Here is a 115731-nt window from a genome sequence, read left to right as displayed (position 1 = left end):
TGAAGTGGTGGGCATGTTACACCACTAGATGAGCAGTCTATTCATCTACTCATCATGGACCATTAGATGCAGATGAGCTTTTCCCAACCTGCTGCACCTGTGTTTTGAGCCATTAGCATTAGCAGAAAGATGAAGGGTGGATGAGCAGAATAACAAGCTGCAGTTGAGTCAGCTCTGGTTTCAAGCTCAGGCAATGCTTCAAAGTGCTCGCTGCCAATGATCTCACTCGAATCACTGAAATGCCTTAGTTTCACTTTTCATTCTCCTGGTTCAGCTGCTGTGCTCATCACCTGGGGAGGAGCTCAGTTTCTATTTCTCAGTAGAGCCTCTGCACACTTAGGTTTCCTGCACTCCTACAAGGCTTGTTTACAAAATAAAGGATTCTTACATTTCCACAAGCATTCCCAATCATTTCCAGAAAAGTAAGGACAGGACATAAAACTGTTAGAGAACATCCAAAGGGAGGCTGCAAAGATGGGGAAGGATCTAGAGAGTAGCATATATGAGGAGCAGCCAAGGTCCATTGGTTTGTTCATCTCAGAGCAGAGGAGGCTGAAGGGAGGCTCCATGGCCCCACATGGCCAGAATTCAAGGTTTGGACAAGGATTTGAATATTGAGTTGTTCTGTATGGGGTTCTAGGTGAAGACAGGAGATGAGGTGAAGATCTTTGTGGGTCCCTTCTAATGATTCACTTTGTTCTTTGCCAACAATGTTGTTGAATGCAATGGATGAGTGGCTGCAAGGACATTCCTTCACAGCAGTTGTTCAGATCAGTGAGTCAGTTTCAAATGCCTAAGCACACATTCTGCACTTTGCTAAAACAGCTCCAAAGATACACTTTGTGATGGGAAAACTGCAGTCTTCCGTGACATAAGCATTGTGTCCAAAGGTCAATGGCAGAGAACGCATAAGACAACTTCATTCTTTCCCGTCAAATGTATCCAGGCTACTTTAGATTGCAGAAATTTGGGTATTTTAGTTCTCAACACGATTCCATCTATTTAAGATAAATTTGCATCTGGTGTTTCGTTTTTTCCTCAGTGAGGGACTAAGCATGACGAGAATGTCCTACCAACAACTGCACAAATGACTTCTGCTTTTTTCTTTTCTCCTCTTCTGACCAGCGAGTTTCACTTTTCCACCCTTTCAAATCCATCTCATGTAATCAGAACTGGTTGCAACACTTCCTCACAAGGAGTTGCATCAGTATATAGAAGGATGTGAAAACTCGCAAGTTAAGGGCAGAAGCAAATGACTTCTTGAACATTGTTACAAAGAAAAACACATGAAACTAAGTACTCTTGAATGTAATTTAAATTTAAGCTTCTGCCTATCTTGCCATTAAAATCCATCTCTGGAACATGAACACTGAGAGTCACCCATAGAAGGAACATGCAATTGGTTGCACTGACGGACAGATGAAAAAGGATGGTTAGATACTTTTTCCATTAAAAGAAAAAAAGGGCTGGGGTTTTCTTAACTAATGTATCTTGTCAGAACAAGAAGTCTGTAGTGGGCATTACTGTCTTTGCTTTAAACAGTACTCTTTTTCTCCCTGATTTCCACAGAAAATCATTTGAAAGATAAAAAAAAAAAAACAACAACCTTTTCCTTTTTATATAACAAATGGATATGGCCTAAACCAATAAGCGAGCATAAAATGAGTGCATCTAATGTGACCACTGAGGCATTTCAGACTTAATTACATCTGAAGCAGACTTAACCACCCATTTCTATCTCGTTTCACGCAAACAATAATTGCCTCGGTAGCCACACTGCAACACTATACAATTAACCACATCCTAGAGGAGCTGGAAAAGAAAAAAAGGGAAAGAAAACAGTCTCCAGAGCCATCTGCCTGTGCCCCTGGATTGCTCCAGCAGCTCTCCCTGCTGCAGGAAGAACCAGGACCGCTCCTCTGGGCTCAGTGTTTCCCCATGCCAGTTGCCTGAAACAGGTAGCATTCCATTGCCCTGCTTCCCACTTCAGCTCTTCTTGACTTACGCTAACAGAGGGCAGAGATGCAACAAGGACGTTCCTCAGGCTGTGTGTACTGTGCACAGACAATCCTTATTAATCTTCTATTGAAATTGTATTTTCACGTTAAAATGCTGTGGGTTTCACTGCAAGCACCCAAATGACACTGCCCCAAGGGAAAAAAGGTGTTGTTAAAGTCAGTGCACTGCTATAAACACAAACAAATGGCGCCAATGAATGAGAAGTATAAATGTTGAAGTTAACGTCCCAACATAAATCTTACCCTGCATCTTCTGTCAGAGACCATCCACATGTGGTTTTATAGCTCCAAGGGTGCTCCTGTGGGCCAGGGAACAAATCTGTTCTGAACACCATCAATTTGATCCTTTTTTGATCTTGGGGAATGGAAGAGACAAAAAACCTTTTGCTACACGCTAAGGTCCTGTCACTGGCAGGGTTATCTGCAGGCTTACCTGCAGCCACATAGCTGAGGTGCTCTGCAGACTCAAAGCCTGAGTGGTAGGAGAGGAGTTCGGGGTTCTCTTAGCCAGTGGGTAATGCATGTCAGGCTTACCTTGCTCCAGTGCTACTCTGCACTCAAATGCTCTCACCTATGGACACCATTCCCTCTCATTTTACAAACCACTTCCACTGCATACCGCTCAAAGGACACAGCTCCCAGCCACCTTCCCCCCAGCACATCTCCCGGACCATCAGCAGCATGCAAAAGCCACTCTGTTTGCTCCAGGACTGTAGGAAGCCCATCAAGGGCCACACGTTCACTTTATGCCTTACAGATAGTGGTTTTTTTTTTTGTTTTTGTTTTTTTTTTTAAATCAAGCAGGTTGAATTACATATTTCCAGTTTGATCTGTTTCTTCTGTCAGCTTTGGTACAAAGAAGAGGATTTCATGCTGCATGCTGAGCTAAGGATCCATCCTACCTAGTCTCCTGACCTGGAGGAGGGAAGCCAGCAAAGCATGGTGCAGCTGTTCCTTCTAGAGGAAAAGAGTTTCTAGGGATCCTCCTAGTTCACTGCACAAAAGCGATTATTGGATTTAACACCTAAAAATAACACTCAAATATTCTGCAGCAACACACTGCTGCAGATTTGAAATTGCTCCAAAACAAGCCCTCCACAGCCTGAACAGAGCTATCAGATAGAATGGGTGCAGGTGTACTGACAGAGTGAATCCCCAGTGCAAGTCACCTGCACAAGGGCCCAGCTCAGAGCTCGTGGGAGCATGTCCCAGCCTTCCAGTACCAGGCTTTTTATTTAACACTGAAATCAGAAAAAAATTAATAAAAGTACAACAGCCAGCTAATAACTGACCCCAACATGAGCATGAGTTATAGTTCCAACACAGATGGAGGCATGTTTTCTTGTTTGCACTGCAATGTCTGCAAATTGCCCATTTGAGGAACCAACCCTCCTTTAATTCTCAGAGTTGAGAAATACAGTGGTTTTTGTTCCTATTGTTTCCTTAATCTAGGAGTCATTCTGAAATGACAGCTCTGTGTATAGACAACAATGTCAACACTGACGTGCCCTTAAGCCAGAAACAATCTGTCTCTATGTCTGGTTCTCATTTTTGAGCCACTTACAAGGCTTTTTAAAGAGTCATAGCAAACACCAAGTTGGAAGGACCACACAAAGATCGTCCCATCCAACTCCCAGCTCCACCCAGGACCACACAAAACCCAAACCCTATTTCTGAGAGCAGTGCCCCAATGCTCTGTGAGCTCTGGCAGCATGGAGCTGTGTTCACTGCCCTGGGTAGCCTGATCCACATCCACCTCTGGCGCAGCACCTTTCTCTGACACAGCTCCATGCCCTTCCCTGAGGCTCTGTTGCTGTCCCCAGAGACCAGAGCTCAGCGCTGCCCTCTGCTCACTGTGCAGAGCTGCACAAGGCCTCCCCCCTCCTTGACCTCTGCTGCTCTGGGCCAAACAAACCCAGGAGCCTCAGCCACTCCTCACACCTGTCCTTTCAGACTTCTCACTGTCCTCACAGCACTCCTTGGAGCACTCTCTAACATCTCTCAGGTGCATACTTCCTTCAGTCAGGATAACATTTAAATAGTTGTTCGAAGAAGTAAAAAGCAAGTCCTGGTTGAGTCTCATCACCAGCAATGCCTTGCCAGGGCCCGGGCTGCTGGCTGATTCTGATTCCTCCATTTTGAAGTATCTGAAAACAACTTCACAATAAATTCTCCTTACTTCTTTCTGAGGCTGGATTCTTCCCATTCCGGTGGTACCCAGTGATTTACTAGGAAAGCTTCTTTCTAAAAGACAAAGCTACACCAGCAAACTGCCCAGCAACCCAGCTTTCCATAGGCTTTGACAGATTTCAGTGCAGACCAACCTAAGGATTGTTCAGTCTTTCTATGGACACTTTGATACTGCATTTAAACTGTCTTGTGGGTTCTTAGGCTCAAGTTCAGAGGATGCATGGGCATTGTATTTTCAGCAGTCCCACTGATCAACCTCTGGCAGTTAAATATTTTTTCATGTTTTCCTCCTTTGTCCCATTTGATCCCACCTCAGAGACAGGAAAATGTGAATACTTGGGAGTGACTCCCCCACCTTACATCTGCTCCATTAGCTGAAAATTCTGGGCAGATCTTTTTCCTCAATGTTTGGATTCAGAGCTGTGGCACAAATGAAGAAACAAAAGTTTTACAGTTAAGGCACTCACCAGGAGCAGAATTACCTGCTACTGCACAAAGACCAGAATGATAATTTAGTTAATGCCCCTTTGTAGCAAACAAGCTAAAGCAATTCACATCAATGCACTCTGCAAATGTGAACTTCATAACCAGACCATTAACTATTAAGTTCGTCATCAGTATAGTTGTAAAAGGTGAGATAAGGATCAGAGCGGCAAAGTAACCTGTCCAAAGCCCAGTCAAGCTGAAGAAAAGGTGAAGACTGCTGGTGCCAGAAAAACACACATATGTTGCATTATGTGAGAGCTCATCTAAATGCAGCTACAGAAAGTTAGCTCTGATTATAGGAATAACAGGTCTGATTTTCTTCTCTGATACAGTGAAAAAACAGAGGAAGCCAAACTCCTAGCTATGGCTCAAAGATACCTTTGGGTTTCAGGAATGCATCAAGTTCCCTTCCCCTACCATACATCTAATACTATGATTTATTCAGAAAGTTGCAAAGAAGCTTGAAAGATCTATTTTTACTAAAATTTAGGCAGGCAAGACTACTTCCCCCCAAATCAGTTTGGCAACTACGTAAGAATTACAAGTTATCTAGCAGACAGCGGTTGCAAAGAACACTTTCGCAGGAAGAGCCTTGAAGCTGATAACTGTGATAAGCAAATTCAAGTGAACTGCACCATGAAGAAGCAGCGACGCAGAGCTGCTCACATCTTGTTCCCAAGAACTCTGGAATTAAGTCACACCTTCTCACATCAACAAATGAGTTTGCATAGGATAATACGCACACAGTATAGTAAGGCTTAGAGGTGTGGGTAAACCCAGTGCCCTCACAGATGACTTTTTTATAGTACCAGTGAAATAACTGACATGCTGTGTAGAGAACAAGTATATTGAAGTATATGCAATTCGTAACACACACCATATTGTATTCCTGTAGATTAGCAGAGAAACAGCTGTCTCACAGATCTGAAATATTCTGGTGGTAGATCAGCACAATTTGGAACCTACGTTGTAGTTTTACTCATTGATGTTTTCATTCTTACTCACTCCCAATTTCCCCTCAGCACAAGTGCAGTAACAACCATTTGTCCACCTCCCGGCCCACAAGGGAAATGCAGACAGACAGACAAAGTTAACCTGCACCTGAACAAGAGTTGCCTACATTTGTGTTGCTGCTCCTGCGGTGCCCAGAAGAAGAGGAGAAAGACCTTAAATAGAAGACAGTATCAGAAGAAAAAAAAAAAAAAAAATAGCCAGACTGTTTCTTCCTCTGAATCAACAGTGAGTCACAACTGGAGTCTGAAGCAGCACTGCACAGAAAAATTCCTCCCTTCAGTCTAGCCAATAAGAACCACTAAGCTAAGAAATAACCATGGGCAATAGCAGCTTTTCTGCCCAAAGATCAATTGCATTGCTAATTTCTTTCTTATTGTCATTGCTTTTTCACCCTTGAGAAAAAGCACTCAAGTGCTACATAGAAATAAAGGGTAAATTTTCTCTTTATCAGATATTACCCAAACCTGTTTGAGTTCTCATCTTGACCGCAATGTCCCAAATTAGTATTTGTTAGTAAGGGGCCTCTACTACCAAGACAGATACTAGACTCCAAACAAGGATACATTCCTTTCCACCTCCAGCTTATGGCAGAGCTATTAGAGTGACTTTGGGCCACCCAAAATGGCATGCCCACCTTCAGGATATAATCCTAAACAAGGCCAAACCACACAAACCCTGTCTGTTTAGTACGGCCCTGAAATCAGTGGGAAAATCTATGAAGTCACTTCTAGATACTAAAAACAAGACAAAAAACCCTTACTCCTGCAAAATGAAGAGTATTGGCACACAGAAAGCAGCTCTTCCTGAATAGGATGACTTAAAATTATGACAGAAAGTCCCTGCTACAGCTTATGTGAGAAACGTTTTAAATATCAGAGAATCAAGATGATTCTCTCCCTTTATCGCCTACATGAAAGGATTCCCCTCTTCTGAGATTCCTAAAGCCTTAAATCAAAAACATCCTTAAAAAAAAGTTAGGCAAAAGCAAAGAAGATGAAGGCAAGAGGAAATAAAAGCGACTCCCCCTAAGAAACAATGTAAAATCTGATAAAAGGTGCCGATTCAGAATGCTTCATTATTTCTACTTGGACCATTCTTCAGAGAATGCTGTCTCTTCTGCCGGGGAGCCATTATGGGAACGTCAGTTGTTGAATGAATGTACACAGCATCACCCAAGTCTAAAAGCAAGCCCAGACTCCAAAATGCACCATTTCTACCTGCTGCTTGGACATCTTGTCCAAGGCATGCCATCTCCCTGCTGCAGAATTCATCTCCAAAGCTGATTGTTTGCTACAAGCTACTGAACAGAATTTCCCATGCGGGTTATTACTCACCTCACCCTGACGTGTGACAAAACTCGCAAGAGGAACTGAGCTTTACTGACTGTGTAAAATCTGTCGTAATGAAAGTCATATATGGTTGCATTCTTCCTACACCTAACCTACACCAAGATGCAAAATAGTCAAAGAAGCAGGATATGCAGTCTTGTCAGTTCTTGGGACTTTATTACAAGCCTTTTAATTATGGAAAAGATCTCAAAATTTGGTGATAATGCATACTCACTTACAAGCAACTGATCTCTGAACTATCAGAATTGTACTGAAGTACCTGCCATAATACACTGAGATAACTTTGGCATTTCTCTTCCCCTCCTATGCAATACATAATTACAAAGATCTTATCTAATAGTCTTAATAGTGTATTAGCAATATTATAGCATTATTTAATTAGTAGTCTAGCAGGATGTCTGCAGTAAAGCCCACGGGATAAGTACTAGGACAGTTATTCCAATACGCAAGCAACAGCTGTGAGCAAGTTGTCCCATTACTGCTTGGTCTGCCTGCTTCTCTGCTTTGTTTGAGAGGACACAGGCAAGCAGTTACCCTCAGTGCTGGAGGCTGGGCAGTTGTATTATTCAGGGCAGGAGAGTTGTGAGCACATTTTCATTACAGCCAGGATTTCTTAGGAAAAGAAAGTTTACTCGTGTACTTTGTAGGCCTTACCTCCCTTCTACAGCCCTGAGGTTCTTTTCTCTAGGACATGGAGTTCTGCCTATCTCCTTCAGAAACTCCTGTTTCTGAGAGCACTGGCGGATGGGGCAGAGCAAGCTCCGCAGTCTGACTATGCCTCCTTGACTCACTCATCCTTCACCATGCAATTCCACGTAGCATCTGGAAACAAAGAGCATGTTATCTAGCGTAGCTGTGTAATCAGCCATTCCATAACCCTCAGTTTGGTGGCTTCCACCAGATCACCACGCCACTTCCCAGCCCTTCACTAATAGGTCAAAGCTGATGTATTTGAAGCATTACTGCAACAATTTCAGCTTTCCGAGAAGATCCTGGGGAGGCTGATGCTGGTACATGCCCTAAGGGAGCTCCGGTTTCACTCAACTTCTTGCTTTTGTGCAGGCTGCTATTCTATTATTCCACCTTCACACAGAGGTCTCCCGAAGGCACTCATGTTGGCAGTCCACGTAAATCACTGACAACAGCAATACTGTTGAAGCAAAGAGCCAAATGCTTCCTGGGAATAAGTGACCCATTTTGGAAAAGCACATTTCATAGCAGCGGAGATAGGAAGCCTGGGGAAACACTCTGCTATTAACAACTGTACTAAAATAAGCCTCCTCTCTCAATTTTGTAACAATTGTTTTAATAAGTTTTTTGGCAAGAGGCTGGAATAAATGATCATCCCTTTGCTCTCGTGCCAATTGCATTAACTCCTACGCCCAGCGTCACTCAGACAATTGGGTCACAACAGCTGTTCTCACTTCATGCACCCAAGTTTGAGCTGCAGTTGGAAATTTTAGACATTTTTCTAAGACAGCTTCTCAGCAGCCTGAAGTTGCTTCAAATAAACGATCCAGAAATGAGTACAAATTTATGCTAAGATGTCTTCCCCCAATTAACCTGAAGTCAAAATTTATTTCTGCAGTAAAATAACTGCTTGTTTTCCCATCCTGTATCACAATGTTTACTGCATACTAAGGCTGAGAAAAACTGATGTATAACTGGGAAACAGCCTGAGGATTCATCTGTCCCAACTGGTCATCCAGACAGGGCAAATAAAAATAAACTGTGGCCCATGTGAAATATAAACCTTTATTTAGGGGCAAGAGAGTGAGTACGGAATGATGAGATCAGTTTTTTCCATCCCACAAGTACAACATTTTCCAGCTTGGGAGAACAAGCCTGAGGACAGGCAAGAGCTTTCAGCATATATATTTTGAAAATCCCAATCTTCAGTCTGATTAATAATGCACTTGCACTTGGCAGCCTGAAAATTTCACCTCTAAAAATCAGCTTTAGAGAACTGGCAGCCAAAAGCACTCACAATTTCAGCATCTAGCGATATTTGCAGATAAGCCTTTGGGAGAACACTCAAGCCAAACCCAGACACAACTGCACACTGTCCAGGCTGCCTTAGCTACTCCCTTTCAGCTCAGCTGCCTCAACTCTGCATGAACACTTGCCTGAATAGATTCTTCTCATTTTGCCAACAGTGAGTGATGATTTTGCCAGTTAACTCCCACCACCGCAACTTCCACCATCTCTTGTTATTTGAGAAAATAAAACTGCAGCAGCTCTTCGAAGACTTTTCAGGAAACACTCAGATAAACCAGACAGTGTTCCCAGTTCATACTCAGAAAGATCATTGGGAGCTGTCAGTCCAGTTCCTGCCTACACACCATCCCTACAGCTCTACTACAGCAGCACAAACACACAGTTAGGAAAGTGACTGCTCACAGCTAAAGAGCTAAGAAGTCCAGACCATCCCAGTGAACCTGTTTTTGATACGGAAACATTAACCAGCAGTTTAACTGACAAAGAATAAAGGCATCAGCCTCCAAATGCAGAATTTTAACTTGTTATTTGGATAAGGATGGAGTTACTATGATAAAGGCATGGATCATGCTTTGACACACTTTCACTTTCTTATTTATAACCGTTAGACTGAATTATGAAGACCTCATCAGAAACAGAGGAAATGCTACAAGATAAAAGGCTGCAGATGTCCTGAGCTATAAGAAGGTTACAGGAAGCCCCAAGCTGTTCCAAATGAAAGGGAGGCCATGAATTAGGAAGTACTATCAGAAGCACATCAGAAGTCCAAATGCCAGTAGCAAATTTAAGCTCTTTTTTACCCCCCTACACCACATTTTAATATTTGCATCTTACAGTAAATCACAGTATTATCTCCTCGCTTATATCTAGCTTGCTTGTTTCATGGTACAATGGGATTTAATTTCTACTCAAGAAAGCTTCTGGAGCAATGCCTAGTTTGCAAAATAACATCTCACAAGGAACATATATTGACTGTAATTAATTCCCATGGATGGAGAGTCTAATTAACAAGATTTCAAGTAATAACTCAGTTGGATTTAATCCATGAAGTGAACTGGCAACATGCACCAGGAAAGAGGCAGAGGGTGCGAGGATATATGTGGGGAAGAAATCACACACAACAGGCAAAAGGACACATTCAAAGTGGTTCCCAGCCACTCTCAGCCCTGGATCTTGTCTGTTTTCCATCACCCCTGTGGGAGTCATTTCTGCTCCCTTGTGCACGCTATTTCCTGCATACACAACACAAAATTACCTTGGCTATTTCAGTTTTCAGCTCGAAGATTAATATGCCCAACTCTCATGCACCATTCTTCTTAACAAGAGCACACTTCTGCAAGTTGTGCATTTCACTGCCATTGGACGTCCTTGTGCATCTAATCTAGCAACAGAACATGAAAGGGAAGAAGGTTCTCAGTAACACCATCTTTATTGCCAAGTTCCATTTACAAAGAAAGGTGTTTTGTTCTTTTGTTCACTCTTGTCCAGGTTTTCAATAGCCAGGACATGATCAGTGCCAGCAAATACAGACTCAGCTTAGAAATCTGGATTTCAAACATATACAGCAATACTTTCTAAGTTCAGTCCCCTCCCACTTATATACATTTTTATTTAAATTAACATAAAATATCATCACACTTACTCCAAATGTATAACATAACTTACATTAAATAATTAATACTTATTGCCTGTAGAAAAGACATTTCGGAATCCCATTCACCTTGTGTTTAGACTTCTTTTCATTTAAATGTAGAAGTGCACATTCAGGACATTTTTTTTTAGTGAAGCACATTTCAGACATTTTTGAAATATATTTCATAGGAGGACAGAATTTCATGTTCATTAAATGCTTTAGTATACAAAGCCCAGATACAATCATTCTTCTAGAAAAATACATTTCCCTTTGCACCTCAAACAATCCAACTTGCAAAACAGCTCAAAAGGAAGCAAAAAGTTTGCAACAAAACATCAACACATTCACAAGTGGAGATGCCTAAAGCCAGTCCCTAAAGCCGAAAATGCTCCCAGCAGGTCCCCTAGAGATGTAACCATCTGTTCTTCAGTGCTACCCAGGTAAAACAAAGCTCCTAGAAATCCTAACAGTCCATAAATGTAGAAGCTTGAAGCTATTCTCACTCCTCTTCAAAAACTATCCTTACGTTCACTGTAAGAACTGTGGCAGAAGTATTTAAATACATTCCCGCACACTCAGACTCTCATCTCATAGAGACCTGAGTATCAGATTGCTGTTACCACGTCTTAAGCCTATTTTATACCAGGTATGAGTGTCCATGGCCAAAAGATGACAAAAAAAATCTTGATTATTTTAAGATCACAACATTAAAAAAATCCTGAGAGCACCATATACTAAGCTGAGCTTTAACTCTAACCTTTGTCATCAACAAGTATTCCTTGTCATTACTTAGTTAAGCCCTTTTTAAATAAACACGCTCCACACATTCATTTATGCTCAAGAGACAGTCACAACAATGACTCAAGTTTCCTTCCATATTCATTAAGAAGCACTGACTTCAAGTTAGCCAAACAAAACACATACTGCCACAGTGCATGTTTATTAGACATGCAAAACTTAGCTTTACATTTGCAATACATTAGCAAACATAACACACAATTTAAAACATCCCGCAAAAGAAATCAAGTTTGAGCAATGTGCATATCCTTAAAAATTCTGGGAGACCAAAATAGGGAAAATTTTGTACAAATGTGATATAAAAATATTTTTCCATATGAAATAACCTTCTGTTTGAGACTCAGTCCAGAACTTCATGTCCCACACTTCTATTGCTGCTCAAAAATTCCGGAACAGCAGAAAAAAACCACAAGTATTCCCCCCCTCCCCACCTCCTTAGACAGCTCTACCCCAGCAGGCTCTGCTTAGATCACCATCTGCTTTGCTGGAGCTGAGAGGAGACAGAGTTGTTAAGTATGTTTGTAATTTGTAATTCATGATGCAGACGTGTAGGAAAGATTAGGAAAGATCAGAGCACCAGAGCACAAAGCACAGGAAAGCACTCCAAAAACTGAGAGATAATGGCAGAGCAGTGCCCAGGAGAACGATGCCCTGCAGTCAGCAAAGAGCGACAGCAACAGTTCAGAACTTGCCAAACATATCAGGTGCCTATGGCCAGGATGCCTGAAAATGGGCAGGAACCTTATTAAGGAGAGTTACCGCTTTTTAGGGAAAAAGCCCAGATCTCTATGATGCCTTGATTTCATGCCTCTTCCTGAATCTCTCGCTCAACCCTAAGACTATAAGGTGAAGTTTTCCAGGTGACACCTGTTAGCACCATGTTCTTTTACGAGCAAATCTCCACATAGCTCTACCTGCTTAGTTGAGCTGGATAGCAAGGACAGCGCCTGAATTCTTAACATGACTTTTTTTTCTTTTGCAAGAGTGCTCATTATGCTATTTTGTGTTTACCTCTAACACCTGTGCAGCAAAAGAGTGACCAATAACACCAGAGCGCCAACAGCACCATGCGATTCAAGTCCTGTGTTCACTTTCACAAAGTGACTTCACATTTACACAAAGCTCAACCTGTTTGTCTTACAGCTTCCCCATGGCTTCAAGCAGAGAATTTTATGTTTCATTTACTTCAGGAGAAAAAGAAACCCATTTCCTGCTAGCAAAATGACCCTCAGCTGCGTGGCAATTATTGAGCTCTGTAATCAGTAAGCATCTGAGGCTCCTTGCTGTAGCGTGACAATCACAGCTACTCATGTCTTACTGCTTAATAAGAAAAAAGTCATAGTAACTTCAAGCCTAACGATTGCTGATGCTGCCACAGACTATTTTAAGCATTGATTTTTAAAATTTTACGCAGAAGAATCCTTCAAATCCACAGAAAAACATTATTTCCCCCTGTATTATGTCAACATGGGACAAAGGGTTTCTATGAATAACTGGACATTGACTCAAACTCTGATTACCAACTAATGTGGAGTCCTAAATTCTAGAGAAGGAAGAAGGGTTTTAAAGTGCTGTATGTCCATACTTCAAGAATATTTCAGAAGAGTAAATCAATTCTGGAAGATATTACTGATTTTTTTTCCTCAACAAATGACTTTACAGCACAGCTGCAAGTTTCTCTACAGTAAAGAGCATTATGGAGTTTCTTTAATAGGTGTAATTTTATAAGGTCAGATTAATTTAAGGAACAGAAGTCAGAATTTTAGTTCATCATGAATTCACAGAATCACTTTATGAGTGAGCTGTGAAGGATGAGCTCACTCTTTACAGCATAATTCATGACTACGCACAAAATACAGCCTCCAGTATTAATACGTATGACTGTACTTCTAGTAAATTTGTTTTAACCCACATAGCTTGTGAAAAACAAGGCAGAAAGCTAAATGTTAGGTTTCTTCCTATATCCAAGAATTTCAGATTCTTGTAAATATCCAAGAAAGAAATTATTGTACACAGGTTTATACTACAAGCATCACCCACTAGTAAGGCAGACACTGGAACTGAGCACTCCTTCACCATACACATGCTGCCACTGTTCTGTTCACAAAGGAAACGCTGGAGCCCTGTCCATTGCTGCCCACCGTGCTACAGAACAGCAAAAGGACCTGTAAGAGGCTGTGACACTAAGCAACTGCTATCCTGGTAAAACTCAATACAGTGAGACACAGATCACAACACACAGCAACATGCAGCAGGCCTTGGTGTTTTTGGTGTCTCTTCTCAAAAGGAAAGGACTATTAGAGATGTTTTATATTACTAGCATATGGCTCAAGATAGGCACAGCCTCTACAAAACACACCGAGCATTTACCACCTCACAACATATCAGCATTTTTCTCATTTTCTCCCCTTTGGCCTGCAGTATTGCACTGAAAGAGCAAGAATGGACAGTAGTTCAGCTGCTGCCCTCATTTGCAACTTGGTGTTTGGATTTGGTTAAACAGAGTGATGCTACACTGACTCACATCAACTTTTGTTTTAGAAGAAGGTGTATTTGTGGCTGATGTGCTAATGCTTTCTTGGTCGAGTTTCCTTTTTACAGTGAAATGAGGATAAGGAAATAGCCTTTGAGTTTTTCTGATAAGAGACAGATATGATACTCTTCAAGGAATTGTAGATTAGTAACAACACAGCTCACGGAGATAAGATTGCCAGATGACGTACTGCAGCATCTCCAGAGCCTGTAATGCAGCATGAAGTGCAGTCAAACTGTACACACATAACAGCACCTCAGTTGCCTATGAGAGCTGCACAGGAAACACCTGGTCGTGGGACTGAACCACCACTCCAAGGCAATGAAAAGCACAAAGTCACCTTTCTTTCATCACCATTTCTTGCGCAGTGTGGCTCAAGGGTGAGATTATGCATGCCTGTTAAAAGTCCCTCTGTGAATGGCCCTAATCTTGCTAGACCTAAATTTTAAATTAGATAAATAAAGATCAAGGTTTTCCTGTCTAGAATTAATACTATTTAGGGGAACTCAGCCCGCACAGTGGCATTTTCTGTAATCCAGGTCAAGAGTTAAGGTTAACAGCTAACATAAAATGCTTTCCAATTAAGGCATCATTTTTTATAATGATCTTTAGAGTATTACTGGGGCCACAGTGTAATGCTGCAACATGGTGGAGGAAGTCTAGACTGCAGGAAATTCAGCTAATAAAAATTTATTTATGTGGTCCTTCTGCCCAAATTGCTACTTGTTCAGATACATGTACATTAGCCACAACAGTGACTGCAGTATAAACTTACCCTAAGCACATGGAAAAAAGCTAAACCCAAAATCATGGCCTCCTACTCCAGCAGCAAGGCCAAATTCTCACCACCATACACCCATAACAGTGTTAAGAGCACCTAATTCTCTCACTTAATTTTAGATTTTGTGCCATTCTGGAATGGTCAGAATATTTGGTAACTCAATTTGAGACAAAATAGAAGCCACAGAAAATTAGAAATCAATAAAACTGCTTGCAAAAGCTAATAAGGGAATTAAAAAGATGCTGTTTTTCAATAGCAGGCACCTTATATACATGTTTTACATGAAGGAAAAGATTGAAAAGCAAGTCAAGATACACTCGTGGATTATTAGATCTCATAAATGTAACACATAAATCAAGTGCTCTACCTGACAGCAAGGAAGAGATACATTAAGATGGGAAAGTAGGCAAGAACTTTTCAGATTCACCTATTTGATAAGAAATCAATGTTAGTAGAGGCAGAACCAGGAAACTGATTGCACTGATGATGGAAATCACAACAGCAAGTTTACGGTAGACTTCAGTGTTTGACAGCACTCAGTGTAATACACAGACCAACGTTGACACTTGGCTCTTTTTTTCTACCAGCTTAGCTTACTACGTATGGAAATTGATCAGAAAGCTTAAATTTACCATTCACAGTAAATTACGTATAAAAATCAACAAAGAGCATTCCAAACTTTAATTCACATTTCTTCACTGCTTACTGTCAAATCAGATTCAAGATCTATGAGGCAAAGTAAGGCAAACAAACTCGATTGCTTTTGTGCTGTAATTTCTTTTGGTGATACTTTAAAACGGGGAAAAAAAAACAACACCAACAATAGCTTTCATTTTCAGACTTGAAAAGAAATTACTAGAACTATTCCCATGGGAAGATGAGAAACAAACAGACAAATAATAAAAAAAAACACAAAAAACCAACAAAACCCAAAGACACTAACAAGAAAGAGCTCCAATAACAAAACCCCCCAAACCTTTTAAGAATAAAAGTGCCTCTGTCTGCTTCTAGCTGTTCTTCAGTAGAAGAGGTATCATCATAACATCATTCCTCAGAGGTGTAGCAATTTGACTGTCAGAAGTGAGCAAACAAGCAGTAGATATTAAAATATTTCTTATCTTTGTAGCTAGTTAAGCAAAGACTAAAAATGTTTCAAAAATGTCTTGCAATCATATGACTAAGCAATTCTCATATTAAGTTTCAGAGTTTTACCTTATGAAAAAAATATTTTTAGATGCATCTTGCTTTGAATCAGACTTGAAATAAATATTACACATGGGAAACAAAGCACTGAACCCTGGAGTCCTGTGAACACAACACAGAAAGGGGACGAGCCTGCTGGTATCATAGAGGCCTCCAAAAGCTGAATGAGATCAGAATAAAAAACAATGAAACAAATGGAAATGGAATCTTTGTACTATAAAGTAAAGTACTTTATACTATTGTTCCTGGTGAACAATATGCCTCCAGTTTCAAAGAAGTAGCAATTCAACATCTTGAAGCCAGGTATCCAAAAATGTCTTTGCTTTGCCTTAGCACTGTAGGTCTTTGACTATAAGGTTACTGCAGCTGGATCTTTATTTGATAATAGGAAGAAAGTAGGTGCTCTTATACAACAGAAATGGCTAGGGAAATGTCCAATCCAGTTTCTTTTCTTCCCCTGGTTTAAATATGCCAAACATCTGATGCTTATTCTAAAAGCTGCCCACATTCTTTCATCGCTGGGCCTCTTCTTGCAGACCAGATGTCTCTGATGCTGCAGGAAGTATCTTGTGCTCCCGAAGAAACAAAAATACAATGAAGAATTTGGTTAATTTGCATCACTGTTTATCACAGTCTGTGGGTAGACTTAGTCAGAACACTCGTCTTCTATCTCTTTTACCTTGCAAACTTCAAGCTCAGACTGCAAAGATGGCTGAGGAATGCAGCTGAACGTACGAATACTGTGCGAATCGACCGGTGGGACCAGTGTAAGCGACTCTACACTTAGTGCATCCGTATTGTCATCTGATATTAATGATATTGTGGGCTGCTGTGCAGGAATCAGGCTAGGGGACAGGTTTGCTGTTTCTATGTCACTGTTTTTTACAGCACTCTTGCTAGACTTTGAGATAGCTGAAAGAGTTTCATCAGTCAACGTCATCTGACCAGAAACAGTTGTGCGGGGCTGCTCGGGAGCTGGAGAGTCATCTATTAAAGAAAACATCAAGAAAGAATCAATATTAGATTCAACTTAGCATGTACATCATTCATTAAGCCAAAGAGTGTACTGTACTTCATGAATATTTAAGAATACCTGGGTGGAAAATGTAGTGCTATGAAGCACTGTGCTTAAAAATTTCCTTTTTAGTAATTAGAAACAACATGTAAAATATGGCACGATATCAAATGCCAGCACCAAACTGTTCACATCAGAAACCAGAACATTCACACATCTTACACTATACAGCAATACGGCAAATATTCCTAAAGAGAGGAAACAGAGGGGAAGAGTAAGAAAGCCTCCCCAGACTTTAACACAGTCTAAACAAAATTAAGTGCCCCATACCTGGAAGCTCTTCAGAATTAGTAAAGAACCCCTGTATAACCAATTTCCTCAAGAGGACACCTATTTATTGTTTTAAAAACAAAGATTTGGAAGTTGTTCACTCATTCCATTCTCTAGATTCAGTTTAAAATGACATCTCAGTCATAGAAACTACAACTATGAAAGGACAAAAAGGAGAATTATGTGCTTATGGTAATGAAGGTGCCACAAAATAAGCCTGTTTTTATGTAGGCTTTTAAATGAAATTTTGTGCTCATAGCTGGAGCTTGCAACAGGGATAAAACTGGGGATGAGCCATTATACACTACAGAAAACAGATATGCTGCTGGCACTTCCTTCACAATGAAATAAAACATTTACTTGTCTTGTCCTTTCATTTTTTTCCCTTAAAATCCTGCTAACCAACAAGTAAGCTGCTCATTTGGCACAGATGGACAGTGAATGTACCAGATCAGGGGGTACAGCCTTGTATGAGCAAGTATGCCCACAAATTTATCTTCTTTTCAGACTAGTAATAGATGCCATTAAAGTAACAGGTATCCAGCTTCAAGACAGACCATTTAGAGCTCATGTTAAAAAACAGCATGTGTTCAAGTGTACAGGCATCTGCAGAAAAGGCTACAAGGCAGTGTAGTGTGAATACAGAGACCAGGAATTGAACTCTGGTTTAAATACACAGTAACCTTAAAATATTTCATTTTCAATATAATTCCAATTATTTCTGTAAAAATAAAACAGAAAATGTGAACATAAGGGAGAAAAAAAATACAAACAAAAAACCACATCAACAAAGAAAAACAAAGCTTAGAATGGAATGAGCATCAGTAAGACATCAGTGAGACAGCAGTAAAAGACAGTTTTGTTGGTTGTTATTATTATTATGTTTATTATTTTACCTTTCCCCAAACAAAGGTGCACTCTCACTTCGAAAATCATTCAATTTTACTTTTTCCTGAATCTGTAGCTAAAGCTTCTTGCTTTAAGGAAAACAAAATTTAGATTTAAAAGGACAGTCTTTGAAACAAAAAGGCCATTACTACTTATTTTTAAAAGTAAGGAGAAATTCAAGTAACTCTGCAGATTATTCTTCTTAGATGTCACGAAGCTTTAGACAAAACTTGGCAGCTGATAACAGAAGTGATGCAATGCTTGCATGGAAAATGAATAGCTAAGAACTTTAAAATCAGGCAACAATTCATTCCTCTGAATTCCAAAATAAATGCTAACACTTCAATGTTAAAAAAAATACAGTCTCTTTGCAGTGGTTTTATCTCCTAAGCTCACAAAACCTTAAAAAAAAATTAAACACTTTGCCAAGACTTTTTTTTAAATAGTAAGAATTCACCAAGATTCAAGCAGCAGCCTGAGAAATTCTGGTAAATAAAGTACTGTCAGCCAGTGGTGTTCTGCTCAGGAATGGCATAATGTGTCAGATCTCTACTGCTGCTATTTCACTCCTGGTTCTGGAGTTTCACTTCTTATATATTCAGGCCCCCTCTCCCAGCAAAATATCAGTGCATTTCCATGTAACTTTAATTCACTGAAAAGCTGACATTTCATTACACTACACTGTCCCTAATCCTTTCACATAGGATCTGAATGACTGAAGTGAATCCCTTCTTACTATAAGAAAAATAACATTCAGAAAAAACTTCATTAAAAAATTATCTGGAGTCAAAATCCACCATATTTTCTATTTGAAGGTCCTACAGTGCATTCAGAAAAAAGACAAAGAGATGGCATCAAGAAATGTAAGCAGAACAAACTCAGTGTCTAGCATCTCATAAGCAGAAAAGACAAAAGCAGAGCTCTTCCGTGCTTTTTGGGGAGGGTTTTATTTATTATTGACAGCAGTAAGTCTCTCCCCTCTACTTTCCATCTTCCATTAGTCGCTGTCAGAATGTCGCTCCTGTCACTGCACTGAAGGGCAGCAGTGAGAGCATCCCTGCCAGAATGCCCAGAGAGCAGCCAGCCACCACTTAGTCCTCACAGGGGCAGGGAGTAAATATCAGTGCAGAACGAGAGGGGAAAAAAAAAAAGAAAAAGAAAAAGAAGTTTTAACCTTCTGGAAAAGGCCAACAGCTCTGGGTGCTATTTTGCAACACATTATCTCTTCTGGAATGATTGGTATCTGAAAACCACCCCTTCAGTCACAGCTCTAACAGCCAGAGATCACTGCCTGCCAGACTGGCACCTGCATCTTCAGGACTGAGCACTCAGATCCACTGGGGCTTCAGGTGGGCACAGAGCTTTGTGTGTTCAGCATCATTATTACAATCTCCCAAATGTTTTGGACACAGGAATAGAAAAAAAAATAAAATCAGAATGTTGATGAAGTGCTAAATGGAGTAGGAAATCCAGCATCTTAGAATGAAAATTTGGAATATAAAGAGTATCACAATTAAAAAACAAAACAAAACAGCAACAGAGTGCTGTGTTGATGTAGGAGGTTTTCACATGTACCTCCCAGTTAACTGAATGCATCACTTCAGGTCAATAATTCCAAGTAAGAAAACCTTAGAAGCTCATAATTTTGGAGCTGTTTTGAACTCATGTACAATTCAGCAAAGGATCCAAATAAATATCCATGCATTTACGTATGATCTGAACTGTCTGTCTCTGAAATTGGGATAATCAATTGGAAAAAAATATATCCTCCAACTGGAAAAAAAATTATGAACAGATTATTACAAGAATGACTGTCTTTAAAAACTAGATAGTTAGCAAGCTATTGATTCAGGGGTATCAAGGCACCCAGTCTGCTATATGTATATATATCTGCTATATATCCCTACTCACTATCTGTAACTTACATCTTCACTGCATACAGTAATACTGAGTAGCTTTCAAAAAGACCCAACTTCTCAAATTTGGTTCCAGTTTACTTTTGACTTTTGGATAGAAAGAACAAAAATAATGACAATTGTCATTTTTACCTGAATAAAATCTGGTCTCTGAAACATACTCTTCAACATGACAAAGTTACCACCCAATATGGGAAAAATGCCTATTTACCTCTCCCCAGCTCACGTTCAAACAGAAGTGTTCTGACAAAAAAATGTCAGGTTGGAATTCAAGTACCAAGATTCAAAACCATGGTGTGACTTTGCAAAGCATTGGGTAACACCAGCTGTCCACAACTGTGAAGGATTCAGCACCCTCAGATTTTGTTCAGCACTTCCATAGTACTACCAAGGTTATCATTACAGAAACAAAACACTTCTGTTATATCATCTTATGCTATAATGGTTATTAGGGAAAAAAGATAGAAGAGAATAGAAAAAGGTAAGAATGAATATAATCTACAGAAAAGCACCTTAAACTGTACAGCTATATGCAATAAAAGGATAAACAAAAATATAAATAACAGTATATTAAGTAAAAAGACACAAAGCAAGTTTAATAAATGAAAAATGGTATTTCTATAATATTAACAGAGTAAAATATTTTTATGCCATGGTGGTGAAAAAAGAAATTAGACTCAACACAGGTTACAGAACTGAGAACCAGTCTGAAGCCTACTTCCATCCTTTCTGTTTATGCTTCCCCTCCCCAATCCTTCAGGCAGACAAGCAGTCCATAAATCCATTTGCCTGAGTCTGGTGATAAAAAGAAGCAAGTTTGTACCATCACAGTCTGAGGACAATCTTATTCTGAGTGTTGTCTCTGTTTTACCTGAGTTATAAATTTCTTGCTGCTAGCAAATACCATTCTGGACCCTGTGCTAAATTCCACTACAGCCATGGCTGCCCCTGTGCAAATGAAGACATGGCTGCTTTGAAGCTGGAAGTTTGATAGATCATTTTGTGGTATGCAGAATTGCAGTTTCTGGGGAGAGAGCCATGAAGAAACAGGAGAAACTGTAGGTAAGACTTTCAGAAACAGCTGAAATTCAGAAATTGCGGCACAATTCTCCCCCAAATCAGTACAGTCAAATATTAATGATGCTTTCTTCAATTTCCTACCTCACTGCCGCTACTGCAAGCATGGAAACCAAGCATGCTCTATTAACTTTATGGGCTTTTGAAATCTTATGGAGGAACCTGCCTGAATGGATATTGCGTGAGTTTCGGTTGCAGCTGCTGCTTGAAGACCTAAACCCAGTGTCCACCGTGACTGTCAGCCTCCGACAGACTAAACACCCGCCGTCGTCCTTTCCTGCCAGACCTTACTAGAGGAAAACACAGCGATATATCATACCAAGGCTGTAACAGTGAAACAAGAAAGGAAACTGGAATGAAGACAAAGGATAAATGTTAGAGCAGCAACAAGATTAAAAGAGACGAGGACGCATCCGTAACTGCTGGTATCTCCAACACAACTTGAGACCTCAACGAGTCTTTTTAAGTTTGGGAAACACTTCTGCAGCTAGAAGTAGTCATTCTTTAGAAATAATGAGTGAAGTTACTGTTTCCTTACCTATCTGGAAACATACATAATGCAGTTTGGACTACCTGAGGTCTGACAGCATTACACGGAGGCAATACCTGTAGCCTTTTTAATCACAAACTACATACGTGCTACAAAACCTTGAGAAAAGCTATCTATTACAAATTCTAGTAATATAGCATTATTTGGATTCCCACTGGCAATAAATTACATGAGGTGCCCCACAGCACAGATGATAATACTTCAGCCCACTCAGTGCTACTGTTCTAAGAAGTGACACTGAAGTATTATACTTGGATTAAAACAAAGGCAAATACAGCACTTTAAAAGATAGCAGCAGTTAAGATGATGATGCTTGGTGCATAGAAAGCTTCTGAGTAAGAAACTTTCTAGAAACAAAAAACTAGTTACTTGCCTAATTAGAAAATTACTAGCATTGGAGAACAGATCATACCACGTTTACATTACTGATCATAAAAGAAATAGACAGGGATGGTTTCAGTAAGACAGCAGGCATTGCTCTCACAGGCTCTCCATCCTTGATCAAGCATCCTCTACTTGGAATACATAAGTTTTATTTTACAGATGGTATCCAACATTCTCTGCAACAGGGGACATGATTTTCATACTTATTTTAGACCATTTACCATTAATATCTGCCAGAAGCATGAAATAAGACTTCAGTGGCATAGAAGATCATTGCCTCCTGGAGTCCTCAATAACCACTGCTCCAATGTAAACATTTTCTTAAGTGTTGAAGCCAAATGAATTTTAAAGCTTTAAGCAACTCAAAAAGTGATAAAATACAACACTCATGGCATTACATACCTATAACTCTAGAAGACTGCTAACTTACAGTAACAGCTTCTTCATCTTAATCCTTGGCTTATATAAAAATAAGCACTTCAGAGAAGTTCACGGTTCCAGCAAATGCAGCCAAGAAGAGACTGTATTCTAAGTTCAGAAATTTAATGATAAAAATCTGCCTAGCAAGAGCATTTTTACTGTAGGCAGAGCAGCACTTCAGATGGACATGCTCATTTTAAAAAGACTGTAAATATGAAGAAAAACACCTAATAGAGCATTTGCAGAATCTGCTGTACTTTTTCTATCTTGCCATGGGCTACTCTTTCTTTAAGGGATGGACTCTGCTTTTTCAGTTTTAAGGAACAGGGCTAAGCTTAATGCCCAGATACTGTAAATGCAGGAGCTGCTGGACTTTAAGAAAAAAAAATCTATGCCACAGACTACTGTGACAATGGTTGGTAAACTCAGGAATTATACAAGCTTCTTTTGCATCCGATAAAGGAGTTAATGCAACTGTTGTTCTCTTCCATTAAGTGAAATGTACTCAATCAAATGATTCTGTGTAAGTTCAGTTAATCTTCCTTCTCACACTATGATACTGTTTGATGCATGATGGAGCAAGGAAAACATTTTTTACAAAACAAAAGACCCATAATTTTCTGTGACACATTTTCAAAGGCTTTTTTTTTTTTTTCAATTGCTTACCTGTTAAAACATAATCTTGTAACATTTGTATTTGTCAACTAACAAATGTGCAACTTGTCTTTATTTTGTTCTCATCTATCAATATTCTATGTAAAATTCAGTGTATTATGCTCTAAATCTTAATATCTATGTAGATTACAAGTACCAAATTTTGAACACCTTAAATCTGTCAACAAACAATCTTGGGATGGCATGATCTCAAATTTACAGCAGAAACAGCTGATGTTGTTCTTATGATTGTTGAGGTGATTTTCTTGAAATGCACATATTCATCTCTTTTTTTTGGTTAGTTGACCTTCTTGTCTGAAGCTCCTGAGCAACCTTGCGTGTTCTCCATGGTCAACAACCCAATCAGCTGGTACAAAAAACTTGAGAGCAGAGAAAGAACACATGTTTGTGTGCATTCTGAATGGAATGGGAAACGAGGACTCTAACATGACAGATTGCAGCAGCACTCAAATGCTACCTTGGAGCATAAAGCAGATCTTAGCAACTTCTTGCTGCTAATTAGCTACTTGCTACTTCCTGTTTGAAGGCCTGAAGCAAAAAGTCCCTTAAGTCCCATGCAGAGTTGATATGTGAGCCTCAGCACCAACTGTTCATCAACCCATTGCTCTGAATTAACTACCTGTGTACATACAGTAACTGTCTTCTTTGTTACTGCCCTCTGAGTTAGCAGAACAAAATCCATGAGCTTTGTTCAGAGTTCATCAGCACATCATTGCAAGTTGATGACTTGGTGCTGAAGCAGCTGAAGCAAATTCTCACATTCATTTTCACAGACCTTACTGATGGTTACAATCCCAAAATAGTGATGTGACACAGAACAGTATCATTACAACTAAGCTTCCTAAAGCATCTATCAGAATCCCTAGATCCTATGGAGAAAAAAAAAAAGCAAAAGAAAACCACAACAAAAAAGCCCCCACAACACAAAGCATCCTACACCAAAACCAACACCACCATCCAACACCCAAACACTGTTCTCCTGTATGATGTGGCATTCTGAACATGCTACAATGAAGCCACAATGTAGAGGTCATACTAAGTGTTGGCAGCTGAACTGGTAAAGTGCAGATAGAAATCAGACTTTTCCAAACTTTGATTATTAATATTATTTAGTTCAGAACAGCATCCTGTTATCACACTTTTCAAAATGTAGCACAAATAAACAACTTCGATACACAAACAACAGCTTATTATGTAGATTTTCCTTTTGGAACTATAATATATTCTATTCTCCAATGAGGTACTCTCTTTCTAGATGAGGAATTACATTCAGCTTTTCATAGAAGTCTTGAAAGCACTTGAAAGACCTCTGTCTGACCTCCATGGGATAGACTTACTTGATCCTTTTCTTAACTAACATGTTGCTTACTGCAACAGCAAGAATTTAGATTTTAATTTTCATTTCTTTTATAGTCATCTCCTAGTCACTAAAAATCATAGATGCCTTTTCAATTCTGGATCACAAAAAATTCAAATACAGTAAAGAAAATAATAGCTGAAACTTTTCACACAGCTAGGGAGAATCGTGTAGTGAAACATGTTCTGTCTGTAATGCTGATCCATATCGAGACTTCTGTCAAATCACAGTGCTTCGCTGTGTGATCTCTGCTTACTTATCCTAGGCCTTCAAAGACCAGATAACAGCAAGTAACTGTTAGCCACGAAAATAAAATAAGATCCTTCCAATGTTTTAGAAAAACAACTCCAATTTTATTCTGGAGTTGCACATATTGTAGGAATATTGCGACTGTGTGTTAGTTTATTGAAGTAATAAATGTTTTTTAATATAGTGTCTGGATGCTAGAATGCTTTATAATCTATTCATAAACTTGATAAGCAGTTTTTGCTTACCCTTCGCCAGTGGCACTTCTTGCAAGGATAGTCACTTTGGATGTATAATTTACACTGATCTCCTGACAGCGTTCAGTAAGCAAAGTTATTTTGTGACATATAAAACACTAAATGCCTAATACAGATTGTATCACTTCCTACTAGACTGCAAAAAAGCTCACTTTTATCTTCACATGACTTAAATGAAAGCAAAAAGGTGTGTCTTAATTGAGGGAGCCATAACAACCATTTCAGAGTGATGAACGTCAAAAGAGACTGTCCAGAAGGGGCTGTTAGAAAATGCCTTGCGAATCCAAGTCAATTCTGCTTTGTTTTTTTTTTTGTTGTTGTTTGGTTGGTTTTTTTTTTTGTTTTTTGTTTTTTTTTTAATATCCAGAAAGAGCTAGAGTAGGGTCAACTCTAAAGTAAAAGCATTTCAATATGCACCCTTCAGAATTCACTTCCTGCTTAGCCTTCAGCTGGAGGTTCTCTACCTCACATTCATTTTGTTTTCAAAACAAACATTATTGCAGGATTTCTGATAAACACTACACACACAAAAAGGAGAAGAATTAAGTCATTCTAAGGCAACAAGAGATCCCAGTACAAACTATGTCACTGAACTTACTGACCAACTCAAGCACGTGCCAGCTACATTCGTGCAAGTTATATTATCAGTCAATTCAAATGGCTGCTTCAGCTCCAATGAAATAGCCTCCTCAGATGTGGTGTTCAGCCAAGAGTGTTATTTAGTTATTTGAAAGTGTTTCATACTTGGCCTCTCGTTAAAAATTAACAGAAGAATCAGATAAATATACAAAAGCCCAGTTGGAAAAAAAAAAAAAAAAAAAAGCTTCATGTGGACATAGATTTACCCACTAGGGCAAACAAATGTCACTCTGAATTTATGCAGAACCAAAGTTCTGTTTAAACGACGACACAAAAACCAAAACACTTCAAATTGTACGTGCTAGGAGACAAATCAGACAAACAGGATATCATTTAACCAGTATTTAAGATTGCCACTGAAAGATGCCAAGTATGTAACTCCTTATCCAATAGAAAAATCTGAATACATCATTAAAATTTGCACCACAATCTACTTTAACTAGGTTAGGTAAATGATCAAGTGATCTGATACCATAAAGCCATACCCTGTGTTTAATGCAATAACATCAGAAGTCCATTTGACGGAAACATCTACAGTTCTCCACAACTCTTGGTGCCTAAGCTGAAAATAGTGATTTAATACCTGAGGGACTCTGTGCAACAGAAGGAGTGGAAGCTGAGCTTGCAGCCACTGAATCACAGCGCCCTGTACTCCCACTGCCACTGGACGGCGATGGTGATGAGAGTGGTGATGGATGGTGCTGATTTATACACTGGGCTACAGCAAAGCCTGCAAGAAAGGACAAGAAAGTTTACCCATAAGTAATTAGCTTGTCAAAGTTCACCTACAGGAACAAATCAAGAAACACTAACAGAGAATACTGCATCAGAGTGATATTAATTCCATCAGGTGACTCAGAGGATGTACTCTCTCTCATCCTCATCTCAGGTGTCTGAAAATCTGAATGCATCTTACTCAGAACATTGATGCTACATATGAGTGCAGATCAGTGAACAAGGATATAGAGGTTAGATGATGCATTATAAAACAGAGCTTGTGCAAACAGTCTAAACATGTAAGTTTGGGGTATATACAATGGTTGTACTCCTTAACGTAAGGAAAATGATCAATTAAAAGTGAATAAAAACAGCCTCTGCAACCTTTCTTACTGCAGTAAGAAGAAATTCACAAAAGATATGAAGGTCAAGGTCTCAGAAATCCAACATGAGAGCCAAGACGAGAAGAATACATGGAATCTATATTGCACACTCACTGCACAATACCATACTGAACCAAAAGTAAACAAGTTATTCAATGCATGCTGTGTAAAAGAATTTGCACAGAACTATGCAATGAACCAAAAGATGACAGAAATTTACACTTTTGGTTATCAGAGAACATTCTATGACAGTCAGACATATTCTACTAGAAAATGCCCCCAAAGACGTCTCCTGTAAATCCTATAGCACTGCAAACATCTGCTGAACACTTGGGAGCAGTAAGGAACTATAAGATCTTCCTTTTAAAGGTGAGAAGTATTATATCATAACTTCATAGAAAACAAGCTATATTAAAAACTGTCGACATTAACAAATTATAATCCTTATTTTTAATAGCTGTGACTCCAGATACATCAACAACGCTTATCGGACTTCGGCACTCACAATTAAGGAAGATCTAAAGACAAATGATGCTTCTTGCATAAAAATTCAATTTGATCCCTTGAAAGAAACCAGCTCTCAGCATCCCACCCAATTACAGCCCTCTGTGGAGCACACTGCAACATCTCCCTCCATAAATGAACACTCATGCTTTCTGTCTGGAAATGAACTGATCAGAGTAATCAGAGGGCAATGAAAACAGCATTCTCCCCTCATTCTCAGGTATTAAACACTTCCTTTTTTCTCTTATAGTGAAAATTCACAGAAAATTCTATTTTAAAGGTTCCTAATGTAAAAAGATCTACGTTGTATACCTACACATCACATTATGACGCCCATTATAATCTTGCCACCAAACAGCAGCTAAAGACACAGCTATAAAGACATAGCAGATACAGCAGAATGATCTTCTTAGGCTCTCATATTACTTTATTTTAAAAAAAGAATACATTTAAGTGTCTTCTCAAAACTGTAACTCAGATTCCCATCAAGTCATGTATGGTGCTTTCCAACATTCATGCTGTACAATCTAACAATTTCTGTCCTGCTCTGCTAAGTGGGTAACAGCCAGTTTTCAGGAATGTTTGTAATTCTAAAAACAACAGCTAAAGAAATCCCCAGAATACTGTTAGTTTCTGAGAAATCCAGAGCAGGAAGCGATCTGCAGAGTATGGGCTGCAGCGTTCAACTGTGAAGAAAACAGGAAAACTTCATGCAAGAAGTCTTTGCAACAAGGCTACAAAGCAGAACATGGAATCATCACCTAATCCTGCTTCTCTACAGAATATGAGATGTCAGATCAGCATAAATAACACCCAGTTGTTAACAAACATTGAGCACCTGCAGCGCTTTCACAGCAGGCTACAGGAATTTGTCCTTCAAGGCATGTTACAATAGTCATTTTCTAGTTCTTATTTTTTTCAAAAGGAACCTGCCTAGGATTCAGCATTCGTTCTGCAGCATTCTGTATTTGTGAAAACAAACAAAATACATTTTAAATCATTATGAGTAGTCACTGTAGCTTCATAAATTAGGAGCGTGTGTGCCACCAGACTTGCATAGACTGATGATCTTATTTGCCTTTAAGGTGCTCCTATAGTAACAGGCCAAAAAAAGTCTATAACTTATTCCAAAGGCTTCTTCACTCAGCCCACTGCTCCCCCAACTACCTAGAAATTGCCTAGAGCACCCAAATAGATGTTATTAGTCAAAGAACAGTAATTGATCTAATTACTGATTTGATAGTTGCCAGTTTGGGTAGATATTGCAGAATGTAATTTTAATGTTCTTCACTATTTTTAGTGTGTCTTCGAAAATTAATGTCCAAAACCTCTACCCCATAGCACAACCTGCTTCCATTGGGAGAGCCTCAAAGACAACCAGAGGCAACATACAGCTACAGACAGTAACACGAAGAGAGCTGACTGGAATCCACCACTGCTTGAACTGTGCTTTGGCTATTCCACAGAGAAACAAAATATCAGCCTTACAGACAAATTATTCATATTTTCAGGCAAGTTTTATAAGACACTGATCAAGATTTTCCACTTTGTTCCAGTACAAGAGGTTCTTTAGGAATGATTTCCTCATCTGTCACTAACTGTTCCAACAGAAACAGTCCTGAAAACAACAGTTCCTTCCCCACTGTAACACAGCGATAACTATTTCCTATGCAAAAGCCAAATTGCATCTCAGGCACAGGTAACAACACTGGCTGGAGGCACCACAGCCTCAGCAAGCAGTTTTTTTTTTTTTTTTTTTTTTTTTCTCTTGGCTACCAAATAGAACAAGCAGAGATGGGCTCACAGCTGGTTCACAGGACTTGAGACACCCATCCTCACCCAGACAGGCCGGACGAATGACACAGAACTCAGCTTCATGGCACCCTTCTATAGGGTAAAGCATAACTTGGACACAAATATAAAGCTTTCTTTCCCATTTCATTTCCTGCAGGATTACAATCATTTATATTGTATGGAAGAACTGTAGTGCATCAGCAATGTGTCTGGTTGACGTGGTTTACTTGTGACAATTTCAAATTATCACTACATTTTAGGTATTCAAAGTTTATAGGTATTCAAAGTTTATATGTGTGGAAGGCTTTGTTTATGCTGAGCTGAAATCTGTCAAAGATAAGAGAGTCTTTGGAAGAGTTCAGACACTCTACAATACGATCTTTTAAGAACACACTGTATTTGAGGAGAGAAGCTTGCAGCTGGGGACTGCAAGCAAAGAAAAACCCAAAAAGTTAATCCCACTTGTTTCCAAAGCACGGAACTTCAAAGTTACTTTATTTCCTTAAGACATCATGTTCAGTTACATATGACAGATGTTTCTGTTTGCCATTTGAAGTTATTGCCTTTTCCAGTGCTTATTAAAACCACCTTGAAGCTTATGTTCCTATTTACAACACAATGAGCTTGTTTCTGCAGGGACAGAATTAAGTAAGTGTGCTCTGGCTTATAGCAGACTTTGAAGAAAGAGCATTCAGTTCTTGTATCAACCTCTTGCAACGATTTATCAGAAAAATACTGCTTTACAAAACGACAGAAGGTCGAGGATTGACAAAAAGATTTGCTTTCACAGTGAGAATACTCCAGTTCTGACAAACATCAAGAAGCACTTCATGCACTTGGTTGATCTCTATATGTTAAAGACTCAAGGTTTGCAACAGCCTCCAAACTGTGATCAGATGTCTAAACAAGTCTGGATATCTACCATGAGAGAAAAACCAGTGAGTTGCCCTTTACTGTTTCTCTCAATTAGCATTTTTTCCCCTTCAATCTGATTTTTCAGTTGAATTTTTAAGTTAAGAGTTGTCATGGTTTTGCTATTACAGTAGTAAATTATTTCACCTCAAATGGCACCTGTATCATAAAAATCTAGACGAACCAAGATGTTTATTATCTGCTTAGAATACCATGAAATTACCTCCTAGAATTTTAATACACTCTTGAGCACAGTTCATGAATTGCCTGTCCTGCACAGTTCCAGTGATGACAAATACCACTGTACTGCTCACACTTTCCTCATTTCATATTTTCCTTAGAAGATCATACTCTTGTTGTGGTTCCTTAAGAAACATTCTGCTGTAACAACAACGTGCCCATAGGGATCCCTCGATTTTCTCACTGAGACTTTCCTTAGGCTGAGTCCTCCTAGAAGACAGAAGCTTTTACTCATTGCTTCAGACTTTGATAACAGCTCTTCAACAGCACATCTTGCCTTCAGTATGAGTTGCATCCACAACTGTTAGTTGCTTCCAATGCTTTCCTCACTCTCCCATGCAAAGCATTAATAGCAAATTTTCCCTTTCATTGGCAGTTTGCTGAATTATTTACTGTTGCCATCACACGAATGCCACGAATTACCTAACAACGCACTGCTACTTGCTGTCTTTGCTGTGTAGCAAACACTGCAAATGCAAATGCACCAAGTAATACTTTATTCTTCTTTGAAATGGGCAATCTGCCATGGCACTGGATGGATGATTCACTCTTTATAGAGAATCGTCTGTACGGGGAATTTGCCAACGCCTTGCAGCAGACAATCAATCTCCATGTTAAATCCCATTTAAATATAAAAAAAAAAGATTACAAGAAGCATATGAAAGCTATAAAGTACAGATATGAGAAGTTCAGAAAATGCTTTTAACAGCAACACATACTGTCAGTCTGCAATACAAGGAAAAAAGCCAAAATAGATGAAGAAAGGAAGGCACACAGACAAAAGCTGATAAACCACAGTGGTGCCAATAACTGAGCTTCATGTGTGGTCCTACTTCTTACCCCGTACTGCCCATGCTTACAGTCAGGACCCAGACTCAAAACCCCCTGCAGAAACACAGTGTTATCTGAACGGCTGTAGTACTTGCATCATAATTTTAGATGGGTGAATGACACTTCACCAAGCTTTTGTCCTACTTTAACTTACTACTCATCACATCCAAGATAAACACTACTTGAAAGAATTACATAACAGCTGTGCCAGGAGGCACCTGCTTTAGTTAAGATAGTTAAGATAGTTTGGTAAGGATCTTTTCATTCCATTAATATACATAATTTTCTTTATTTTCAGAAACCAAACTGATCGATGCTCTACAATCTTTTAGCTAAGTTATACTGAGGTTACACATAGTAACACCAGATGGTCTGCCAAAAGCTAACCAAAAACTAAAGTATTCAAGTACAGTTTCACTCAGACAATTCTCTGAAGCAACAAGCAGTCAATAAACACAAAGGAGAATTTTGAAGACTGAGCTTCTCAAAATATTTAAAAGCAATCTCTTCCCTCCTTGATTATTCCTCTACTCCAAAGCAATAGGCTTCATACAAGCACTACCATGTTTAAGACAACTTTTCTATCAACTGCCCTAGCATGTTTGCATGAGAATGTTTCCTGAACGGAAATATTTAAGCACTCACCCTGCCTGAAAATCCAACAATTTTCTAAATCTACAGCTAATGTGGAAAGAACAATAAATCCGTACTTAGGACAGCCCTTCATAAAACAGCATCCAGATGGGATTTTTTGCACTTCCATTAAAAACAAAAACTTTTAAAGCTGTGGGTCAAGATGCAACAGCAGACGGTTCTTCTGGGAAGCTAAATAACAAGCTCATGAAGGCTCCATGTATTCCTCTGATGGTAAACAAAACAGATATTAATTTCAAATTGCAGTAAATACATGCAGCAAAACAGTAAACAAAACTGTATCCTACAGCATTAGATCCAGAACTTCCCTAAGCTCTATTCAGACAATATCTTGCATAAGCTTCCATACACGCCTCTGTTTGAGTATTTGACTACTTGAAATAAATGGCTGTTTTTTTCCAGAGACATTGTCCTCATACACTACCATAGGCTGACCAGAACTCAGAATGGATTAACATCCAAAAACTCAGCTGCCTCAATGCCTGGCCCTAGTTCTTGCAGTGGCCCATACCACTGTCTGTTCTGCTTGCCACAAGATTACCAAGGTTCTTTCTGAAAGACCATACTGAGACTCAGTGGTTTTTCAAAGTGCCTTTTATGGGAAACAACTGAACAATCCAGCAGACACAGGTACAGCTAAATAGTATGCTTTCTTCAGCAGTCTATCCATCTTCAGAATTTTCCATCTCTTTTCTCTCCTGTCCTCATATAACACTCCTAGTTGAATCTGCTCAACCACCTATGGTTCAGTTGTTTTGGTAAATGGATCACCATGAAGACTACAGCAAGAAAAGACCTTTCTTTGAAGACAGCACTGAAATTCAACCCACAACCACTTGTGCTAAAGGAACCGGTGGGTCGGTGGACAACAGTTGAATGAGTGGCTGCTGTGGAAGGCAGCTGAGCAGAAAACTGAAATTTAAATCTACTCTCCTGCTGAAGATGGGGAATCCCAAAACAACACATTTAGCACGCCCTTGGGCATGCACTGCATGAATATTCATTTTTCATTACTGCAAGCACAATGAAGTTTTGAAGTTTTTAATTTTAGTCCTACACCTATGTCATTGCAAAACAGCAGTTCAGCATGTTTTATCACTTTGAAGGTGAGAGAAAGATGCTAAACCCAGAGCAGCCTGATTCTGGGGATCAGCTTAAGACAAGTACAGCAAGATACTTCTGCATTTTCAGAGAAAGTTTTCCCCAATTTCACTCGCAGATGACTGAACTCAATCCTTGCAAAGGCCATTCTCAAGCTCCACGTGACTACCTACAAATTGGCAGGATTTTCTGACCTCCATACAACTATTTAGAGTTCTTTGTTAAGAGCCTAATAACCCAGTGAACTTTTAATACTAAATCAAACTATATAATAAACTATACAATCAATATATCCAGGAGAGGCTACAAAGAGATCCTTGTTTGTTGCAATTGTTTTTAGTAATGCAGAAAATTATTTTAAGCAAGTACACCAATGTCCATGTTGGTGATTTTTGAAAGAAAAAAAAAACACATGCTTGTGAAAGCAGCTAATTCTGCTTGGTTTTCAAAAGAAAAATTCTTCTTGCCAAGTTTTGTGAATGTCAAATGCACGGTTAACTTTCTATTTTCCAAGTTGCATAATTCACTTCCTAAAAGCTGTAATTGGGAGGGCAGACCAGAAACAAAGTAATAGTTTCTGGAAGGTACAATGTAACAGCTTCCTGCATAAGGTTAAATGGAACAAGCAAGGCGATGCTTCACCAAGTGCAGAAGAACAAAATTAACAATCTGAGAAACATTTAACAGTTGCACAAACAGAAGTTATTATACCTAAACGCATTGATCCCAATGCATTCATCACAGCTTCAGATGCAGAGTTTGTGCTAGCAGAAATGTTGCATAATGCTAGGGAACAGAATGGGGAAAAAAAGCAACAATGCAACAACTGCCTGCAGTTATTTCTGAAAATCTGTTCAGACTGGATAGATTTTCCAACAATATCATTATCCTTGTCATCCTGTTCCTGTTCAATCGTTTCCCATAAAAAGCACTTTGAAAAACTACTGAGTTTCACTGTGGTCTTTCAGGAAGAAGCTTAATAATAAACTTGTGGCAACTAAAATGAGAAGAAAAACAAGTTAGTTCAACAGATTTTGGTATTTTAGTATTACTTTGGGAATGTTGCTTTGTTTCTTCAAATCATTTTAGGGGAGTTTTGCTGATAATTTCCACATAACAGGCAGATTTGCAGCACCCCTTCCTCAGAAGTCTTCCTTCCCTATAACATCATGCTCAATGGGAAAAACGAAAAATAAACCAGAAGTTTGGGCTTTATAATAGTTAATGCTCATGACTTCTTTAACCCTCAAGGTAAGTGGACACTGCCATTTCGGAGAACAGGAGTTTTATTACACTTTTCAGTACAAAATATATATATATATGCCACATAAAAGGACATACCTTGTCCTTATTTGTATGCTTATTAAAATAACTAAAACCAGTAATAAAAATGTGAACATAATATATACAAAATCTATTTTTAAAGCTATCACCATAGAGTAGTTTCTGCAATCACAAAAACACAGTAGTTTTCTACCTTGTGTTCTTTATCATCCTTCTAAAAACCAGCTTCCCTCACATGAAATACCCAGCAAGATATCATGTTAGACTTCCCTACAAATCAGCACTTTGAACTCTCTGCACTGAACTGCAGGGAACTTCCAGGCTTCAGTTTGCTTTACGTGAATGTAAGCAGGAGAGTAATTCCACCTCAGCTGGCACACAATGAGGCTTCCAAAAAATTCCATAGTGGGTGATCACATATTTATTCAGGTGAATGTTTTATGCAGTTTAAACATGAAAAGCCCACAATTATATGACACAGTACATCTTAAATAAAGTTGTGCACCAGTCAGTGAGCAAGGGGTGAGGGGTGAATAACCGAAGGGTGAAGCATATGCTCAAATAGTTGTGCCAACACCCTGGAAAGGCATTTAGGACATTTTGACCAAGGCTGCTTAAATTTGTCCAACTTTTTTTGTTTTTCCAAGCTACATTTTTTTCTTGCAACTCTTTGCACTGAAGTATTAAGTTCCACAAAGAGCATTTCATGAGAGTGGCAAAAAAACCCTCCTTCCTTTGTTTATTATATGGAAGGAAAGCATTGGTGTCTAATACGAGTACCTCAGCACAGGACAACAGAAAGAAAATAAAGTAAAAACAAACACACACACACAAAAAAAGATGAAATACATCAAGTCACAACAAAATACTGAGTGTGGCAATGGCAAAACATTCACACCACGCAATACAACTGCAGATAAAGGTATGTAAGTGTGCTAGAGTAAGGTTATTTAGTTGGGAGAGGAAGGTAAGTCTTTCATCCAAGTCTTTCATTCATCATTCAAAATACTGTAAATGAGCACAACTGAACAAGAACAAATATTCTAACCAGGAAAGTCATTCAGGAAAAACCTGCAGAGAAAACACAAACAGAATTAATCATAACTCCAGGAAATAGAATGGTACTCAAAAGCTTCTGGAGGTGCCTCTGTCACTCCTTCACAGCTCTCAAGTTATGACAAAGATTAGTTACAAACATAATTGCTTCCTTTCCAATAGTCATGTTTTCAATTCAACAGAACACACTGTTTATGACTAAGGTATTATTGAGAAGAGGCCCCATCCCATTTCAGGGCCAGCAGTTCTCTTTAGTATCTTTATAAAAGATCTAGATGCAGGACTTGAATGCATCTCAAAGAAGCCTGTGGCCACTACTAATTCAGTATGGGCCATTAACTCCCTCATTGTCTCTTCCTGACAAATTGGACGGCTGGAAAACCACCAACCTCATGAAGCTTAACAAGACCAAATGTCAATTCTAAACCCAGTATGGAAAAATCCTGGCTACACGTACAGACTGGGGGACAGGAAGTTGGAGGAGCAGCCCCACAGAAAGCTATTTGGGAGTTCTGGTAAGTTGGAACTGAGTCAGCAGTGTGCCCTGGCAGCCAGAAGGTGCAGCCATACCCTGGGGCACCCCAGGCCCTGCACTGCCAGCTGGGCAAGGGAAGGGCTTGTTCTGCTCTGCGCTGGTACTGCCTCACCTTGAGCACTGGGTGTAGGTTTGGTTGCCATAACATGAGGAGGGCACTCATCACAGCTACACATACACTGTTCTACAAGAAGGCTGATTCTGAAGCAGTAATGCTGGCACCTTTCCCACTACACATTTTGCATGGAAGCATCATGTCCAATAAGGAAATACATTCCTGTCACACAACATCCCTATGTCTTGAAAAATCTGAACAACAACTGAAAACTTTCATGATTTCTCTCCTCTGCACTCAGGATTCAGGTAAGCTGAGCTCTGAGTAAGTTGTAAGGCAACAGAACACCTGCTTTCTAGGTAGAGCATTTTCTTTTCTTTTTTTTCATCTGTGAATCATGCTTCAACAGGAATGCTGTAGCTAGTTTAGACTTTTTTTTCCCCAGTTCTAATGCAGATGAAGCAGTGCAGATGAAGTATGCCAGTTGCTTCCACAAACAAGTGAGAAAATAACTTATAGACAGCCTTACGCACAACTGAGAGACGTGTTGCATAAGTACAGAGAACATGATGATTTAAATTATTTGCAAAGGATGACAATGCAATCAGATGCTTCCAGTGTATTAAAAGAAAGTGCCATGGACATGTAACTTTTTCCATCAGCCTCATCCTGGAATTGTATGTTCAGAAATACAGAAAACTTTTCATTGTTTATACAAACTACAGTTTAGCCTCTGCAGTTCAATTCAGTTATTAGAAAAAGTAACTTTAGTGTCTTCCTGAATTCTCAATATCTAAATGAAGTTGAATACCTTGGAAATGTGTCAGTTATCTGCTTTGTTTATATTCACTAACTGCTCTATCAGCTATTGTTAATGGTCTGGATCCGATACATGTACTTTAAAACCTCAAAGTTCAAGGTTTCAAACAGCTGAATGAAACAGGAAGAACCACTGAATATATATGCAATAGATCTGTATTTATTAATTACTTTTATTCAAGTCACAATTTGGATACTTACCTGAAACTAGAAGTTGATTACAAGTGTTACAGACAATCTTCCTCCGTCTACACGCCACCTGTAACACCTAAACCCAACTCCACAGATCTCAGTATTTATGTGCCTTTGGATATCAACTTTTGTGGAAGTGCCTTTCATAATTCCTGTGGAATCATCTTCAAAATACAGACAGTGTCTCTATATTTTTGGTAAATATTTAATACAACAGCTGCAGAAAATACTGTATTTATCAACCATTATTATAGAATCTTGCTTTAAGGACTCAGGAAACTTTCTGCCAAGAGAGATTCTCTGTCAGAGAATTCAAAGGTTGGATAAGACTTATCCTTTCAACAGTAAAACACATCCATCCTTGCACTCTGAACTCAAGAATTCAATTATAGCTAAATTGCTACTTCAGAAGTAAGACACAGTCAAGACTAAAACCAAAATTTTTAATACTGGACTTCAAATAATTACGTGAATTCTAAGAGAAAAAATGAAAGGATATGATAAGGCTATACCACACAACCATGAGTCACAAACTCACATTTGCATCTGTAAGGCAGAACATAAGTATCAGAATAAGCAGCCCAACTTACCACACCTATCACAGATAACCACTATTTAATGGGTAGCTGTCAGAGCATTTCTCTATGTTCACATTGCTAATACTAAGAATTTTTAAAAAATAAGCAGTGATACTGTAAAGAGAAAGAAACTACACCCAATCTCATTCAAAAGTCATTTGTCAAGTCTTTATGAAACATGAAAACAAGCTGTTTTCATTTTTTTTTTATATATATACAGTTTTCAGTAAGTATGAAACTTCAAAAGGAATCTAGTTAGAATTTTCAAAGTGCATTTCTTATTTTGCCTACTTGAAGCATAGCAAAAATTGCTTGATAATTAACACTAATGTTACCTGGAACTTTGTCAACAGATGCAAAAACAGAACGTTGCACTGTAGGATCACTGCTACCACGTCGTGCATGATCATAAAATCTAAATGGAAGGTGCTGGGATGCAGCTGCAGAGCTGTGTCCAAAACCCATAACTTCATTTGAAGGCTGAACAGGAAGATCCAGGAGAGCTATGATTAATGACAATTGATAACTGTTGTTACTTATAAATATAGAGAAGGATGAGTAGATGAAAATAAAATGATATTTGCTTCCTCAGAATCTTAAGACTACATCACACCGTTCAACATAGCTTGCTTGCATTTATTTCTTAATTGCAGTTGCAAATGCACTGAAAAAGGAGAAAAGATTTCTGACAATGTTTTTTTCATTGCTTTCATACCACCCTTACACTAAGGAAGCCTCAGAATACAACAGAATAGAAACAAGGATTACAGTAAGCTCCTAGCATGGCTTCTGTAATGCAAGGAGTTATTTAATAATAACTTAAGGTTTTTTCCTGTACAGATGAAGTCATCCATAGTTACAAGTGAGCACTGCAGAAAGCCATTTAAAGAGTCAATCTGCTTTAAACTGACCAAAAATAACCCTGCATGGCATTTCAACTTAGAATTTTAGATATCAAAATGGACTTGTATTAATTTCAAAACTTGCCTTATGATTTTTATAATGCAAGATGTAAGGTTTTGGTGTACTGGTTTCATAAAATCAGAGCATAAAACTCTTTAGTTAGCAAACACTGAAATAATTTTAAGCCATCTATAATCAGAATATTTATCTGGTCAGCTCATTATCCTTAACAGCAGCTGTGTTTTTGTTTTCCCAACACCAATTCATTATAGATCTTGGAAAATTCAAGTAACTCTGGTAGCTGGCATCCTTTTTCATTTTCCCACCTATTTCCCACTCTGTATTTTGGAGTTTCTGTTTCCACATCATTTCATTCAGCTGATTTAAGCTTCAGTTTATGCTTCACTCATTTAATACTCAAGCAATACTTTAATCACTCTTTGCTGTTTATTCAAATTATCTCTTTATCTCTTCTCAATCATTTCCTCCAATCACCAACATCTAGCTGCTGACATTCTATTTAACATTTTGAAATGCTTGTCATCAAAGCATGCACCACATCCAAGCATTTAGTGTATCATTAACGCCATCACACACAATTCCTCCTTTTTCATCTTTTCTTTCATTAGATATCAAAACACATTTTACTCCACTAAAATCTACTGCTTGGAAGCTAGATGCTGGTTTACAGTTTTCGGTGCCCGCATTGGAGCTTTCTATCCTTACATCACAGTCATTTTCTATGACATAAGTCCTGCTCCTCAAAGTCACTTTGAAATAACTGCTTACCTGCTATTCTCTGCATTTTCATACGCCGCGCTTGGATACGGCCTTTTGCAAGACGCTGCTTTGCAATAATGCAGCGAATGTGATCAGAAAAAACAAACGTGGCTTGCAGGATAGGGAAGGGCTTAGAATGAGGACTTGAGGCAGGTTTATGAATTATAATGTTCAGAGCTCTACTATCATCTTCTACTCCTGTCACCTGCATATCCTAAAAAGAAAGAGAGGGCAATTAGCTAATTAAAAAAATTAGCATTTTATAACAGTTCCAGGGTTAAGAAGAAGGGCTATGCAGGTTGGCAGTCCTGGATTCAGTTCTGAAGAAGTTTGTGCTCCTGGATATCAAGTCGGTTTAAAATGCAATTACATTACCTGGACATTAGAGAATTTGCAGGAAATACAAACATTAATATTGACTAAAATAAGGGACATAAGTAACAAACATTTCAAGTTTTTGAAATCAATTGAAGAAGCACAACTAACTCTGAAGTTGCAATCTGTCACCACCCCTACTCACTTACGAGGGTCAGAATTCTGGGAGGGTTCATTCGTTGTGTCATTTAGGGAAAGCACCTGGCACTCAATCTTGTTCTCTATGTTTTTAGTGTTCAAACTGACATACTCCACATTATATTGGAGAATTTATCATATTTTTAAGTGTGTCTCCAGTTATCTACAGAAACAACTTTAGAAAAACAGTTCAAAGGCAGGAACTGAAAATGACTGCTAACAAAAGGAACAGATAAGCAGGGTACACCATTTAAATATATAATTGGTATTTAGCTGAGATTTTCAGCTGAGAAAATGTAGAATTATCCAGATTAAAACTTCTTACCTGTAAAAGGCCTGCAAACTTAACTACTCCCCAACCAAGTCTGGCAACATCTGGCTCAACCAGACTCATCTGGTAAATATCCACAGCCAGGAATCTTTGAACTTGACCTCCATCCTTTGTTATGACTGTACAAGCAATCAGATCACTGTTATCTGAAAGAAAGCAAAAAGTTATACAGCTACTGAACTGCAGGATTCTTGGTTTTGTTTCATGTAACACAACGTTAACACAAAATCACTGGATGGTTGAGATTGGAAGGACCTCTGGAGGTCATCTGGACTAACCCTGCTGCTCAAGCAGAGCCACCCAGAGCAGGCTGCATGGGACCATGTTCAGATGGTTCTCAGTCTTGACTTCATAATACATATAAGTGTTTCGAGCTGCTTATAAGTTATATATTACAATACACTTGTTTTTTTTTTTTTTTAAATCACCTTCATCCCCTTTCCCTATAAAAGGTCATTTTACTTGTTGAGAAACCACAGAGTCCAGTGCTGCTGAATGCAGTCACACCTACGCTTCCTTCTAAACTTCGGCCTCAGCCCAATGCAATTCACACTTCTAGAAGACTGAAACCTGGCTCTTCTGACTGCTCGAAGACTTCCAGCTTCAAGATTATATGGACTGTCATTGCAAATTGTACCTTTTTGCTGTTATTTATTAAATCAGGTTACATCTTTTCCCACCCACACTATTCAGTATGAATGTATAACCAAAACTTCTTTTAGGTATCACACTAAAATCTTCAAACTACAGATCTCAAAAAACAAAGTACCTCCCTTCCCTGATCCTTTCCAAACCTCATGGTATGTATTCCAGTTCCATCCTAACATTCCTCAGTGACCAAATCACATTCTTTTCACATTCTTTACACCAGATGCAGTCTTACAAGAGCCCCATAAACATAGGCTGACACTTCCTAGCTGACCTTTGCTAATCTGGGTAAGCTTTTTCTTCATTTCATCAAATTTATACTTTCATTCATATTATCCATTACACTTCAGATTTTTCTTCCCCTCTTCTCTCTCACCTCTAACTACGACAATTTACAGAAAGTAAAAGATTTTGTATCTTTTATATAGCCTGCCCATACCTGGATGGGCTCAGCAGCCAAGGTGCTGTATTTTAACTATTCCCTGCAATAACATATGCACTTGCACACATACACACTATTAGAATAGAGACCAATGACCACTTGACTCGAAAGCAATGAGTTCCACATCTTGCTTTTATGGCAGCCACAGGCTTTCATCCCACCCTTACCACTTCTTTAGAGCTGCCAAGGCAGTGCTGCATGGAGCGGTTTGGACTTGGTCACTCAGCCTTTCCTAAAATGAGGGCTTAATGCTACAGGCATCAATTGACTGCTCAGATGTACAAGACCACTTTTCTTCTATTCCACATACACTGTTCTTCAGAATAGTATGTGTATTTTAGTGTCAGATACACTGAAGTCATTTTGATAAATGGTATTATTTGCAGCAAGATAAGCAGCTTTCAGAAAGGCTGTCTTCTTTTTCAGATTATGTATATCTAGTGAGCTTCCTGACACGTAGAATTCAGCATTTCTTATGGCAGTATCTCCACACTTGCACTTGAAAGCTAGTTATTGTACCAATCATCTGAATAAAACATACATTAAATGGATCAAAAGCACTCACATTTTTTGATCCAAAGATGTATTTGTATGTCAACACATTTTATATATACATATCAAGGAAGCAATAGTAGAAACAGAGCTCTCACATGCTCCTTCAGAAATTACTTTGTAATACCTGTGTTATTCCACTCTTTCATTTATAACTAGAAAGCTTGGAGTTACAATCAACGTTCCTAAATGATAGGAAAATGGGATAATGGGAAATCATTTACATTGACCCAGCCTACGGATTTAAACAAAAGCAAAAAAAACCACATTTCACTGTTTTGAAACATATAAAATATCAGAGAATGAAAAAGAAAAAGCCAAGTAGGGTGTAATACAGCCAGTACTTAAGTTCTCTGAAGCAGACTTGCAGTGATTGTGGATCCCACAGTTTTTCCACAACAAAGTGACAAACATGACCTCAGAATGTACACAACCAGGTAGGAACCCTGCTTTATCCTCATTCATTACTGTGAAACTGTGTTAGTTTGAGTACACACAATTTTAAAGCAGGCTGAAAGAAACTTGAAAGACAACCACAGCAATCCATTAAAATTAAATACTTTTTTCTAGCTAAACACTTAACAATTCCACATAATTAGAAGAGTATTTGGGGAAAATTTTAATTCATACACAAATGGTAAAAGAGAACGGAGCCAAGAAAACAAAGGGAGTCATGTTGATAACACATAAAAGCCAAGGGAACTTGGTGACCTAGAACCCCCCGGTGCTCTGTCACTAACCAGAAATGCAGACTGTTTTCAGAGGAACAGCAAATACCTTTCTTTAGAAAATAGAATTTCACATGAAAAAAGGATTGGGGTGGGGAAGTTTCAGACAGACTGCAGGTGACAGACACATCCTTTCAGAAGCCAAATGCATTTGCTGTAAATGCTATGGACGTGCCTTATTCTTGGGAACTGAAGAGTTAGCATGACAAAACCAAAACTGGTATCAGATTATTTAAGCTTTAATGAGCAAGGAATTTAACGTAAGGTTTTGCTTTGAAACTAAGGCCAGTTGCATAGAAGAGCTTAGAAGATTCTGTACTTTTATTAAGCTATGATAACGATACAAAGCAAGCCCTTCTAAAAGTCATTTTGTTGTATTTTTGCAAAGAAAGTCTAATGAATAATTCTTTGTGAAATGAAGAATGCATCAAGCTTTTAGGAGCACCCTCGTGACACTGAAGTTATTGTACTGATCTACTGCACACCCAGCTCTTATGGGCTACATCAGCTGATACCTGCACTGTCATATGGCTACAGTTTTCCCAAAACAGGAACTTCACTTACATGGTAACTAACAGGAAACAGATAGTTTTAATTCTGGAACAGTCTGTAGTACAAAGATGTGCTTACTATACGGTTTATCTTATGCAGTGTTTGAGTTCTTATATCTAGTACCTTCTCTGAAACTGTTTTATCAACAAACATAAAGGGTTATCAGTGTTAAGAAGCCCTGAAGCCCATTAAGGCTTTCAGCATTTACAAATGTTTCAGAACAGGACTCTGGAATACTCTGAACCCAAGCCTTCTCAGTTTGAGACCTTTTACTGCCTCTTTCATTTTTTAATCCAACGAGTCCATCAATTTGTTTATTACTATCAATGGATAGTAATTCCAGCCACATTTTCAAGAACTGAAGTAACTTGAAGTGGAATTTAGGGTTGCTGAATGTTGTGGCAGAAATGAGCTTATCGACACATGAGCCATAACACCACACAGAACAGTAAAGTTGTCAAATATACGGTTTTGTCCAGTATTAAATACTGCTTTAGTGCAACAGTAAAGAGACTAAAGAACACAGGTGAAAAGATATGGAAATAGTGCCTAAGCTGCCTGACTACAGAAATGCAATAGCTACTAAGATAAAGAAATCAAAAGATTGATTTTTCAGAGCAACTTCTCATTTCAGATCTGAAAAGAAAATAAAGGCAAAGCATTACTGTCAAAGCTTATTAAATAACAGAAAAGAACATTCATAATTCATTAGGCAACTAATGAACTATGAGAACCTTTTGGTTTTACACTAGTCAAAACACACCTCATTTACACTCCTATTTCCACTTTAATGCTGCTGAAGGACCATACGCTACAGTTACAAAAAAATGACTGAAACAGGAAGTGAGATTAAATACATTTCCAGTGATCTGATCTGAGAATATAGCATCATTTCCGAGATTATGAACAGAAATGCTGCAAAATGAGGCTTACAACCAGCCTGGATGCTACACCTCCAAGATTCTGGATTTACAAACACAGCTCTCTGGGTTTCATCCAAGGAAATTACAAGTTTTTGGGAAACTGCCTCGGAAGGAGAGTTCAAAGACTTCAGCTGTTTGCAGCAAAGAAAATGCACACTAAGTGAAAATACTGCATGAACACAACCAACCATTTTCCTGGCAAGATGTTACCCAGAGTTTTCAAGAGCATAACAGCTACTTTTAAGAGATGGCCTAAATAAATCTGGCTTCCTTCATAGCATAAAATAAAGTGATTTCATGATTCACTCAGCACAACTCCACAAATCCTCTACAGAGACTGGACGAATCCTACAGAAGATATTTAGCATGCTGGATGTCTTTAGCTGGCAGTCCAACAAGAGCTTGAGCTCCAGCAGGCAGGCTGGAGACAGTTAACGCACAGCCTCCCTGCCAGACAAAAAAACCCAAAAACATTTTCAAAGAGCACACAGCCTTTTTGGTAAGATATGCCATTTCCCTCATTATTGTGCCAGACCCATTGCAGTGAACCTTGGAGTTAAAAGTTCTGCAATTGAACCAAATGGTTTTATGGATGAGTACATCAACCTTGACAGAGCTACAGCACTCTCCCAGGGAATTCTAGAAGCAATTTGAAACTTTAAGTCCCTCAACTGATCTGCACATAATCTCTACCCAATTTATTTATACAATCTGTTTTGACTCAAAATTGTCTCCAGACCAGTAGAATGCATGTCTCAGGGAGGGCAATGGAACCAATTTTTCTTCTTGATTTCAAATGCATGTGTATGCATATGCAAGTGAGTTTATATATACATGTATATAAATAGCATCTCTTATTCTGCAAAAACTGCTTCCAGTTAATTTAAGAACACATTTTTTTTCAGTAGAAGCTGATTCATTATTTCACTCTATCCTCTGCAAAAGAGTCGACGTTACAACAAACTCATCTGAAACAGGAAACTGAGTTAATTCTATACTAGTAATCCATCAGCAATTCAACACTAATGTACATTTGGACAACTTTTTTTTTTTAGCCTAACAGCTGAGAAGTGTTATAAGCAGTATAACGTACTGTTCTTTTTTTTCAGATAAGTTTTTTTGGGGAATTCGTGTTCCTTTCAAAATAAGCAGTCATGGAAGTTTCAAAACTAGAACTAAAACCTTCAGATAGGAAAAAGACTTCAAGGTTTGTGTAAGGGTAAAGTCTGAGTCAAAAGCTGACATTTAAAAAGCAAGAATTTGTACCATTTGAACATTACTTTCTTAAGGACAGATTAAAAAAAATGCTTCTGACAACATGGTTTGCTGTAATGGCAGCAAATTACACAAGCACTTTATACATTGCTCTACCATTTTGTTACTAAGCACGTGAACAAATTCCCATCTATTGTAACAAAGGTGGGTATGCTATAAGAAGAAAGACCAAAAGGAATCAATTCGGGAAACGGAGAGACTACTTACTCAAGTCGAGAACATCATCTGTCTTTATCAGATCTTCCTCCCTTGTCAGTGGTAACTGAGTCTCTGGCTCGCCTTGCAAGTGCAACGACAACGAACGAAGCATAAAGAAAACTCTGATTGCCTTGAGAAATTAAAAAGACAATTAAAATATTGCTGCACTCAGAATCTTACAAACATAGACACTTTCACAACCCCTGAGTTTGCTGCCATGCAGTATGCTTACTTTTTAAATTAACAAAACTTAGTGTGATTTAAAAGTCAACTTAAAACGCGTATAGAAGAAGTCAATGCATGTTTTTTGTTTTTAGAAGCAACAAAGCTTTTACTCACTGGCACAGGCCAGGGACAGTGACAGGCAAATCATCACAAGTGCTGCGTAAGCAAAGACTAAAAAGTTTTGTCATTTTAAAAAAATCATTTGAAAACTGATTTCATTTACAAAATCTGCTCCAGACAAGCAATCACACTCACATTGTGAATTTAAAACAGCAGAGTAATTACAGTCAGTCAAGTTACAATGTCCAACAAGTTTGAGAGAACACAGTGGGGATTCCCGAGTGTTAATCTGCAGTGCTCACATACACCAACCTCCTGTAAGAGCATTCTCAGAAGACTTTTATATTCCCCGAAGGCTTACATCAGGGCAAAGCACTCAAAGCCACACTAGCCTTCAACATCTACTCTGTGAAATTTATATTCTTGTTTTGATTTATAAATTAATGACACATGGTATGCAAAGACTGGACAAAGCAGCAAAGAACAATCATGATTTTATTAAGACTTTCTGAAAGGCACCTCTTCTACTACAAGAACTGTTCTTTCTGTACAACAAATGCAAATCATTGTTTAATGCTACTGTTGCTTGGTGCTGTTTTTCCTCTTTGCTTTAAAAAAGAACTTCCAACATAGGAATCCCATGGCACACAGTAAAGTGGCTGCTGCTTTACTGTAAAAGCACTGAATTCACAAACTGCTGCAGCGCCTGAGCCTTCCCAGTTAGCAGCAAGCATTACAAAAACCTGCTTAAACTGCTTTGAGGCAGTTTGAGAACTCTTTACCCCTTTGTATTTTTAATGACAACATAGCTGTGGATGCTGTGAGCCAGAAACAAGCTTGGCCAGCTGTCATACTGGCAATGCTTTCAGAAACTTCTGGCAGAACAAAATGAAGAGAGGGATCTCATGTATCTGACATATACGATGTGACAACAGATGAATTTGATATGCTGTTGAAATCTAGTAGGGGAAGAACGTGATTATTTTGGAGCAAAAACTAAAAACTGTATCTAGAAAAAAAAAAAGTGAGCATTATCCTACGAGTAAGAGCAGAGTCAGTTGATCATAGAGATAACCTCTCCCATCTGGGGAGATTGCATTCAAGGGTAGTGTGAATTTGCTGAAATTAAATAAGATTAATATAACAGTTTTACTACCAGGTGCTTCAACAACAGTTAATGGTACTGAGATTACTAGTTTCCATATTCAGTCAAAACCAGCATTATTCTTGCATTTTTATTAACCCTAATGTAATAGTCACCAGGGCTTTTTATCTTCCAAAACAATTTAATTCAAAGGGCAGCCATCACTCAGCCTTTCACTTACGTCCCCACAACCCTCTTTCCTTCCTACATAGCGTAAATTGTCCTCACATGCATTCCCCATAGATCTACTGTCACTCATCTCCAACATGTAATTGAATAATCTACAAGAGTAGAAAAGAAAATTAGGAATTAGCCCTTGCAAGAATGAAAGAATGCCAGATCAGAAAGCAACTACAATGTTAACCTTACAAGTTACGGCCCAAATCTGCTTACAATATCAATACAAACCAGAAAGCATGAGATCTGACTTTGTAACTACTGACTTCAGTAGATCTCAGGGTGGCAGCAGAACAGTTCCAAGGCCAGTAATTTATTTTTTTTTTCCCCAACTGTCTTGTTTTCAGAATCAGATAGAAACAAACATGAAGAGCTACCTACCGTAAGCTATTATACATACTAAATTTTGTGCTGATTCTTTCATTTAAATATGCAAACTATATGCAAAGGAATACCAATACACAGAGAGACATATCAAAATCTCACTATAGTCCCATGATATGCATCCTCAGAGGTAGTTCAAAACCTTCTCTCAAAAGTCTCTGCTTACTGTGTCAAGATGCAGAGTTCAGCACATACTGTTCATTAGTTCCCCAAGCAGGCATTAAATGTGTTTGCATTAGTGTAGGTAAGCAATACTGTCTTCAGGACCATAGAAGTCAGAAGCAAGAAATGCAGCTCCTCCTAAAGCTGTTAAAAGGAAAATAACTGCCATTTACAGGGACTTTCTACAGGAAAAAAAAAAGAAGTGAAAATATAAAAAGATCTGATTTCCAAGCTAAGAGCTCATGATATGATCAAAGTATGGGACTTCTTCACTTGCTAACAAAACAAAGCTTGACAAATTTTTTGGAATCATGCCACAGGATGCTCAGAATTGAATCAGAATTGAATCAGTAATTTAAAACTGTCAGCAAAAAGAACTCTAGTAGGTTAAGCACCAGCAGCTTGTCACAAGATGCTCCAGAAATTCAGCTTACTGGCACTGCAGTTCAGCAGCAGTAGGAGATAAAGCAAAGCTTAACAAGAAGTAGCTGGAATAGGAATTCTGAGAAATTCTGGGAAGGCGTAACGACAAGAAAGGACAATTCTGGGAATTTCTGCTGATAAAAAAAGGCTCTTCCACTGCAGATAATTTACAGGAATATTTATGTTTTGGATTTCCACTAATTTATTACATTAAAAATACGCAGTAGTTTCCATCAGAAAGAATTTCTAGGTACCATTCCTGCTTAATACCTCACAAAAAGTATTCCAAGAAAACATCCCAGCTTTCTAAGAATACTTTCCAAGATAATTTACTGTACTTTATCAAAAAAGTTGCACTGGTAACAACAGTTGTGTGGCTTATAAATAGTATTGAAAGAAAGACTATTTGAAAGATAACTGGAAATCTATATTTTTTCCTTCAGCAGCACTTGAATATACTTTTGCATACACTTACACAAATGCTAAACTCCTCATAGAACAGCACTTTCCAAACAGCATTATTGTGCAGTAATGCATTATTAAGATGTAAGCCCTGTAGCGCTGGTATAAGACACTGCTGGATGCAGGCCAAAACTGACTGTTGCAAGAAAACAGACATTGATGTGGTTATCTGTGTCAGCATCATCTCTACAAATCGTGTCAGTCAAAACATGAACTATTTTGCTATCATCCTCCTCATTCTCAACATCTCAATACTGAATTAATTTGGGCAAGATGAATGTTCTTGAATAGAATTATATGCTTTGCTATGTCAAGAAACACAACCAAAGCCTGGTTTGCTCCATACTAAACTAATATAATTGAAGACTGAGATATCAGACAGCAATGAAATAAATAATAAATTAGTAAAGGTAATAAAGTGTCTTTTTATGTGAATTTCTTCGCTATTGCCTGAAAATGAAAATCCCAACACAAGAACATATTGAAGGGACTACAAGAAATTAGAAAAAAGGCTTTTCCACCTTGGGAGAGGTGAGTATGCTCTACTCAGTTCTGTCATTAAACTTCTATGATGTTACAGACGAAGCTTTCAGTCAAGCAGCTCTCAAGGAAAAACACCTGTATTTCCAAAATTTTTCAAAGCCTTTGAAACATGTCATGAATGAAAGGAAAAAGGCCTTACTTACCCTTCGTGTTCTTTCCACATCTCCACAAGGCAATCTTTTCACAAAATCAATACCAGTCAGTGGTGTTCCTGTTGGAGGCAACAGAATTGAGGCATCCATCATCAAGTACTCCACATTCATGGGCTTAATCTGTAAAAATATTTTAACATTGATTTGTTATACAGAAAGCTACAGTTTGCATTTTTACTTTCAAATACAATTTATGATCTCAGATGGAGAGGAAGGAGCTGTCACAGAGTTCTGAGAATTTTTGATACCACCCATGTTATTTTAAGCAAGCAATCTCCATTTAAAATTCTAAATTCGTTCATTGTTCCCTAACACACTGCTGAAGCTTCCACACTGAAAAACCACAGCAAAAAACCCTGAAAGATTAGAGTAGAAAAGCCATTTCAAGAGTACTAAAAAGCAAGGTCTGTCATGTCTGATTTCAAGTTTTGACTCAAATTTATAACTATTTCAATAACACAAAGAAAAAAAGTTTCCCATAACTTCTCTCCTGAAAAAAGATATTCTCCAGTATCTAACAATGCAATAGCTTGGAGACTACACGCTTCCTTCCATATTTTCATGGTTAAATGATGTTTGAAATGTCTATACTTCTGTAATTTTGGGCAATTTCATCTGATGTCTATTACACACATACAGAAGACGTGAGGTTTTTTTTTTTTCTTTTTGCTAGAAAAATACATGGAATCAATAGAAATCCCCTTGCAGAGTTTGTATGATATTTTGTGCAGAAGAAAAGTGCCCTTATGTAGGCATTCTAGAGCGGCCAATAGGACCTGGAAGCATTCCTGCTCACTTTGCCATGATCACACTCTGTAACAGCAGCAGACTAAAACAAGATTCAGAAATCTCACAGCACAGATTTGAACAGCTGCCTTCCGTGCATAAAAGCTCAAAAATAGTCTCTATCCAATCGTTCCTATCTCAGAAAATTCATCTTCAGTGTCTAAAGCACTGGATTAGCAAACCAAATTAATGTGTAGAAAAATACAGAAATCCAAACATATGATACAAGTGAGAACACAGAACTAAAATTTCTGACAAGTAAATAACTATTTGTGATGCAATAGCATAGTCATTTAAACAGTGTTTGTACTCATCAAGGTGAAGAACATGAAGAAAACTCCTCATCGAGCACTTTTTCCTTTGCCATTCGGATAGGATAACTGTACTTCTGTCTCACTGAAGCTCCACAACATATTATTTGCACACTTCAACCAGCAGGACTCCATCAGTGACACTCAGCACTTAAAATTTGCTCTGCAAATTTTCTAACTAGCCAAACAAATACGCTTTAAAGAAAACAAACTTTCAGGGTGTAACTCTGTCTTTTACAGTAAATGATTAAAAAAAAAGAAAGCAGTTTCAGAAAATGAGATACTTGTATAACAGAAAAACCTACATACAAACTAATTTGTAACATGACAACAGTGCTAACTTCAGTGCCAGTTTTCAAACTAGAAGCACATCAACACTAAAGTAAAGAATAAGATACTGATTAAATACTCCTATTATTTAAGCTAGTAAGCTAGTAAGATACTGCAGGATGCTTCTCATATTAAGAGGTGCTGCAATACACCAACCGTAAATTGTCCTTTTTCAAAAAGACAAAGTGCCTGCTGATGAAATCCCTGTAACATTGCTGCGAGGAAAAGAAAGATCACTTCATGTGACAACTCAATTCTTAAACACTAACCTAAGAATTTAAACAAGTAGTTGCTTTTTAAATGCATTTACAGCTTCAATATTAACTGAGATTCAAGACAAAATTTTACTAAGAAGTCCACAGCAGTGCTCCACAATTGGTAATGTGCTGCTCTTTGAGGGGACAGAGCTCCCTGTCCTCTGCTGATAAGTAAAGTGGCTCCAGTTAAACTTGAAACCATGCAGGGCTTCAAACAGACATAGGAAGATTATGACTTTGACTTTTAACTATTATTTTCTTCAGTTGTTAAACAATCTAATATCTTGGTCCCTAGGATGAAGAAGTTTTTGTATACCTACTTTCAGAAACAGACGGTGCTTTTTATTTAATAAAGAGCTGTGAAGTTTCACACAAATGATTTATGCAAGTGTAGAGAATTCCTCAGAGGAATTAAAACATTCTGCTATTCTACTGCTAGATACAACAGACACATTCAATAGTTTCCAATAACTACTTGTTTCTGTCTTGCATCCGGTTTGGAAGATTTTGGGAGGAACTCATACAGGTGTCACTTACTGTCATACTCCGATATTCATCTTCAAACATATCCAGAAAAATTTCTTCTCCCTTTTATTAAAAAATACAAACGAAGACATAAAATATGAACACATTATGAATCCACAAACACTGCTAAAGAGACATGCTTGCTCTTGTTTAATTGTGCAGTGGGTGTAGGTGGCAAGGGGTGAGCAGCAGGGGTGACTTCTAGAAGAAACCAAGGCTGGTCACAGCCAGTGCTCCAACAGCCCCACCACAGCCAGGCCCCACAGCAACACTGGCTGTGCCTCTGCAAAACAGATTTCAGGAAGAGCAAAATGCTGTTCAGGAGTAAGGGAGATGAAGAAAGGGTGGTGAGGTGGGCAGGCAGAGAGAAATAGTCCTGCATCACCAAGGACAGAGGAGGAAAGGAGATGCTCCTGGCGTTGGAGCAGATCCCCAAAGATAGCCCATGGGGACCATGCTGCAGCAGCACAGCAGGTGCCTTAGTCCTGAAAAAAACACAGTTTGTGGAGTGTCCATGCTGTGGCCAGTTTTTTTCCTGGCTAAGGGCAGTAGCCCACAGAGAAGATCCCCACTAGAGCAGGGGAAAAGTGTGGGGAAGGAGCAGAAGCAGCAGAATGGAACTGCTACAGATCAACAACAGCCCCAATGTCCCATCCTTCCTGTGCAGTGGAGGGCAAGAGTTAGAGGAGTTGGGAATGAAGGAATGAAGTTGATCTGGGAATAAACAGAGAGGTGAAGGAAAGGTGTTGTTCTCACCTAGTTAGGTCTTTGTTTCATGCTATCCAATTTAATTAGCAGTAAGTTAAATTTTATCCAAGCTGAATCTGTTTTGCCCACAACAGTAATTATTAAACAACCTCTCTATCTGTATATGAACCTACATGTTTTTTTTTTTTTTTTTTTTCCTCATCTGGTTTTCTCCCAGTCTGTTGAGGAGGGACAGTGCGAGAGCAGCTGGGTGTCTGGCAGCTGGCCAAGGTCAACACACCACAAATTATGGTTTTATTTTTTATTTTTTACTTACTGGAAATTAAAAATAACCCTGCACCTTCTTCCTCAAGAGAATTCCAACACAAATTGGAGGAGAATTTAGACACTTCCATATAAGGGAAAGTAAATTTGTAACTAATAAGTTCATGCTTAGCGCACATTGTTTGCAACACTAAAAAAAAAAGCAAAAAGCTGTAGAGGTCTCAAAATAAGATTAAATAAAATTTAAGATCATCATTTTGAATGAGATACAAACAAAAAGTAATGCCAAAAAGAGGCATCTTCTGTATTTGTGCCGTTAGTAAAATCCAAGAAACTTTCCAATGGTATGGCAGCTCCACAACATACACAGCAGCTGCAACAAAAGCAGGACTACTCGTTTGTCCCCTGATGCAGAGCCTATGGGACTTCTCACACCCTTTTTGTGAAGTCATCAATGCGCTATGTGAAATGTAGGAAGGAGAGAAACCATCTAAAACTTCCTTCTCTACAAGAAACATGTAGTGCTTTCTTGGGGAATTAGACTGGTTTTAATTATTTTAAATCCACGCGTAAAGACTCGTTTCTTACAACCCTCTGCGTATATACCTTATAGAAACGGCGAAGGAGATGAACGCCTTCTTCTCTTGCACCCTAGAAAAGAGAAAATAACCATTTCAGGGAGTAAAAATACCATTTAATCAGAAGTAACATTTAAAAAAATGCACCCAAACTACTAATATCCCCGTATGCATAGCCTTCAGCTCAGAATTTGATGTAACAGTTCTAGCACTCACAGCTCAGCTGAGCTTGTTTGTTTCAAAAGTACTTCTCTTCACATTGCTGAGATGGTTACCATACACTCTTCAGAGAGAAAAATGAATCTAACTATTCAGAGTTAATCAGCAAGCTAACAGCAGACTTGTGAATGGTATACAGAATATTGCTTCTTTCACCATATGGAATCACCAATGGAAGATATTCTAGAAGCTCAAGTTTCACATTAAGCTTATTACAATAAGAAACAAAGACATTTGTGCTATTATACAGCAAGATGCAAATGCAAGTAATGCTGAAACTAGTAACATGAAAGAAGAATACTAACCTCAAGGCATGCAAGATGAACGTCTTTTATTATGCTGCCATTTTTAGAAAACACAAGCTGCTTCAGCAACAGACAGCCAAGTTCTAGAGTTGCCAAACGGATTTTTCCATCTATGAAAAGAGAATTTTAATATAAGAAACAGTAGCATCCATCATACACACCCAGCCTGACAAGGGTGGATGTATGGTGTGGCTGGCTGTAAGAAGTGAACTAGAAGAGTTATTGGGAAGAAGCAGAACCACGCAACAAGACTGTAATAAAGATGTATTTCATTACAAAAGCCACTGAAACCAAACACCTTAGTTAACTGGAAACACAGACTGAATTATACATCAGGGGAGAATCACAGGTGGCTGGCATGGATAACGTTACAAGATGAAGTGATGCTTTGTACAGAGCATGCTAGTAAAGCACAGGCCTTCCTCACATCCAGAGGATTTAAGCAAAGCCTGGACGCAAATATCCAGAGAGGTCAAAAGGAAAGAATGTATTGAGAGTTTAAACGTTTATTTTCAGGAGAATTATTAAAAAGTCAGAAACACAAAATTGGAGAAAAATGTGACAAAAAATGTGCAGCCACAAAGGCCACTGAAGGACAGCAACAAGGTGCATCCCATGGAAAAGACCTTCAATGCAGCATGTTGTCCCACTGCAGCCCATGGAGAAACATGTCAGAACAGATATCTGTACTGCAGAACATGAATGACCCTGCACCACAGCAGGAGGATAGGGGCTGAAGAAAGCTGCAGCCACTGGAGAGCCCATATAGCAGACTAGATTTCATTCTGCAGGCAATCAATAACAACAGTGCATCAGTTGCAGGGGAAACTGGCTCCACTCATTTAAAGTTTTAATAGGGGCAGCATAGGTGGGAGGAGCTGTGACTTGAACTTTTATTGTGTTTCCCTGGAATAGTTCATTAAGCCTTCTATCCCTTATTTTACAAAAAGTTGAAGTTAAGAAAAAAATGTTTTTTGCATAACAGTTCAGAACTGAAAGCACAATACATAATTAAAAGAAGTCATGGGAAAGTTTACTATTAGCCTCCAGAAGCAAAGGACAGCTATAAACAGATTCATTTCTTGTGTATATTTTTGAAGACCACTTCTCCCCTGGCAGCAGTGCTACAATTAAAGGTGCCACAAACCATATTTTCAGGATGAAATTATACATTAAGCTGAAATCACTACCCATCTCATTATTCCTTGTTTGATGTTTGTTTATTCAAAAAAGTGGAGAGAAGGAAAGTTAAGACAACAGATGCCTCTATAGTTCTAAGCATAAAAACAACTATTCAGCAGAAATGCAGTTACTGGTTACTCAACAACTGAGAGAAACCAGTATTTGTCTTTCACAGCCCATATTTACTTACTGTTCAACAGAGAGCATGTTAAACACACACTTTCATCTCATACACAAGAGGTTAAGTAGCTTTTCAGCTTGTGAAGAAAACAAATATTATAAATGTGATACCTGGTTGTGCAGCATAATTCATTATTCTGATGAGCCCTTCTGCAAGTACATGATTATATGAATTTCTCTCTTCAGCATGTTGAGCAGGAAGCTGAATTCTCTCCAGCTTCACTGGGTCAATGCCTTTACAGGGAAGAAAATGAAGTAAATTAGAAAACAGGACTATGCCTAAAGGTAAGCATTTAATAGATAGCAATGGTTTTCTTGGAAGAGTGTTATTAGCAATACAAAGAAATTCAACACCAACTCGCAAAGTTATCACAAGCAAAAGGAAGAACAACAGATTAACCACCTTTGGGGATTGTATGTACCAAAAACCACATTTCATTTATTTTCTCTAAGGAAGTGGCTTACCTTTATTGTGTGACATTGCATACAGAAGACAGAGCACAAAGAGGGCATAGTAATCATCTTCAGCACAGTCCAGTGCATTATAGACCATATCAAGAAAAGGTCTGCGGAAAGGAAAAACTTTGAATTGGCCAAGAATAAGACAACATTTACAGGAAAATCAATAACTATCCTGCTCTACATATAGGGAGTGAAAGAAGTCTACAGTAATGCACATTTTCAGGCATTAAAGCAAAAGGACTTGTTTGAAAGTACTCAGATTACAGTATTGTCTCATACTACATTCTGACATGAATTCAAACATTTTTACAGGAATGGTTTCATAATACTTTTCCAAGATCTACCTGTTCATACACTCGCTGGGTTTGTTTGCAGCACATATAATACGTATGCAGAAGCATTGTACAGCTTCAGTGCATACGTACATAATGAAGTTCAAGAAGCTGCAATCACTGTTGCATTAAAAAAGAAAAAAATACCTACCTTAAAAATTCAAGCACTAAGTAGAGTTGAAAAGCATTTACTAGAGCAAGAAAGAAATTTTCACTAACTTTCACTAACACTTGGAGCAAGGTAGGCTATCCTACAACAAGCTGTCAAGAACTGCACACTCAAATGACTAAAGGAGAAAAAAATGAGAAAGAAAGAAACATTTGAATGGAAAAGTTAAATTTCAGACTGCAGAAGTGTTTTGGTCTCCTAGGTTTAAGCACTAGCGATGGTTTAGAAAGTTCTGCAATGAAAATTTTTATGTTTAACTGCGTTAATATTTGGCAACCCAACTTCACCAACTTTTGGTATCACAACTGCTACAAAAGAAAGCAGCACCTGAACAAAGAAACTGGATCATATCCCAAACTGATCAGTAAAGAAGCAGTATTCTGCTTTCCTATTGCCTCCCATCTTACCGTCCTACGAGAACACTTGTAAATTTAACTGGAGGCAGATTTGAGACATCCCATAGAAGAGATGAGAAAGTTTAAAGGAAGGCAAACACAGAAGCAACTCAACAAGACGTTACAGTTCCCATACCTGTTCCAGTTTGTTATCTCACTTCCAGAGGCAGCAGCACTCTTTTCTTCATCCGTTGTATTCTGTTCTGTCACAGCAGAGATGGACAATTCTGAGAGCTTGCATCGCTCCATGATGACCATCTCTATTTCTATAAAACAAAAGTTGGTATTTTTAACAAACAGTTTTTGCAAGCTTTTTCCACTTTGCATTAGAAGCCACTGATGCAACTACAAGAGGTGTAACCACAGCCTCAAAAAATGAATAACTGAATGTAGACAAATTTTTCCTCATGATAGAAAAAATGCTTGCTTACATTCCTGTATGAAAGTTAATCCTATAAGAAATTTACACATACATACGTGAAAGAAAACATGCAAATTATTTTGTTCAATAAATAAATAGCAGTAAATCCCTTCTCTAAACCACGGGAATAAAACACACAGAACATTATTTGGAAAAAATAAAATCACAAAAACATTGATGAGTGCTAACAGAGAAAATGGAGTTTCCCAGAGGGTGTGAATGGCTTTCTACTGTCAGAGCAAACAAGGTACCCAGTCCCACATGCTGCAGGCTTTTTGGTAGTACTAGCTTTTACTTACGAGGTTGGACAAAGACTAATAAATGCACCAGTTTACCCAGCAGATCGTGTCATGCTGAAAATTATGGCAATGTACCATCAGCTATTTGATGCCATTTAAGGAAAATAAAAATCCTAGAAAGTCTTATCAAAAAAGGCAACCGTGTTTGGACAGAACTGTCCAAGAACAAAGGTCTTGTTTTTAACTCCTTTTATGCCATTCTCCACATTTTCTCAGTACATGCCTATTTTCTGATGTACCCACGTCTTCTAGTTACTATTAAGATAAACAGTTATGATGTGCTATGAAACCACTCATCTTACAGAACCAGTTCTTAAGGCTCTTAAATCCTCTTAAGGCTAGTATTAGATCAAAAGTTCTGAAATTTAGCAATAAAATAATCTCCGTTTAAGACATTTCCTTCAGTTTTTAGCAATTGCATGTTTTCAAAAAAGTAGTATCAATTTTAGCATACTTGAATCACCGAAACATGCACAGAATACTCCTGACCATCTTCCACATTATTTTCTTTACTGAATAAAAAAAGGTAAACAATGCAAAGGTCTACAATGAGGTCTACTTATAAAGCTCTCCATAATCAAAGGCACAAAAATCAAAGGCACAAAAACAGCAGGTAGATACAAAGGCATTTTTATGGTTTTCAATCAGACTAAAAGTACACCTCCTGATAGAATGATTTAACATGAGAAAAAAAACACAGCCAAAGAGAGTGAAATAAATTAGTACTACCATGTTACCTACTGCAACAAGAGACCAAGCCATGTAATACATCAAAATTAGATGCACACAGTACCCAAATTCTAAGAGCACTTTTATTTGCTAATGTACACACCTTCATTTTCACTGCTTGTTCTGATGCCTTTTGAACTCGCTTCTGTACTTTTAGTTTTATCTGAGTCATCTTGGGTATCTTCAGATTGTCTCTCCTCCTCGTCTTCTTCACCAACATTCTTATAGTTGGGTCTTTTCTGCACTCTCTTCTTCCCCTTCTGTTTATTAATTTCAAGAGACCTCTCAAGTGTTTCTGTTGGTTTTATGAAACATCTGATACTTGACTTCGCCTACAAACATTAAGATTTTACACTGAGCTACAAGCAAGGCGTTTTTAACTCTATAAAAGACACTTCAGTTGAAAGTTTTGGAATTAAAAACTTAAATTTCAGACCAGTTTCAAAATGCAGGAAAGCAGACCTTGGAGAAACAGTGCCAAACCAGCGAAAGTTGTACCCAAAGTAACATAACCTAAAGACTTGCCATTAAGGAGGATGCCATTTCAAAAAGAAGAATAAAGCAAATGATCAGCTTAACAATGCAGGGTTCTTAAAGCCATATTTTGCTTCTTTGAATTTTGCTTAACAGGTAAAGCAGTTAATACAAATAAAATTAAATGACCATATTCAAATAGGATAAAGGCAGCAAAATCAGAAGTGTCTGTTGATAGCAATGTATTAATATGAAACACTCAGAGCAAAGCAGTATTCAGTCAATACCTAATTTTCCTGATAATCACTTCATATATGAAAAAAATAAATGAAGATGACAACCTCTGACTTACAGGGTTTTACAGAAACAAATGATTGCTTCAGGAGAGTCTGTGTCATCCTAACAACAGCAAACAATGCACTCTTACAGAGAGACGAAAAAAACAAGAACCACTTTGACCAGCGAGATTAACAGCTTGGTTTCCCATCCTTTTGCAGACTGTTTCTGAGCTGCAATGCTTTGAGCTCCCTCCACGTTTGCTAGGGCTGCCACTTGGATTATGGGCACAGAGCTCCCAGCCAGAGCTACACAAACACCACAGAGCCAAACTTCTCTGCTACTGGGAAGTGAAACTAGACTGGGGGCTTCCCCCAGCACAGGCTGAACCTGAACAAAGCTCTTACAGAAACTTCACTCCTTTTTAGATCTTGATATTTCAATCACATTTAGCTGACACTGGCTAAACCATTCAAAACTTGAGGGCAAGCAATAGAAAATATAAGTAAGACTAAATACATATACTGGGATTCCATTCCTTGCCCCATGTGACTCAAGCACTAAAGATGAAGAGTTCAAAGATACCTCAGGAAAAATGTTGGGAAATAAACCCTCACTCCAATTAGTAAAGAATACATTGGAGGGTGGGGGGAAAAAAGAAAGAAGGAGACATTAGGAATGACTGCATGAGGATGAAGCCAAGCACAAGTCAAAAGGCCGAAACACTGACCTGAATCCTCTGACTCACAGGGTTTTACAGCAATCCTGCATGTCTCCTTACACTTGTCACTGAAATAAGCTACATGGTAGGAGGAATATTTCACAACACTGAAACAAACAATTCAACCCACACTGTGCAATCTACTGCACATCTCTCCCTGTAATTTCTCACATATTTTCAGATATACCAAACTACAGTTTGGACAGATTATAAATTAATTGGAGTCACAACCAAATTACTTTTATTGGTGGCTTCTGGTCAGAAAAGTCGTAAGAAAAGGGAAGGGCACGTTAAGTCCTATTCTTTATGGAAAAAAATGACATATGCAAATTGCAAGAAGCTTTTAGATTTTCCCCTCCCTGCATTTACTTTTTACACTGTTTTCTAGAACTATTTAACTACTTCATGAAGAATGCAGGTATTTAATACCCTTGTATTATAAGCTGCTGCTTGTCATATGAGCAAAATAACAGAAGAGACATTTGAGTGATACACTGATAAACACTGAAGTATGGTCTGGTCCACTGCAAGAAAGAATACTGAGCAAAATACATATCCTGTGCTGCCAAACAAGGCTAAATAATTAAAACAATCTCAAAAAAAAAAGTTAGCTTACATTATATATAATTTGCTTTTTCATTTAGAGATACTGTTTTATCATACTTTCAAAAAGTGTCTATCATATTTATAGTTTCTAATTTATAATTATAATTTATCTTGTGCAGTGTGTGCTAGTAAAATAATTAGTAACAACTTCTAATGAGAAGGAGAAAGTAGGTTAAACAAGGAATTGAGAAACACGAATTAGGTAGAACTGACCCACATCTGAATTACGTAGGAAAACAGACTTCACAGGAAATAATATAGAGCTGAGTGTATTTCTACTAATATCACTTAATGGCAGAAATAAAAGGGAAAAATATGTAAAGGAAAAAGCATCTTAATTCAGTATACTTCTCAAACTCCAAGGAGTAGCTTCACATTCCCATTTTCAGGGCCCATGGAACAGTAAGGCTGAATTTACTAAAAAATACGGTTCCAACCATGGAGTGGCAACAAAGCTCCACCTCTGGTACAATTCTGCTAAGCATCTACCCTAGAAAGCCAGCCGCCTCCTGTTTGGTAGCTGTTCACGTGTGACAGCACGCAGTGTGTGCACCATGCATCACAGGACAAGTAAGAAGCAGCAATCTAGAACAGCATTATAAACATGAGAACAGATGAACAGGCATTTAAAGGAAACTCCTACTATTCCTCACATTAATGTAAGCACAAAACATGTGCTACAGATATTCTGCAACTCTGCACAGTAAACAGAGCAGGAAAAAACCTCCCTTCCACAACATGTGCTATCTCACCCTTTTGCCACAGATTTCCTAGTAACAAAGCCACTTCTGCTCAAGGAGCACACAACAGTCAGTATGCAACTAGTACAAGGTCAGACATTTCCTAACGCAAACAAGAGACTGCTTTATCTCATAGCACTCAGTCAGCTCCACTGGCAAAATGTCAGTAACCAGAACTGAACCTAGGCTGGATGATAAAAGTACTGGAAGACTTTGCAATCTGACCACCACAGAAAAGAGAAATGTGGACAAGAACATAATGTTGCAGGTCACACAGAGTATTTTTTTAGCAGTCATATTTAATGATTTTTCTGCTCTTATCTCCTAAACGCTATTGCCTTAACTTCAGTTTCAAGATGCAGGCATTTCTAGCTAGTTTCTTGATATTACTGGTATTTCAAATAGAATATTTGCATCTTAAAAGAAGGAAAATATCCACATATTACTTGACCACTTACTGAGTTTTTCTGAACATCTTGCTCAGCTTTAGAAGAAAACACAGACAGGTCACCATTAAGTATAACCTCAGCCAGTGAGTTCACCAAAGGGGCATAATGTATAATAAGAAAAACCTGTTAAAACAAAGGTGGAAAGAAATATTTGACACATTACAAGACACGATTTCTCCACTTCAATCACTGAACAAATTCCATTTGCGTCCTTGTTGAACACTGGTATCTTAAGTTTACATACACAGTAACATTAAATTATTAACACTAATGGTTCATGAAATCTGCTTCAAAACACATAACTCCTCTAGAGCATAATTCCCTCTACAGATATTCTTGTTCCTTCTATATTATTTTTTATTCTATGTTCTTTTCCTACATTTTAAGCTACCTAGTTTTAATAAAGAAAAACACAAGCCATGAAACAGATCAATACTCCCTCTGTTTTCCCAAGAGAATATCTCAGATTTAGGTAGATTCAAACTGCACTGCATGTCTAGGAGAACCTCATCTGTAATTCTACAAATCCTGTCCTGAAATGCTGCATGACTCCATTGTGAGCTGTTTATGAAGTGCTGTACACAAACGGATGCTCCAAAAGCTGTCACTGTGTGCTACAAGATCCCCAGAGGAACCGTGACTGAAGAAGCTACTTAAATCTGTCTTAAGGAAAAATGAGCTATTATTTTTTATTTTTAATAAGAAAACTGGAAAGTGTTCAACAGTGTGTTTGCCAATTTTTTAAAAATGGTTTTGTCAGAATAGATGACAATATGGTAAATAATATTACATATTATAACACTGCAGCAAAACACATTCTGAAATAGGACAAAATAATTCAAATACATACTTGAGAAAGAAGATAGAGAGAAACTTGGAGACTTATTTTTGGACGCTCCCCGCCCTAAGGAAAAGAAGTTGTAGAAGTAATACAAAACAATGATTTATTTCCATAAAGTTAAAGCACTGACACTGATTAAGATTTTATTTAAAACGAAGTTTTTAACCTCGTATTGTTTCGCATTGTTTCGGATATTAGTGGATATTACCGCTAACGATGGTGCTCTTTAAAATTTACTTATTGGTAAACAATTTCAAATGAAGACTCTCCAGTTAAGAACACCTCACAGTCTACAAGCTTAAAAATGGCTTCTGGTTGTTCTCAGTCACAGCCCCTTTAATAACATCGCAACAGATAAATAACCCAGAATTAAGTTGGTATTTCCTACTCAACCACTCCTTCACAAGTTTTTTCTGATAGCATTCATTAAAGAATTGGCTGTTACATAAACAATTATATAAACAGTGAAGTATTATGTATAAATAAAAAAAAATAATATTGACATTTTAATAGATCAAACAAATAACAATGAACAAAAGTGTTCAAACTATAACCTACCTCCTCCCCCTACAGTCCCTATTTGTTTCAACATACAAACATAGGCATCAACAGTATTAACCAGGTGTATTCCTTAGTAGGGTTAACAGATTGCTATGCATACTGAAGGCAAATAATTCCTTTACAACTTACAGATTTGCATGTATTCACTTACCTTATCTTGATTTACTAATGAATACACATAGAGGGGAAGAAAGAGCCTATTAAGTAGGTGGTCTGTCAGCACATCATTTAAAAATTCACAATTAATGATAAGTATATCATTAAGGTAATGCAAATGATCAAGATGTTCTGCTACCAGGTCACTCAGCTTGCCCCTATTCCTGTGCCTGAAAAACAGAACAGATAAAGTCTCAGGTAAGTAAAACTTTTTTTTAAAAACTTGATGACTTTAATCATTCAAGTTCCATCAATTGCCTTGTGCAGACTGACAGCCTAAAACAAATGTTTTCACATCCAATGCACTAATGCAGCTACCAAACAGCATTCAGGCATATGTTTTCTTTAAGAAGCACATATGAAGTCTTTCCTCCAGTTTTCACAAGTAGTACTTTTAACAAGTTTGCTTCCCACTGCCAGAATCTTCTCAGAAACCAATCATAAAAAGGTTTTCTTTCTAAAAAGAAAACATCTGTTTTATTACACTTCTGCCTTTTCACTTTAAGGAAGTATGAAACAATCACCCACTGTGAGTGGGAAGTAAAGCAAGCAATCTTGGTTTACCTCCGGTTATTTAACCTGAAGCAACAGAATATTTCCACAGTTGATAGTAGTACACGACGTGGGAATTTCATTGCTTACAGTTCCCATATTAAATAAAGTTCATCTTTCCAACTATTTTCTTTTTTTTTTTTTCTCCTACAGTATCTTTTTCTGAGAGCTGTTCTGCTGGGATAGTACTCAGAAGAGAAACACACAAAAGAGTTACTAAAACTGAGAAGCACAAAATCCCATCCGTGTTCTGAATTCCTACTAAATTCAGCAAAATTAAAACAAAGATGAAGAAAAGGCACGTTGTCCAAGAATGATTTACTTGTACTGACATGAGTACAGATAGAGGACATCACTGACCACTTAATCCAGTGCACTGATAGCACAAATCTGTGAAAAGAAAAAGCTTCAACTGTCTGCAAACTGTCTCAGACACCTACTGTCTGAGGTGGACCACTGCAGACAAAGTGAGGCGAGCATCAGTGTCCAGGAAAAGCATTTCCATTCAATAAATGACATTTTAAAAAGCTTACTCTTCATCAGTCTGCACACAGTTATCCAGTTCAATCACATGGCTTCCAATAAACCAGACAAGGTTGGAGAAATAAGGGACTGCAGTTTTATCTCTAATGTAATGCAGCATAGGTTGGTTGTCCACTGCAGAGAAATTGTAAGAGAAAAAAAATCAGTTTCCACTCCTTTTATATTTAAGGATTTTAAAAATAAATATAAACAAAAATCTTCTGAATTTTGATTACATGCCAGCTTTTCAAATGAGTATATACCTGAGATGGTCTTATGCATGAAATGGACATCTACAAAAGCATCACATCAATTCTTAATTGGCTTGAAAGAGCCTAATATTGATATATTTACATGTCTGAAGACAAATCTAGTGGAATTCAGAAAGAGTTTTTAGCACATTCCTTAATAAAAAGAAAACAATGCGGAAGAATAAAGCAGTAATGCTGAAAGTCAAGCTAGTTAAGACTTACATGACACTGCATTAAGGAACACAGGAATCATCAGTGAAGGAAGGGCAAAAGAAACAGACAACAGTTAACAGGATTAGGAACTGGGATAGTGACATCCTCCAAAAGGGTTTAAGAAGCTAAAGCACAAAGCATCTAAACTAAAAGATACAGGGTAGGAGTTAGATCAGAACATAAGCAAATGGATCATCAGAAAGTTATGAACCCTGAATATCTGAGCAGTTTTCCTACTCTAACCTTCATATTGCTTCAAAATCCTAGAAGTTTATTTTTTACCATAAAAGCATTCAGTCATGTAAACACACACTAACAGGATATGAAATCTGCACTTAGCTCTGTGAGCACACATTTGGTTTTATAGCTGATGAGCAAAAAACGAGTACCAAGTACCTCTTCCTCAACGTCCAAAACAAAACCTGTCCCTAGCAGTCAATGCTACAAAGAACCAGCCTGCTATTGATGCTACTTGCAATGTGAATTGTCATAATGCTAAAAAAAAGATCTTACGCTCTGATGAAAACCATCACCAAATCTTTATTTGATGCAAAGTTGTTTAAATTCAAAATGCAGTTTTATTAAAAACCTATTAAAAAAAATACACACTGCACAAACATATTTCATAATTTATACTACTATCTACAAAGCATGTTGCTTCCAGGAGTGGACAGTATGCATATACACTATTTTTTCCACAGAAGTCACTGATATTTTCAGTCTCTCACATGGTTTATAGATTCAGGGAAAAATTCAGTGAGACTTTGGAGGATGGGTAGTGCAAACCCATTCTCAAAGCAGGGCTAACTTCTCATTCGAACCAGGCTGCTAAGGGCCTCGTTGAGTTTTTAGGATCTCGAGTAACACAGATCCATCACCTTTTCAGGAAAACTTGTGGCAGTGTTTACCTATTCTCACAATTCAATTATTTTCCTTATGCCCAACTGGAATGCCCAGTACAGCAATTAGCTACTGCTTTCATTGGGTACCTCTAGAAATGATGTAGGTCTGTTTCTTCACACTGGAGTGGCTGCAGTACCTAGGAATGCTACAGTCATATTCTATTGCACTTTGAAATGAAGTGACACCACCAGTAAACTCACTGCTTTATATACTATAAAACTCAAGTTCATAAGTAAGTTAAAAAAACCCGACATACTTTATGTTCTCAAATTTCTTTTGCTTTTAAATTCATCCACACCACAATCTCTCCTGGAAGATAAACTGAAGTTCCTCATGTAAGCTTGGTACTCTTTCAGTGCATTTTTTAAATCAGTCTCACATGTGAGATAGTACTATTTACAAGTACACCTACAGGCTTAGATTCTGTTTCATAAAAATCAAAATGTGTACCTGCAGCACATCAACATGCTTAAGTTTCAAATCCCACAAAATAAACAAAACCCCTCACACGTGCCATTTCTTTAGATATAGAAAGCATACCTTTGTAGACATTTAAAGTTATAGTCCTAACAGCAATCCTGACCATGCTTTCTGGGTGGTTAAAAAATTTAATGGCTTCTGTGTACAAAGCGAAGTCATTCGTGTGCTGCAGCAAGAGAAAAGAAAGCATAATGAATTAACCACGACATGGACAATACACCTGCTGGAATTCTGTATGAAGAACGCTTTCCGTGCACTGCTGAAATACTTCTACTCTCAACTTAAGTAACTGAAATTACTTCACAATGCACAGTCAATTGGCTCCGTAGCTCTGAATTACAATCAACTGCTTCGAGCATCAAGAGGTTTCCATGTTAGCTCTGCACACTTTCAGAGCTTTCACGCCCTCTTCTGGCAAAAACGGGCACGGAGCAAGGATAACCTTATTTCACCTTCAGCCTTTGATCAGCTCTTACCAGACTTCAACTAAGCCTCCTAAAGTCAAGTGGAGAAAAAGAAAACAAGGCACAAACAAACTGAATTCTCAATGAAGCAGACTTCAGAATTGCTCAAGCAGTCCAGTTTAACACTATCTTAGAAACCTTCTTTACTATGCTTCTGCAGAGATCCCCACAACTTAATTCTCAATCATTGAGACTAAAATAAATTCAGGACAAATAATTCATTAGACAAGTTTATACTTCTGACACAAAATGTTCAAGAAAACAAATGCATTCTTCTCCAAGAAAATGCTAAAACAAAGAGGTGTCAAAGTCACTTCTATATTTAATGAGAATACGATTTTTCTATGATCAGAGATGATTCTAAGCAAGTTGGACAAGTTTAGACAGAAGACTAAACAAAAAATGTGCCAAACTGTCTTCAGTGCTTTTGTTTTTTGTTTTTTTTTAATTAAAAGTCCTCTCATCATTATACAGCAACTCCTCTTCTTACTTACCTCATTGTAAAAGAAATGCACAGTATGATTGTTGAGTTTCAGGGAAAGAGTTTTCAAAAATGATATGTAATATGCCATGATCTCCTCATCAGAAAAGTCAAACTTATGGACAATAATAGAATTCACATAGTTATTAGAGAGCAAGTAGTCTGAAAAATAAGAGACATTACAGAAATTAATCAAAACAAATCAGTATGTAAGTAACTGCATTTAACACACCAGCTAGCAACAAGCTACCCAGTGCTTTAAGGTAACAACTAAACAACCCAAGTGATGGCTGCATGCAGAAACAGTGATTTACTGTTCCCCTGCAGGTGTCTTCACTGCCAAGAACATCTGTTAATTGAGAAGAGACCATCCCTCCTTAGTTCAGTACTAAGTAACACTTGTAACACACACATGCAGAATTCTTCTCCCCCCACCCCCAAAATTATATACTTCCAAAGGCCTTCACATGACTTCCTCCTCTTGCTAGTCACAGAACACTTTTAACCAATAATTAATTCTCTCTCCTCTTTGTTTCTGAAAACACCGAAGTAAACACAATGGGCTGAATGCCAGTAGGGAGAACAGTTCCAGTACAAATTAGATGACAGAGTTCTGCTGCATAACCTGCAGCATCAATGCAAACTTTTCAGACCATGACCAATCTGCTGACCTAAAGAACACCTTTAAACATATAAAATGCTTCAGAAGTACCAAACCACTGCATTAATGAAAATTCAGATTAAAAGGCAAGCTAGAGTCAAATTACAACATTTTCAACAGTGTTTAACTAAAAGGAATATTAGGAATTCATAAAGACTGTTCTGAAGGGGCACTAGAACTAAATTGTATGAAAGTGTATTAAATCAGATTTTGATCATTTAATCCTGAGCAGTTCCAAAAGGTGCCCTTACACAGCGATGTTTCATGACTGATGTTCTCAAAAAGGATGTTCAGAGTCTGCAGCAGCTGCACACACACGTAACGGCCGGACTTCTGGCGCAAGATGTTCAAGAAGAAAACAAACATATTCTTCTCCAAGAAGAAGCTAAAATAAAGAGGTGCCATCAAGTCACTTGCTGTATTTAACAAGAACATGATTTTACTAACATTAAAGATAATTCAAAGCACATTGGACAAACAGCACGATCTACATTTATGCAAAAATATCGTGCAAAGCTTTATCTTCAAAATCCTCAAAACCTAGAACATTTGAACAGTCAAATTATGCAGTAAAACAACATCAAAACATAAGAGTTATGTTATTTATGTATAAATTCCCTAACTTGCACTCACAGTTTTGAAGGGAAAAGCTTCTAAACAAAGCCTGTTTTGTTTAATACTCATGTATCCCTATTATGCTAATCCACCTCGTCTTCAACACTGTGGATCTGACTTCTGATCACAAGTTTTTTGGCGTTTTGTTTTTTGTTTTCCTGCCCATGGTCTTCCATCTGCATTCATTAAACCACAGTTTCTGCTATCAGCCTCAAATCACTATTTTCAACTGCCTATCTTTAATACCACATTAAGTGTGCAACCAAACAGGAAGCAAGAATTGTAAGCTATAAACAAATACCCAGCAGACAAGGAGGAAAAAGATAATTTAACAGGAAAATTATGGTCTCTTTCCTAGCAGGTCATCACAAATACATATCTACAGCTTTTATTCTTCTGTTGGTTCGTTTCTTGTTATACTTTTATTTGCATTAAAAGAAGGAGAAAGCTGCTAAAATTCCCTCCAGTAGAGAAGGCTGGGAAAAATTTCATGAAGGTACAATACAGATAGGAAGAATCAATACCCCTTTTCAAGTTATTTTTACTACCACACTATTTTACAAGGATTAAAATAATATCTAATATATGTTACGTATCATAGCTAGAACAAGATATCCATTAGGAGTATCACAGAAACTATGATGAACAAATGAGCATCATTTCATTTTAACAGAGGCAGTGAATAAATCTGAGCACTACTAGGTTTGATTTTTTTACCTATGTCAAAAGATGTGAGTCAGAAACGGTGTACAGAAGGAGCTCTGAAGTTGGAGCTCTCATTAACAGAAGCAAATTCTGTTTCATGACACAAGAATGTGATCCTGCTTAGCTCTCTACTACAGGACAGGGTATTTTCACGACCATCAGTAGGAAACTGTCTTGGAAAAATTTATCTTTGAAAGCCAGGAATCTGTGTAACTCATCATTCCCCACAGCCAGAGCTGAACTGCCTGCAGGCACTTACTCAAACACGGAGCTGTCATTCTGGTCCCCCCATATGAGGATCTCTGTTATAGAACGGATAGTTTCCACCAGGAGATTGCGGTTGTGATCTGTCACTGTTGTGTTTTTAGTCAAGACATGATACATGTACCTAAAAGAAGAACAGCACAATTAACACACTGCCCACCACTACTACAGGCACCACGGTTGTCTCTGGCCCCTAACTTAACATAGATACACATGTACAAGCAATCTTTCTCATCACTATGCAATTTTAAAACACTCAAATTTCCTTTTAATCCTGAAGCAGAGTGAAAATAACTGTTAAGCACAATGAGACAAGCAGAATAACCCCTAATCAGCCAAGTGAATTGGGAATGCTTGTGCACATGCTAACACAGGAAGGAGAACTATGCAGTATTTGTCCCTCAGTGCTTCTCACAGCAACTCAGGGAATTTCTTAGAAAGCACCTTAAAGTCGAGGGTGCAAGGAGCAAAAACCAGCAAACAGCAGCAGCAGGTAAGTGTGCAGCAGCAGGTGCTGGGAAGTAATTTTGGAAAGAGACTCATTAGAAAGCAGCCCTTCTATTGGCAGCAGTGACACTTCACAGACTGCAGCTGGTTTGACTGCACTGTCACACACCATTCATTCATTCAGGCCATATTTAATCAACTCTCTGCCCTCTCAAGTTCAGAAATACTGGTCAGAAAGGTGGCAAATTACAGCTTTATTATCTTACGAGTCAAGGTTTGAAGGCTGTCTAATGAAGTCTACAAATAAAAGTACAGATTACAACAGGTAGCAAAAAACTACATGAAGTTTGAAAAGCTTGTGTTATGTTTCTGAATTTTACGTGGTCAAGCAAGTCTGTCTGTCTTCTTCAGAGTAACACACACCAAAGATCACTTCCCTTCTTCGTACAAAGGCACAAAAGCACAAGAAATACTCCTTTCCTTCCTCTGTTGTTTTTAAAATGCATTTATACAATAATAATAATGAAAAAAGAAGAACGTAAGAGTTTGACACACACACATTGTATAAGAAAAATGTAAACTAATTAGAGAAATTTCACATCACCTTAAAGCTGCAAGAGCTTCAATTACTACATACGGATCACAGGCTTGTCTTTCCTCTCATAAATCAATATTTGTTTTCTGAACGCAGGGGTGCAAACTGCTCAGGTTGAAACCATTCAAGGTTGAGTTGACTCAAACATCTCCTGCAGTGATAACTCTGGGTTGTGTGCTGCTCCAGAACAGAACAGCAATGAATGCCTACAAATCCTCTGCAGTTAATGTATGGATCACAGTTTAAGGTTCCTGCTGTGGATACCGACAGTGGGACGGGACACAGTGAAAATGGGAGAGTTTAAGCCTGACAGTGTAATTCTGAAAGTAATGACACTACAGCTACTTCAGCCTTCCTACTTGAAGTCAAATGCTCATAACTGTGATGATATTTCACAGCAATAAGTCACATTATTGCAAATTTGGGAATGAAGTTCCATCCAGCAGCAGAGCTGTGGTCAGCACAAATGACGGTAAGATTTATGTACCATTCTTGAACCTCCTGTGGGGATGGAACGCGGAGCATTCTGAAGAAGCCAGACTGGTTTGATAGCCAGGAATACACTATGCCAAATTAATTTACTTGCTATAATGTCACTACAGACCCTATGGTTTGTTGACACGCTGGCACACAGAGATATAACACAGCCCTCACTTCCAAACTACTCTGTTATGCATTTCTTGGAATGAAAGAGCTAAAGTGCAAACAAGCTTGTTCCTCCTACTGGACGTGCAATTTCCCACACCATGACAATAAAGGTACTGCACAGAAGCAGATTTTCTTTCTCAGAAATACTTAAAGTCAATCTTTACACATTGATTTTAGATAAGCCAAGTCTGTGCTCTGAAATGCTAAACCCTCAGAGGAACCGTGACAGATCTGTTGCTCTGCTGGGGACTGGAGATGAAGCAAAAACCCACCAGGAATTGTCACAGCACTGCCGACGATGGCATCAGAGGGATGAAGAGTTCTGCCAGCAGCTTAGTGAGACAGGTAAGAGTCTGAACGCTCTTCTGTTTAGAGACCACATTCAGGGCAATAGCATACCACATAACTCACAGATACAGGAAGTTTTAATGGCTTTTCTATTTATTACTTTAAAAATACATTAACACATGAGAGTTTAAGAAGTCAGGTGTTCAGAAATTGAAAAAAACACCAACAGATTTAACTATATTTGCTTCTTCATGCTGCCTGGAGCTATGGGATGATTTATTGTTCACACAGAGGAAACAACGTATAGCATGGACACTGCTTCAGGAAATGAATCAGCTGTGAAGGAAGCCTCCAGGCACAGGGCTATGGGCAGGGCATGTGACCAAGCCAGGAGAAATGCTCAGCATGCAGCTCTAATGGCAAAAAAATCTTTGTATTATCAGGGAACAATGAAAATACCAAGCATAGCAGCAACAAGTGGAAATACACTGAAGGTAACAAAAGGCAACAGGTAGGAAATGTTGTTCTTTGCATTTAGAAACAATGATATCATGCTTAAGTTCTGAGGCCTTCCACCAAAGCTGGAAAGCACAGGACACGTTCAATCAAACTCTTCAAAAACACAGCCTTAAGGAGCAGATTCCAGCCCAATTTCAGAGCTCAGGGCAAGTGAAGCAATGGCCTTTTCAGACCACTGTCACAAGCAGCCAATACCAGCGTGCAGCGAGCAAAGGCCTCCTCCTCTGACACCCTTAACAGCCCTGCTAACCAAAGGGTACGAAAGTGCCAAGGGCCCAAAAAAATCCATCAGAAGCACTGACAGTGAGAGAGGCTGTGAGATTGTGCTGTGCAATCTTGTTTCACCACTGGAAAAGCAGATTAAACTACAACTATTGCCACTTAGCAAGGAAACTGACATGCAAACAACCACAATGTGTCTTTAGCCAATCTGCTCAAGCAAATCTCAAACCGTATGCAAACAAATAGAAACAGAAGTTTCAGATCCAACACCTACTGATGAAAAGCAGTAACTCTCCCACTAGACAGGCATATTGTTTACAATTTCGGTAGAACTCTAACTTTATGAACATTGAAAAAAAAAAAAAAAAAAAAAAGTATTCCCTAAGGGACAGCCCTGGTTAATTCTGCTCTCATAACTTACCATAATATACTTCCTATACACTGAACTAATTTTTAACAGCAAGGTCAGCGAGTTCTGCACAGCTCACTGACGAGGAACACAAGGTGGGATTCTGCCAGAGTTGAAAAGGCAGGAACATAGACAGCTCACAGTGAGCTCACCAAGGCTGACTGCTAGGTCCCTTACACACACAACAAACCCAACCCAATCTGGAGCTTTAGCAGGGAAACATGTACTTCAGCTCTCAGGTAAGAAATCAAACATAACAAGCACAGCCCAATTCTTTGCTGCACAACCCAGCAGGATATCACTTGCTCTACGCTCTGTGGCTACAAGGAAACAAAAGATTACGTTTTTCTTGCCTCAAACATTCATCTCACCTTTTCCTGCTAAACTTGAACTCAGTTTCTCTGAATTTTTGACTTGCATCAACATCCTTGCTTTGTCTGCAAGCATAATACCAAACCCAGGCAGACCTACCGCTCCTCAAGCACTGAGTAGCACCCAAGGACCAGCCCTCATAATGAGAACACTGCTGTGTCTGTATCTGAGCATGGCTCTTGCCTGCAATGCTGCACACAATGTGCTCAGCCTGACCCTCCCGGATCACTTCCTGCAGTACTGCTGCCTCACTCACTGCGCTCAGGTTTGTTTTATGTACTTGATTTTCCTGTCACACACTGCAGTTCAGTCTTGCTGCTTTAAAACGTTTCTCTAGTTTAAGTAAGGACCAGAAGCCATAGACCACTGTGATACTGCAACTGCGTGATCCAAATCTTGTGTGAGTGCACCCTGATCAGCGCTGTCAGACCCCATTCAAGCTCTTACAATCAGACCAACCATCAAAAACCAACAGCTTTACGTTTCTCAGTGAGATGCGTATTGGCAGCAACTTCATTTAGAAAATGCTTCTCTCCCCGCTCATCCTTTGCTGCTCAGCAGAAAGAGAAGCAGGACCTCATTGACCCACCTCCACCAGCGCAGCGCTCGGAGGAGATGCTGCGACGTGCAGCCGCGTTACCAGCTGTGCGCCCAGCAGCACGGAGGGCAGCGCAGCGCTGCGTTCCCCCCGCAGCCCCGGCCCGAAGGAACGCGACATTTCTTGTTTTTACCGCCTCTTATGCTCTATTTCCTAGGACGAACCCGCGACGTTGTTACAAATTAAAAGCCACGGCCACGAGCGCGGCACCACCTCACGGAAGCGCGTCTCTCCCGGGGGTGTTTCGGGGCGAGCAGACACGGCCCAACGCGGAGCCGAACTGCGGGACAAAACACCGCGGTACCGCGTGGAACCCAGCCGGGGGAAGCCGCCATGAAGGGCACGGGCGGGAAAGCGCCAGGAGCGCAGCCCCTCAGCACAGAATAGCACAGTATGGCATGGCAGGACACGGCACAGCCTGGCACAGCAAACTATGGCACAGCACACTGTGGCACAGCACAACCCGGCACGGCTCTGACCCGCCCCGCGCCGCCCCCACAGCTGCAGCGCCGCTCCCGCCCGCCGCCCCCCTCACGGCTCCCGCTCACTTGAGGTGATCCAAGGAGTGAATGCTGCGGGCGGCCTTCCCGTGCCCGCCGCCCACCCAGCTCCGGGAGCGGCCGAACATACTGGCGGAGCACGGCGGGGTCTTATCTCCTCATGGCCCCGTGGGGACGGCCGGCGCAGGCCGCGGACGGAGCTCAACGTCGCTGACGGCCGCCGGCGCGCACCCGCAGCCGTGCGCATGCGCGGCCGGGGCACGCCGGGAATCGCTCCTCCGAGCGGACTGCAGCTCCCGGCGGGCATCGCGCCGCTCTGTCTGCTGCTTAGACCGTGGGCAGCGCGCGCCTTCGTGCCGGGCTGCGGGAAGCTGAGCAGCGCAGCGCCGGCTGCTTGCCGGGCACGACGGGGAGTGCTGCGGGCCAGCCCTCAGAGCTCCGTAGGTGGGAAGAATGTAAACAAGCAAAGGCAGCACCGGCGCTGAGGTGCGCGCTGCTTCCTTCCATAACGGGGCGCTGCGTGCGGGCTCCGACACCGCGCGTCGCCTCAGGCGGGCGGCTGCGGAGCGGGGAGAGGGCAGACCTCGAGTGGAGAGCAGCTTCGGGCAGCTGGAGCTGGAGCCGAGATCAAACCGATGTAAAAAAAAAAAAAGAAAGAAAAAGAAAAAAAGAAAAAGAAAAGTTTACAGTCGCACTTTCGCTTCTGCGCGCGGTGAGAGAATGCCGCAGGGAGCCCCGCAGCCCCACGGGACAACCTATGGAACAGCCCTATGGGACAGCCAGCCCCGCACGGCCAAGCCCCGCTGCGGAGGCGCTGACGGACGCCCCCTTCAACCCGGCCCGATCAGCGCTGACCGCCCCCAGGCGCGGCCACCAGCAGCGGCGCGGGGGGAACGCGGAGGTGAACGGCGCGGCGGGGCGGAGCGGAGCGCGCGGGGCAGGCGCTCGGCCCCGATGCGGCAACGCGCCCGCGGGGTCGTTCCGCCGAGTTCGCGGGCGGGAGGAGGCCGGGAGGCGGCGGCGCTGCGGCGGCCGGTGCTCCGAGGAGCGCCTTCTGCCGGCGGCGGGGCTGCGGCAGCCGGAGTCGCGCGGTCCGCCCGCAGCTCGGCGGCGCCGCCTCTCCCCGCAGGTCTGCTCCGGCTCCGTCCCCGCTCTGCGCCCCGGGGGCCGCGGCCCGCCGCCCCGGCTGCATGCCCGCCGCGGTATCGGCACGGCTGGATTCGCTGGAGTCCTGGGCCTTTCACGCGCTGCTGGTGCTGCCCTATATGTTCTACGTGGGCTTGTTCTTCGTCAACGTGCTGATCTTGTACTACGCCTTCCTGATGGAGTACATCGTCCTCAACGTGGGCATCGTCTTCCTGCCCGAGGACATGGACCAGGCGCTGGTGGACCTGGGGGTGCTCTCCGACCCCGGCTCGGCGCCGTACGAGACCGACGGCGAGCTGGACGTATTTGACACCTACTTGGAGTGACGCCGTACCGGCGCGGCGCCGGGATGCCCGCGCCGCCTCTCCCCTCTCGGCGCCCCCGGAACGCGCCGCCGCCGCCGGGCTGGGCCGCGGAGGGGCCGCAGAAGTAAGTGAGAGCCGGCGGCTCCCGGGGACCCGCAGCCTTCGGAGCGGCGGGGAGGGACCGGCGGGGCGAGGGGAGGGCCGAGCTGCTCTCCGGGCGGCTGCGGCTGACAGCGCGGCGTCGGGGCTGCGGCGGTCAGCAGCCGCGCTTCCCGAGGCTCGGAGGTGCTGCGAGCCTTTGCCCGGGATCGTCGCTGCGATCGGAGTGCGAGGGTCTGTTTGATCAAACGTTTTGTTACCGCTGTAGCTGTCGGTGACGCTACCGCGTTGGAAATGTAAGGATCCGGTGTTTTGTAATGCTGAACTGCAGTTGGGGAGAGAACCACTATTTCCAGCGAGGATGTTCTGTGCCAAATGGATGTTAACAAAAATGTTCACAGTTTAAGTGTTTCCAGATCTGCCAACAGAATGTTTAAGCAAAATATCGCCTGTGAGTTTGAAAATCCAGTTAGGATGCCTTTGAAGTTACACTTGAAAACATGCAGGTAGGAGTTTCTGCTGTAAGGTCACAGAGATGACCTTGGTGAACACATCGCACAAGTGCTGCCTGTCACAGTACTATTTTAGTGTCTTCCACATGAAAAAAAACCACCATAAAAGCAAAACCACATCTCTACAATGCAGTCCTTCATACTGAAACTCTAAATATTTCCATTAAGGTTCCGTATAAAGCAATAGTGTCAGGTTTTGGTCAATAGCCTAGAAAATATGAAATGGGAATTGGTGTTGGATGAATATGGATAGCACCAACACAGGTGTGCAAGGCTTGGACAACACCATGTGGGAGCACAGAAGTGTGTGTGTGGCATTAGAGACACACATATCTCTTGCTTCTGGAGAAATCCCACTGCAGTTACAACAGATAAAAGCATACATGCATTTTGTGTATGCTGGCATGTCTGTTTGGTGCATCCCAAGCGACTGGGTTAGAATCCCTTCTGCTGGCACAGATCTGTAGCAGAGCTGAACTGCCCACACTGTGCTGCTGCTATGGCTGTCCTCGGCCCTTTTCAGTTGGGCAAACAACACATGAGGTTTGAATACAGGGATAGGAATCGAAAGCCTTTGTAAGTATCCTTCAGACCGGTATCTCCTGTCTTCCAGGGAAGAAATTCATAATAATTAATGGAAATCTAAGCAAAATCTTTCGTGCAGAAAGTTCTAATCCTTTGCTCCTCAGAAACACCTTCCCCCAAACTGCTGATCTTATTACTCCAACATCATCTAGTACAAGGATTCAGAAAATAAACATTTTTTAATGCTAGTATTAGGTGATGGTAGAGGACTTTTCTGCTGGCCAGGATTTGTTACAGTGAATTCATCTGGTTTTCAGGGAGACCCAAGGAGAATAACAGCCACAGTTCATGCAGGGGATTCTTCCTACTACACGAGCACGTCGTTTCATAGGGCACAGGACGTGAGCACCAATCTATTCAATGTCAGTAAATGGGCTTCTTAACATTTCCCTTTATGTTAGTAGGTTAAGAAGCTCTTCAAAGTACTTGCTACTCTCACTGTAAGACAACATCAGCTCCATGTGTAGAAATGGCAGTGATGTCACCATGCTCAGAGGTAAGCACCAGCCTGCTCAGCCCTGTCGTTTGGCAGCTGTTGTCTTACATTGTTGTTTCTTCTGAGAACCAAATTACAAATCTCCAATTACCGGAGAGCAAAGCATACACCATTACTGTGCTTCATCTATTTATATATTTAATTATACGTTCAGCAACTGGGCTGTAAATTGCCTGGTTATTCAGCTAGCAGGCCAAGGCTCAGCACATCACCACGAGGAGGGATTTGTGCTCAGATCCTGCTTACGGAGTTCTTCACAGTGCTGTGGTATTTGTCACCACCAGCTCCCCATGTGAAGCCATGGGCACAGGAATGCTCACTTCGAGCTGGCATGCTGAGGATTCAGCACATGATGCAGAAAGAGCGGTCTCAGCTTTAGCAGCAGGGATGAAATGGTAGGAGTATGGCTCTTTGCACTAAGAATAAAAGGAGTGCTCTTCATGTGACTCACCAGCGATTACTGAGAACAACTAAACAGCAGTGATTAGCCTCAGGTAAAGCCTTGCAGGTGTGCTCCTTGCATTTAAAAAGTGTTGCCTGCCACGCAGGAGATGAGTGGCATGCATGAACAGGGAGGAAATCCCAAGAGGCCGTTCTACGCAATGTGGAATGGCTTATTTCAAAGGAAAGGAGCGTGTGGATCAGAAGAGCTGTGTTCTCTCTTGCACTGAAAACCTCAGCTGAATAAACTCACTAGGAGCAGAATTACATTCAGGTTTCTAACCATAATTGGTGGCAGAGGCTGAAGATAGACAACTAAGAAGACTCCTGTCCTTCTCAAATGGAGAAAACCATCTGTGTGAGCTGAGTAGGATTGAGCTGACTCACGGCACCTACCCTTTTCCCTCGGGTATGCCAGATTCTTCATCATATTTCAAGTTCCCTGAAATAAGGTGATGTGATTGTTGTCTTTGCACTGCCTTAAAATCAGATGTGACTCATCGCAAAGTACTTTAATCAAAGGATAATGAGCAATTGATAATGAAACCAAATTGGAAATATTCGATTTACATAATTTTACTGTACAAGTGTTACCTATGGTTTTGTTTTTTTTTTTTTACAAAATGAATTACAGTGTATGTCTTTGATGAGCAGAATCCAGCACCCAAAAGCTTGTGACTCAGCACTTCTGCTCTTTGCCAGCATGCAAATCCTGAATCAGTCAAAGAAATAGCTGCACTCATCAGCTTATCAAAGTAGTGCCAATTAGAGCTGAGGGCTCAGCGTCTGCAGAAGGCAGTGTGGTCCAGTGGGGAAGGAAATAAGCATGCTGGGCTCCTGCCTGGGTCTGCCTCTGTGAGCTTACCTCAGCTGTGCTTCTCTTCCATCTCAGAAACTGAGATGCCTCATGAAGGAGCAGATCAGAAGAATGTTACCACCAGCCATGCCAGGATGCACATAAATGCATTAGAACTTTCCCTGACTTGCAATCATACAAATAATGAGCAGAGTGATCTGTTACGTTTTTTAACCTTCTCATTTTTCACTCTGCTCTTCCCTTATTTGTAGGAATCTCCTTGCCAAAGAAAAAGGTGAATCATTGACTCCATGAGATGGATTTGTCTATTTTGTTATCAGTTGTAATAATGACAGCATTAAGAGCAACAGCTGGAATTTTCACAGCTGTGAACTCTTAGGTGTTACTAAAATTACTAGAAGCTGAATGCTCAAACTCACCTGGCAGCTCTGCTATAAAGAGACTCGTATTCCAGCAGTTCTTTGCAAGAGTTCTGTCCTAGATGGAAAGAAGAAAGAATTGTGGCTGAATAATGAACTGTCCATTCAGTGCTGCTAACCACAGCCTGGCAGGTTGAATTCAGTTTGATTCTTTTTGTTTGTTTTCTCTTGAAAATGGGCAAAACAGCACTTTGTTTCAGATGACACTTGCAATCCTAAAATAGAAGAATAATTTGTTTAGAGAAATGTAGGATGCATATTTGATCCGTCCAACTCTTTGTCTTTCTTCCCTCGTAATGATGCTCATTTATATACTGATATATAAGTGGTACACAGAAATGGCTAACGCTTTCCATTTCTTCAGGGAAGTTTTCAGATGGTCTTTCTCTTCCCAGTTATAGAGCCCGGGTGTTTTGTCTGGCCACAAAGTTGGGAAAAAACAGGTGAAAAGTTTGAGGGATGTTCTCTGGGAACAAGAAGTGTTTCTAAAATATATCCTGTCTACTTTTCAAGCCTGGTATGAGATCAGTGTTCATTAAAAAGAACTAGCAGGAGTTGAAATCAATCACAGAATCAAACTGGAAACTTCTGGAAAAGTTGTGCAGCTGAGACCTGAATACAGGAGGATCAGTGTCTCTTTCAGGCACTTGAAACTACTGAGGAAAATCTGACACAAATTTACTCATTCAATTTACAAACTACATTCTCTTCATGTAGAATAGTATGCATTTCTTCTAAGATTTTTTTTTTTTTAAAGAAGTTGAGCATTCTGTCAAGAATTCCATAAGCATCAGTAGAAACTCCACCATCTACTGGCATTAAGGGGTTTAAAAATCTTCCTTTTCTAGGCCTGGTGGGGGGTTGGTGTGGAATAGGATCAGTGGAAATGGAGGGGTCCCACTGCTCAGGGTTTTCTTTTGCCATGAATAACCAACTCCATCTTGCTCTGGAGATGGGTGCTGAGAAGCATCAGTTTTGTGACCTGCTATGGGGAATGCACTGCTGACCTTCCCTTCATCCTGTCAAGGGTGTTGTTTCCCAACTGCTAAACAGCAATTTTCCCCTTTGTCACAGTGGGTTGTGGCTCCTCATGCTCTGTTCTGTATTCCTCTGTGAGAATTGTATGGTCCATCTACCCATAATAAAAAAAGCAAGGGCTAACGGAAGCCATATATGACAAGGATGCAATGGATAATAATGACATGCACCAGGTGATGCATTGCTGTGTAAAGCTCTAGTTCAGGTGAGTGACTTAAGGCTTTTCTTTGAAGGGCCAGGAACAAGGACCTGAGGCTCACACAGGCAGCGTGGCCCAAATAGGCCGCAGTATCTGAAATACTTTTAGAAAGCTGGAAACAAGGCAGACAATGCCTGGATGCAGAGCAGGGTCACTGCATTTCCTTTGGCCCAGCCCATCATGAGCAATGACTTCACACATAGAATTAACAGAAATACCGGTGGCTGCTTCTACTGTTTCCTCTTCTAATGCTGAAGTTGCGCTCTACCAGCTGTGCTATTGAATGCTGGCAGGTATGTTCAGGCTGTTGGATGACTGCTTCTGAGATCTGAAAAACATCTGTTATCTTTTGATTTTTAGGGGCTTTTTTTGGTTTTCTGTTAAGGATTAGGTTCACATAAAATTTGAAGGACAGAACAGAAATACAAGATTGAATATCCTGGTCAATTGTATCACATCTGCCTCCACAAATTACCGTCCTGGTCTAGCAGCCCTGCAGACACGTTTGAAACACGAGTTGGACAGCTTTATGCTTTGCTTTGGAAGCCCAGCACGTTTTGCTGTGCTGTTTTTAAGTCAGCTGAGGATTCGATCTGCAACGCAGAACAACCATCTCTCAGAACTACCACTGTGTTTGTTCAGATAACATCACATTTGTAACCTTTTAGAACTGCTGTTCCCCTTGCTTTGAGAGTCATGATATGAGCATATTGCTGTTAGCAGGGTACTGTAGTGTTAAGCATTTGAGAAAAGAACCTTACTGACCACAGAAGAGCTTCTCACTCCTGGCTTTGCATCTGCTAAGAGGCACAGAGTAACATGGGGACAAGTCATACCAGGACCACCCTGCCTGCATTCTGGCTCCAGCTGTGGCAGGCGATGCCATTTGGGAGCACACATAAACTTGGCCAAAATCTGCAGTGCTCCTTTTGCGCTTTCCGCATCCCCAGTGGAAGAACTAGAGATGTTAGAGGGCATGGTGCTGCCCGGCCCTGTAGCTGCTGCTTTCCAGTTCCTTCTCCCAGCCCCTTAAACCTGAAATGAGCTGGTCCTTCCCCTGGATCTTTGCAGTTTAGTCTTTCTTGTCTAACCCTCTTTGCTACACTTTGGTCTTCTTGAGATATGGGAACCATATGTGCACATAGTACTCATACACAGTGGCTTTTATGGTACTCACCATCTTCTCAGTGCCCTTCATGATGATGTCCAAAGTTTTCTTGGCTTTTTTGTGTGCCACGGCTGAGATACTGAGCTCAGGGCGTTGGTGGTGGTGATGCCTGGCTGTAGTTGTCAGCTCCAACCTATGTCACATAGGCAGGTCTTGATTTTTTCTCTCTAATTGGATTATACATCATCAAAGGTCACCTGCCTTTTTTTGCCCACTCAGTGTTATGAGGTCCTCCTGGAGTTCTTTGCTGTCAGTGCAGCACCTGAGCACCTCAAACAGTTGATTGATTGATTGATTTACTTTTGAAAGAAACATGGTATGGTGCTGTATCTAACATACACAGGCTTCTCTGTTCAGTGTGGGTCTGGAGGGTTACTATGTATTTGTTATGTGTTCTTTTTTAAACAGATTCATTGAACACCTGAAATGGATTATGACCAGGTTAATGGATCAAGTTATGGAAAGAAACTGTACTCTGAAGTGTAGAGGTGAAAAGAAGGACAAGGGGACAATGAGAAGAGTTGTTATCAGACCTTGTCAGCTGTGACTTTTTCCTCATGACCATTGCCTCTTGAGTGTGCACTACCTGCTGTGATTCATGTACAGTACTGGGCTTCCATAGGTAATTCGGGGATGGACTCTGTGAACAAATAATATAAGCTATGTTCTCTTACAAAGAAAATCAACATATTACTCAGATTTGATAAACTTTTCAATAAATACCATTTCACCTGAATGGACACACTGTACATGCTGCTTAAGCAAGTTTTGCATTCACACATTGAAAACTCTACCAGCCAATAGCTCCACATCTGTGCTTTCTCAGGGGAACACATCAGGAGTGCCGCAGGGTTCTGTTCAGGGCAGTATTATGACAAGAAGTGCACTAGTAAGAGACTTTGTTTAAATTGCAAGCTTTGAAACAGATCAGGACTGACTTTTGTTAGGTGGATTCATTATCTAACACAAGATAATTTGCAGATTAAGTTCATGTTCCTATGTACAGATCTGAAAGCAATACAATAAAGATTGACCTTTTCCATGAAAGAGTAAGGAGTCATTTGTTGGAGTGGTTCTTTTTCCATTTGAACAGAAAATAACATGAAAATGCTTTTCATGCTAAAAGCAGTTCCTGATTACTGAGATGGCCAGCATACAGAAAGTCCTTCTGCAAGGAAAATGTATAGGGGAAAAAAAAAGAAGCTATTATGCTGGTTTTGTCCTACTACATATCTTCCAAGGTTGAGTTTTCATAACAGTGCAGTTGCTAAACCAAGTTGATGTATCAAGAATGTTTCTGAATTTTCACGTAGGCACCTGTGTAAAGAACAGACAAGTCTAAAGACTTGTTAAGTTTGTGTTTGTGTGCCCATTTGGGACTAACACGAGGAATACTGGATTTTGCTACCAAAGGCAGCATGTCTGCTGGTTGTATAGTTGTGACTTTAATACTGTTCAGAAATAGCTTACACCAATTATTCAGGGTCACACGTATGCCATTTTAAGGACATGGTTTAGTTTGTCATTGTGGGTTCTACAGCATCTGCTGCTTGGTAATCGCTCTCTGCAGTGGGTTTATGCTGTGTGACTCACAGATTAAGGAATACAGTTTCCACCAAGTAATTCACCTTGGAGATTCTAAACTGAAGATCAAGATTTCTGACTTTTCAGAGCAGTTCAACTTTAGTTTTAAACGATGGGGAAAGTGATCAGATTACAAGTACATCCGATTGCCATCATCAAACAAGCCTTAGCATTTTAGCAAGGTTTCAGGTCTAACAAAAAGAATTTGGGCACAAAGAGACTAGATAAGCATTCTTCTCATCCTCCAACATTTTGGAATGCAGATTTGATTTTTTTCAGTGAATTCTGTCCTCTGCACATAAGGCACGCAACCGATGGAAGTCTTTTCCATGAGCTCTGTTACACAAGAGCGTCCAGCCTTTGATTAATTTAAAAACTTGTAAATGCAAAAAGCCCCAAGTGGGTTGGAACTTGGTGATTGGATGATGGACTTGGGGTCCCTTCCAACCCAAGCATTCTATGAGTCTATGATTTTTTTCTGTTATCAGCAGGCAGCTTCAGACAGCACTTTTATACCTTCTACCTGTGGATGCACAGTTTACCAGTTGGCTTTGCAAGATCCCACAGCCTGTTCAGAAAGCATTATTCTCTGTTTCCAGACCACTGTACTGCTGACTGCCAGCAGGACTGCGCTGTCTCCCTTGCACACTGCTTGCCATTACCACGGAACAGGAGAACCCTCAGCTTGTCGTCATGTTCAGCAGCGGTTTCCCAGTTTCCCAGAGAGAAAAACACAAATGATTTTCAATGAGTACTGCAAGCTACTGTAAAAAGGAATACTCACTTTTATTAATACTTTCAAAAAAGATGTATAAAGATGACCAAAACACTGCATCACAATCTACATTAAAGCCTACATCTCCCACTAAGAGAACAGTAGAATACCCAACACTATTATAGCAGTGCAGAGTGCTGTAACATTCAGCTGCCTCCATTATAGTTAGCATATTCTTAGATTCAGTCACAGTGAAGCCTGGTTGCAGAATTTATCCCTACAGGGGCATTTGTCATCCTAAGTGTGGTCCAAGGAAGCCGAGAGGAGTGCTCACTGTAGCTCTGCGTGGCTGGAGTGCTGTAGGCTGATGGGAATGTCACACTGAATTTAGCTCAAGCTGTTTCCCATTCAAGCAGCTTAAAGAGGGGAACATAAATGAGGTTTTTCCACACCTCTGGCTAGAACTTGAAGACTGCAGCAGATAATGAAGGCAAATATAATTTTCTAGTTAAAATCTCATTCTCCATAGTGTTTTTTACCTTGCCCTCCTGCACTACTACTCCACGTGCTAGGTCTGGTTCCTGACTTTTTTGAACAGAAACAATAAATTAGATGACCTTCCTTCCTTCTTTCTTTAAATTGTCAAGATTCTGCAGGTGCAGAAATGTAAGTGGAAACATAGAAATTGCTGGAAAGAACAAAGATTGAGGTTTTGAACTGTTTAAATTGGGGATGTTTTCAAACCAAGTAACAGAATATTTGGAAGGTGAGTTGAGAGATGCTCATTTGCAAAGATCTTTGATCAGTGTTGTCAGTGCTTCCTAGCAAAAGAGACTTAAAGGAGGCTGCTGATCAAGTTAGCAAAATGAGGTACACAGCCCTCCCTTCTCAATCAGTAGCATACTGGATGCTAGCTTCTACCATCCAACTTTGTTTTCCTGTTGCCACCTTGTATCTAGACATGCAGAGATCTAGTCCAGACAATTGCCTCTGTACAATTATTATTTTTTCCAGTGTTCAGAGGGCTGAAGTGCAAGAAAAGGAGACTGTTTTGCTATTGCTTTCAGCAGGACCAGGATTTGGCTCAAATAGCACTGAGGGCAGCAGCACAGATCCATGTTAATTCTTTGAAATACGCAATTTCCCGTCATTGCCTAATTCTTTTTAACTCTGCAGAAGCAGAAAGCATCAAGAATACAAAGTAGTGATTTCATTTTCAAGTATAGAATAGATGCTTATGCATTTAGTCTCACACTTGCAGGTGACAATTAAATCTCAATTCAGATATATAAATGAGAAGAAAAATTGGTTTCAGAAATCCAGTTTTGTTTTCAGTTTAGTGAAATTCTTTCACTTAAAAATAGAAAAAACCTCACACTTGTAAAGTTTCCATTTGTGACAGAGTAAAAACCTTTAAGCAATGTCACTCTGAAGATTTCTGTGCACTAGGCTGGAGCTGTTTGTATATAATTTGATTTCTGTCACATTATCAGAAAAATCCCTGATAGTTTTTCAGTTTAATTCATCTCTCTCCTCCCTCCAATCTTTTTGAAGGAATCTGTAACAAGACAATTCTTTGATAAAAAGTACTTTTCTTAAGGCAGCACTGATAATGAGCATGAAGAAAAGAGCCACTTCCAGATTCCCAAGGACAACATTACAATTTCAGACTGTTTTCCAGTCTGGTCGTTCTTGTGCTTCTGATCCAGACATTTCCATTTAATCCAGACTTACAGGTGAAAACTTCAACTTTGGTAGTCCAAAATCAAAACAAACTTAATTGTGTTTATCAATGGCACCACGAAACAATTAGTTTTCATCTCTCGTGACTTCAGACATTGAGGGTGCAGCAGCTTCGATGAATCGATAGAATTTTCTACTACCAATAAGCTGGTGACTCCTGTTCACTTTTAATACTGAAAATTATCCAGTTGTTCTTCTGTGAAACGTGTTACTTAACTGTTCATCAATTCAATGGAGACACAACTGAGTTTTTAAAAAGCACTTTAAATGACCTCTTAAAACTGTGAACTCCATCATTCACCCACTTCAAGCATCACCCAGAAGGTTCAATGTGACTTTTTTCATGTTGCCACTATCACACAAGTTGGCATTTAATTCCTGCTTCGTAATGGTAAGATAGTTCGAAGTGGTAAGATAGGAAAACACAGAAGAGACCTTCCCTTCTTCTTTATGTTACCTGTGAAACAATGGAAACAGGATATTAGATGAAAGCACGTCGACTTACTTGCCATTAACATTGCCAACACTGCAGATACGAGCTCCGAAGAAACACAGCAGTGGTCAGTGGGTGCTGGATGTTTCCAGATGGGAAACAGGATCCAGACTTCCTGATGCTGCCAATCCTCAGTGCTAATGAAGATAAATGCTCCCTCACATGCTCAGATACTGCACTAATGTGGTAACCTGTGCCACAAAAATGCACTGCGAACGCAAGAGAACAGTTGTGGAGGGAGATGCAAGGAGTTAGAGAAAATTCTGCCCTTATGAGGCTTCCCAGCAGTGTTGTGATCCTTAATGACTTCTCTCCGAAGTAGGTATGACTTTTCAACATGACAAAGCATTGGTATTTTGTTGTGCTGTCAGCTTAATTATTTAAAATATTAATAATCACTACAGCTTTTCTGTTCTGCTAGTCTGTGAAGCTGGCATGGCATCTGAATCTTCCAAAACCTGTAGCCTGATGACAGCTATAAAAATAGATAAATCTGCATGTGGTGATTAGTGCACTGAAAGCAAGAGTCATACACAGCTTCGGTGCTCCTGCATGGCTTTGGGGCCAAAGGCAACTGCAGGACTATTCAGAACAGCTGCTTAAGCAGCCTGGCAACCACTCTGCAGCGTGATGTTAGTCATTTGAAAGAAAGCTGGAGAGTCTCTGTTGTCTGACTTGACTCTGACTTCTTGATCCTCGCAGAGATCATTTCACTGATTCATCCTATATTAGTATTATTTTTTTTTTTTTCCACAAAAGCAGGAGGAAGCACATAGTGGAGAACAAGGAGTAGAAATCCTAAATGAAATCATAACTTCCCATAACTGCCTGCTGCAGCTCCATCGGACCAGTGATGTCAAGTCCAATCCTGGAAATGATCAGCAAGCTGTTCTTTGCTAAGGATGTAATTATTTCAAGGATCCTTGAGGCTGTGCAGGCAAAAATCAATGAAGTGAAAGCGGCAGCCAATGCAGTGGGCAAACTGCACAAAACGTACTGACAAAGAGGAATGTAGGAATGAATGGTTTGCTCTGAGTACAGTACAGGCACAGGCTCATAGGAAGACAAAACAGCTGTGGTGGATTTGTACTAAACAAAGGAGAAGTGACTTACTTCACTAAAAAACAGCACAAAACCATCTCTAATGAGTACAGAAGTCATGAGAAGAACTCAGATCTATTTAGTTTTGTGCAACTGAAGATGGAGGGTCGCAGGCCTGTTGCCAGGCACTGAACTGGGCTGAACCAGGAGCCCCTGATGGAGTTCATTCTTACAGCTCTTGCAGTCTGCTAGTGCTGGCGTTAGGGAAGAGAGGGGATCAAGATGACTGGGCAAAAGGGGATCTGTTGTGGTATTGATCTGTGCCAGCATGTCTTTATGTAGCCACATACACACAGATGCTGCTACTGTGCCTGCTGCCAGTGAGACCTGTGAGAATCTGCCACAAAACCAAATCTGTCTCCTGTCTCAAGGAGACAGGATTTACATTACCTTCACAGGATCATCTGAAGCTACACACTGATCCTAGAGTCCAGCTGCTGAAGGTGTTCAAGAACTCCATATGGAATCGTAGGATTCCACATCCTGTAAGAGCAAGTTCAGAAAAAAAAAAAAAAAGATTTTAAAACATAATTAATTCCACAGTTTTTTAGGGTTTTATTTCCATCATATATATATATTTTTTATATATATATAGTTGTTGTTAGAGGTAATAGAATTCTGCTTTGGCTTGTCTTCAGCCCCCCGGAATCATTCTGTAGCATTACTTAAGCTAAGGAACAAAGGAAAATACATTTTCATTTCAAAGTAAGCAGTCCACTCCCCCATTCCACAGCTGACTGTGATTATAGGACACACCACAGTCTTGTCTCCCTAATTGTTAGTTTCCTATCAAACTTCCTTTGAACGTGCACTGGCAGTGTCAGTCTATTTAACCTCTAATGATGGCTGTTCACTGTTTCTCCTTCAAATACAAGTCCTGCAGCACAGTTATCAGGTGCTCTGGAAGGGTAGGAGATAAACAGTGGAGTGCCAACTGTGCTTAAAGCAGGACAAGCTTGCTTGCCTGTGGCAATGGGGACTTAAAGCCACTGAAACCAGCGATTCATTTTTAGCATTTGTGTGACTGTTTCTGTATTTCAGTGATTTCTCTTAATGCCTCTTACAAACCTGACAAATACCTTAGATAGCATTAGCATGAATTCTCACCCGATTTACAAACTGAAGACACAGCAAACAATATAGCAGGAGACTTACACCAAATTTTTAATATGGGGACATTTTCTTAGGCTGTCAGTCAGCTGTTGGGCTCCTACACCAGTTATTTTGTTGTACTGAATGCTGAGGGGGAAAAAAAAACAACAAACCTCTTGTTAATTCAGGTCAGATCATGTAGCAGTACCATCAAACATTTCATTCAAAAGCAAAAATACTACAGGAGTGTGTCTGTGGATGAGGGGAAAAAAAGAAATCCATAATTCAAAAAACAAACTAAAATCATTTATTACCAAGTATTTAAAGAATTAGAAAGTTACATCTCTTGTGGTTCCACAGCATCTGTGGTGAACTACTTGTTAAGCCCTGACTATCTGTACTCCAATCATGTGCTTTTCCCCTTCACATGAGGCTGGTAGTGATGCACTGCTGTTCTATAAGAATAGGCAGCAACAAGGCAAGCCTTCATCATTTCCTAGAACCACATCAGCCCTCTCAAGAATTTCCTTCTGCGCTCCTCATTTTCAGGCAAATTCTACAATTTTCTGTCTCAACAAACGCCGGACTGTAAGGACAGCACAACCACACTAAAAAAAGATATTTCCCCTCAAATTTTGTCTCTTTTGCCTATAGCTTGAAGATGTGAGTTTTCAGTATCCACACAAATCAGCTCTCGTGGGCTGTTTCAGTAGATTCCATACTCACTCTAGCACTCTTAAAGAAGCCATTGCAGGAAGGACTTTTGCAAGGTTTTCTGCTCCAAAATCACAAATGCTATTGTTGTATAAGCTGCAGACAACAAAACCGATGCAGTCACAATTGAATAATGGTCAACACAAACAGACTCTGTGTTAGATCAAAGAATTCTAGGTATGACTGGTATGCCCAAGTTATCCTTATCTAATTGCAGTTAATCTTTAAAACATTTCCACGTTTTCTATATCAAGGCACATGATCATATATATCCTCCAGCTTACACAGCTATGGCAAAAACAGATCTAGGATTTTTAATGAATAAGGAGAAATTCCTGACACACTGGAGGAAATTAAAAATCTGCAAGAAAATGAGGATCAAAGCTATGGCACACTGCATTCAGAAGATTTCCAATGAGCAAACTATTCCAGAATTGCAGACCAGTTTCCTACATTCCAGTGACACTTCATTCAGGCCTATGCCAGATATTTTAACCAAGTGGGATGGACCATTAGTCCCCTATCTGCAAACACACAGTAGCCCGTTGCTGGCTTAGCAAGCTCTGCATAAGTTTGCAGTAGACCATGATTATAGGTGTGTATTTGTATGAGGCATTATTGGTTACCAGGTATTATGAATTGGCCTTACAAACCAGCATAGTTCTTGTTACATTCCTGAGATAAGCTTCTGTATATTTACACAGAGTCAAACATTCACCTTCTCACTACATAATTTGTGCAAGAATGAAATCAAAAGTCTGTCTATTGAAAATTTATTCTCTTTACAGTAATTTCTGATGGATACAGTGAGTAATGTTGTATAAAACAACCCAACAGGACACAACCACTTACCTTAGTGTTGTTAATGAAGACAAGGAGGGAAGAGCTGTAGCTAGTTTCTCTGCACCCACATCTGTTATCTTATTCTGTGACAAGCTACAGTAAGTGAAATTGCTTTGTTAGCTACACACATTTATTCTAATTGATTACAACGTGCAACAAATTGATTTTAGATGTCCTGAAAAACCAATGTGATGCTACAAAGCCTCAATTTACCATTAACCTGAGAGCTTTGCTCAGAAATTGAAATAAAACTGAATTTCAAGAATCTTTTCTTACAAACATGATTATCCTCTTGGTTAAATTTGGCAACTTTCTGGAAAACGAAGAGCAATAACTTGTGTTTTCAATAAAAAATAATAATAATAAAATTAAAAACAACAACAACAACAAAAAACCCCATACATTCACACTGGGAAGCCTAATGACATCATATGACTGTGAAATTGGATGGTTTCAAGAGCAAAGAGTTGAAAAGGAGGCAAACATATCAGCAAATTGCATTTTCCCACTGAAAAATTCAGTCCTCTGAAGCATCAGCAGAGGGGAGTCTTGATTGTGTGAGGTGGTGATTGGGACTGGCAACTTGTTTCTCCCTCACTCCCTCATTAAAGTCAGAAGCAGCAAGGTGAACTCCCCTTGAGTTTCAGCTTCACTCTGCTGCCTTTCCTCCTGCCCTTCAATGTTTGTGGCCCTAAGAATATGTCTGCCTTGGTCTGGCCCTTGTTCTTCCCTGAATTGCTTTAATTTTTGAGGCAGCTCTGGCAGAAACATCTCAATAATTCATATGCACCTTATCTTTTATTTTTAGTGCAATTTACACGTTGTGTTCGAACCAAAGGCAGGGAAAAGGCGAACTATAAACCCTGGGAGGAAATAGCGAATTGCAATAGGATTAAACTATTTCTCTAATGAATATGCAGATTAAATATGTCCATAGATTAATTGCTCTATTGTGCCCATGAGTTAGTCTTGCCTGTAATTGTTACCACACAGTCTCTTTAGACCCTTGGTTTAATCTACTTCTTTTAAAAAAATTCCAAGTTGTTAACCTTGAAACTTACTTTAATGTTTCCAGTGATGTCAGTGTTGGAAAGACTTCACACAGACTCTTTGCTCCTTCATCTCCTATGCCATTTTCACTCAGAGCATCAAGGCTGGGTGAGGACATGAAAGAGAGAATTAGCTTTCCCTTTAATATACATTTTTTTGGTTTATTAACCTTAGAGACCATTCTGCATGTCTTGAGAACCTGCATCTCAGCAGTGGCCTCAATCAGCAACAACCATCACACAGCTTCTCTAATAAGTTGCTTTCTGCTTTTCAAATATACAGCCTAGTTGAAGGCTTGACCCATTTCCTTTGATATGCAAATGGTAGCACTTAATGCCTTACTTCCACCATATGCTGAGGATTATTAAAATGGTTTGAAATAGCTGTGTTCCAGCTGTGTTGGAATGAGATTTCCTGTGCACATAGAAACACAAAACTGATCAAATGCAGCAGAAGCCACAAATCCCTACCTAAACAGCAATTCTGCCAGGTAAGGAGCTTTAGAAGTTTTTCCTCATTCAAGTATCCAGGTGGAAGAATTTTAGATAATCATAATTTCAGGTATTGGATCCCCTTCCAATCTGACAGACAACACTAGGATACACTGGGATTGTTTCAATTTCGGAGCCCTGTTGTTTTCCTAAAATATCATAAAAAGATACAGAGAAATGGCTTATGGGCTGAACCATTGACTAAAGGCACTCTCAAAACCCAGTAATCTACCCACAGTCAACATACTGAATATTGGCTACTGCTGTTACCATTGTTTCTAAGTAAAGCAGCTTAAAATTCAGAGATAACTTGTCATAAAAGAGAATTAGTAGCAACTGGAATTCTTAAAACTTTATTTCTAAAGTTGCCCCTGGTAAAGAAAAGGACAAAGACAGCATGAAGATGCCTGGGCAGAATGAAACCAGATACTAGCTGAATATGTCTTTTTAATGTCTTTTGCAAAACCTGTAAGGAGAAATAAAAAACACATGGGCAAGGGCAAGCAGCAGGGCACTGTAAGTAACTTCATCAGCTTTTAATCACTGGGAAATACCCAGAGAGGTGATAGTAGGGCTATTGAATGAGCCACTACTGAGTGCCCTAATGTTGCTGAAGGGCCTTAATTCACGTTTTGTAGTTATATTCACTGAATGTTTTTGTTATTCAGTTTGTTCATCGAAGTGAGTACTCCTGTTGAAAATAAAGGGTTTCTTGGATAAACAACCTCCCTCCTCATCATGGGCTGCCGAGGTGTAGCATTAGCAAGGTTAATCTTCAGCTTTACTCACTCTAAATGCTGCAGTGATGGAAATGCTGCCAGAATTTCCACGAGTTTTAGGAATCCCTGAAGGCCACACGCTGGACCCAGACTGGAGGAAAATAAACAGATGTAGACAGGCAGCAGTTGATTCACAGTCAGAAAAGAAACAGCAGAAGTTATAAATTTGTTAAGTAAGCTCTTTCTCCACAGCCCCAGACGCCAGACAGTTCACCTTCCTCAGAAGCAACCATTCCCTACAGTCTGCAGGGAGTATTTCTGCTCCAAAGCCTCCACATGAGGACCAACAAAGTCAAAGTCAGACGGAGCAGAGCTGTTTGTACAGAGGAAGTTTCATTAGAAGCAATATCTGCATTTCCATTTTTTATATTCTTTGTAAGACTCTCAATTGGTTTAGATTCATATATTTCTGTTCTTTTTCTGTTTCTGCAGATTTCTCATTTTAATTATTGTAATCTTGAAAGCAGAGATGTAAAAAACATTCTCAATTTTTTTCCAGTTATTGGCAATTCAAACTAACTTAAGATCAACATTCTACTGCAGCTTAAGGCATAAACAGAACTACAGTATTCCAGCTCCAGGCATCTGCTCATCAAATTTGTCCCTCAGATGCTAATCTCATTTGGAATTCCTTTTGTATCAGAACAAGATCAGCCTAATTAAAAGACATGGAATTTTAACCAGAGTTTTAAAATTAAAAGAAAGTAGGAAAGGAGCTGAGTAGAGGAAGAAAGATAAAATCAGAAGCGAAGCATTATAGTTCTGAGCTTGGTCAGATATCAGAGCAAGAAATGAAGACCTGGTGAGAGTTCTCCACTGCATTGGTGCAAGTTCTTCCCAAATACCCTAACACAGGATGCTTTTAAGCAGTAGAAGAGAGAAATGTCTACCTTTGTAAGCTGTTTTGCAGTCTGAAAAACGTAAGGATTAAAAAACCTCATTTTTCAAGACAATGTTTCCAAGTGAATCTTCCCCCTTCTAGGAAAACTGAACTACATACTTAATTTGGAAGGAATTCTCTGACCTTTTCCTCTCACAGCTTAAGCTTAGATGGGGCAGAATATTCAGATAGAACAGCTGAATATTTCTGGCAAAAAATTGTTTCATGGGCATTTAGATCACTATTTTGCATTTTGCACACTGACATGACATCTGCACCTGATTATAAAAAGCTAAATTTTGGTGAAGTCAAACAAAATTGATAGAACCACATTGACCTGAATCACTGCAGGATTCAGAAATTACTTTTTTAATTGTTTTTTTTGTGTTGGATGTAAATTACTAAATATAGTTCATATGAGCAAAATGTAAATAATAAATGGGTTTTACCTAATGCTTTACCATAAACTGAGTACACACTGTAGACAATCCCTGTGACAGTTCTAAGTGTAATCAGATATCAATCAACAAGGAAGCATTTCACTTACGCAAATTCTAGTTTTCTCAGGTTTTTTACGGCAGGAATTTCATAGCTGCTGCAACTGGAGGCATCTTGAACACTAAATAAATCACATTAGAATAAGAGCATGAGAAACATTTTGTAACCAAAATAGTGCTTTAAAAAGAATTTTAGAGGGATCCTGATCATAAACAAGCTTACCAATTGATTATTATCTCCTGCATTTCTACGAGGTCAGAAAGGTCACTGATGTCTTTCATTGTCTTTGCCTTAAAGGGATCAAGAACAAATTTTTCTGTTGACACTCTCAGCAGTTCATAGTCTTTTGTCTGTTCTAAATATTTCCATAGCTTGATTGTATCACTGAGGGAGGCCCTGTGAAGTGATAAAACATGTGAAATCAATAGCTATAACTGCTGTTTCATTTATGCACAGCTTTATGAATGACACTTGCTATCTACACAGAATGACCAACCTGAATGATGTCACATTCTTCAGGCCAACCAAGTCTTTTAGCCCGTGCGTGTCAATACTGCTGTTCTGCAAATCCAAGGAAAACTCTTTTCTTGACCTTTTTAAAGTAGAGGACAGTACATGGACATCTGGTGGTGTAAGAACAGTGCCCAGAAAGGACAGGTCTGGCTTGAGCCTTAAGGCCACATGCTGCAAGAGATAATTGTTTTGTGTTTCATAAATACAGTGCAAAAGCTCAAGTAACCTCTCTGGACAGAGGTTGTTTATTTGCAACCTTTTAATATATTTCAGGAGCATTTTCTGTTTCTTGGTTGATTTTTTTACACCCTTGTTTGAAGAGCAGAAGTAGGTGTCATCCTGGAGGAATAACAATCCAGCCAAAAATCGAGGCACTAAATGTAACCAGTTATAAGGTTTCTTCTTTTTGGATGGAAAAGACAGATACTTTATTAAACTTTTGTCCTTGATGCCTTCTGCTAATATAAGGTGAAGTGCACCCAAGAAATTCTGAATGACAAAATCGGAGAACATGGTCCCATATTCCTCTTCTCCTGTACCTGAATGTTTGGGGAATGCAAATGGCAGGAAAAATCCATTTTTCAGAGCAAACTCTTTAACTTTCTTAGAAGGAAGAAGGTCACTTTTCATGGCACTTTGGTGCTTTTCTCCAAGATACCAGGCTATACAGGCTAGCGTAGCAAGATTCTCTTGGTTTTGTGCAAGTGTAACATCTGTAACATCTGTTTGCGTAGGCATTATTTTTTGCTGAACAAATTTCAGGAAGAGTGTAGTAAGAGTTGAAGGAAGGCCTTGGTCTCCCATTTCAAGTATTGCCTCACAGAGAAAACAAACAAATCTACACATAACAGGGCTGTAACAATGACTGAAGAGGTACTCACACTCTTTGACTAAATTCAGTGCATTGTCGCACGAGGGGAATCCTTCAAAGTATTTGGTTATGTACAGTTCTCTCTGCCGAGGGGAGAATCCTACTATTTCAATAGTCTTATCCACTTTGGACACATACTGGCACACCTTTTCTTTTGTTCTTGCTGTAAGTAATAAAGTACAGCCATTGAGTATCTTCTTTTGGATGAGTCCTGAAAGCAGCTCCTTCATGCGGCACAAGTCTTTGTTAGGCTGACTGGCTGAACAATGAGGAAAATTCTCATGGCTGTGCAACCCTTCCAAACCATCAAAAACCAGAAGGACTTTAGTAGAATTCTGAAGTAAATACTCAAAGATCTCTTTGCTTCCTTCCTGAGGTTTCACAAAAAAGTCAAGAAGTAGATCCTTCAAGCTGTACCACTTCTCAGGCAAGCTTATTTGTTTGCAGTCAAACCAAAAGACAAATTCAAACTGAGGAAACTCTCCATTGGACCAGTCCTGGCAGATCTTCTGAACAAGAATGCTTTTGCCCATTCCTGCTTTTCCCAGCACCACAATCACTTTAGTCTCTAACTCTTTGCCTCCTGGGATTTGAAATATTTGGTTTCTTTCAAGGACTGCCTTTTCCTTCCCTTGCTGACTATTAGTTACCGAATCCTTTTCCACTGATTTTACACTGTTCTTCCCAGGCTTGGTTTCAATTTGGCTTTGCCTAAGTGTACCATCAACATACATGTGATCAAGAGACATTTCACGCTCCACAGACACAGATTTGCACACGTCTCGGAAGTAATCCATAAGCGATGTACAGAAAGCTTCCACTGACCCTAGAGAAAAAAACACATATGCAAACTGAAGGAACCAGTCCAAAAACGACAGCAATGCTTCAGGGTGCTTTAAGCACATGACTGTAATATGGTCAAAATATATCAGTTTCCATAAAGCACGCAGGCCTGAATTTATCTAGCTCCAGTTACTTCAGACTTCAGTAATGACAAACACCTTTACACTAAGAACTCAATCACTCTGAAGATATCTATGGACGTGATAAAACAGCTAAGGACATTTATCTCCCAGGTAGGTTATATAGCTAGATGTCCAGAAATGTACAAGTCTAAGATCTTAAAAGCAGGAATTTAGCTCAAGAGAGTTGGAACAACTTAAATTGTTGAGAATGACAATTCCTAAAACAAGGCTCTATTCTGCAAAGAAGGGAAAACAACAAATTGTGGAAGTTTCAACTCACTTGGTCTTCTTGAAGTTTCTTCAGAAAGAATTACTGGAACTTGGACTTCTTTGTACATTTCTAAGCCTGAAACATGACAATATACTTGAGAAAGATATCCAATAGCTGCTGATTCAGCTTTACTAATTTTAGCAGGAAAACGAATCCAAATGCTCAAGTTCACTGCAATATAAAACATGTACTGTCAGGAAAATATTACCACTGATCTTACACAAGAAAGGGGAGAGAAAAGCTCACAGTATTACACGTGAGCTGATGTGAACCAAGGCAGCACAACACTGAAAAAGATGACAGCTATTCCAACAGTGTGAAGTCATAGCATAACAAGGTGGCATCCACTGTTTTTTTATTTTTTTCAAATGGTGGTGTGCAGAAATTCACATTCACATGTAGGAAAGGTTCATCTCATCAAAAGTAAAAGCAGTATACAACATTTACAAGTATTTTCTCAAAACCTGGAGTATTTGCCTATTAACTCCTAGTTCGAAGTTGTGCATCTGTGGGCTGGGTTAGCCACCAGAGGGCAACAAAACACTTGTAGTAACCCGCGAGGAGCTGAAATTGCCAGATGACGCAGAGATGGGAAGGAGAGGAGCTACTGAAAACAAATCTCCCTGCACTCCGAGAGTTGGAAGAAAAGTGCAGAGGAAAGTCTGCTATCCCAGCTGGGACTGTTACAGCCTGAAAAAGACTCTGATCTATTTATAAGCCCTTCTGCATACTATGCATCTGCATTGTTTCGTTAAATAAGACTTCAGTTTTATAGCTCCTATGGAAGCTGACTGCAGCATATGGCTTCCAGCACAGAGCACTTCAAATGCTCAGGCAAAGGCAGTAATGGGACAGCTTCATGCTCTGATAGCAATCAAACACAAGGGGCTTTTGTAATGCTTTTAACTAGATAAGATTTTCCTTTGTGGCAAACTGTATTTTTTTTATAATTGAGCCAGTAGTTCTACAAGCCCTTACCTGCCTCGTTCTTTGGACTAGACTAAGCAGCAAGTCAGCAGTATAAAGCTGGAAATGCCACTGTTTTTTTTTTTCTTTTCTTGAATGAGGTCAACTTCAGTAAAACCAGCAGGGGGGAACTGGCTTTGAATAGAAGGGAGTGTTCCCTCCCCGATCCGAAGTAATGTACATATTCAAATTGATGCTATACTTACCATTTAAATTAACTTGAAAACCTGGAGATACTATTAATTCAGTGGAGGAAGTCAGTGCTGGCAAGAAACAAATGAGAGTTTTCACTGTATTGCAGCTATTAGTGACTGAAATGAGAGAGTCTTGCACTCTTTTAACAGCATTGATTTTCCAGTACTTTCTGACTATTTATGTGGATAAAAGATTATAGTTCTTACCTGGATATTTTATAGCATTAGATTGACCATTTCCAAGAAAATAATTAATTTTCTGCTGAGCAGGATCCACAGAGTCTATGTTCTCTCTGTTGTTTTTCATGCCAAGTGGCAGACTCTCTGGAATCAAAGGTACTGAAGACCCTGAAACAGCAGAATCATTACTCTCCTGTTTTCAAATCTTCCTATCTCAAAAAGTTCCTAAAAACAAAAACTAAATAGCCTTCTGAGAGATAATTATCTTTTCTTGTACTTTCTGGGCAAATACTTCCAGCAGAGACCTTATGATACAGAACTGTATGACTTTATGTTTTTTCTAAAGTTCATGAGATCACATGAGGGACACGGAACCCATCAGAATAAACTCTTAAAAGGTATGATTATTGGAAAACACAGGGGATTACCCAGTGTTTAGTGACCCTTGTGTCTTGACATTCAAAAGACAAAGTCTATTACTGTTAAGGCAATATACTCAGGGCAAAGTCCATAGATGTGCAGACCAGAGATCAAGAAGAGAGAAAATGTACCGATACCACATATCTGAATGAATGCTTTCCCTCCTTTGCACAGAACTGCATAACACAGCTGTACAAGCAGCTAGTGAGCATTCTCCCTCTGACCATAAACCAGGGAATTGTTTGTTGATGGAGTGTTTGTAACTCAATCATACATGGCCCCGAGTTTCTGTGGTGTGACAGAATTTCTTCCACTACTTTGTGCTGGCTCACCTAGCTTCACAGAGACACTCCCACACTTCCAACTTACACAAAGCTTTGGGATTCATTTCCAGCATAGGTTTAACAGCAAGAGGTATTAGATTGTGAGTCTTTGTCATTAGCACTTGTCAGTGGAGCCTGCACACCTTCTGTTATATACAACATGACCAAATCAAGGTGACTACTCAGCCCATCACTTGGATAAGTATTCACTTTTTGTGAAAAAAATTCCACACTAGATTTTGGTCTGCTATTGCAAAGACACAAATAGCATGTATAACTGCAAACACAGTTATCTAGCAGCCCTTTACAAACACCTGGATGAGAAAGAAATTGGAACGAAACAAAAGTTTATTCTAGAAAATTTTGTTATTTCCTATTCTTTTAGGACCAATAGTTAATTGTTTATATTAAATAACTCTCATCTCTTCTTTATTAACCTGCACTTCACCAATTAAACAGAAGATTCATTCTATTCAGGTAGGGGGAAAGTACTTTCAATTTATCTTGAACATTTTCATTCTGTTAGTGAGTGTCTCAATTTTAAGTCTCAGACTGAAGTGGCTGTTAAGTTGTTTTCCCCACTACTGTTCATGGTCAATGACCAAACTTACAAGATGCAATAAAACAACCAACGTAAGAGTTCACAGCTACAGCTGTGTGGTACATACCAGGAATTACAAAATTTCCCAGTGCATTGATAGTGGGAACAGAAAAGGACATGTGCTGGTGAGTTAGTGGGGTGCAGTCAGATGAATGGCTGTTGAGAGACGTCGTAAGGAAACATCCATTCCCTGTTGATACTGCAGGGGCATCCACTTAAAAATAAAAATGAGACAAAAACAAAAGAGAAATTTACTTCACTGCTAGAAGCTGAGGGACCCATAAAAGAGGTATCAACAGATATCATAAAAACCCAATTCTTATCAGTTGAGTTGTGAAAAAAAAATTAATAACTTTCCAAAATTTACTCTGCAAAATCTAAAGAGTAAATGAAATTCTTCATCTTTCCTGGCCTGTCTTCTTTCTAGATGTGTTTAGACTGACAGATGAGACTCAACAAGGTCTTAAATTGGCTTCAAGGGCACAGTCTGTCCCTTAATACTGCTTGAGATGAGAGAGGCTGAGGTACAACAAACCGTATTTACTTATGCCTGTGACATGCATTTATCCTACAGCCAGGCAAGAACTTGAGCACTGCTTTGTCCTTGGAAACAAGTTATAGCCTGCTTGCTGGATGCTGATATTACCTTGTAGATGGTCTGACAACTTAGAAATGTTTTATATTTGTTTTACTTTGGTGCAAAGTACTGTAGAACATGGGCTGGGCCAAGAAGCAGTCTCTTCACTGTCATTTTTACTAGGATGTTTCCCTGGATTTCTGTGAAGTGTCACTTAGCCACTGTTTGGCATTGCCTGGTATTGATCCTCTTTTTTTCAGAGTCACGTAACGCATCATAAATAAAAGGTGTACATGAAAAGTTACAAAATTTATCACTGTTCCAGTTCTCCACTGGCCTTCTTTATGCCCTCAGGTGGGTTTAGAAAAGTTCAACTCTCTAGACACAAAGTCATTTTTCTATCATGAATTGGACAGCTGCATAGTAAGAAGCATGTGATTCTACAGCAGTTTCTACTCTACTGGAAGCACTGAAGTATGAAAATGCACCACTATGCTAATCATCAAATCTGTGACAGCAGATCTTTGCAAGGCAGAGTTACATCTAACCAGGAAGGCAGTATGGAACATGAGGCAGTGTAATACAGTCAATAATCTTTTCATATTCAGCCAGTATCTTACCAATTTTCTTGTATTTAGGTTCTGAAGTATCAGAACAAGTCTCTGCAGAGCCTAAAAAGGCTGAAAGAAAGAAAGGTGACAGTAAATGACAGAAAGAGGATTCAGTTTGTTGATTTTGTTTCCATTGTAGAAACTCATTTTACACTTTAAAGTAAAAGAGGATGCTAACAATTTCAATTCAGCTACTTCAGAACTGCATGAGTCCAAAACATTAAACATGAATGTGTGTAGTCTCATATTAGTTTACTGTGATCCTGAAATTTGAATTCAGCTATAGAGTATTTTTTTTTCCTTAAATAATGTAGCTTTGCTGTTTTTCTTGCTGTTAAAGAGTGAACAGTTGAACTAATGCTTGCTAAGCTGTAGATACACTGCAAACAAAGTTAACATTCTCACAGAGATTAAAAAAAAAAAAAAAGAGAGAAAAATTAGGGGGAAAGAAATACAACATGCTTAATGTCATCTTACAGGAAAACAAATTCTGCAAATTGTGAAGAATGTGCTGGGGGGAGTTTTTGCTTAATGTCCATCCAGGATAGGAAAAGTCAGGGGAAGCACATCTGCTTGTGTCACTGAAGAACTACATGAGAAATGCACTGAGGCTGCATATAAAACCAAAGAACTCTAATCCAAATTTTGGATGCAAACTTTAGAGCCTTTCAGACTCTCACTGTTTTTACTTACTTCTTTTGTGACATTTCTGCTTCTTTACGTCAGTGAATTTCTCAGTGTTTTCAAGAGCCATTTCATCCAAAATAAGGTTCCCTGCTAAAAAGATGAAATATTGCAAATCTCAACTTTTGTTCTCCTAGAAATGTTGCAGGAGAAGATAAAAGTGAGAGAATGACACGAGAAGACAGCAATGATGAAACATGCTCCAAATAAAAGATGAACAACAAAAACCATTCTGCAAAACATACCCAACTCTATAGGATTTAGAAAGATCACAGAAATCCGACCATAGATTCTGCCACCCTGTGTTAGTTTTGAGAGTGAAGAAATTGAGGTACTGTGACAAATTCAATGGCTACTAAAACACTACTAATTATGAGCAAAGAATTAAACATCATAGCTGGATCACAGCTATATTAGAGAGTTTGTGTGATCTCTGTATCAGAAAAGGACTTTAGTCATTATAGAGATGAGAAAGATTAATTATTTTAGAGGAAGAGTAAAGGGTTCTAAACTGTTTATATATTTTTTGTTATAAAACAGTGAAGCTATCTGTACCATTCTTGTACAGGAAAATACATAAATATTAAAATTGGATCTCATTTCCCCTAAGATCAGCACCAGTTTTGCCATTACGTTCAACCTCTTCACTCTGAATTCTAAAAACACCAGGGAGAGGTAAAAAAAAAAATTTAAAAGCCACATGGGCCTCTTGTAGCCAGAATTAATTGCCCTGGATATGCGCTGACCTTTAGCAAGCAATTCCAAATTGCTTTCTCCAAGCATAAAAGAGGATGTGCAGATATTCTGTGAACCTTTCTGAATCTACATATTTCTCAGCAGCCACACGATAACACAGATTCTCTAAAATGGTGAACTGCTGCTTTTGTGCCACAATTAAAACACTGATTTTGATCAAGATGTCAAGCAAATATCTCCAATCAATTACTGATATGAAGAAATAATTTACTACATATATTTTATACCATTCCTGTGTTGATCTGGGAGAAGTAAAATCTGACATGGCTTCTCAGGCTACTTAGTGCATCCTCCACAGAAATAAGGGTGTAGAACTGAATTTATATACATGATAAGACCTATTGGTGTGTTGGGCTTAATGAATACATGGACATAATTTGTGTCAAATGCTGATAAGTCTGTGCTTCTTGTAGGCATTTACTGCACTAGACAGTCAAGCAATGCCTACAATATTGCTATGGTGAAGCGATCAGCAGTTTGGCCACAGATACAACTGCTATCACATGGAAAATCCTGCAAAAAGCAAAATATCCTCAGAACTTGTCAGCACAGTTTCCAGGTGAAAGAAAGCTGAAGGGGAAGAGGATACCTGATGACAGAAATCTTACTAGTGTTCTAATTGAAGTACAGTGCAAGGAGTTATCCAGAACTCTGTCATGAAGAAAATTAAACTTGTCGACATAAATCTTACCAAAAGCATCTTCCACTTGCTTCTCATGCTGATCCTTGAGCACATATTCTGCTAATTCAGCTAAAAGAAGAAAAGAGACAGGAAAACAGTAATGCCACAGTAAATTTCACCGTAAAATTGTTTACTACTGTTCACAGAATTCTGCAATATAACTGAAATAACAGTTAAATTAAGATTTTCTTGTAAATTGTTGCTCAGGAAACAAAGAACATGAGAAAGGAGAAGTGGAGACAGGAAGTACTAAGCAGAAGGAGCCATTAATAGAGAGATTTTCCCCTAACAACCACAGACTGTTGTTCATCTGTTTCCCCACAATGCATGGTTTTAGGTACCAAGGTTAGGCTTATTGTGCATTAGGAGTCTTGAATACCTACCATACCATGGTTAGACTTACTGTGCATGAGGACCCTTGAATATGTGCCACTCTTTAGAGTGAAAATAGAATTTGTAAGAAAGAGCTATATCAAATGGGTAGAAAAGAATGAGCACATTAAGATACCAAGAGCTGGAAAACAAAAAAAAAAAAAAAAAAGAAGCTTTCATACCTATTCTAGCATAAGCATCTCTGGCACTGGAAGAGAGATACAATTCATCCTCACTTTCATCATTTTCCACTGTACACAGGAAATCCATATTATTGAATTGTTCATAGTTGCAGGTATCAATTTCAGGATCTAGAATGAAAAAGGAGTTAGCACTGGTTTAACAAATACCACAGCTAAGGAAAAGTAACAGAAAGCAGGACATGAAGAAAAAGGGGATGTATTATTTCAGTGTAAGGCTTTTGGTTTTTGGTGCATGTTGGCTAACTAGGAACAGAATTGAATTCTCAGTAATTACAGTTAACCCAGAAATCCATATTCTTTTGTTAAACTCTGAAAATTCACCTCTCCTAGTATATAAAACGGTTCCAGAACCCATTTCATGGCACTACAGCCTGGAGACATGGCGTGGAATCATCACAGAAGCATAGAATTGCTCAGGTTGGAAAAGACCTTCAAGATCATTAAGTCCAACGACAACCTAACCGTACTACCCTAACTCTAACAACCCACTGTAAAATCATGTCCCTGAGCACCACATCCGGATGGTTTTTAAACATATTCAGGGCTGGTGACTCAACCACCTCCCTGAGGAGCTTGTTCCAGTGCTTAAGAACCCTTTCTGTAAAGAAGTTCTTCATGATATCCAACCTAAACCTCCTGGGGCAACTTCATAGAATCACAGAATGGATTGGAAGAGACCTCATGGATTACCAAGCTCCAGCCCCTCTGCTGCAGGCAGGGCTGCCAACCTCCATATCTAATACTAGACCAGGCTGCCTAGGGCCCCATCCAACCTGGCCTTGAACACCTCCAGGGACTTGTGGCATTTCCTGTTGTCCTGTCATCTGTCAATGGCAGACAAGACTAACCCCAAATAGTCCATGTTATTAAACCTTTTTACACTTCAGGATGTGGTAACACCATCCAAATTCCCTCTTGGGAATGTTGCAGAGTCCTTGCTAACCTCTGATCTGCAGCAGTAAATTGGCTAGGAAAATGCCAGTCAGACAAGGCCAAAAGCATGTCAGCGACTGTGTTGACAACTGAACAATGAAGATGTCCTACTTCCAATAAATGGGGCCATATTTTGACACTGTTTAACTTATCCATGTCTTCTCAGACACTAGGAAGCTAAGAATTCAAACCAGCAAAACATCTCTGCTGTTGTGAAAGTCAAGTCCTTTATCCCTAATTCATCCTACTTCCAGTCCTGTGCAAGTGAGGTCATGGCAGTGCAGAAAAACTCCTGCAACAAGATGCAGAAAGCAGTGTGGATTTGAAATGGTATCACTCCAACATGGTAACTTCTTAATATCTATCTGGCACAGAGCTCTAGGACTTCAACATATGTTCTCCTTTCATTGCCATTCTCAACATGTAGTTGAGCTCCTTTGCTTAAAACAACCTCAGCTACTGTTTCACAACACAGCACAGGTACACTTTCATACTTCTACTCTAGCAAGCCCAGGCAAAGCAGTGTGCTCTGCAATGTCCACGCTAATTTAGCAGCAGAATTTGAGAGCGAGGGCCAACCTTCTAATCTGCTTAGCTGTAGAAACTTGTATGAAGGAAAACATCCCCTTGGCACCCTAGTCTTTCTGCTTTTTCCTCCATCACAGAATAATGAAATAATTAGTTTGTGCTCTGAAAAGATGTAGAACAGCACCTGCTAATGCAAGTCTGTTGCATTGGTGCCTTAGGAAATGATAGTTTGCTTGCAGTTGTCTAGCTTTATAGAATCACAGAATGGTTTGAATTGGAAGACACCTATAAAGATCATGACTTAATTTTTTAGGTAGTCCTGTGTAGTGCTGAGTTGGATGTGATCCGTGTGGGTCCTTTCCAATCTGAGATGTTCTATGATCATCCAGTTCCAACCTTCCTGCCATGGATACCTTCCACCAGATCAGGTTGCCCGAAGCCCCATCCAACCTGGCCTTGATTTGTTAAGCCTTGTCCCATCACTACACACCCTTGTAAAGAGTCTCTCCCCATCTTTCTTTTAAGCCTTCTTTAAGTACTGCAAGGCCCCAGTAAGATTGTCCTATAGCCTTCTCTTTTTCAGGCTGAACAACTGCAGCTCTCTCAGCCTGCCTCCATAGGAGAGGTGCTCTAACCTTCTGAGCATATTTATGCCTTCCTCTGGACCTGTTCCAACTGCTCCATGTCCAACACAAACATGTGAGCTTGTGCAGGGGGCACAGCTCAGAGAGGCTCTCCATCCATTCACTCTAATTGACACTGATATTTGGGATTGTTCTGGACCAGGTTCAGCACCTTGCACGTCTTTAAATACGTGGTAGTTTCCGGAAGCAGTCACTGTTTTATATACTTATACAGAAAAAATTATCATATTGCAAAACAAAGCACCTGGTGAATTCAGTCCAGCCACCACGATGAACTGTCATTGGATGGCCACTTAATCTTGAAGAGAATGGCAATGCCTTATATCTAAATTATTCAAGTGCTTTTTAGTGCTTTACTAACCTGCGAAGAATTCACCTTCATTTCCAGATGACTTAGGGTCTGAGAATGTAAATAGATGCACTGGATCAATATCACAAAGCAGCAAATCAAGGTAGCCATTTTCAGACACAGATGCTGAATCCATGATTTATCTCTTGTCTGAAATCAGATCACAAAACAATTAGCTATGACAGAGACAACTTCTGTAAATGAAAAGTAAAAGTCTAGCACTGTGGCTTTCTGTTGATCATAAGCCATTGAAATCTGACAGGATTGGAACTGGTCTCACTGGTCTCATGTGTGAGACTCATTGCAATCTGCATCTAGGTCTGTAATTTTAAGTCGTTGTCATGCAGATAAGTCTCAAGTGAAGTTATTGCAATGAGATTCACCCATTTTTCACACCAACCACATGGGATACTGCAGTCTGACCATACAGCCGAAAACAACCTGGCAAGTACTAAATAAACTGCAGCTTCTGTAACTTCATCAGAATATAAGTGGTACAAGCACAGATCCAGCAGTTATTGAGGGAACAAGGAGACTGCAGTGAAGAGGATGGAAGAACTCCATCCTGTACTGCTATGACAATGTCTGTTCAGGGTCAGCAGCTTCTGGCTGGGCTGCTACATCCCAGCTCATGAGACCTGCAGACAGCTCTAGGAGACGTCCCCTCAGTGCAGGAAAGAACAGTAAAAGATCACACAGCTATTTTGTAGAGCTCTTCCCCAAACTTTATGGTTTACTGTGTATGGTCACATTGGGAATTCATTTCTGGTAACAGGGCACTTGCTGGCACTGTAAAATTTATCACAGTAATTTAAAAAATAGATTTAGCAATATCTGCTAGACAAAAAAAAGCACTAGACAGAAAAGCATGAGCTAATAAGAATTGCTAAGCATTTCAGAGTGCCATATGAAATCCAGACAACTCTCTGCGTACTCATGTGCTCCCTGCTGCACTCCCACATTTCTGTATGGTTTGGGAACTGCTTTGTTTCTGCATTTCTTTAGATAAAGTTTATCTGTCCTCCGCCTCATTTTAAATCCCTTCTGTATGCTTCCAGTTAGAGCAGCAAGCACCAGCATAAGCTCAAACATTCCACAGATAGTGGAATAACTGTGCATGTTGGTTATTCATCATCTTTATCAAATTATTTCCAAAACAAATATTGGCTTCTCAGTGCTTACAGATCCGTGATATGAATGTTATCCGTGTTGATGATCCAAGTCATTCAATCCACCGTAATTCTCAGATACCAACATGAAATGGACAACCAGCAAATTTTCCAGTCTGCATCCTGTCAAAATAGCTGGTCACACACTGCAACTATGGAAAGTTTCAGACAGGCACTGAGAATCGTATTTTGAGGTGAAGGCAGTAAGCAGAACCAGTCACACTACCACAGCTACTTTCTTGTGAACTAATCCTCATTTCCCTCCCAGCCCTGGGTGGAGTTGTCCCTTTGTGCAGCTTGGAAATGGACCTCTCTGTGTTCTTCTGCAGAAGACACTTGAATCTAAGAGCCAAATCTTAGGAGAGCAGGTGGACATAGCAACACCCTATGTGTAGGGGTGACCTACACTCAGGTACTTCTCCTTTTTCATACTGTGTGGCCTCATTACATTACCAACATTACAAAAAGTTGTGGTTATTGCCTGCCCTACTATAAATGGAAAGCAGAAGTTGACAAACCTTCATGAGAACCAAGAAGGAGGTTATAAACATATCACATTAATTTCTCAAATTGTTGCTGCATGCTCTTTGTTGTATTACTGTAAAATCTAAACACAGTTGGGCCTTGCAGAATATTGGTTTTCCACACTGTGAACAATGCTGTTGAAACATTAACCCCAAAATAATATTGGATCAGAAGTAGAGACAGAGAAGTGATGAGCAGAAGTTCTGCTGTCCCATAGCCCTGGGCAATGTGCTTTGGGTAGCCCTGCCTGAGCAGCAGCATTGGAGCAGCTGAGCTCTAGAAATCTTTCCAGTCTCAGCCATCCCATGGTCCTGTGCAGTTCTAAAGGGAATGCAAAACAGACAGGTGAATCACTCCTTCCAAGTTCAGCAATTATTAAACTGCTTGATTACAGCAGATGAAGAAAAGGGCAAATCCTATGGAAAGGGAGTAAGTAGGCCTTCTTAGTCTTTGTGGAAATATAATCCTAAGAGCTTTTGTTATTCTAAAGATCTCTTCCAATTGCATTTCCCTGTGGTTAAATACAGACATAATGCAAAATGTTTTGCATTACAAGGTCAAGGTGTCAGGAAGGAGCTGAGAAAGGAGCCTTGCCAGTGCCAAGTCCTGCTGTCGAGTTGAAAATTAAGAATTAAGAAGAGCTACAGCTCAGGAGTACAGGAGTAAGAGAAATGTAGCTTTCTACCTTGGGAAGAATGAAGACTTTCAAAAATGAAGGACTTGCTCTGTTTACCCTCTTTTTTTCTTCACTGCATTGGGCTGACATACATCTACACAAATCTGCCTTTCTATTATCTACACTGGATTTCAGGTGGTGTAGTTTCTTTTGCTGAACCAAAAAAAATCTTAATAACAGCTGTGCTGTGGCATTAAAGTGATGGTGGGATTTGTGGAAAGTGCTCTGTCCAAAGTTTCAGGGAAAAAGAAGTGAGTTTTGGAAAGAGGAAGGTTGCTACATGAAGGGTGTGCCAGAGGGAAGCAGGATTACACCTCTGGATAGTGAATGCTTGGCTGTGTGTTTTAATTGAAGCACAGAAAATGAAACCCAGCATTACTAAGTGTGTTTACAACAGCAATTGCTTTCCCAGGACTTTCCTTTTTTTTTTTTTTTTTCCACACAGCATCCCACTGAATCCAGCACCCTCTGTCTGAGGCTATAGTTGATGTGTTCTATACTGCTCAGTCACTTTCTTGGTTGTTTCACACATGACTTTACCTTAGTTTACTGATAATACAGTCCCCTGGCGTCCTGCAGTGTTGCCAAAATGGGCATTTTGCATATTTTCACATCACAGGATTAAAGTTTCATCCAAACCTGTGTGTTAGGGCACTGAATGCTGTTACCAGCTCTCTGGGGAAGGTAACAGTGGACCGAAGTCCCATGGGACATCAGCACTGACATTTGCTTTTGGCCTCTGCACAAGCAAAAGTTCTAAGTGAGAAAGACAGGTTGTGCTTCCCAATGTATTTCCAGGCCTTTCAGAGGGTGCTGTCTTTTGCTATTTGGATGCTTGTTAAGACTAATTTTTTTTCTTTAAATAATGAACTAACACCTCCTTTCCCAAGCAGCCTGTTAACTCCAGCTCCATCCCTATATTCCCTGTGCTCCCTTTGCATTAACTCTATGATGACTCAGTGCATACCTCTGCTGCAGCAAGGTTTCTGCTCAGGATGCATCCATGTTAGTGCTGTTTTCTACATACACAGCACAGCAATTTGATTCACTTGCAAGACTCTGGGTGAGTTTTGTTCATCATTCTTTTACAGTGCTAGCAAAACAATAAGAATTACAAATGCTGGTAAAGTAGTAAAAGAAATAGTGAGCATCACTATACCAGGACAAAGAATACAGCTCATGAAGCAGTAGGTGTTCCCTTAAATCACATACAAGTCTTAAGAGTTAGATGGTACATTTTAGTTTCCTACAGATAAAGGGAGTAAGTTGTGACTTATCATTTGAAACCAGGCAATGAATTCTGCTACCATTTAAAACCAAGCGGTAGTTAAGAGGAAGGAGAAGATTTACAGAAAGGCAATAATGTGAAGTTTTCTTCCAATGTGAGAAAGATGCTTCTGAGGAGATCTGTCAGGGGGGTTTCTTTCCCAAACTCTTTTGACTGACAGGGAATAAAGCAATTTCCCACAAGTACAGAGGATAAGAAAATTTTAAAAGAAAAAGAAAGTCATCTCAGGAACGGAAGAACCCTGCCCTACAACTTATTTTTCATATCAGTTTAGGAAGCCAAAAATAATAGTGTGCAGCTTATATTTAGCATTGGAAGTTTGGGGTCCTATTTCACATCTATGAGAAACTTATATCCAAAAGCCTGTTTAGCTTTTCCTGCTGTATTATGTGATTTACCAAAAGATGATACTTTTGCCTACGGAAGGCATTTTACCTATACATTAGTCTAAAATGAAAGAACTGAGATGATGCTGGAAAAAAATCTGCTGTATGTCCTACCTTACTCTCCTTTGTCTCCTTCAGATGAGGTTAGAGAAGTTTGAAAAAGTACAGATGTCAGCCTGAGGGATTTTCTGCCTTTCTGTGAACTTCATTGTATAGTGAGAAACAACAGATTAGAAAATAAAACCCCAAAACCTCACCAGCTTTGCCTGGTAGATAGGTATGTGTAGGCAGGCTGCAGGCAAGCTGTCCTGCAGGCGTCAGAGTTGAGAAAATCTTTGAGAACAGAATTTGCCTCCTGAACCCAGCAGTGCCTCTGCTGTCAGAGCTGTGCCCATCTCTCCCATCTCAGCAGGGAGGTGATACGAAGTGGCAGAGGAGACCCCTTGCCTACTTTTTTAGCAGACAAACTAGCTTTATATTCAAAGACCTTCTCTATCACAGAAGCCCTCCTAAACCAGAACGTTTTCTTGCCAAAACAGTCAGAAGAACAGAAACAAGCTAGTTTATTCCAATACTCCGCAGTTTCACTTTCTGTATAAACAGTATTTGTACAGAGAAGAAGCATGTTCCCCTCAAAACCTGAAACTACTCATTTTCAAGCAATTAACATGACTAAAATTTCTGCAAAATTTCATCCCTTCTAATTCAGACTTTATCCTAAGAATACTTCAAGCAATACAAGTCCAGATACTGACACACAAATCAGTTACAGTTCTTCACGGCAGGTAAGACAAAATGAATGTACCATGACAAAAGCATAGCAATTGAGAATTGAAGAAAAACTGACCTTAGGAAAGCAGGTGGTTCCTGTTCCTTCAATCTGGATTCAGCACCAGCACAGCAGGAGAGCTGCTCTCACTACTGAGGGTTCATAGAAATAAGGAGGAAACAAGCCAGGCAACTCACAGCTGAAACGTTAGAGGCTTAGGGGAATTCCAAGGAGGAAAACTAAGAGGAAGCTTCCCTCTAGCAGCCCTGTACAACAAACTCTAGTACCTGTCACTTACCACAGCTAAGAAGAGCCTGCACTTGCTGCTTTGTAGGAACAGAACAATTTATCCACTTGGAAACTGAAACTACTTGAGAGTTGGCAGAACAAGGTTTGGTGTTCCCCAGAATTCCCCATTTTTTTCCTGGTTCAAATCTGTCCCAAAGTCAAACTGTTAAGCAGTCCCTTGGAAAGAATAAGCAGGCAGCATGCAAGCACTCTTACCTTGGGGCTCCATTTGCTCAAACAGAAGTGAAACTATTCTTCATATGCTTAAAAACTGCCAAAACAAATAATTTGGTACCTTCTGCAAGTGGCTTTTGCCCTTGATCCAAACTGACAAGCATGGTGCTCTACACATCATAAAACTTGTCTGGTTTACACATGACTTTCGGAGTTTGCTGGTACCAACATTTGGCAGACAGTGTTTATTCATCTTTTGAATCTCAGACTGAGTCACACCTTGCTGGTGCCTGTCTGTCATAAGACAAAGATGAAAACTAACGTACCTAATGAGTGTTCCTTCTGCAATCCTATCGTTGCTTCCATGTGGAAATGCAACCCTGCTTACCTATTTTTCAAATTTTGTATTATGCAAAGACCTACACGAGTTAGAAATTGCTTAAAAAAGAACTTATCCTCTAGTGAGCAAATGCTTCTTGTAAGTGATAGCTTATAACAAAGTTCCAGAGTTTGAAGGGGGAAGGAAAGCAGTGAGATTTGATCAAGTCAGTGGTATCCAGGACTTGCAAGCTTTTGGTCAGCTGCTTGGTAACAGTTGGCTTCCTCACAAGGCAGCAGCAGGTCCTATAAGCAAAGCAGCTGCTGATCTGTGTAAGCCTTTTTCCTTTAGCTCCACTTCCACCAGGTTCTGGGGGAACATGTTAACCTAGAACAGATAATGATTGTAATACAGTCATTGCAAGGAAAACTCCTACAAACAGTCAAAAGGATTGTTAATCTTGCAACATACAGAACAACCCCACAAATCTCAAGCTCCTTTATGAGTCCTGTAGGCAAACTTCATCAGTTTCTGTGGCTGTAATCCCCTAGTGTAATCAATGTACCTCAAGAATGAAAATTTGGAGAACAAAGGAGTTCAGCTGCTTACTGTAATTCCAATTCATATAACTGCAGTAAAAAAAGTTGCCCACTTTGTGCACAACAGCCATAGCTGCTTAGAAACAGCAGAAAAGAATTGCTGGAACAAATCAGAGTAGTAGTTCATCTAGTGGACTAATCTCTAATGATGGTCTTAGAGACAGAGTGTAAAGAAAACAGGAGGCTGTGAGACAGCTGAGAAGTGCCTAAACTCCCTAGGTGAGCACCTGCTTCTGTGCTTCAGTTTTTGCTGATTCAAAATGAAGATAAGCTGCCCTACAGCAAAAGGAACAAGCAGAACGTACCAATGGACATTGGAAGCACTGCAAAATTGATGTAAATGATGCACTTTACAAGTGGAGGAAATCTGAGGCTTTCTCAACCAGATATTTTAGAGATCCTCATTCAGGACCTGCTGGTGTCTGTCTGTTCCTGACCTGTGTTGTCTTTGCTAAGTAAAAGTCATTGAACATAGATCTGAAAATGAACAGATTTGAAAAAGAAACTTAGAAAAAAAATTTGCTTGAAAGGAAGTTTAATCTAATAGTTTGAGTCATTTCCTGATAAACATATATCTTTGAAGCTACTTCTTTAAGCTCTGCTCCTAATTACAAAATCTAGAGAATAGTGGCAATAGTTGAACATGTGATGGATGAAGACTAGTGCTTATTCTGCTATACTTTGGTTTCCTTCTGTCATGTCTCAGATTAATCCAAGTTTTGTGACAGACGCAGAGCCAGGCATTACAGGATCATGATCTTTGAATGCAGATTTTAGGCATGAGTATTACAAAAATGAGAAGCAATGGATGTGTTTACAAGCATTTCAGGGATTTAATTAAAAGCAGACTCTATACGGTCCCAGCTTATGTAACCCCAGGCTACCTGCCATGATATTCTATAAATATGACTTCTTGGCATTAATTTGAATGTAAGAACAGCACTAAGATCTTCCAGTTCAGTATTTTTCCACTAATGAGCTATCTATTTTTTTCATTAGCATTTCTTCATGTATTCTCAGAAATGCCCTTAGAAGTGATGCCCAATACTGTGTTATAGGAGAGGAAAAACTTCACACACAGCCCTGTGCTGCAGCCCAACTTTCTTCCATCAGGTTTACAGGACTATCTGTATATTCTACTAATTATTCTTTCATTATCCTTTTAGAATTGTTTTCTAAATTCATTCTGAATAATATAACTAAGCTGAAGTTCTGTTTCACATAGGATGGGCCATGTTAGGATTGTCCCAACACTACTTCTGTTTTCCATTATATACAACATTAATCTTCTGATGGATAAGACTTAAAAGTTAAGTGAGTTTACAACCTCACAATTTTAAAGACTTCACATTTTTATCTCTCCTTCTGCCCACTAAGAACCTCACAGTTCTTGAATCCAGCTTCTTAAGTCATTAAGTACTTCCTCTCATTAAATATGCAGCAGTCTGCTACAGATATTGTAATTTTTGTGCTTATAGGCAGCTGGAATTTACAACAGAAAATGTTCTTCCCACACATGCTTGAAAAAGGTGAGTGATATTCTCACCATGAGTTGTCAGAATGGCTTGTGAACAAATGCTGCTCAGATTATCAATGGTTGAGATGTCAGTAGACAAAAACTGACTTTACTGTAGTCCTTGATCTACTTTACATTTCTTGTTCTGCAGAAATATCAAAGATTAAGTTTTATTATGGACTGACTATATAAATGACTATTGGAGAGCTAACCTGAATGGGTGGATCTGTTTGTAGCTGCTCTTGGACTACATTCTGCTCTCGTCTCTTCCTTGCCTGCCCCCCACTGATGCACTTTGCACTTTTACAATGCAATAAACAAAAGTAAATCTTTAACAATACGAAAAGAAAAATCTGATTTACCAGATAAGTACTTGGTCCCTGTTGGCTTGCTATCTTTCATATTTTGAGGTTTATTGCCACAGAGTTTAAACAGTACTGGGGAAACAAAGTGTTCAAATACAGATCCCATTTTTCCATAAATGTCAGTCATATCTTCCTAGTTAGATCCTCTCTGTCTTTTTCATGGAGCAAGGCCTGGTGGTTCTACTTGGCTATCACATCTTCCTTCAGCATGAGGTTAAGCGATGCATGGACATCAGAAGCCATAGCACCCAAGATAATCTTTCTCACTCCAGGTAGGATCTCCTTAAAAAGATTTATACCTGCAACTGAAGATGCTTAAAGGAGGTTTGAGCAAAATGTGAACTTTATCTAAAATAAAAGATTCACTCAGTCAGCATCAAAAAGATGAAGTGAAAAAAAAAGTTGAGAGACTTTGGCCTGCAATAGCAGAGGTATTTCCTCATTTGAGTTAGCCTTTAAATAACACTTCCAAGAACAAATACAAAATGACCAAACAACACAACTCTTACAAGCATTATTAAAAGACAATTCACCAAATCAGCAACGTGGTCACTTGAAAAAACATGATATCGAAGAGGATTACTATAGCAATATCTTTGTCTCCCAGTAGAGTTGGAGTGTGGCCACACCAGTGGGCCCACCAAGGTCACTGCTAAATCAGAGCAGTACCAAAAGCTCTAACACAGAACACATCCTCACGTGAGGGATAGATTAAAACTTGGAGCTTCCAATGCAGAATTAGAGATTAGGTTGTGAATAAATTCTTTCAGAAAAGCCAAACGAGAACCAGGTAGAAAGCCCAGGCTGTTTTCAGTGGCACTCAGTGCCAGGACAAGAGGCACTGGGCAAACCCTGGAGCACCCCCTCCATTCAGGTATCTACGGACACTGACAAGTCTCCAGGCTGAACAGCCCTGGCTCTCTCAGCTCCAACCCTTCATCATCTTTATGGCCTTATGTTGGGATTCTTTCAAGTATGTCCTGGTCTCTCCTGTACTGGGGAGCCCTACTGGACATAGCACTCCAGGTGCTGCCTCACCAATGCCAAGCAGAGGAGCAGGATCACCTCCCTCCACCTGCTGGCAATACTTGACTTAGTGCAGCCCAGAATAGCTGCTTCTTAAATCTGATTCATTTTCCTTAATTTTATTTAGAAGTTTTTATTTACTGATCTATGTGATCTGTTGCAGCAGCTTATGTTTAGGTATTGTTTATATTTGAAAATACACATAAAAGAAGTTATAAAGATGGCAGTGGGTAAATAAACAATTACCTATTACTGACAATTCTCTTTATGCTATTTTTTTTTTCCTTCTATGTTTTTAAGTATCTGATTGCTATAGCAAAATGTACAGCTTTAAAATAAAAACAGGAGCAAAATTTCTAGGGCTGTTTCAAGGCTTATAGGTAGAATCTTTAACATCCAGTTTACTGTGTGACTGCTAAACAAGAATGTAGGCCAACTATGGGATAAGGATTCAAATACCCAAATATTTTTTTCGTTATTTGCTCAGCGGTTTCACTTCCTTGAACACTGCCATCACTTCTTTTCATCAGACACGTATGAAGTTGGATCAGTAATTCAACCTAGCTAGAAACCTTGCACTGAGATGAACTTGCTAAATGATTATAAAAGTTATAAGTACATAACTGTCAATTCTGGTTAAGATCTAAAATCTTTGTAGAAGAAAAATGATTTTATGCTTCTTCTGGATGTTAATGTTTATGCTCAGTAACATGAAATAGATGGAAAAGATAGGAAAAACAAGCAAATATTACATGGCAGTACAATTTGGCTGGTAGTGCAGGTGGGTAACAAGTTCAAACTGTAGGTATATAATCTGCAATTTATTTTCCTCATGGGAAAGTAGACCCCTTAGATTTTTCAGGCACATTCATGTTTCAGTTAAAAATGTATAAGGAATATTTTTTTAAAAGTATTAACTATTAAAGTTGCTGCCTACATTGACTCAAAACAGAAGAGAGAACATTTGTTGAAGTACGAGCAGGAATACGGTCCTACTCACTCAGAGTAGCACAGAAAAAAATCTTCTATCAACACAGACCTGTACTGAATCAGATGTCTACACTTGTACATTACCATCCTGAGGAGCAGAAGAGCATATGCTGAAGGTCTGCCCTCCAGAAAGCTGGGAACCTTACTCTCACAGCAAACATCAGTGTGCGTTCTGCAGCATGGGGAAGAGAGGCAGTCCCAATCTCAGCTTCTTGGATATGGAGGTTTACAGAAGGTTTTTTTGGCATCATCAGTCATATTCAAGGTGTCTCTAGGCAGCACTTCTGACTAAGAAGTCTTCTTCCTGGTGGGAGATTCAAGCAACATAGTAAGCCATGTATTAAAAGAAGAAAGTGAACATAAACTGTAATTCTCTGCCCATCTCTTCAAATCTTTGACCTGAAGCACCTTATCTTTTACAAAGTTAGATAAACAAAGCCTGTATGGTAGATTCCTTTTTGTGGGCAAAAAAAGAACTCATGTCCATGGGATAGTTCCCTCCAGATGCAGACAAGCAAGTAAACAAATAGCTTGTGATACACCATTGGGATTGACACTTAAGCACAAGAAAAGCAGGTATTTTATGTTTCACATCTGAAACATCTGCAGTTTCTTCCTGCAAAGGAACCCAGGGAAAGCACAGCAAAAAGAAGTGATTATAGGCTTTTAAAATAAAATACAATATTGTTTTTTTTTCTTCTTATGCTGGATTTGAGACAGACCAAAAGTGGGATTACCTTTGCACAGGTATTAGACTATAGGGATTATAACTCATTCTTGTTTTACTCTTCCAACACATTTTCAGGATTCCTGTTTTCCAAAAATATGTTCAAGACCATCATCTGGTGGGAAGCATGTTTTCTACACAGCTGTCCCCAGCTTTTGCTGGGCTGTAGGAAAAGATATCAAGCAAATAATATGCTAGAAGTACTCTCTGCCTTTGACTTTAAAACTGATTATCTTGTAGCTATGAGCAAAATGAGGGAAAGGAGACTACAGTGGCATTAGGCTTTGAAAACTTGACTCAACTTGTAGTACTGCTAATTTGCTATTTTGGCAAAATATTATTTCTATTTCTGTTTCTGTTTTTGCATTTGTAAAATCAAAACATTCTCTTACCATCTTGACACAGGTAAAATCTGCTGAGGCTCATGACACACCGCAGTGCCAGGTACCAAGGGCCAAAAGCTGGCCTACAGTGGTACATTCCATCTGCTGCAACCCCTAGGAAAAACAGTGAAATTAATTGCCAAGATTTTACTATGGCTATTTGGATTTCAAAATTAGTGTAGATTGATATTTACTTAGAAGTGATACTTCCTCTCAAGAAAGAAATCAAAAGCACAAGTTCTCCTTTCTAACTAACTTTCCTCTTTGAAACACATCATAACACAAACAATGCACATGAAAAAGGAGAACTAAGCCAGACTGTACATTTTTGCTATTCGCTGCTTCTCAAGTTGTAACTATTTAGAACTTTCTGGATTTTTTTTCCTTTGGACTTTCAGAAAAGGCTACCATTGTGATCCTTAAAGAGAGGTGACTATGACCCTGACTATGTCACATCACTTATCTACTTTAGTTTATGTGTTATTTAAAGTGAATTCTTAGGCAGGGAAGCTCTGCTGATAAACACATTCACGTGTGATGCAGAGTACTGACATGCTGATGCACTGTACTATACAGCTTGAAGCACTACAGTCAGAAAGGAAGGAGAATTGCTAAATGGACTTTTCAGGCTATGAAAAATTGCTCAAGCAGCAGTCTGTCAGTGCTATTCAGACTGGATGAATCCCAAACAAAAATTCTGGTATTG

The 115731-nt window shown here is 39.5% G+C and overlaps 3 protein-coding genes across 22 annotated transcripts; 1 reads left to right on the top strand and 2 right to left on the bottom strand.

The window, feature by feature from the left end:
• Positions 1 to 10465: 10465 nt before the first annotated feature.
• CLEC16A (C-type lectin domain containing 16A) lies at positions 10466 to 73227 on the bottom strand. 10 transcript variants are annotated; one of them, XM_052680396.1, is made up of 25 exons: positions 73023 to 73227; positions 68372 to 68500; positions 67044 to 67177; positions 66145 to 66293; positions 65247 to 65352; positions 63351 to 63474; positions 62261 to 62435; positions 61558 to 61611; positions 60717 to 60830; positions 57545 to 57773; positions 56129 to 56258; positions 55100 to 55200; positions 54746 to 54868; positions 53273 to 53382; positions 52777 to 52821; positions 51211 to 51261; positions 48981 to 49109; positions 45267 to 45387; positions 39934 to 40085; positions 39105 to 39309; positions 37748 to 37915; positions 26341 to 26487; positions 21392 to 21515; positions 18245 to 18321; positions 16878 to 16990 (listed from the first exon to the last, which is right to left on the bottom strand). In XM_052680396.1, the coding sequence occupies exons 1-24, from the start codon at positions 73100 to 73102 to the stop codon at positions 18291 to 18293; spliced, it is 2931 nt and encodes a 976-aa protein (XP_052536356.1). In that variant the 5' UTR covers positions 73103 to 73227; the 3' UTR covers positions 16878 to 16990; positions 18245 to 18290. The 10 variants fall into 10 exon arrangements, with proteins under 10 accessions (XP_052536352.1, XP_052536354.1, XP_052536355.1 ...); XM_052680392.1 differs by lacking the exon at positions 18245 to 18321 and having other exon boundaries at positions 10466 to 16990; positions 21396 to 21515; XM_052680395.1 differs by having other exon boundaries at positions 16873 to 18321.
• An 829-nt stretch (positions 73228 to 74056) lies between these two features.
• Positions 74057 to 81252, top strand: DEXI (Dexi homolog). Of its 3 annotated transcripts, none has more exons than XM_052680411.1 (3): positions 74057 to 74549; positions 76026 to 76117; positions 80608 to 81252. In XM_052680411.1, the coding sequence occupies exon 1, from the start codon at positions 74165 to 74167 to the stop codon at positions 74444 to 74446; it is 282 nt and encodes a 93-aa protein (XP_052536371.1). In that variant the 5' UTR covers positions 74057 to 74164; the 3' UTR covers positions 74447 to 74549; positions 76026 to 76117; positions 80608 to 81252. The 3 variants fall into 3 exon arrangements, with proteins under 3 accessions (XP_052536371.1, XP_052536372.1, XP_052536375.1); XM_052680412.1 differs by having other exon boundaries at positions 76023 to 76117; XM_052680415.1 differs by lacking the exon at positions 76026 to 76117.
• A 1293-nt stretch (positions 81253 to 82545) lies between these two features.
• CIITA (class II major histocompatibility complex transactivator) lies at positions 82546 to 114020 on the bottom strand. Of its 9 annotated transcripts, none has more exons than XM_052680384.1 (21): positions 111897 to 112181; positions 109143 to 109806; positions 103838 to 103975; positions 101351 to 101479; positions 100806 to 100865; positions 99368 to 99451; positions 98684 to 98743; positions 97554 to 97700; positions 96170 to 96310; positions 95975 to 96031; positions 94812 to 94973; positions 92679 to 94392; positions 92405 to 92578; positions 92232 to 92303; positions 90815 to 90895; positions 89546 to 89638; positions 88494 to 88577; positions 87654 to 87737; positions 86991 to 87074; positions 86226 to 86318; positions 82546 to 84698 (listed from the first exon to the last, which is right to left on the bottom strand). In XM_052680384.1, exons 3-20 carry the CDS (start codon positions 103959 to 103961, stop codon positions 86246 to 86248), a joined length of 3423 nt encoding a protein of 1140 aa, XP_052536344.1. In that variant the 5' UTR covers positions 103962 to 103975; positions 109143 to 109806; positions 111897 to 112181; the 3' UTR covers positions 82546 to 84698; positions 86226 to 86245. The 9 variants fall into 9 exon arrangements, with proteins under 9 accessions (XP_052536344.1, XP_052536346.1, XP_052536345.1 ...); XM_052680386.1 differs by lacking the exons at positions 109143 to 109806; positions 111897 to 112181 and adding exons at positions 105008 to 105117; positions 108717 to 109128; XM_052680385.1 differs by lacking the exons at positions 109143 to 109806; positions 111897 to 112181 and adding an exon at positions 114000 to 114020.
• Positions 114021 to 115731: the final 1711 nt, after the last annotated feature.

Source organism: Tympanuchus pallidicinctus, unplaced genomic scaffold (genome assembly GCF_026119805.1).
Source record: "Tympanuchus pallidicinctus isolate F22 unplaced genomic scaffold, pur_lepc_1.0 scaffold18, whole genome shotgun sequence".
In the NCBI taxonomy this organism is placed as follows: domain Eukaryota; kingdom Metazoa; phylum Chordata; class Aves; order Galliformes; family Phasianidae; genus Tympanuchus; species Tympanuchus pallidicinctus.
Note: the sequence above shows the minus strand (reverse complement) of the source record. Positions and strands in the feature narration are given on the sequence as shown.

Coding starts and splice junctions, on each gene's coding strand:
- DEXI (XM_052680415.1), top strand. CDS start 74,165: ATGCCCGCCGCGGTATCGGCACGGCTGGATTCGCTGGAGTCCTGGGCC.
- CIITA (XM_052680385.1), bottom strand. CDS start 103,961: ATGGATTCAGCATCTGTGTCTGAAAATGGCTACCTTGATTTGCTGCTT. Junction 92,304..92,404: donor CAGGAGATAATAATCAATTG/GTAAGCTTGTTT, acceptor TGATTTATTTAG/TGTTCAAGATGCCTCCAGTT. Junction 87,075..87,653: donor GCTTCTTTAAGAGTGCTAGA/GTGAGTATGGAA, acceptor TTTCCCCCTCAG/CATTCAGTACAACAAAATAA.
- CLEC16A (XM_052680392.1), bottom strand. CDS start 73,102: ATGTTCGGCCGCTCCCGGAGCTGGGTGGGCGGCGGGCACGGGAAGGCC. Junction 49,110..51,210: donor ATGAATATCGGAGTATGACA/GTAAGTGACACC, acceptor ATATTTTTACAG/ATTAAGCCCATGAATGTGGA. Junction 26,488..37,747: donor ATCTGTTGACAAAGTTCCAG/GTAACATTAGTG, acceptor CCTTTCTTGCAG/GCTTTGCTGTAGCCCAGTGT.